The sequence below is a fragment of the Ranitomeya variabilis genome, chromosome 1 (genome assembly GCF_051348905.1).
Source record: "Ranitomeya variabilis isolate aRanVar5 chromosome 1, aRanVar5.hap1, whole genome shotgun sequence".
Taxonomy (NCBI): Eukaryota; Metazoa; Chordata; class Amphibia; order Anura; family Dendrobatidae; genus Ranitomeya; species Ranitomeya variabilis.
Window position 1 is genome coordinate 821,200 of NC_135232.1, and position 144,179 is coordinate 965,378.

The following is a 144,179-nucleotide window of genomic DNA, read 5'->3' on the forward strand; positions in this document are numbered from 1 at the left end:
TTTTTTGACGTTTTTAAGACACTTCTCTAACCCCCCCCCCCCCCCCCCCAGGGGTCATTAAGACACTTGGGAGACCGGGAAAACGTTCTTTCGGTCGCATTAAGACACTTGGGAGACCGGGATTAGCTCGGCAAGACACTTGGAAAACAAGAAAAAACGTTCGTTCGGTCGCATTAAGACACTTGGAGACCGGGATTGGCGTCAGAAAAACACTAGTTTTAGGGGAAAAAAACGCAAATTCCTCGGATTAGGTTTAGGCAAGGGTTAGGTTTAGGCTGCAATCCCCAAGGGTTAGGGTAAGAGTAGGGAACAGGAGAGGGATAGCACGTTCGATCGCATTAAGACACTTGGAGACCGGGTTTAGCTCGGCAAGACACTTGGAAACCAGGAAAAAACGCTCGTTCGATCGCATTAAGACACTTGGGAGACCGGGTTTAGCTCGGCAAGACACTTGGAAACCAGGAAAAAACGCTCGTTCGATCGCATTAAGACACTTGGGAGACCGGGATTGGCGTCAGATTCCCCTAACCCTAACCCTAACCCTAACCCTAACCCTAACCCTAACCTTGACCCCTGACCCCTGACCCCTTGACCCCTGACCCCTGACCCCTTACCCCTTCACCCCTGACCCCTAACCCCTAACCCCTGACCCCTAACCCCATTTACCTTTAAGACCAACCCCCCCCCCCCCCCCCCCCCCCCTTGGTTTTTATTGCGGTTTTGGCGTTTTCAGACCATTTTGGCAATTTTTGGTTTTTTGACGTTTTTAAGACACTTCTCTAACCCCCCCCCCCAGGGGTCATTAAGACACTAGGAGACCGGGAAAACGTTCTTTCGGCCGCATTAAGACACTTGGGAGACCGGGATTAGCTCGGCAAGACACTTGGAAAACAAGAAAAAACGTTCGTTCGGTCGCATTAAGACACTTGGAGACCGGGATTAGCGTCAGAAAAACACTAGTTTTAGGGGAAAAAAACGCAAATTCCTGGGATTAGGTTTAGGCAAGGGTTAGGTTTAGGCTGCAATCCCCAAGGGTTAGGGTAAGAGTAGGGAACAGGAGAGGGATAGCACGTTCGATCGCATTAAGACACTTGGAGACCGGGTTTAGCTCGGCAAGACACTTGGAAACCAGGAAAAAACGCTCGTTCGATCGCATTAAGACACTTGGAGACCGGGTTTAGCTCGGCAAGACACTTGGAAACCAGGAAAAAACGCTCGTTCGATCGCATTAAGACACTTGGAGACCGGGTTTAGCTCGGCAAGACACTTGGAAACCAGGAAAAAACGCTCGTTCGATCGCATTAAGACACTTGGAGACCGGGTTTAGCTCGGCAAGACACTTGGAAACCAGGAAAAAACGCTCGTTCGATCGCATTAAGACACTTGGGAGACCGGGATTGGCGTCAGATTCCCCTAACCCTAACCCTAACCCTAACCCTAACCCTAACCCTAACCCTAACCTTGACCCCTGACCCCTGACCCCTTGACCCCTGACCCCTGACCCCTTACCCCTTGACCCCTGACCCCTAACCCCTAACCCCTGACCCCTAACCCCATTTACCTTTAACCCCAAACCCCCCCCCCCCCCCCCCCTTGGTTTTTATTGCGGTTTTGGCGTTTTCAGACCATTTTGGCAATTTTTGGTTTTTTGACGTTTTTAAGACACTTCTCTAACCCCCCCCCCCCCCCCCAGGGGTCATTAAGACACTAGGAGACCGGGAAAACGTTCTTTCGGCCGCATTAAGACACTTGGGAGACCGGGATTAGCTCGGCAAGACACTTGGAAAACGGGAAAAAACGTTCGTTCGGTCGCATTAAGACACTTGGAGACCGGGATTAGCGTCAGAAAAACACTAGTTTTAGGGGAAAAAAACGCAAATTCCTGGGATTAGGTTTAGGCAAGGGTTAGGTTTAGGCTGCAATCCCCAAGGGTTAGGGTAAGAGTAGGGAACAGGAGAGGGATAGCACGTTCGATCGCATTAAGACACTTGGAGACCGGGTTTAGCTCGGCAAGACACTTGGAAACCAGGAAAAAACGCTCGTTCGATCGCATTAAGACACTTGGAGACCGGGTTTAGCTCGGCAAGACACTTGGAAACCAGGATAAAACGCTCGTTCGATCGCATTAAGACACTTGGAGACCGGGTTTAGCTCGGCAAGACACTTGGAAACCAGGAAAAAACGCTCGTTCGATCGCATTAAGACACTTGGAGACCGGGTTTAGCTCGGCAAGACACTTGGAAACCAGGAAAAAACGCTCGTTCGATCGCATTAAGACACTTGGGAGACCGGGATTGGCGTCAGATTCCCCTAACCCTAACCCTAACCCTAACCCTAACCCTAACCCTAACCCTAACCTTGACCCCTGACCCCTTGACCCCTGACCCCTGACCCCTTACCCCTTCACCCCTGACCCCTAACCCCTAACCCCTGACCCCTAACCCCATTTACCTTTAACCCCAACCCCCCCCCCCCCCCTTGGTTTTTATTGCGGTTTTGGCGTTTTCAGACCATTTTGGCAATTTTTGGTTTTTTGACGTTTTTAAGACACTTCTCTAACCCCCCCCCCCCAGGGGTCATTAAGACACTAGGAGACCGGGAAAACGTTCTTTCGGCCGCATTAAGACACTTGGGAGACCGGGATTAGCTCGGCAAGACACTTGGAAAACAAGAAAAAACGTTCGTTCGGTCGCATTAAGACACTTGGAGACCGGGATTAGCGTCAGAAAAACACTAGTTTTAGGGGAAAAAAACGCAAATTCCTGGGATTAGGTTTAGGCAAGGGTTAGGTTTAGGCTGCAATCCCCAAGGGTTAGGGTAAGAGTAGGGAACAGGAGAGGGATAGCACGTTCGATCGCATTAAGACACTTGGAGACCGGGTTTAGCTCGGCAAGACACTTGGAAACCAGGAAAAAACGCTCGTTCGATCGCATTAAGACACTTGGAGACCGGGTTTAGCTCGGCAAGACACTTGGAAACCAGGAAAAAACGCTCGTTCGATCGCATTAAGACACTTGGAGACCGGGTTTAGCTCGGCAAGACACTTGGAAACCAGGAAAAAACGCTCGTTCGATCGCATTAAGACACTTGGAGACCGGGTTTAGCTCGGCAAGACACTTGGAAACCAGGAAAAAACGCTCGTTCGATCGCATTAAGACACTTGGGAGACCGGGTTTAGCTCGGCAAGACACTTGGAAACCAGGAAAAAACGCTCGTTCGATCGCATTAAGACACTTGGGAGACCGGGTTTAGCTCGGCAAGACACTTGGAAACCAGGAAAAAATGCTCGTTCGATCGCATTAAGACACTTGGGAGACCGGGATTGGCGTCAGATTCCCCTAACCCTAACCCTAACCCTAACCCTAACCCTAACCTTGACCCCTGACCCCTTGACCCCTGACCCCTGACCCCTTACCCCTTCACCCCTGACCCCTAACCCCTAACCCCTGACCCCTAACCCCATTTACCCTTAACCCCAAACCCCCCCCCCCCTAGGTTTTTATTGCGGTTTTGGCGGTTTCAGGCCATTTTGGGAATTTTTGGTTTTTTGACGTTTTTAAGACACTTCTCTAACCCCCCCCCCCCCCCCCAGGGGTCATTAAGACACTTGGGAGACCGGGAAAACGTTCTTTCGGTCGCATTAAGACACTTGGGAGACCGGGATTAGCTCGGCAAGACACTTGGAAAACAAGAAAAAACGTTCGTTCGGTCGCATTAAGACACTTGGAGACCGGGATTGGCGTCAGAAAAACACTAGTTTTAGGGGGAAAAAACGCAAATTCCTCGGATTAGGTTTAGGCAAGGGTTAGGTTTAGGCTGCAATCCCCAAGGGTTAGGGTAAGAGTAGGGAACAGGAGAGGGATAGCACGTTCGATCGCATTAAGACACTTGGGAGACCGGGATTGGCGTCAGATTCCCCTAACCCTAACCCTAACCCTAACCCTAACCCTAACCGTGACCCCTGACCCCTGACCCCTTGACCCCTGACCCCTGACCCCTTACCCCTTCACCCCTGACCCCTAACCCCTAACCCCTGACCCCTAACCCCATTTACCCTTAACCCCAACCCCCCCCCCCCCCCTAGGTTTTTATTGCGGTTTTGGCGGTTTCAGGCCATTTTGGCATTTTTTGGTTTTTTGACGTTTTTAAGACACTTCTCTAACCCCCCCCCCCCCAGGGGTCATTAAGACACTTGGGAGACCGGGAAAACGTTCTTTCGGTCGCATTAAGACACTTGGGAGACCGGGATTAGCTAGGCAAGACACTTGGAAAACAAGAAAAAACGTTCGTTCGGTCGCATTAAGACACTTGGAGACCGGGATTGGCGTCAGAAAAACACTAGTTTTAGGGGAAAAAAACGCAAATTCCTCGGATTAGGTTTAGGCAAGGGTTAGGTTTAGGCTGCAATCCCCAAGGGTTAGGGTAAGAGTAGGGAACAGGAGAGGGATAGCACGTTCGATCGCATTAAGACACTTGGAGACCGGGTTTAGCTCGGCAAGACACTTGGAAACCAGGAAAAAACGCTCGTTCGATCGCATTAAGACACTTGGGAGACCGGGTTTAGCTCGGCAAGACACTTGGAAACCAGGAAAAAACGCTCGTTCGATCGCATTAAGACACTTGGGAGACCGGGATTGGCGTCAGATTCCCCTAACCCTAACCCTAACCCTAACCCTAACCCTAACCCTAACCCTAACCTTGACCCCTGACCCCTGACCCCTTGACCCCTGACCCCTGACCCCTTACCCCTTCACCCCTGACCCCTAACCCCTAACCCCTGACCCCTAACCCCATTTACCTTTAAGACCAACCCCCCCCCTTGGTTTTTATTGCGGTTTTGGCGTTTTCAGACCATTTTGGCAATTTTTGGTTTTTTGACGTTTTTAAGACACTTCTCTAACCCCCCCCCCCAGGGGTCATTAAGACACTAGGAGACCGGGAAAACGTTCTTTCGGCCGCATTAAGACACTTGGGAGACCGGGATTAGCTCGGCAAGACACTTGGAAAACAAGAAAAAACGTTCGTTCGGTCGCATTAAGACACTTGGAGACCGGGATTAGCGTCAGAAAAACACTAGTTTTAGGGGAAAAAAACGCAAATTCCTGGGATTAGGTTTAGGCAAGGGTTAGGTTTAGGCTGCAATCCCCAAGGGTTAGGGTAAGAGTAGGGAACAGGAGAGGGATAGCACGTTCGATCGCATTAAGACACTTGGAGACCGGGTTTAGCTCGGCAAGACACTTGGAAACCAGGAAAAAACGCTCGTTCGATCGCATTAAGACACTTGGAGACCGGGTTTAGCTCGGCAAGACACTTGGAAACCAGGAAAAAACGCTCGTTCGATCGCATTAAGACACTTGGAGACCGGGTTTAGCTCGGCAAGACACTTGGAAACCAGGAAAAAACGCTCGTTCGATCGCATTAAGACACTTGGAGACCGGGTTTAGCTCGGCAAGACACTTGGAAACCAGGAAAAAACGCTCGTTCGATCGCATTAAGACACTTGGGAGACCGGGTTTAGCTCGGCAAGACACTTGGAAACCAGGAAAAAACGCTCGTTCGATCGCATTAAGACACTTGGGAGACCGGGTTTAGCTCGGCAAGACACTTGGAAACCAGGAAAAAATGCTCGTTCGATCGCATTAAGACACTTGGGAGACCGGGATTGGCGTCAGATTCCCCTAACCCTAACCCTAACCCTAACCCTAACCCTTGACCCCTGACCCCTGACCCCTGACCCCTGACCCCATTTACCCTTAACCCCAACCCCCCCCCCTAGGTTTTTATTGCGGTTTTGGCGTTTTCAGGCCATTTTGGGATTTTTTGGTTTTTTGGCGTTTTTAAGACACTTCTCTAACCCCCCCCCCCCCCCAGGGGTCATTAAGACACTTGGGAGACCGGGAAAACGTTCTTTCGGTCGCATTAAGACACTTGGGAGACCGGGATTAGCTCGGCAAGACACTTGGAAAACGGGAAAAAACGTTCGTTCGGTCGCATTAAGACACTTGGAGACCGGGATTAGCGTCAGAAAAACACTAGTTTTAGGGGAAAAAAACGCAAATTCCTGGGATTAGGTTTAGGCAAGGGTTAGGTTTAGGCTGCAATCCCCAAGGGTTAGGGTAAGAGTAGGGAACAGGAGAGGGATAGCACGTTCGATCGCATTAAGACACTTGGAGACCGGGTTTAGCTCGGCAAGACACTTGGAAACCAGGAAAAAACGCTCGTTCGATCGCATTAAGACACTTGGAGACCGGGTTTAGCTCGGCAAGACACTTGGAAACCAGGAAAAAACGCTCGTTCGATCGCATTAAGACACTTGGAGACCGGGTTTAGCTCGGCAAGACACTTGGAAACCAGGAAAAAACGCTCGTTCGATCGCATTAAGACACTTGGAGACCGGGTTTAGCTCGGCAAGACACTTGGAAACCAGGAAAAAACGCTCGTTCGATCGCATTAAGACACTTGGGAGACCGGGTTTAGCTCGGCAAGACACTTGGAAACCAGGAAAAAACGCTCGTTCGATCGCATTAAGACACTTGGGAGACCGGGTTTAGCTCGGCAAGACACTTGGAAACCAGGAAAAAATGCTCGTTCGATCGCATTAAGACACTTGGGAGACTGGGATTGGCGTCAGATTCCCCTAACCCTAACCCTAACCCTAACCCTAACCCTAACCTTGACCCCTGACCCCTTGACCCCTGACCCCTGACCCCTTACCCCTTCACCCCTGACCCCTAACCCCTAACCCCTGACCCCTAACCCCATTTACCCTTAACCCCCCCCCCCCCCCCCCCCCCCCCCCTAGGTTTTCTATTGCGGTTTTGGCGGTTTCAGGCCATTTTGGGAATTTTTGGTTTTTTGACGTTTTTAAGACACTTCTCTAACCCCCCCCCCCCCCAGGGGTCATTAAGACACTTGGGAGACCGGGAAAACGTTCTTTCGGTCGCATTAAGACACTTGGGAGACCGGGATTAGCTCGGCAAGACACTTGGAAAACAAGAAAAAACGTTCGTTCGGTCACATTAAGACACTTGGAGACCGGGATTGGCGTCAGAAAAACACTAGTTTTAGGGGGAAAAAACGCAAATTCCTCGGATTAGGTTTAGGCAAGGGTTAGGTTTAGGCTGCAATCCCCAAGGGTTAGGGTAAGAGTAGGGAACAGGAGAGGGATAGCACGTTCGATCGCATTAAGACACTTGGGAGACCGGGATTGGCGTCAGATTCCCCTAACCCTAACCCTAACCCTAACCCTAACCCTAACCCTAACCGTGACCCCTGACCCCTGACCCCTTGACCCCTGACCCCTGACCCCTTACCCCTTCACCCCTGACCCCTAACCCCTAACCCCTGACCCCTAACCCCATTTACCCTTAACCCCAACCCCCCCCCCCCCCCCCCTAGGTTTTTATTGCGGTTTTGGCGGTTTCAGGCCATTTTGGCATTTTTTGGTTTTTTGACGTTTTTAAGACACTTCTCTAACCCCCCCCCCCCCCAGGGGTCATTAAGACACTTGGGAGACCGGGAAAACGTTCTTTCGGTCGCATTAAGACACTTGGGAGACCGGGATTAGCTCGGCAAGACACTTGGAAAACAAGAAAAAACGTTCGTTCGGTCGCATTAAGACACTTGGAGACCGGGATTGGCGTCAGAAAAACACTAGTTTTAGGGGAAAAAAACGCAAATTCCTCGGATTAGGTTTAGGCAAGGGTTAGGTTTAGGCTGCAATCCCCAAGGGTTAGGGTAAGAGTAGGGAACAGGAGAGGGATAGCACGTTCGATCGCATTAAGACACTTGGAGACCGGGTTTAGCTCGGCAAGACACTTGGAAACCAGGAAAAAACGCTCGTTCGATCGCATTAAGACACTTGGGAGACCGGGTTTAGCTCGGCAAGACACTTGGAAACCAGGAAAAAACGCTCGTTCGATCGCATTAAGACACTTGGGAGACCGGGATTGGCGTCAGATTCCCCTAACCCTAACCCTAACCCTAACCCTAACCCTAACCCTAACCCTAACCTTGACCCCTGACCCCTGACCCCTTGACCCCTGACCCCTGACCCCTTACCCCTTCACCCCTGACCCCTAACCCCTAACCCCTGACCCCTAACCCCATTTACCCTTAACCCCAACCCCCAACCCCCCCCCCCCCCCCTAGGTTTTTATTGCGGTTTTGGCGTTTTCAGGCCATTTTGGGATTTTTTGGTTTTTTGGCGTTTTTAAGACACTTCCCTAACCCCCCCCCCCCCCCAGGGGTCATTAAGACACTTGGGAGACCGGGAAAACGTTCTTTCGGTCGCATTAAGACACTTGGGAGACCGGGATTAGCTCGGCAAGACACTTGGAAAACAGGAAAAAACGTTCGTTCGATCGCATTAAGACACTTGGAGACCGGGATTAGCTCGGCAAGACACTTGGAAAACAGGAAAAAACGTTCGTTCGATCGCATTAAGACACTTGGGAGACCGGGATTGGCGTCAGATTCCCCTAACCCTAACCCTAACCCTTGACCCCTGACCCCTGACCCCTGACCCCTGACCCCATTTACCCTTAACCCCAACCCCCCCCCCCCCCCTAGGTTTTTATTGCGGTTTTGGCGTTTTCAGGCCATTTTGGGATTTTTTGGTTTTTTGGCGTTTTTAAGACACTTCTCTAACCCCCCCCCCCCCCCCCAGGGGTCATTAAGACACTTGGGAGACCGGGAAAACGTTCTTTCGGTCGCATTAAGACACTTGGGAGACCGGGATTAGCTCGGCAAGACACTTGGAAAACGGGAAAAAACGTTCGTTCGGTCGCATTAAGACACTTGGAGACCGGGATTAGCGTCAGAAAAACACTAGTTTTAGGGGAAAAAAACGCAAATTCCTGGGATTAGGTTTAGGCAAGGGTTAGGTTTAGGCTGCAATCCCCAAGGGTTAGGGTAAGAGTAGGGAACAGGAGAGGGATAGCACGTTCGATCGCATTAAGACACTTGGAGACCGGGTTTAGCTCGGCAAGACACTTGGAAACCAGGAAAAAACGCTCGTTCGATCGCATTAAGACACTTGGAGACCGGGTTTAGCTCGGCAAGACACTTGGAAACCAGGAAAAAACGCTCGTTCGATCGCATTAAGACACTTGGAGACCGGGTTTAGCTCGGCAAGACACTTGGAAACCAGGAAAAAACGCTCGTTCGATCGCATTAAGACACTTGGAGACCGGGTTTAGCTCGGCAAGACACTTGGAAACCAGGAAAAAACGTTCGTTCGATCGCATTAAGACACTTGGAGACCGGGATTAGCTCGGCAAGACACTTGGAAAACAGGAAAAAACGTTCGTTCGATCGCATTAAGACACTTGGGAGACCGGGATTGGCGTCAGATTCCCCTAACCCTAACCCTAACCCTTGACCCCTGACCCCTGACCCCTGACCCCTGACCCCATTTACCCTTAACCCCAACCCCCCCCCCCTAGGTTTTTATTGCGGTTTTGGCGTTTTCAGGCCATTTTGGGATTTTTTGGTTTTTTGGCGTTTTTAAGACACTTCTCTAACCCCCCCCCCCCCCCCCCCAGGGGTCATTAAGACACTTGGGAGACCGGGAAAACGTTCTTTCGGTCGCATTAAGACACTTGGGAGACCGGGATTAGCTCGGCAAGACACTTGGAAAACGGGAAAAAACGTTCGTTCGGTCGCATTAAGACACTTGGAGACCGGGATTAGCGTCAGAAAAACACTAGTTTTAGGGGAAAAAAACGCAAATTCCTGGGATTAGGTTTAGGCAAGGGTTAGGTTTAGGCTGCAATCCCCAAGGGTTAGGGTAAGAGTAGGGAACAGGAGAGGGATAGCACGTTCGATCGCATTAAGACACTTGGAGACCGGGTTTAGCTCGGCAAGACACTTGGAAACCAGGAAAAAACGCTCGTTCGATCGCATTAAGACACTTGGAGACCGGGTTTAGCTCGGCAAGACACTTGGAAACCAGGAAAAAACGCTCGTTCGATCGCATTAAGACACTTGGAGACCGGGTTTAGCTCGGCAAGACACTTGGAAACCAGGAAAAAACGCTCGTTCGATCGCATTAAGACACTTGGAGACCGGGTTTAGCTCGGCAAGACACTTGGAAACCAGGAAAAAACGCTCGTTCGATCGCATTAAGACACTTGGGAGACCGGGTTTAGCTCGGCAAGACACTTGGAAACCAGGAAAAAACGCTCGTTCGATCGCATTAAGACACTTGGGAGACCGGGTTTAGCTCGGCAAGACACTTGGAAACCAGGAAAAAATGCTCGTTCGATCGCATTAAGACACTTGGGAGACCGGGATTGGCGTCAGATTCCCCTAACCCTAACCCTAACCCTAACCCTAACCCTTGACCCCTGACCCCTGACCCCTGACCCCTGACCCCATTTACCCTTAACCCCAACCCCCCCCCCTAGGTTTTTATTGCGGTTTTGGCGTTTTCAGGCCATTTTGGGATTTTTTGGTTTTTTGGCGTTTTTAAGACACTTCTCTAACCCCCCCCCCCCCCCAGGGGTCATTAAGACACTTGGGAGACCGGGAAAACGTTCTTTCGGTCGCATTAAGACACTTGGGAGACCGGGATTAGCTCGGCAAGACACTTGGAAAACGGGAAAAAACGTTCGTTCGGTCGCATTAAGACACTTGGAGACCGGGATTAGCGTCAGAAAAACACTAGTTTTAGGGGAAAAAAACGCAAATTCCTGGGATTAGGTTTAGGCAAGGGTTAGGTTTAGGCTGCAATCCCCAAGGGTTAGGGTAAGAGTAGGGAACAGGAGAGGGATAGCACGTTCGATCGCATTAAGACACTTGGAGACCGGGTTTAGCTCGGCAAGACACTTGGAAACCAGGAAAAAACGCTCGTTCGATCGCATTAAGACACTTGGAGACCGGGTTTAGCTCGGCAAGACACTTGGAAACCAGGAAAAAACGCTCGTTCGATCGCATTAAGACACTTGGAGACCGGGTTTAGCTCGGCAAGACACTTGGAAACCAGGAAAAAACGCTCGTTCGATCGCATTAAGACACTTGGAGACCGGGTTTAGCTCGGCAAGACACTTGGAAACCAGGAAAAAACGCTCGTTCGATCGCATTAAGACACTTGGGAGACCGGGTTTAGCTCGGCAAGACACTTGGAAACCAGGAAAAAACGCTCGTTCGATCGCATTAAGACACTTGGGAGACCGGGTTTAGCTCGGCAAGACACTTGGAAACCAGGAAAAAATGCTCGTTCGATCGCATTAAGACACTTGGGAGACCGGGATTGGCGTCAGATTCCCCTAACCCTAACCCTAACCCTAACCCTAACCCTTGACCCCTGACCCCTGACCCCTGACCCCTGACCCCATTTACCCTTAACCCCAACCCCCCCCCCTAGGTTTTTATTGCGGTTTTGGCGTTTTCAGGCCATTTTGGGATTTTTTGGTTTTTTGGCGTTTTTAAGACACTTCTCTAACCCCCCCCCCCCCCCAGGGGTCATTAAGACACTTGGGAGACCGGGAAAACGTTCTTTCGGTCGCATTAAGACACTTGGGAGACCGGGATTAGCTCGGCAAGACACTTGGAAAACGGGAAAAAACGTTCGTTCGGTCGCATTAAGACACTTGGAGACCGGGATTAGCGTCAGAAAAACACTAGTTTTAGGGGAAAAAAACGCAAATTCCTGGGATTAGGTTTAGGCAAGGGTTAGGTTTAGGCTGCAATCCCCAAGGGTTAGGGTAAGAGTAGGGAACAGGAGAGGGATTGCACGTTCGATCGCATTAAGACACTTGGAGACCGGGTTTAGCTCGGCAAGACACTTGGAAACCAGGAAAAAACGCTCGTTCGATCGCATTAAGACACTTGGAGACCGGGTTTAGCTCGGCAAGACACTTGGAAACCAGGAAAAAACGCTCGTTCGATCGCATTAAGACACTTGGAGACCGGGTTTAGCTCGGCAAGACACTTGGAAACCAGGAAAAAACGCTCGTTCGATCGCATTAAGACACTTGGAGACCGGGTTTAGCTCGGCAAGACACTTGGAAACCAGGAAAAAACGCTCGTTCGATCGCATTAAGACACTTGGGAGACCGGGTTTAGCTCGGCAAGACACTTGGAAACCAGGAAAAAACGCTCGTTCGATCGCATTAAGACACTTGGGAGACCGGGTTTAGCTCGGCAAGACACTTGGAAACCAGGAAAAAATGCTCGTTCGATCGCATTAAGACACTTGGGAGACTGGGATTGGCGTCAGATTCCCCTAACCCTAACCCTAACCCTAACCCTAACCCTAACCTTGACCCCTGACCCCTTGACCCCTGACCCCTGACCCCTTACCCCTTCACCCCTGACCCCTAACCCCTAACCCCTGACCCCTAACCCCATTTACCCTTAACCCCCCCCCCCCCCCCCCCCCCCCCCCCCTAGGTTTTCTATTGCGGTTTTGGCGGTTTCAGGCCATTTTGGGAATTTTTGGTTTTTTGACGTTTTTAAGACACTTCTCTAACCCCCCCCCCCCCCAGGGGTCATTAAGACACTTGGGAGACCGGGAAAACGTTCTTTCGGTCGCATTAAGACACTTGGGAGACCGGGATTAGCTCGGCAAGACACTTGGAAAACAAGAAAAAACGTTCGTTCGGTCACATTAAGACACTTGGAGACCGGGATTGGCGTCAGAAAAACACTAGTTTTAGGGGGAAAAAACGCAAATTCCTCGGATTAGGTTTAGGCAAGGGTTAGGTTTAGGCTGCAATCCCCAAGGGTTAGGGTAAGAGTAGGGAACAGGAGAGGGATAGCACGTTCGATCGCATTAAGACACTTGGGAGACCGGGATTGGCGTCAGATTCCCCTAACCCTAACCCTAACCCTAACCCTAACCCTAACCCTAACCGTGACCCCTGACCCCTGACCCCTTGACCCCTGACCCCTGACCCCTTACCCCTTCACCCCTGACCCCTAACCCCTAACCCCTGACCCCTAACCCCATTTACCCTTAACCCCAACCCCCCCCCCCCCCCCTAGGTTTTTATTGCGGTTTTGGCGGTTTCAGGCCATTTTGGCATTTTTTGGTTTTTTGACGTTTTTAAGACACTTCTCTAACCCCCCCCCCCCCCAGGGGTCATTAAGACACTTGGGAGACCGGGAAAACGTTCTTTCGGTCGCATTAAGACACTTGGGAGACCGGGATTAGCTCGGCAAGACACTTGGAAAACAAGAAAAAACGTTCGTTCGGTCGCATTAAGACACTTGGAGACCGGGATTGGCGTCAGAAAAACACTAGTTTTAGGGGAAAAAAACGCAAATTCCTCGGATTAGGTTTAGGCAAGGGTTAGGTTTAGGCTGCAATCCCCAAGGGTTAGGGTAAGAGTAGGGAACAGGAGAGGGATAGCACGTTCGATCGCATTAAGACACTTGGAGACCGGGTTTAGCTCGGCAAGACACTTGGAAACCAGGAAAAAACGCTCGTTCGATCGCATTAAGACACTTGGGAGACCGGGTTTAGCTCGGCAAGACACTTGGAAACCAGGAAAAAACGCTCGTTCGATCGCATTAAGACACTTGGGAGACCGGGATTGGCGTCAGATTCCCCTAACCCTAACCCTAACCCTAACCCTAACCCTAACCCTAACCCTAACCTTGACCCCTGACCCCTGACCCCTTGACCCCTGACCCCTGACCCCTTACCCCTTCACCCCTGACCCCTAACCCCTAACCCCTGACCCCTAACCCCATTTACCCTTAACCCCAACCCCCAACCCCCCCCCCCCCCCCCTAGGTTTTTATTGCGGTTTTGGCGTTTTCAGGCCATTTTGGGATTTTTTGGTTTTTTGGCGTTTTTAAGACACTTCCCTAACCCCCCCCCCCCCCCAGGGGTCATTAAGACACTTGGGAGACCGGGAAAACGTTCTTTCGGTCGCATTAAGACACTTGGGAGACCGGGATTAGCTCGGCAAGACACTTGGAAAACAGGAAAAAACGTTCGTTCGATCGCATTAAGACACTTGGAGACCGGGATTAGCTCGGCAAGACACTTGGAAAACAGGAAAAAACGTTCGTTCGATCGCATTAAGACACTTGGGAGACCGGGATTGGCGTCAGATTCCCCTAACCCTAACCCTAACCCTTGACCCCTGACCCCTGACCCCTGACCCCTGACCCCATTTACCCTTAACCCCAACCCCCCCCCCCCCCTAGGTTTTTATTGCGGTTTTGGCGTTTTCAGGCCATTTTGGGATTTTTTGGTTTTTTGGCGTTTTTAAGACACTTCTCTAACCCCCCCCCCCCCCCCAGGGGTCATTAAGACACTTGGGAGACCGGGAAAACGTTCTTTCGGTCGCATTAAGACACTTGGGAGACCGGGATTAGCTCGGCAAGACACTTGGAAAACGGGAAAAAACGTTCGTTCGGTCGCATTAAGACACTTGGAGACCGGGATTAGCGTCAGAAAAACACTAGTTTTAGGGGAAAAAAACGCAAATTCCTGGGATTAGGTTTAGGCAAGGGTTAGGTTTAGGCTGCAATCCCCAAGGGTTAGGGTAAGAGTAGGGAACAGGAGAGGGATAGCACGTTCGATCGCATTAAGACACTTGGAGACCGGGTTTAGCTCGGCAAGACACTTGGAAACCAGGAAAAAACGCTCGTTCGATCGCATTAAGACACTTGGAGACCGGGTTTAGCTCGGCAAGACACTTGGAAACCAGGAAAAAACGCTCGTTCGATCGCATTAAGACACTTGGAGACCGGGTTTAGCTCGGCAAGACACTTGGAAACCAGGAAAAAACGCTCGTTCGATCGCATTAAGACACTTGGAGACCGGGTTTAGCTCGGCAAGACACTTGGAAACCAGGAAAAAACGTTCGTTCGATCGCATTAAGACACTTGGAGACCGGGATTAGCTCGGCAAGACACTTGGAAAACAGGAAAAAACGTTCGTTCGATCGCATTAAGACACTTGGGAGACCGGGATTGGCGTCAGATTCCCCTAACCCTAACCCTAACCCTTGACCCCTGACCCCTGACCCCTGACCCCTGACCCCATTTACCCTTAACCCCAACCCCCCCCCCCTAGGTTTTTATTGCGGTTTTGGCGTTTTCAGGCCATTTTGGGATTTTTTGGTTTTTTGGCGTTTTTAAGACACTTCTCTAACCCCCCCCCCCCCCCCCCCCAGGGGTCATTAAGACACTTGGGAGACCGGGAAAACGTTCTTTCGGTCGCATTAAGACACTTGGGAGACCGGGATTAGCTCGGCAAGACACTTGGAAAACGGGAAAAAACGTTCGTTCGGTCGCATTAAGACACTTGGAGACCGGGATTAGCGTCAGAAAAACACTAGTTTTAGGGGAAAAAAACGCAAATTCCTGGGATTAGGTTTAGGCAAGGGTTAGGTTTAGGCTGCAATCCCCAAGGGTTAGGGTAAGAGTAGGGAACAGGAGAGGGATAGCACGTTCGATCGCATTAAGACACTTGGAGACCGGGTTTAGCTCGGCAAGACACTTGGAAACCAGGAAAAAACGCTCGTTCGATCGCATTAAGACACTTGGAGACCGGGTTTAGCTCGGCAAGACACTTGGAAACCAGGAAAAAACGCTCGTTCGATCGCATTAAGACACTTGGAGACCGGGTTTAGCTCGGCAAGACACTTGGAAACCAGGAAAAAACGCTCGTTCGATCGCATTAAGACACTTGGAGACCGGGTTTAGCTCGGCAAGACACTTGGAAACCAGGAAAAAACGCTCGTTCGATCGCATTAAGACACTTGGGAGACCGGGTTTAGCTCGGCAAGACACTTGGAAACCAGGAAAAAACGCTCGTTCGATCGCATTAAGACACTTGGGAGACCGGGTTTAGCTCGGCAAGACACTTGGAAACCAGGAAAAAATGCTCGTTCGATCGCATTAAGACACTTGGGAGACCGGGATTGGCGTCAGATTCCCCTAACCCTAACCCTAACCCTAACCCTAACCCTAACCCTAACCTTGACCCCTGACCCCTTGACCCCTGACCCCTGACCCCTTACCCCTTCACCCCTGACCCCTAACCCCTAACCCCTGACCCCTAACCCCATTTACCCTTAACCCCAACCCCCCCCCCCCCCCCCCTAGGTTTTTATTGCGGTTTTGGCGGTTTCAGGCCATTTTGGGAATTTTTGGTTTTTTGACGTTTTTAAGACACTTCTCTAACCCCCCCCCCCCCCCAGGGGTCATTAAGACACTTGGGAGACCGGGAAAACGTTCTTTCGGTCGCATTAAGACACTTGGGAGACCGGGATTAGCTCGGCAAGACACTTGGAAAACAAGAAAAAACGTTCGTTCGGTCGCATTAAGACACTTGGAGACCGGGATTGGCGTCAGAAAAACACTAGTTTTAGGGGGAAAAAACGCAAATTCCTCGGATTAGGTTTAGGCAAGGGTTAGGTTTAGGCTGCAATCCCCAAGGGTTAGGGTAAGAGTAGGGAACAGGAGAGGGATAGCACGTTCGATCGCATTAAGACACTTGGGAGACCGGGATTGGCGTCAGATTCCCCTAACCCTAACCCTAACCCTAACCCTAACCCTAACCGTGACCCCTGACCCCTGACCCCTTGACCCCTGACCCCTTACCCCTTCACCCCTGACCCCTAACCCCTAACCCCTGACCCCTAACCCCATTTACCCTTAACCCCAACCCCCCCCCCCTAGGTTTTTATTGCGGTTTTGGCGGTTTCAGGCCATTTTGGCATTTTTTGGTTTTTTGACGTTTTTAAGACACTTCTCTAACCCCCCCCCCCCCCCCCCAGGGGTCATTAAGACACTTGGGAGACCGGGAAAACGTTCTTTCGGTCACATTAAGACACTTGGGAGACCGGGATTAGCTCGGCAAGACACTTGGAAAACAAGAAAAAACGTTCGTTCGGTCGCATTAAGACACTTGGAGACCGGGATTGGCGTCAGAAAAACACTAGTTTTAGGGGAAAAAAACGCAAATTCCTCGGATTAGGTTTAGGCAAGGGTTAGGTTTAGGCTGCAATCCCCAAGGGTTAGGGTAAGAGTAGGGAACAGGAGAGGGATAGCACGTTCGATCGCATTAAGACACTTGGAGACCGGGTTTAGCTCGGCAAGACACTTGGAAACCAGGAAAAAACGCTCGTTCGATCGCATTAAGACACTTGGGAGACCGGGTTTAGCTCGGCAAGACACTTGGAAACCAGGAAAAAACGCTCGTTCGATCGCATTAAGACACTTGGGAGACCGGGATTGGCGTCAGATTCCCCTAACCCTAACCCTAACCCTAACCCTAACCCTAACCTTGACCCCTGACCCCTGACCCCTTGACCCCTGACCCCTGACCCCTTACCCCTTCACCCCTGACCCCTAACCCCTAACCCCTGACCCCTAACCCCATTTACCTTTAAGACCAACCCCCCCCCCCCCCCCCCCCCCCCCTTGGTTTTTATTGCGGTTTTGGCGTTTTCAGACCATTTTGGCAATTTTTGGTTTTTTGACGTTTTTAAGACACTTCTCTAACCCCCCCCCCCAGGGGTCATTAAGACACTAGGAGATCGGGAAAACGTTCTTTCGGCCGCATTAAGACACTTGGGAGACCGGGATTAGCTCGGCAAGACACTTGGAAAACAAGAAAAAACGTTCGTTCGGTCGCATTAAGACACTTGGAGACCGGGATTAGCGTCAGAAAAACACTAGTTTTAGGGGAAAAAAACGCAAATTCCTGGGATTAGGTTTAGGCAAGGGTTAGGTTTAGGCTGCAATCCCCAAGGGTTAGGGTAAGAGTAGGGAACAGGAGAGGGATAGCACGTTCGATCGCATTAAGACACTTGGAGACCGGGTTTAGCTCGGCAAGACACTTGGAAACCAGGAAAAAACGCTCGTTCGATCGCATTAAGACACTTGGAGACCGGGTTTAGCTCGGCAAGACACTTGGAAACCAGGAAAAAACGCTCGTTCGATCGCATTAAGACACTTGGGAGACCGGGATTGGCGTCAGATTCCCCTAACCCTAACCCTAACCCTAACCCTAACCCTAACCTTGACCCCTGACCCCTGACCCCTTGACCCCTGACCCCTGACCCCTTACCCCTTCACCCCTGACCCCTAACCCCTAACCCCTGACCCCTAACCCCATTTACCTTTAAGACCAACCCCCCCCCCCCCCCCCCCCCCCCCTTGGTTTTTATTGCGGTTTTGGCGTTTTCAGACCATTTTGGCAATTTTTGGTTTTTTGACGTTTTTAAGACACTTCTCTAACCCCCCCCCCCCCAGGGGTCATTAAGACACTAGGAGACCGGGAAAACGTTCTTTCGGCCGCATTAAGACACTTGGGAGACCGGGATTAGCTCGGCAAGACACTTGGAAAACAAGAAAAAACGTTCGTTCGGTCGCATTAAGACACTTGGAGACCGGGATTAGCGTCAGAAAAACACTAGTTTTAGGGGAAAAAAACGCAAATTCCTGGGATTAGGTTTAGGCAAGGGTTAGGTTTAGGCTGCAATCCCCAAGGGTTAGGGTAAGAGTAGGGAACAGGAGAGGGATAGCACGTTCGATCGCATTAAGACACTTGGAGACCGGGTTTAGCTCGGCAAGACACTTGGAAACCAGGAAAAAACGCTCGTTCGATCGCATTAAGACACTTGGAGACCGGGTTTAGCTCGGCAAGACACTTGGAAACCAGGAAAAAACGCTCGTTCGATCGCATTAAGACACTTGGAGACCGGGTTTAGCTCGGCAAGACACTTGGAAACCAGGAAAAAACGCTCGTTCGATCGCATTAAGACACTTGGAGACCGGGTTTAGCTCGGCAAGACACTTGGAAACCAGGAAAAAACGCTCGTTCGATCGCATTAAGACACTTGGGAGACCGGGATTGGCGTCAGATTCCCCTAACCCTAACCCTAACCCTAACCCTAACCCTAACCCTAACCCTAACCTTGACCCCTGACCCCTGACCCCTTGACCCCTGACCCCTGACCCCTTACCCCTTCACCCCTGACCCCTAACCCCTAACCCCTGACCCCTAACCCCATTTACCTTTAACCCCAAACCCCCCTTGGTTTTTATTGCGGTTTTGGCGTTTTCAGACCATTTTGGCAATTTTTGGTTTTTTGACGTTTTTAAGACACTTCTCTAACCCCCCCCCCCCCCAGGGGTCATTAAGACACTAGGAGACCGGGAAAACGTTCTTTCGGCCGCATTAAGACACTTGGGAGACCGGGATTAGCTCGGCAAGACACTTGGAAAACGGGAAAAAACGTTCGTTCGGTCGCATTAAGACACTTGGAGACCGGGATTAGCGTCAGAAAAACACTAGTTTTAGGGGAAAAAAACGCAAATTCCTGGGATTAGGTTTAGGCAAGGGTTAGGTTTAGGCTGCAATCCCCAAGGGTTAGGGTAAGAGTAGGGAACAGGAGAGGGATAGCACGTTCGATCGCATTAAGACACTTGGAGACCGGGTTTAGCTCGGCAAGACACTTGGAAACCAGGAAAAAATGCTCGTTCGATCGCATTAAGACACTTGGGAGACCGGGATTGGCGTCAGATTCCCCTAACCCTAACCCTAACCCTAACCCTAACCCTAACCCTAACCTTGACCCCTGACCCCTTGACCCCTGACCCCTGACCCCTTACCCCTTCACCCCTGACCCCTAACCCCTAACCCCTGACCCCTAACCCCATTTACCCTTAACCCCAACCCCCCCCCCCCCCCCCCCCCCCCCTAGGTTTTTATTGCGGTTTTGGCGGTTTCAGGCCATTTTGGGAATTTTTGGTTTTTTGACGTTTTTAAGACACTTCTCTAAACCCCCCCCCCCCCAGGGGTCATTAAGACACTTGGGAGACCGGGAAAACGTTCTTTCGGTCGCATTAAGACACTTGGGAGACCGGGATTAGCTCGGCAAGACACTTGGAAAACAAGAAAAAACGTTCGTTCGGTCGCATTAAGACACTTGGAGACCGGGATTGGCGTCAGAAAAACACTAGTTTTAGGGGAAAAAAACGCAAATTCCTCGGATTAGGTTTAGGCAAGGGTTAGGTTTAGGCTGCAATCCCCAAGGGTTAGGGTAAGAGTAGGGAACAGGAGAGGGATAGCACGTTCGATCGCATTAAGACACTTGGAGACCGGGTTTAGCTCGGCAAGACACTTGGAAACCAGGAAAAAACGCTCGTTCGATCGCATTAAGACACTTGGGAGACCGGGTTTAGCTCGGCAAGACACTTGGAAACCAGGAAAAAACGCTCGTTCGATCGCATTAAGACACTTTGGAGACCGGGATTGGCGTCAGATTCCCCTAACCCTAACCCTAACCCTAACCCTAACCCTAACCCCTAACCCTAACCCTAACCCTAACCCTAACCCTAACGTACCCTAACCCTAAGGTACCCTAACCCTAACCCTAACCCCTAACCCTAACCCTAACCCTAACCCCTAACCCCTAACCCTAACCCTAACCCTAACCCTAACCCTAACCCTAACCCTTGACCCCTGACCCCTGACCCCTGACCTCTTAACCCTTCACCCCTGACCCCTAACCCCTAACCCCTGACCCCTAACCCCATTTACCCTTAACCCCAACCAATGCCCCCCCCCCCCCCCCCTAGGTTTTTATTGCGGTTTTGGCGTTTTCAGGCCATTTTGGGATTTTTTGGTTTTTTGGCGTTTTTAAGACACTTCTCTAACCCCCCCCCCCCCCCCCCAGGGGTCATTAAGACACTTGGGAGACCGGGAAAACGTTCTTTCGGTCGCATTAAGACACTTGGGAGACCGGGATTAGCTCGGCAAGACACTTGGAAAACAGGAAAAAACGTTCGTTCGATCGCATTAAGACACTTGGAGACCGGGATTAGCTCGGCAAGACACTTGGAAAACAGGAAAAAACGTTCGTTCGATCGCATTAAGACACTTGGGAGACCGGGATTGGCGTCAGATTCCCCTAACCCTAACCCTAACCCTAACCCTAACCCTTGACCCCTGACCCCTGACCCCTGACCCCTGACCCCATTTACCCTTAACCCCAACCCCCCCCCCTAGGTTTTTATTGCGGTTTTGGCGTTTTCAGGCCATTTTGGGATTTTTTGGTTTTTTGGCGTTTTTAAGACACTTCTCTAACCCCCCCCCCCCCCAGGGGTCATTAAGACACTTGGGAGACCGGGAAAACGTTCTTTCGGTCGCATTAAGACACTTGGGAGACCGGGATTAGCTCGGCAAGACACTTGGAAAACGGGAAAAAACGTTCGTTCGGTCGCATTAAGACACTTGGAGACCGGGATTAGCGTCAGAAAAACACTAGTTTTAGGGGAAAAAAACGCAAATTCCTGGGATTAGGTTTAGGCAAGGGTTAGGTTTAGGCTGCAATCCCCAAGGGTTAGGGTAAGAGTAGGGAACAGGAGAGGGATAGCACGTTCGATCGCATTAAGACACTTGGAGACCGGGTTTAGCTCGGCAAGACACTTGGAAACCAGGAAAAAACGCTCGTTCGATCGCATTAAGACACTTGGAGACCGGGTTTAGCTCGGCAAGACACTTGGAAACCAGGAAAAAACGCTCGTTCGATCGCATTAAGACACTTGGAGACCGGGTTTAGCTCGGCAAGACACTTGGAAACCAGGAAAAAACGCTCGTTCGATCGCATTAAGACACTTGGAGACCGGGTTTAGCTCGGCAAGACACTTGGAAACCAGGAAAAAACGCTCGTTCGATCGCATTAAGACACTTGGGAGACCGGGTTTAGCTCGGCAAGACACTTGGAAACCAGGAAAAAACGCTCGTTCGATCGCATTAAGACACTTGGGAGACCGGGTTTAGCTCGGCAAGACACTTGGAAACCAGGAAAAAATGCTCGTTCGATCGCATTAAGACACTTGGGAGACTGGGATTGGCGTCAGATTCCCCTAACCCTAACCCTAACCCTAACCCTAACCTTGACCCCTGACCCCTTGACCCCTGACCCCTGACCCCTTACCCCTTCACCCCTGACCCCTAACCCCTAACCCCTGACCCCTAACCCCATTTACCCTTAACCCCCCCCCTAGGTTTTCTATTGCGGTTTTGGCGGTTTCAGGCCATTTTGGGAATTTTTGGTTTTTTGACGTTTTTAAGACACTTCTCTAACCCCCCCCCCCCCCAGGGGTCATTAAGACACTTGGGAGACCGGGAAAACGTTCTTTCGGTCGCATTAAGACACTTGGGAGACCGGGATTAGCTCGGCAAGACACTTGGAAAACAAGAAAAAACGTTCGTTCGGTCACATTAAGACACTTGGAGACCGGGATTGGCGTCAGAAAAACACTAGTTTTAGGGGGAAAAAACGCAAATTCCTCGGATTAGGTTTAGGCAAGGGTTAGGTTTAGGCTGCAATCCCCAAGGGTTAGGGTAAGAGTAGGGAACAGGAGAGGGATAGCACGTTCGATCGCATTAAGACACTTGGGAGACCGGGATTGGCGTCAGATTCCCCTAACCCTAACCCTAACCCTAACCCTAACCCTAACCCTAACCGTGACCCCTGACCCCTGACCCCTTGACCCCTGACCCCTGACCCCTTACCCCTTCACCCCTGACCCCTAACCCCTAACCCCTGACCCCTAACCCCATTTACCCTTAACCCCAACCCCCCCCCCCCCCCCCCCCCCCCTAGGTTTTTATTGCGGTTTTGGCGGTTTCAGGCCATTTTGGCATTTTTTGGTTTTTTGACGTTTTTAAGACACTTCTCTAACCCCCCCCCCCCCCAGGGGTCATTAAGACACTTGGGAGACCGGGAAAACGTTCTTTCGGTCGCATTAAGACACTTGGGAGACCGGGATTAGCTCGGCAAGACACTTGGAAAACAAGAAAAAACGTTCGTTCGGTCGCATTAAGACACTTGGAGACCGGGATTGGCGTCAGAAAAACACTAGTTTTAGGGGAAAAAAACGCAAATTCCTCGGATTAGGTTTAGGCAAGGGTTAGGTTTAGGCTGCAATCCCCAAGGGTTAGGGTAAGAGTAGGGAACAGGAGAGGGATAGCACGTTCGATCGCATTAAGACACTTGGAGACCGGGTTTAGCTCGGCAAGACACTTGGAAACCAGGAAAAAACGCTCGTTCGATCGCATTAAGACACTTGGGAGACCGGGTTTAGCTCGGCAAGACACTTGGAAACCAGGAAAAAACGCTCGTTCGATCGCATTAAGACACTTGGGAGACCGGGATTGGCGTCAGATTCCCCTAACCCTAACCCTAACCCTAACCCTAACCCTAACCCTAACCCTAACCTTGACCCCTGACCCCTGACCCCTTGACCCCTGACCCCTGACCCCTTACCCCTTCACCCCTGACCCCTAACCCCTAACCCCTGACCCCTAACCCCATTTACCTTTAAGACCACCCCCCCCCCCCCCCTTGGTTTTTATTGCGGTTTTGGCGTTTTCAGACCATTTTGGCAATTTTTGGTTTTTTGACGTTTTTAAGACACTTCTCTAACCCCCCCCCCCCAGGGGTCATTAAGACACTAGGAGACCGGGAAAACGTTCTTTCGGCCGCATTAAGACACTTGGGAGACCGGGATTAGCTCGGCAAGACACTTGGAAAACAAGAAAAAACGTTCGTTCGGTCGCATTAAGACACTTGGAGACCGGGATTAGCGTCAGAAAAACACTAGTTTTAGGGGAAAAAAACGCAAATTCCTGGGATTAGGTTTAGGCAAGGGTTAGGTTTAGGCTGCAATCCCCAAGGGTTAGGGTAAGAGTAGGGAACAGGAGAGGGATAGCACGTTCGATCGCATTAAGACACTTGGAGACCGGGTTTAGCTCGGCAAGACACTTGGAAACCAGGAAAAAACGCTCGTTCGATCGCATTAAGACACTTGGAGACCGGGTTTAGCTCGGCAAGACACTTGGAAACCAGGAAAAAACGCTCGTTCGATCGCATTAAGACACTTGGAGACCGGGTTTAGCTCGGCAAGACACTTGGAAACCAGGAAAAAACGCTCGTTCGATCGCATTAAGACACTTGGGAGACCGGGTTTAGCTCGGCAAGACACTTGGAAACCAGGAAAAAACGCTCGTTCGATCGCATTAAGACACTTGGGAGACCGGGATTGGCGTCAGATTCCCCTAACCCTAACCCTAACCCTAACCCTAACCGTGACCCCTGACCCCTGACCCCTTGACCCCTGACCCCTGACCCCTTACCCCTTCACCCCTGACCCCTAACCCCTAACCCCTGACCCCTAACCCCATTTACCCTTAACCCCAACCCCCAACCCCCCCCCCCCCCCCCCCCCCTAGGTTTTTATTGCGGTTTTGGCGTTTTCAGGCCATTTTGGGATTTTTTGGTTTTTTGGCGTTTTTAAGACACTTCCCTAACCCCCCCCCCCCCCCCAGGGGTCATTAAGACACTTGGGAGACCGGGAAAACGTTCTTTCGGTCGCATTAAGACACTTGGGAGACCGGGATTAGCTCGGCAAGACACTTGGAAAACAGGAAAAAACGTTCGTTCGATCGCATTAAGACACTTGGAGACCGGGATTAGCTCGGCAAGACACTTGGAAAACAGGAAAAAACGTTCGTTCGATCGCATTAAGACACTTGGGAGACCGGGATTGGCGTCAGATTCCCCTAACCCTAACCCTAACCCTTGACCCCTGACCCCTGACCCCTGACCCCTGACCCCATTTACCCTTAACCCCAACCCCCCCCCCCCCCCCCCCCTAGGTTTTTATTGCGGTTTTGGCGTTTTCAGGCCATTTTGGGATTTTTTGGTTTTTTGGCGTTTTTAAGACACTTCTCTAACCCCCCCCCCCCCCCAGGGGTCATTAAGACACTTGGGAGACCGGGAAAACGTTCTTTCGGTCGCATTAAGACACTTGGGAGACCGGGATTAGCTCGGCAAGACACTTGGAAAACGGGAAAAAACGTTCGTTCGGTCGCATTAAGACACTTGGAGACCGGGATTAGCGTCAGAAAAACACTAGTTTTAGGGGAAAAAAACGCAAATTCCTGGGATTAGGTTTAGGCAAGGGTTAGGTTTAGGCTGCAATCCCCAAGGGTTAGGGTAAGAGTAGGGAACAGGAGAGGGATAGCACGTTCGATCGCATTAAGACACTTGGAGACCGGGTTTAGCTCGGCAAGACACTTGGAAACCAGGAAAAAACGCTCGTTCGATCGCATTAAGACACTTGGAGACCGGGTTTAGCTCGGCAAGACACTTGGAAACCAGGAAAAAACGCTCGTTCGATCGCATTAAGACACTTGGAGACCGGGTTTAGCTCGGCAAGACACTTGGAAACCAGGAAAAAACGCTCGTTCGATCGCATTAAGACACTTGGAGACCGGGTTTAGCTCGGCAAGACACTTGGAAACCAGGAAAAAACGTTCGTTCGATCGCATTAAGACACTTGGAGACCGGGATTAGCTCGGCAAGACACTTGGAAAACAGGAAAAAACGTTCGTTCGATCGCATTAAGACACTTGGGAGACCGGGATTGGCGTCAGATTCCCCTAACCCTAACCCTAACCCTTGACCCCTGACCCCTGACCCCTGACCCCTGACCCCATTTACCCTTAACCCCAACCCCCCCCCCCCTAGGTTTTTATTGCGGTTTTGGCGTTTTCAGGCCATTTTGGGATTTTTTGGTTTTTTGGCGTTTTTAAGACACTTCTCTAACCCCCCCCCCCCCCCCCAGGGGTCATTAAGACACTTGGGAGACCGGGAAAACGTTCTTTCGGTCGCATTAAGACACTTGGGAGACCGGGATTAGCTCGGCAAGACACTTGGAAAACGGGAAAAAACGTTCGTTCGGTCGCATTAAGACACTTGGAGACCGGGATTAGCGTCAGAAAAACACTAGTTTTAGGGGAAAAAAACGCAAATTCCTGGGATTAGGTTTAGGCAAGGGTTAGGTTTAGGCTGCAATCCCCAAGGGTTAGGGTAAGAGTAGGGAACAGGAGAGGGATAGCACGTTCGATCGCATTAAGACACTTGGAGACCGGGTTTAGCTCGGCAAGACACTTGGAAACCAGGAAAAAACGCTCGTTCGATCGCATTAAGACACTTGGAGACCGGGTTTAGCTCGGCAAGACACTTGGAAACCAGGAAAAAACGCTCGTTCGATCGCATTAAGACACTTGGAGACCGGGTTTAGCTCGGCAAGACACTTGGAAACCAGGAAAAAATGCTCGTTCGATCGCATTAAGACACTTGGGAGACCGGGATTGGCGTCAGATTCCCCTAACCCTAACCCTAACCCTTGACCCCTGACCCCTGACCCCTGACCCCTGACCCCATTTACCCTTAACCCCAAACCCCCCCCCCCCCCCCCCTAGGTTTTTATTGCGGTTTTGGCGTTTTCAGGCCATTTTGGGATTTTTTGGTTTTTTGGCGTTTTTAAGACACTTCTCTAACCCCCCCCCCCCCCCAGGGGTCATTAAGACACTTGGGAGACCGGGAAAACGTTCTTTCGGTCGCATTAAGACACTTGGGAGACCGGGATTAGCTCGGCAAGACACTTGGAAAACGGGAAAAAACGTTCGTTCGGTCGCATTAAGACACTTGGAGACCGGGATTAGCGTCAGAAAAACACTAGTTTTAGGGGAAAAAAACGCAAATTCCTGGGATTAGGTTTAGGCAAGGGTTAGGTTTAGGCTGCAATCCCCAAGGGTTAGGGTAAGAGTAGGGAACAGGAGAGGGATAGCACGTTCGATCGCATTAAGACACTTGGAGACCGGGTTTAGCTCGGCAAGACACTTGGAAACCAGGAAAAAACGCTCGTTCGATCGCATTAAGACACTTGGAGACCGGGTTTAGCTCGGCAAGACACTTGGAAACCAGGAAAAAACGCTCGTTCGATCGCATTAAGACACTTGGAGACCGGGTTTAGCTCGGCAAGACACTTGGAAACCAGGAAAAAACGCTCGTTCGATCGCATTAAGACACTTGGAGACCGGGTTTAGCTCGGCAAGACACTTGGAAACCAGGAAAAAACGTTCGTTCGATCGCATTAAGACACTTGGAGACCGGGATTAGCTCGGCAAGACACTTGGAAAACAGGAAAAAACGTTCGTTCGATCGCATTAAGACACTTGGGAGACCGGGATTGGCGTCAGATTCCCCTAACCCTAACCCTAACCCTTGACCCCTGACCCCTGACCCCTGACCCCTGACCCCATTTACCCTTAACCCCAACCCCCCCCCCCCCCTAGGTTTTTATTGCGGTTTTGGCGTTTTCAGGCCATTTTGGGATTTTTTGGTTTTTTGGCGTTTTTAAGACACTTCTCTAACCCCCCCCCCCCCCCCCCAGGGGTCATTAAGACACTTGGGAGACCGGGAAAACGTTCTTTCGGTCGCATTAAGACACTTGGGAGACCGGGATTAGCTCGGCAAGACACTTGGAAAACGGGAAAAAACGTTCGTTCGGTCGCATTAAGACACTTGGAGACCGGGATTAGCGTCAGAAAAACACTAGTTTTAGGGGAAAAAAACGCAAATTCCTGGGATTAGGTTTAGGCAAGGGTTAGGTTTAGGCTGCAATCCCCAAGGGTTAGGGTAAGAGTAGGGAACAGGAGAGGGATAGCACGTTCGATCGCATTAAGACACTTGGAGACCGGGTTTAGCTCGGCAAGACACTTGGAAACCAGGAAAAAACGCTCGTTCGATCGCATTAAGACACTTGGAGACCGGGTTTAGCTCGGCAAGACACTTGGAAACCAGGAAAAAACGCTCGTTCGATCGCATTAAGACACTTGGAGACCGGGTTTAGCTCGGCAAGACACTTGGAAACCAGGAAAAAACGCTCGTTCGATCGCATTAAGACACTTGGAGACCGGGTTTAGCTCGGCAAGACACTTGGAAACCAGGAAAAAACGCTCGTTCGATCGCATTAAGACACTTGGGAGACCGGGTTTAGCTCGGCAAGACACTTGGAAACCAGGAAAAAACGCTCGTTCGATCGCATTAAGACACTTGGGAGACCGGGTTTAGCTCGGCAAGACACTTGGAAACCAGGAAAAAATGCTCGTTCGATCGCATTAAGACACTTGGGAGACCGGGATTGGCGTCAGATTCCCCTAACCCTAACCCTAACCCTAACCCTAACCCTAACCCTAACCTTGACCCCTGACCCCTTGACCCCTGACCCCTGACCCCTTACCCCTTCACCCCTGACCCCTAACCCCTAACCCCTGACCCCTAACCCCATTTACCCTTAACCCCAACCCCCCCCCCCCCCCCTAGGTTTTTATTGCGGTTTTGGCGGTTTCAGGCCATTTTGGGAATTTTTGGTTTTTTGACGTTTTTAAGACACTTCTCTAACCCCCCCCCCCCCCCCAGGGGTCATTAAGACACTTGGGAGACCGGGAAAACGTTCTTTCGGTCGCATTAAGACACTTGGGAGACCGGGATTAGCTCGGCAAGACACTTGGAAAACAAGAAAAAACGTTCGTTCGGTCGCATTAAGACACTTGGAGACCGGGATTGGCGTCAGAAAAACACTAGTTTTAGGGGGAAAAAACGCAAATTCCTCGGATTAGGTTTAGGCAAGGGTTAGGTTTAGGCTGCAATCCCCAAGGGTTAGGGTAAGAGTAGGGAACAGGAGAGGGATAGCACGTTCGATCGCATTAAGACACTTGGGAGACCGGGATTGGCGTCAGATTCCCCTAACCCTAACCCTAACCCTAACCCTAACCCTAACCGTGACCCCTGACCCCTGACCCCTTGACCCCTGACCCCTTACCCCTTCACCCCTGACCCCTAACCCCTAACCCCTGACCCCTAACCCCATTTACCCTTAACCCCAACCCCCCCCCCCCCCCCCCCCCCCCCCCCCCTAGGTTTTTATTGCGGTTTTGGCGGTTTCAGGCCATTTTGGCATTTTTTGGTTTTTTGACGTTTTTAAGACACTTCTCTAACCCCCCCCCCCCCCCCCCCCCAGGGGTCATTAAGACACTTGGGAGACCGGGAAAACGTTCTTTCGGTCGCATTAAGACACTTGGGAGACCGGGATTAGCTCGGCAAGACACTTGGAAAACAAGAAAAAACGTTCGTTCGGTCGCATTAAGACACTTGGAGACCGGGATTGGCGTCAGAAAAACACTAGTTTTAGGGGAAAAAAACGCAAATTCCTCGGATTAGGTTTAGGCAAGGGTTAGGTTTAGGCTGCAATCCCCAAGGGTTAGGGTAAGAGTAGGGAACAGGAGAGGGATAGCACGTTCGATCGCATTAAGACACTTGGAGACCGGGTTTAGCTCGGCAAGACACTTGGAAACCAGGAAAAAACGCTCGTTCGATCGCATTAAGACACTTGGGAGACCGGGTTTAGCTCGGCAAGACACTTGGAAACCAGGAAAAAACGCTCGTTCGATCGCATTAAGACACTTGGGAGACCGGGATTGGCGTCAGATTCCCCTAACCCTAACCCTAACCCTAACCCTAACCCTAACCCTAACCTTGACCCCTGACCCCTGACCCCTTGACCCCTGACCCCTGACCCCTTACCCCTTCACCCCTGACCCCTAACCCCTAACCCCTGACCCCTAACCCCATTTACCTTTAAGACCAACCCCCCCCCCCCCCCCCCCCCCCCCCTTGGTTTTTATTGCGGTTTTGGCGTTTTCAGACCATTTTGGCAATTTTTGGTTTTTTGACGTTTTTAAGACACTTCTCTAACCCCCCCCCCCAGGGGTCATTAAGACACTAGGAGACCGGGAAAACGTTCTTTCGGCCGCATTAAGACACTTGGGAGACCGGGATTAGCTCGGCAAGACACTTGGAAAACAAGAAAAAACGTTCGTTCGGTCGCATTAAGACACTTGGAGACCGGGATTAGCGTCAGAAAAACACTAGTTTTAGGGGAAAAAAACGCAAATTCCTGGGATTAGGTTTAGGCAAGGGTTAGGTTTAGGCTGCAATCCCCAAGGGTTAGGGTAAGAGTAGGGAACAGGAGAGGGATAGCACGTTCGATCGCATTAAGACACTTGGAGACCGGGTTTAGCTCGGCAAGACACTTGGAAACCAGGAAAAAACGCTCGTTCGATCGCATTAAGACACTTGGAGACCGGGTTTAGCTCGGCAAGACACTTGGAAACCAGGAAAAAACGCTCGTTCGATCGCATTAAGACACTTGGAGACCGGGTTTAGCTCGGCAAGACACTTGGAAACCAGGAAAAAACGCTCGTTCGATCGCATTAAGACACTTGGAGACCGGGTTTAGCTCGGCAAGACACTTGGAAACCAGGAAAAAACGCTCGTTCGATCGCATTAAGACACTTGGGAGACCGGGATTGGCGTCAGATTCCCCTAACCCTAACCCTAACCCTAACCCTAACCCTAACCCTAACCCTAACCTTGACCCCTGACCCCTGACCCCTTGACCCCTGACCCCTGACCCCTTACCCCTTCACCCCTGACCCCTAACCCCTAACCCCTGACCCCTAACCCCATTTACCTTTAACCCCAAACCCCCCCCCCCCCCCCCCCCCCCCCTTGGTTTTTATTGCGGTTTTGGCGTTTTCAGACCATTTTGGCAATTTTTGGTTTTTTGACGTTTTTAAGACACTTCTCTAACCCCCCCCCCCCCCCAGGGGTCATTAAGACACTAGGAGACCGGGAAAACGTTCTTTCGGCCGCATTAAGACACTTGGGAGACCGGGATTAGCTCGGCAAGACACTTGGAAAACGGGAAAAAACGTTCGTTCGGTCGCATTAAGACACTTGGAGACCGGGATTAGCGTCAGAAAAACACTAGTTTTAGGGGAAAAAAACGCAAATTCCTGGGATTAGGTTTAGGCAAGGGTTAGGTTTAGGCTGCAATCCCCAAGGGTTAGGGTAAGAGTAGGGAACAGGAGAGGGATAGCACGTTCGATCGCATTAAGACACTTGGAGACCGGGTTTAGCTCGGCAAGACACTTGGAAACCAGGAAAAAATGCTCGTTCGATCGCATTAAGACACTTGGGAGACCGGGATTGGCGTCAGATTCCCCTAACCCTAACCCTAACCCTAACCCTAACCCTAACCCTAACCTTGACCCCTGACCCCTTGACCCCTGACCCCTGACCCCTTACCCCTTCACCCCTGACCCCTAACCCCTAACCCCTGACCCCTAACCCCATTTACCCTTAACCCCAACCCCCCCCCCCCCCCCCCTAGGTTTTTATTGCGGTTTTGGCGGTTTCAGGCCATTTTGGGAATTTTTGGTTTTTTGACGTTTTTAAGACACTTCTCTAAACCCCCCCCCCCCCCAGGGGTCATTAAGACACTTGGGAGACCGGGAAAACGTTCTTTCGGTCGCATTAAGACACTTGGGAGACCGGGATTAGCTCGGCAAGACACTTGGAAAACAAGAAAAAACGTTCGTTCGGTCGCATTAAGACACTTGGAGACCGGGATTGGCGTCAGAAAAACACTAGTTTTAGGGGAAAAAAACGCAAATTCCTCGGATTAGGTTTAGGCAAGGGTTAGGTTTAGGCTGCAATCCCCAAGGGTTAGGGTAAGAGTAGGGAACAGGAGAGGGATAGCACGTTCGATCGCATTAAGACACTTGGAGACCGGGTTTAGCTCGGCAAGACACTTGGAAACCAGGAAAAAACGCTCGTTCGATCGCATTAAGACACTTGGGAGACCGGGTTTAGCTCGGCAAGACACTTGGAAACCAGGAAAAAACGCTCGTTCGATCGCATTAAGACACTTTGGAGACCGGGATTGGCGTCAGATTCCCCTAACCCTAACCCTAACCCTAACCCTAACCCTAACCCCTAACCCTAACCCTAACCCTAACCCTAACCCTAACGTACCCTAACCCTAAGGTACCCTAACCCTAACCCTAACCCCTAACCCTAACCCTAACCCTAACCCTAACCCCTAACCCCTAACCCTAACCCTAACCCTAACCCTAACCCTAACCCTAACCCTTGACCCCTGACCCCTGACCCCTGACCTCTTAACCCTTCACCCCTGACCCCTAACCCCTAACCCCTGACCCCTAACCCCATTTACCCTTAACCCCAACCAATGCCCCCCCCCCCCCCCCCCCCCTAGGTTTTTATTGCGGTTTTGGCGTTTTCAGGCCATTTTGGGATTTTTTGGTTTTTTGGCGTTTTTAAGACACTTCTCTAACCCCCCCCCCCCCCCCCCAGGGGTCATTAAGACACTTGGGAGACCGGGAAAACGTTCTTTCGGTCGCATTAAGACACTTGGGAGACCGGGATTAGCTCGGCAAGACACTTGGAAAACAGGAAAAAACGTTCGTTCGATCGCATTAAGACACTTGGAGACCGGGATTAGCGTCAGAAAAACACTAGTTTTAGGGGAAAAAAACGCAAATTCCTGGGATTAGGTTTAGGCAAGGGTTAGGTTTAGGCTGCAATCCCCAAGGGTTAGGGTAAGAGTAGGGAACAGGAGAGGGATAGCACGTTCGATCGCATTAAGACACTTGGAGACCGGGTTTAGCTCGGCAAGACACTTGGAAACCAGGAAAAAACGCTCGTTCGGTCGCATTAAGACACTTGGAGACCGGGATTAGCGTCAGAAAAACACTAGTTTTAGGGGAAAAAAACGCAAATTCCTGGGATTAGGTTTAGGCAAGGGTTAGGTTTAGGCTGCAATCCCCAAGGGTTAGGGTAAGAGTAGGGAACAGGAGAGGGATAGCACGTTCGATCGCATTAAGACACTTGGAGACCGGGTTTAGCTCGGCAAGACACTTGGAAACCAGGAAAAAACGCTCGTTCGATCGCATTAAGACACTTGGAGACCGGGTTTAGCTCGGCAAGACACTTGGAAACCAGGAAAAAACGCTCGTTCGATCGCATTAAGACACTTGGAGACCGGGTTTAGCTCGGCAAGACACTTGGAAACCAGGAAAAAACGCTCGTTCGATCGCATTAAGACACTTGGAGACCGGGTTTAGCTCGGCAAGACACTTGGAAACCAGGAAAAAACGCTCGTTCGATCGCATTAAGACACTTGGGAGACCGGGATTGGCGTCAGATTCCCCTAACCCTAACCCTAACCCTAACCCTAACCCTAACCCTAACCCTAACCTTGACCCCTGACCCCTTGACCCCTGACCCCTGACCCCTTACCCCTTCACCCCTGACCCCTAACCCCTAACCCCTGACCCCTAACCCCATTTACCTTTAACCCCAACCCCCCCCCCCCCCTTGGTTTTTATTGCGGTTTTGGCGTTTTCAGACCATTTTGGCAATTTTTGGTTTTTTGACGTTTTTAAGACACTTCTCTAACCCCCCCCCCAGGGGTCATTAAGACACTAGGAGACCGGGAAAACGTTCTTTCGGCCGCATTAAGACACTTGGGAGACCGGGATTAGCTCGGCAAGACACTTGGAAAACAAGAAAAAACGTTCGTTCGGTCGCATTAAGACACTTGGAGACCGGGATTAGCGTCAGAAAAACACTAGTTTTAGGGGAAAAAAACGCAAATTCCTGGGATTAGGTTTAGGCAAGGGTTAGGTTTAGGCTGCAATCCCCAAGGGTTAGGGTAAGAGTAGGGAACAGGAGAGGGATAGCACGTTCGATCGCATTAAGACACTTGGAGACCGGGTTTAGCTCGGCAAGACACTTGGAAACCAGGAAAAAACGCTCGTTCGATCGCATTAAGACACTTGGAGACCGGGTTTAGCTCGGCAAGACACTTGGAAACCAGGAAAAAACGCTCGTTCGATCGCATTAAGACACTTGGAGACCGGGTTTAGCTCGGCAAGACACTTGGAAACCAGGAAAAAACGCTCGTTCGATCGCATTAAGACACTTGGAGACCGGGTTTAGCTCGGCAAGACACTTGGAAACCAGGAAAAAACGCTCGTTCGATCGCATTAAGACACTTGGAGACCGGGTTTAGCTCGGCAAGACACTTGGAAACCAGGAAAAAACGCTCGTTCGATCGCATTAAGACACTTGGAGACCGGGTTTAGCTCGGCAAGACACTTGGAAACCAGGAAAAAATGCTCGTTCGATCGCATTAAGACACTTGGGAGACCGGGATTGGCGTCAGATTCCCCTAACCCTAACCCTAACCCTAACCCTAACCCTAACCCTAACCTTGACCCCTGACCCCTTGACCCCTGACCCCTGACCCCTTACCCCTTCACCCCTGACCCCTAACCCCTAACCCCTGACCCCTAACCCCATTTACCCTTAACCCCAACCCCCCCCCCCCCCCCCCCCCCTAGGTTTTTATTGCGGTTTTGGCGGTTTCAGGCCATTTTGGCATTTTTTGGTTTTTTGACGTTTTTAAGACACTTCTCTAACCCCCCCCCCCCCCCAGGGGTCATTAAGACACTTGGGAGACCGGGAAAACGTTCTTTCGGTCGCATTAAGACACTTGGGAGACCGGGATTAGCTCGGCAAGACACTTGGAAAACAAGAAAAAACGTTCGTTCGGTCGCATTAAGACACTTGGAGACCGGGATTGGCGTCAGAAAAACACTAGTTTTAGGGGAAAAAAACGCAAATTCCTCGGATTAGGTTTAGGCAAGGGTTAGGTTTAGGCTGCAATCCCCAAGGGTTAGGGTAAGAGTAGGGAACAGGAGAGGGATAGCACGTTCGATCGCATTAAGACACTTGGAGACCGGGTTTAGCTCGGCAAGACACTTGGAAACCAGGAAAAAACGCTCGTTCGATCGCATTAAGACACTTGGGAGACCGGGTTTAGCTCGGCAAGACACTTGGAAACCAGGAAAAAACGCTCGTTCGATCGCATTAAGACACTTGGGAGACCGGGATTGGCGTCAGATTCCCCTAACCCTAACCCTAACCCTAACCCTAACCCTAACCCTAACCCTAACCTTGACCCCTGACCCCTGACCCCTTGACCCCTGACCCCTGACCCCTTACCCCTTCACCCCTGACCCCTAACCCCTAACCCCTGACCCCTAACCCCATTTACCTTTAAGACCAACCCCCCCCCCCCCCCCCCCCCCCCCTTGGTTTTTATTGCGGTTTTGGCGTTTTCAGACCATTTTGGCAATTTTTGGTTTTTTGACGTTTTTAAGACACTTCTCTAACCCCCCCCCCCCAGGGGTCATTAAGACACTAGGAGACCGGGAAAACGTTCTTTCGGCCGCATTAAGACACTTGGGAGACCGGGATTAGCTCGGCAAGACACTTGGAAAACAAGAAAAAACGTTCGTTCGGTCGCATTAAGACACTTGGAGACCGGGATTAGCGTCAGAAAAACACTAGTTTTAGGGGAAAAAAACGCAAATTCCTGGGATTAGGTTTAGGCAAGGGTTAGGTTTAGGCTGCAATCCCCAAGGGTTAGGGTAAGAGTAGGGAACAGGAGAGGGATAGCACGTTCGATCGCATTAAGACACTTGGAGACCGGGTTTAGCTCGGCAAGACACTTGGAAACCAGGAAAAAACGCTCGTTCGATCGCATTAAGACACTTGGAGACCGGGTTTAGCTCGGCAAGACACTTGGAAACCAGGAAAAAACGCTCGTTCGATCGCATTAAGACACTTGGAGACCGGGTTTAGCTCGGCAAGACACTTGGAAACCAGGAAAAAACGCTCGTTCGATCGCATTAAGACACTTGGGAGACCGGGTTTAGCTCGGCAAGACACTTGGAAACCAGGAAAAAACGCTCGTTCGATCGCATTAAGACACTTGGGAGACCGGGATTGGCGTCAGATTCCCCTAACCCTAACCCTAACCCTAACCCTAACCGTGACCCCTGACCCCTGACCCCTTGACCCCTGACCCCTGACCCCTTACCCCTTCACCCCTGACCCCTAACCCCTAACCCCTGACCCCTAACCCCATTTACCCTTAACCCCAACCCCCAAACCCCCCCCCCCCCCCCTAGGTTTTTATTGCGGTTTTGGCGTTTTCAGGCCATTTTGGGATTTTTTGGTTTTTTGGCGTTTTTAAGACACTTCCCTAACCCCCCCCCCCCCCAGGGGTCATTAAGACACTTGGGAGACCGGGAAAACGTTCTTTCGGTCGCATTAAGACACTTGGGAGACCGGGATTAGCTCGGCAAGACACTTGGAAAACAGGAAAAAACGTTCGTTCGATCGCATTAAGACACTTGGAGACCGGGATTAGCTCGGCAAGACACTTGGAAAACAGGAAAAAACGTTCGTTCGATCGCATTAAGACACTTGGGAGACCGGGATTGGCGTCAGATTCCCCTAACCCTAACCCTAACCCTTGACCCCTGACCCCTGACCCCTGACCCCTGACCCCATTTACCCTTAACCCCAAACCCCCCCCCCCCCCTAGGTTTTTATTGCGGTTTTGGCGTTTTCAGGCCATTTTGGGATTTTTTGGTTTTTTGGCGTTTTTAAGACACTTCTCTAACCCCCCCCCCCCCCCAGGGGTCATTAAGACACTTGGGAGACCGGGAAAACGTTCTTTCGGTCGCATTAAGACACTTGGGAGACCGGGATTAGCTCGGCAAGACACTTGGAAAACGGGAAAAAACGTTCGTTCGGTCGCATTAAGACACTTGGAGACCGGGATTAGCGTCAGAAAAACACTAGTTTTAGGGGAAAAAAACGCAAATTCCTGGGATTAGGTTTAGGCAAGGGTTAGGTTTAGGCTGCAATCCCCAAGGGTTAGGGTAAGAGTAGGGAACAGGAGAGGGATAGCACGTTCGATCGCATTAAGACACTTGGAGACCGGGTTTAGCTCGGCAAGACACTTGGAAACCAGGAAAAAACGCTCGTTCGATCGCATTAAGACACTTGGAGACCGGGTTTAGCTCGGCAAGACACTTGGAAACCAGGAAAAAACGCTCGTTCGATCGCATTAAGACACTTGGAGACCGGGTTTAGCTCGGCAAGACACTTGGAAACCAGGAAAAAACGCTCGTTCGATCGCATTAAGACACTTGGGAGACCGGGTTTAGCTCGGCAAGACACTTGGAAACCAGGAAAAAACGCTCGTTCGATCGCATTAAGACACTTGGGAGACCGGGTTTAGCTCGGCAAGACACTTGGAAACCAGGAAAAAATGCTCGTTCGATCGCATTAAGACACTTGGGAGACCGGGATTGGCGTCAGATTCCCCTAACCCTAACCCTAACCCTAACCCTAACCCTAACCCTAACCTTGACCCCTGACCCCTTGACCCCTGACCCCTGACCCCTTACCCCTTCACCCCTGACCCCTAACCCCTAACCCCTGACCCCTAACCCCATTTACCCTTAACCCCAACCCCCCCCCCCCCCCCCCCTAGGTTTTTATTGCGGTTTTGGCGGTTTCAGGCCATTTTGGGAATTTTTGGTTTTTTGACGTTTTTAAGACACTTCTCTAACCCCCCCCCCCCCAGGGGTCATTAAGACACTTGGGAGACCGGGAAAACGTTCTTTCGGTCGCATTAAGACACTTGGGAGACCGGGATTAGCTCGGCAAGACACTTGGAAAACAAGAAAAAACGTTCGTTCGGTCGCATTAAGACACTTGGAGACCGGGATTGGCGTCAGAAAAACACTAGTTTTAGGGGGAAAAAACGCAAATTCCTCGGATTAGGTTTAGGCAAGGGTTAGGTTTAGGCTGCAATCCCCAAGGGTTAGGGTAAGAGTAGGGAACAGGAGAGGGATAGCACGTTCGATCGCATTAAGACACTTGGGAGACCGGGATTGGCGTCAGATTCCCCTAACCCTAACCCTAACCCTAACCCTAACCCTAACCGTGACCCCTGACCCCTGACCCCTTGACCCCTGACCCCTTACCCCTTCACCCCTGACCCCTAACCCCTAACCCCTGACCCCTAACCCCATTTACCCTTAACCCCAACCCCCCCCCCCCCCTAGGTTTTTATTGCGGTTTTGGCGGTTTCAGGCCATTTTGGCATTTTTTGGTTTTTTGACGTTTTTAAGACACTTCTCTAACCCCCCCCCCCCCCCCCCAGGGGTCATTAAGACACTTGGGAGACCGGGAAAACGTTCTTTCGGTCACATTAAGACACTTGGGAGACCGGGATTAGCTCGGCAAGACACTTGGAAAACAAGAAAAAACGTTCGTTCGGTCGCATTAAGACACTTGGAGACCGGGATTGGCGTCAGAAAAACACTAGTTTTAGGGGAAAAAAACGCAAATTCCTCGGATTAGGTTTAGGCAAGGGTTAGGTTTAGGCTGCAATCCCCAAGGGTTAGGGTAAGAGTAGGGAACAGGAGAGGGATAGCACGTTCGATCGCATTAAGACACTTGGAGACCGGGTTTAGCTCGGCAAGACACTTGGAAACCAGGAAAAAACGCTCGTTCGATCGCATTAAGACACTTGGGAGACCGGGTTTAGCTCGGCAAGACACTTGGAAACCAGGAAAAAACGCTCGTTCGATCGCATTAAGACACTTGGGAGACCGGGATTGGCGTCAGATTCCCCTAACCCTAACCCTAACCCTAACCCTAACCCTAACCTTGACCCCTGACCCCTGACCCCTTGACCCCTGACCCCTTACCCCTTCACCCCTGACCCCTAACCCCTAACCCCTGACCCCTAACCCCATTTACCTTTAAGACCAACCCCCCCCCCCCCCCCCCCCCCCCCCTTGGTTTTTATTGCGGTTTTGGCGTTTTCAGACCATTTTGGCATTTTTTGGTTTTTTGACGTTTTTAAGACACTTCTCTAACCCCCCCCCCCCCCCCCCCAGGGGTCATTAAGACACTTGGGAGACCGGGAAAACGTTCTTTCGGTCACATTAAGACACTTGGGAGACCGGGATTAGCTCGGCAAGACACTTGGAAAACAAGAAAAAACGTTCGTTCGGTCGCATTAAGACACTTGGAGACCGGGATTGGCGTCAGAAAAACACTAGTTTTAGGGGAAAAAAACGCAAATTCCTCGGATTAGGTTTAGGCAAGGGTTAGGTTTAGGCTGCAATCCCCAAGGGTTAGGGTAAGAGTAGGGAACAGGAGAGGGATAGCACGTTCGATCGCATTAAGACACTTGGAGACCGGGTTTAGCTCGGCAAGACACTTGGAAACCAGGAAAAAACGCTCGTTCGATCGCATTAAGACACTTGGGAGACCGGGTTTAGCTCGGCAAGACACTTGGAAACCAGGAAAAAACGCTCGTTCGATCGCATTAAGACACTTGGGAGACCGGGATTGGCGTCAGATTCCCCTAACCCTAACCCTAACCCTAACCCTAACCCTAACCTTGACCCCTGACCCCTGACCCCTTGACCCCTGACCCCTGACCCCTTACCCCTTCACCCCTGACCCCTAACCCCTAACCCCTGACCCCTAACCCCATTTACCTTTAAGACCAACCCCCCCCCCCCCCCCCCCCCCCCCCTTGGTTTTTATTGCGGTTTTGGCGTTTTCAGACCATTTTGGCAATTTTTGGTTTTTTGACGTTTTTAAGACACTTCTCTAACCCCCCCCCCCCAGGGGTCATTAAGACACTAGGAGACCGGGAAAACGTTCTTTCGGCCGCATTAAGACACTTGGGAGACCGGGATTAGCTCGGCAAGACACTTGGAAAACAAGAAAAAACGTTCGTTCGGTCGCATTAAGACACTTGGAGACCGGGATTAGCGTCAGAAAAACACTAGTTTTAGGGGAAAAAAACGCAAATTCCTGGGATTAGGTTTAGGCAAGGGTTAGGTTTAGGCTGCAATCCCCAAGGGTTAGGGTAAGAGTAGGGAACAGGAGAGGGATAGCACGTTCGATCGCATTAAGACACTTGGAGACCGGGTTTAGCTCGGCAAGACACTTGGAAACCAGGAAAAAACGCTCGTTCGATCGCATTAAGACACTTGGAGACCGGGTTTAGCTCGGCAAGACACTTGGAAACCAGGAAAAAACGCTCGTTCGATCGCATTAAGACACTTGGAGACCGGGTTTAGCTCGGCAAGACACTTGGAAACCAGGAAAAAACGCTCGTTCGATCGCATTAAGACACTTGGAGACCGGGTTTAGCTCGGCAAGACACTTGGAAACCAGGAAAAAACGCTCGTTCGATCGCATTAAGACACTTGGGAGACCGGGATTGGCGTCAGATTCCCCTAACCCTAACCCTAACCCTAACCCTAACCCTAACCCTAACCCTAACCTTGACCCCTGACCCCTTGACCCCTGACCCCTGACCCCTTACCCCTTCACCCCTGACCCCTAACCCCTAACCCCTGACCCCTAACCCCATTTACCTTTAACCCCAACCCCCCCCCCCCCCCTTGGTTTTTATTGCGGTTTTGGCGTTTTCAGACCATTTTGGCAATTTTTGGTTTTTTGACGTTTTTAAGACACTTCTCTAACCCCCCCCCCAGGGGTCATTAAGACACTAGGAGACCGGGAAAACGTTCTTTCGGCCGCATTAAGACACTTGGGAGACCGGGATTAGCTCGGCAAGACACTTGGAAAACAAGAAAAAACGTTCGTTCGGTCGCATTAAGACACTTGGAGACCGGGATTAGCGTCAGAAAAACACTAGTTTTAGGGGAAAAAAACGCAAATTCCTGGGATTAGGTTTAGGCAAGGGTTAGGTTTAGGCTGCAATCCCCAAGGGTTAGGGTAAGAGTAGGGAACAGGAGAGGGATAGCACGTTCGATCGCATTAAGACACTTGGAGACCGGGTTTAGCTCGGCAAGACACTTGGAAACCAGGAAAAAACGCTCGTTCGATCGCATTAAGACACTTGGAGACCGGGTTTAGCTCGGCAAGACACTTGGAAACCAGGAAAAAACGCTCGTTCGATCGCATTAAGACACTTGGAGACCGGGTTTAGCTCGGCAAGACACTTGGAAACCAGGAAAAAATGCTCGTTCGATCGCATTAAGACACTTGGGAGACCGGGATTGGCGTCAGATTCCCCTAACCCTAACCCTAACCCTTGACCCCTGACCCCTGACCCCTGACCCCTGACCCCATTTACCCTTAACCCCAAACCCCCCCCCCCCCCCCCCTAGGTTTTTATTGCGGTTTTGGCGTTTTCAGGCCATTTTGGGATTTTTTGGTTTTTTGGCGTTTTTAAGACACTTCTCTAACCCCCCCCCCCAGGGGTCATTAAGACACTAGGAGACCGGGAAAACGTTCTTTCGGCCGCATTAAGACACTTGGGAGACCGGGATTAGCTCGGCAAGACACTTGGAAAACAAGAAAAAACGTTCGTTCGGTCGCATTAAGACACTTGGAGACCGGGATTAGCGTCAGAAAAACACTAGTTTTAGGGGAAAAAAACGCAAATTCCTGGGATTAGGTTTAGGCAAGGGTTAGGTTTAGGCTGCAATCCCCAAGGGTTAGGGTAAGAGTAGGGAACAGGAGAGGGATAGCACGTTCGATCGCATTAAGACACTTGGAGACCGGGTTTAGCTCGGCAAGACACTTGGAAACCAGGAAAAAACGCTCGTTCGATCGCATTAAGACACTTGGAGACCGGGTTTAGCTCGGCAAGACACTTGGAAACCAGGAAAAAACGCTCGTTCGATCGCATTAAGACACTTGGAGACCGGGTTTAGCTCGGCAAGACACTTGGAAACCAGGAAAAAACGCTCGTTCGATCGCATTAAGACACTTGGAGACCGGGTTTAGCTCGGCAAGACACTTGGAAACCAGGAAAAAATGCTCGTTCGATCGCATTAAGACACTTGGGAGACCGGGATTGGCGTCAGATTCCCCTAACCCTAACCCTAACCCTAACCCTAACCCTAACCTTGACCCCTGACCCCTTGACCCCTGACCCCTGACCCCTTACCCCTTCACCCCTGACCCCTAACCCCTAACCCCTGACCCCTAACCCCATTTACCCTTAACCCCAAACCCCCCCCCCCCCCCCCCCCCTAGGTTTTTATTGCGGTTTTGGCGGTTTCAGGCCATTTTGGGAATTTTTGGTTTTTTGACGTTTTTAAGACACTTCTCTAACCCCCCCCCCCCCCCCAGGGGTCATTAAGACACTTGGGAGACCGGGAAAACGTTCTTTCGGTCGCATTAAGACACTTGGGAGACCGGGATTAGCTCGGCAAGACACTTGGAAAACAAGAAAAAACGTTCGTTCGGTCGCATTAAGACACTTGGAGACCGGGATTGGCGTCAGAAAAACACTAGTTTTAGGGGGAAAAAACGCAAATTCCTCGGATTAGGTTTAGGCAAGGGTTAGGTTTAGGCTGCAATCCCCAAGGGTTAGGGTAAGAGTAGGGAACAGGAGAGGGATAGCACGTTCGATCGCATTAAGACACTTGGGAGACCGGGATTGGCGTCAGATTCCCCTAACCCTAACCCTAACCCTAACCCTAACCGTGACCCCTGACCCCTGACCCCTTGACCCCTGACCCTTGACCCCTTACCCCTTCACCCCTGACCCCTAACCCCTAACCCCTGACCCCTAACCCCATTTACCCTTAACCCCAACCCCCCCCCCCCCCCCCCCCCCCCCCCCGGGGGAAAAAACGTTTTAGGGGGAAAAAACGCAAATTCCTCGGATTAGGTTTAGGCAAGGGTTAGGTTTAGGCTGCAATCCCCAAGGGTTAGGGTAAGAGTAGGGAACAGGAGAGGGATAGCACGTTCGATCGCATTAAGACACTTGGAGACCGGGTTTAGCTCGGCAAGACACTTGGAAACCAGGAAAAAACGCTCGTTCGATCGCATTAAGACACTTGGGAGACCGGGTTTAGCTCGGCAAGACACTTGGAAACCAGGAAAAAACGCTCGTTCGATCGCATTAAGACACTTGGGAGACCGGGATTGGCGTCAGATTCCCCTAACCCTAACCCTAACCCTAACCCTAACCCTAACCTTGACCCCTGACCCCTGACCCCTTGACCCCTGACCCCTGACCCCTTACCCCTTCACCCCTGACCCCTAACCCCTAACCCCTGACCCCTAACCCCATTTACCTTTAAGACCAACCCCCCCCCCCCCCTTGGTTTTTATTGCGGTTTTGGCGTTTTCAGACCATTTTGGCAATTTTTGGTTTTTTGACGTTTTTAAGACACTTCTCTAACCCCCCCCCCCAGGGGTCATTAAGACACTAGGAGACCGGGAAAACGTTCTTTCGGCCGCATTAAGACACTTGGGAGACCGGGATTAGCTCGGCAAGACACTTGGAAAACAAGAAAAAACGTTCGTTCGGTCGCATTAAGACACTTGGAGACCGGGATTAGCGTCAGAAAAACACTAGTTTTAGGGGAAAAAACGCAAATTCCTGGGATTAGGTTTAGGCAAGGGTTAGGTTTAGGCTGCAATCCCCAAGGGTTAGGGTAAGAGTAGGGAACAGGAGAGGGATAGCACGTTCGATCGCATTAAGACACTTGGAGACCGGGTTTAGCTCGGCAAGACACTTGGAAACCAGGAAAAAACGCTCGTTCGATCGCATTAAGACACTTGGAGACCGGGTTTAGCTCGGCAAGACACTTGGAAACCAGGAAAAAACGCTCGTTCGATCGCATTAAGACACTTGGAGACCGGGTTTAGCTCGGCAAGACACTTGGAAACCAGGAAAAAACGCTCGTTCGATCGCATTAAGACACTTGGAGACCGGGTTTAGCTCGGCAAGACACTTGGAAACCAGGAAAAAACGCTCGTTCGATCGCATTAAGACACTTGGGAGACCGGGATTGGCGTCAGATTCCCCTAACCCTAACCCTAACCCTAACCCTAACCCTAACCTTGACCCCTGACCCCTGACCCCTTGACCCCTGACCCCTGACCCCTTACCCCTTCACCCCTGACCCCTAACCCCTAACCCCTGACCCCTAACCCCATTTACCTTTAACCCCAAACCCCCCCCATCCCCCCCCCCCCCTTGGTTTTTATTGCGGTTTTGGCGTTTTCAGACCATTTTGGCAATTTTTGGTTTTTTGACGTTTTTAAGACACTTCTCTAACCCCCCCCCCCCAGGGGTCATTAAGACACTAGGAGACCGGGAAAACGTTCTTTCGGTCGCATTAAGACACTTGGGAGACCGGGATTAGCTCGGCAAGACACTTGGAAAACAAGAAAAAACGTTCGTTCGGTCGCATTAAGACACTTGGAGACCGGGATTGGCGTCAGAAAAACACTAGTTTTAGGGGAAAAAAACGCAAATTCCTCGGATTAGGTTTAGGCAAGGGTTAGGTTTAGGCTGCAATCCCCAAGGGTTAGGGTAAGAGTAGGGAACAGGAGAGGGATAGCACGTTCGATCGCATTAAGACACTTGGAGACCGGGTTTAGCTCGGCAAGACACTTGGAAACCAGGAAAAAACGCTCGTTCGATCGCATTAAGACACTTGGGAGACCGGGTTTAGCTCGGCAAGACACTTGGAAACCAGGAAAAAACGCTCGTTCGATCGCATTAAGACACTTGGGAGACCGGGATTGGCGTCAGATTCCCCTAACCCTAACCCTAACCCTAACCCTAACCCTAACCTTGACCCCTGACCCCTGACCCCTTGACCCCTGACCCCTGACCCCTTACCCCTTCACCCCTGACCCCTAACCCCTAACCCCTGACCCCTAACCCCATTTACCTTTAAGACCAACCCCCCCCCCCCCCCTTGGTTTTTATTGCGGTTTTGGCGTTTTCAGACCATTTTGGCAATTTTTGGTTTTTTGACGTTTTTAAGACACTTCTCTAACCCCCCCCCCCAGGGGTCATTAAGACACTAGGAGACCGGGAAAACGTTCTTTCGGCCGCATTAAGACACTTGGGAGACCGGGATTAGCTCGGCAAGACACTTGGAAAACAAGAAAAAACGTTCGTTCGGTCGCATTAAGACACTTGGAGACCGGGATTAGCGTCAGAAAAACACTAGTTTTAGGGGAAAAAAACGCAAATTCCTGGGATTAGGTTTAGGCAAGGGTTAGGTTTAGGCTGCAATCCCCAAGGGTTAGGGTAAGAGTAGGGAACAGGAGAGGGATAGCACGTTCGATCGCATTAAGACACTTGGAGACCGGGTTTAGCTCGGCAAGACACTTGGAAACCAGGAAAAAACGCTCGTTCGATCGCATTAAGACACTTGGAGACCGGGTTTAGCTCGGCAAGACACTTGGAAACCAGGAAAAAACGCTCGTTCGATCGCATTAAGACACTTGGAGACCGGGTTTAGCTCGGCAAGACACTTGGAAACCAGGAAAAAACGCTCGTTCGATCGCATTAAGACACTTGGAGACCGGGTTTAGCTCGGCAAGACACTTGGAAACCAGGAAAAAACGCTCGTTCGATCGCATTAAGACACTTGGGAGACCGGGATTGGCGTCAGATTCCCCTAACCCTAACCCTAACCCTAACCCTAACCCTAACCCTAACCTTGACCCCTGACCCCTGACCCCTTGACCCCTGACCCCTGACCCCTTACCCCTTCACCCCTGACCCCTAACCCCTAACCCCTGACCCCTAACCCCATTTACCTTTAACCCCAAACCCCCCCCATCCCCCCCCCCCCTTGGTTTTTATTGCGGTTTTGGCGTTTTCAGACCATTTTGGCAATTTTTGGTTTTTTGACGTTTTTAAGACACTTCTCTAACCCCCCCCCCCCAGGGGTCATTAAGACACTAGGAGACCGGGAAAACGTTCTTTCGGCCGCATTAAGACACTTGGGAGACCGGGATTAGCTCGGCAAGACACTTGGAAAACGGGAAAAAACGTTCGTTCGGTCGCATTAAGACACTTGGAGACCGGGATTAGCGTCAGAAAAACACTAGTTTTAGGGGAAAAAAACGCAAATTCCTGGGATTAGGTTTAGGCAAGGGTTAGGTTTAGGCTGCAATCCCCAAGGGTTAGGGTAAGAGTAGGGAACAGGAGAGGGATAGCACGTTCGATCGCATTAAGACACTTGGAGACCGGGTTTAGCTCGGCAAGACACTTGGAAACCAGGAAAAAACGCTCGTTCGATCGCATTAAGACACTTGGAGACCGGGTTTAGCTCGGCAAGACACTTGGAAACCAGGAAAAAACGCTCGTTCGATCGCATTAAGACACTTGGAGACCGGGTTTAGCTCGGCAAGACACTTGGAAACCAGGAAAAAACGCTCGTTCGATCGCATTAAGACACTTGGAGACCGGGTTTAGCTCGGCAAGACACTTGGAAACCAGGAAAAAACGCTCGTTCGATCGCATTAAGACACTTGGGAGACCGGGATTGGCGTCAGATTCCCCTAACCCTAACCCTAACCCTAACCCTAACCCTAACCCTAACCTTGACCCCTGACCCCTTGACCCCTGACCCCTGACCCCTTACCCCTTCACCCCTGACCCCTAACCCCTAACCCCTGACCCCTAACCCCATTTACCTTTAACCCCAACCCCCCCCCCCCCTTGGTTTTTATTGCGGTTTTGGCGTTTTCAGACCATTTTGGCAATTTTTGGTTTTTTGACGTTTTTAAGACACTTCTCTAACCCCCCCCCCCCCCAGGGGTCATTAAGACACTAGGAGACCGGGAAAACGTTCTTTCGGCCGCATTAAGACACTTGGGAGACCGGGATTAGCTCGGCAAGACACTTGGAAAACAAGAAAAAACGTTCGTTCGGTCGCATTAAGACACTTGGAGACCGGGATTAGCGTCAGAAAAACACTAGTTTTAGGGGAAAAAAACGCAAATTCCTGGGATTAGGTTTAGGCAAGGGTTAGGTTTAGGCTGCAATCCCCAAGGGTTAGGGTAAGAGTAGGGAACAGGAGAGGGATAGCACGTTCGATCGCATTAAGACACTTGGAGACCGGGTTTAGCTCGGCAAGACACTTGGAAACCAGGAAAAAACGCTCGTTCGATCGCATTAAGACACTTGGAGACCGGGTTTAGCTCGGCAAGACACTTGGAAACCAGGAAAAAACGCTCGTTCGATCGCATTAAGACACTTGGAGACCGGGTTTAGCTCGGCAAGACACTTGGAAACCAGGAAAAAACGCTCGTTCGATCGCATTAAGACACTTGGAGACCGGGTTTAGCTCGGCAAGACACTTGGAAACCAGGAAAAAACGCTCGTTCGATCGCATTAAGACACTTGGAGACCGGGTTTAGCTCGGCAAGACACTTGGAAACCAGGAAAAAACGCTCGTTCGATCGCATTAAGACACTTGGGAGACCGGGATTGGCGTCAGATTCCCCTAACCCTAACCCTAACCCTAACCCTAACCCTAACCTTGACCCCTGACCCCTTGACCCCTGACCCCTGACCCCTTACCCCTTCACCCCTGACCCCTAACCCCTAACCCCTGACCCCTAACCCCATTTACCCTTAACCCCAACCCCCCCCCCCCCCCCCCCCCTAGGTTTTTCTTGCGGTTTTGGCGGTTTCAGGCCATTTTGGGAATTTTTGGTTTTTTGACGTTTTTAAGACACTTCTCTAACCCCCCCCCCCCCCCAGGGGTCATTAAGACACTTGGGAGACCGGGAAAATGTTCTTTCGGTCGCATTAAGACACTTGGGAGACCGGGATTAGCTCGGCAAGACACTTGGAAAACAAGAAAAAACGTTCGTTCGGTCGCATTAAGACACTTGGAGACCGGGATTGGCGTCAGAAAAACACTAGTTTTAGGGGGAAAAAACGCAAATTCCTCGGATTAGGTTTAGGCAAGGGTTAGGTTTAGGCTGCAATCCCCAAGGGTTAGGGTAAGAGTAGGGAACAGGAGAGGGATAGCACGTTCGATCGCATTAAGACACTTGGGAGACCGGGATTGGCGTCAGATTCCCCTAACCCTAACCCTAACCCTAACCCTAACCCTAACCGTGACCCCTGACCCCTGACCCCTTGACCCCTGACCCCTTACCCCTTCACCCCTGACCCCTAACCCCTAACCCCTGACCCCTAACCCCATTTACCCTTAACCCCAACCCCCCCCCCCCCCCCCCCCCCCTAGGTTTTTATTGCGGATTTGGCGGTTTCAGGCCATTTTGGCATTTTTTGGTTTTTTGACGTTTTTAAGACACTACTCTAAACCCCCCCCCCCCCAGGGGTCATTAAGACACTTGGGAGACCGGGAAAACGTTCTTTCGGTCGCATTAAGACACTTGGGAGACCGGGATTAGCTCGGCAAGACACTTGGAAAACAAGAAAAAACGTTCGTTCGGTCGCATTAAGACACTTGGAGACCGGGATTGGCGTCAGAAAAACACTAGTTTTAGGGGAAAAAAACGCAAATTCCTCGGATTAGGTTTAGGCAAGGGTTAGGTTTAGGCTGCAATCCCCAAGGGTTAGGGTAAGAGTAGGGAACAGGAGAGGGATAGCACGTTCGATCGCATTAAGACACTTGGAGACCGGGTTTAGCTCGGCAAGACACTTGGAAACCAGGAAAAAACGCTCGTTCGATCGCATTAAGACACTTGGGAGACCGGGTTTAGCTCGGCAAGACACTTGGAAACCAGGAAAAAACGCTCGTTCGATCGCATTAAGACACTTTGGAGACCGGGATTGGCGTCAGATTCCCCTAACCCTAACCCTAACCCTAACCCTAACCCTAACCCCTAACCCTAACCCTAACCCTAACCCTAACCCTAACGTACCCTAACCCTAAGGTACCCTAACCCTAACCCTAACCCCTAACCCTAACCCTAACCCTAACCCTAACCCTAACCCCTAACCCCTAACCCTAACCCTAACCCTAACCCTAACCCTAACCCTTGACCCCTGACCCCTGACCCCTGACCCCTGACCTCTTAACCCTTCACCCCTGACCCCTAACCCCTAACCCCTGACCCCTAACCCCATTTACCCTTAACCCCAACCAATGCCCCCCCCCCCCCCCCCCCTAGGTTTTTATTGCGGTTTTGGCGTTTTCAGGCCATTTTGGGATTTTTTGGTTTTTTGGCGTTTTTAAGACACTTCTCTAACCCCCCCCCCCCCCCAGGGGTCATTAAGACACTTGGGAGACCGGGAAAACGTTCTTTCGGTCGCATTAAGACACTTGGGAGACCGGGATTAGCTCGGCAAGACACTTGGAAAACAGGAAAAAACGTTCGTTCGATCGCATTAAGACACTTGGAGACCGGGATTAGCTCGGCAAGACACTTGGAAAACAGGAAAAAACGTTCGTTCGATCGCATTAAGACACTTGGGAGACCGGGATTGGCGTCAGATTCCCCTAACCCTAACCCTAACCCTTGACCCCTGACCCCTGACCCCTGACCCCTGACCCCATTTACCCTTAACCCCAACCCCCCCCCCCCCTAGGTTTTTATTGCGGTTTTGGCGTTTTCAGGCCATTTTGGGATTTTTTGGTTTTTTGGCGTTTTTAAGACACTTCTCTAACCCCCCCCCCCCCCCCAGGGGTCATTAAGACACTTGGGAGACGGGGAAAACGTTCTTTCGGTCGCATTAAGACACTTGGGAGACCGGGATTAGCTCGGCAAGACACTTGGAAAACGGGAAAAAACGTTCGTTCGGTCGCATTAAGACACTTGGAGACCGGGATTAGCGTCAGAAAAACACTAGTTTTAGGGGAAAAAAACGCAAATTCCTGGGATTAGGTTTAGGCAAGGGTTAGGTTTAGGCTGCAATCCCCAAGGGTTAGGGTAAGAGTAGGGAACAGGAGAGGGATAGCACGTTCGATCGCATTAAGACACTTGGAGACCGGGTTTAGCTCGGCAAGACACTTGGAAACCAGGAAAAAACGCTCGTTCGATCGCATTAAGACACTTGGAGACCGGGTTTAGCTCGGCAAGACACTTGGAAACCAGGAAAAAACGCTCGTTCGATCGCATTAAGACACTTGGAGACCGGGTTTAGCTCGGCAAGACACTTGGAAACCAGGAAAAAACGCTCGTTCGATCGCATTAAGACACTTGGAGACCGGGTTTAGCTCGGCAAGACACTTGGAAACCAGGAAAAAACGTTCGTTCGATCGCATTAAGACACTTGGAGACCGGGATTAGCTCGGCAAGACACTTGGAAAACAGGAAAAAACGTTCGTTCGATCGCATTAAGACACTTGGGAGACCGGGATTGGCGTCAGATTCCCCTAACCCTAACCCTAACCCTAACCCTTGACCCCTGACCCCTGACCCCTGACCCCTGACCCCATTTACCCTTAACCCCAACCCCCCCCCCCCTAGGTTTTTATTGCGGTTTTGGCGTTTTCAGGCCATTTTGGGATTTTTTGGTTTTTTGGCGTTTTTAAGACACTTCTCTAACCCCCCCCCCCCCCCCCCAGGGGTCATTAAGACACTTGGGAGACCGGGAAAACGTTCTTTCGGTCGCATTAAGACACTTGGGAGACCGGGATTAGCTCGGCAAGACACTTGGAAAACGGGAAAAAACGTTCGTTCGGTCGCATTAAGACACTTGGAGACCGGGATTAGCGTCAGAAAAACACTAGTTTTAGGGGAAAAAAACGCAAATTCCTGGGATTAGGTTTAGGCAAGGGTTAGGTTTAGGCTGCAATCCCCAAGGGTTAGGGTAAGAGTAGGGAACAGGAGAGGGATAGCACGTTCGATCGCATTAAGACACTTGGAGACCGGGTTTAGCTCGGCAAGACACTTGGAAACCAGGAAAAAACGCTCGTTCGATCGCATTAAGACACTTGGAGACCGGGTTTAGCTCGGCAAGACACTTGGAAACCAGGAAAAAACGCTCGTTCGATCGCATTAAGACACTTGGAGACCGGGTTTAGCTCGGCAAGACACTTGGAAACCAGGAAAAAACGCTCGTTCGATCGCATTAAGACACTTGGAGACCGGGTTTAGCTCGGCAAGACACTTGGAAACCAGGAAAAAACGCTCGTTCGATCGCATTAAGACACTTGGGAGACCGGGTTTAGCTCGGCAAGACACTTGGAAACCAGGAAAAAACGCTCGTTCGATCGCATTAAGACACTTGGGAGACCGGGTTTAGCTCGGCAAGACACTTGGAAACCAGGAAAAAATGCTCGTTCGATCGCATTAAGACACTTGGGAGACCGGGATTGGCGTCAGATTCCCCTAACCCTAACCCTAACCCTAACCCTAACCCTAACCTTGACCCCTGACCCCTTGACCCCTGACCCCTGACCCCTTACCCCTTCACCCCTGACCCCTAACCCCTAACCCCTGACCCCTAACCCCATTTACCCTTAACCCCAACACCCCCCCCCCCCCCCCCCCCCCTAGGTTTTTATTGCGGTTTTGGCGGTTTCAGGCCATTTTGGGAATTTTTGGTTTTTTGACGTTTTTAAGACACTTCTCTAACCCCCCCCCCCCCCCAGGGGTCATTAAGACACTTGGGAGACCGGGAAAACGTTCTTTCGGTCGCATTAAAACACTTGGGAGACCGGGATTAGCTCGGCAAGACACTTGGAAAACAAGAAAAAACGTTCGTTCGGTCGCATTAAGACACTTGGAGACCGGGATTGGCGTCAGAAAAACACTAGTTTTAGGGGGAAAAAACGCAAATTCCTCGGATTAGGTTTAGGCAAGGGTTAGGTTTAGGCTGCAATCCCCAAGGGTTAGGGTAAGAGTAGGGAACAGGAGAGGGATAGCACGTTCGATCGCATTAAGACACTTGGGAGACCGGGATTGGCGTCAGATTCCCCTAACCCTAACCCTAACCCTAACCGTGACCCCTGACCCCTGACCCCTTGACCCCTGACCCCTTACCCCTTCACCCCTGACCCCTAACCCCTAACCCCTGACCCCTAACCCCATTTACCCTTAACCCCAACCCCCCCCCCCCCCCCCCCCTTGGTTTTTATTGCGGTTTTGGCGGTTTCAGGCCATTTTGGCATTTTTTGGTTTTTTGACGTTTTTAAGACACTTCTCTAACCCCCCCCCCCCCCCCCCAGGGGTCATTAAGACACTTGGGAGACCGGGAAAACGTTCTTTCGGTCGCATTAAGACACTTGGGAGACCGGGATTAGCTCGGCAAGACACTTGGAAAACAAGAAAAAACGTTCGTTCGGTCGCATTAAGACACTTGGAGACCGGGATTGGCGTCAGAAAAACACTAGTTTTAGGGGAAAAAAACGCAAATTCCTCGGATTAGGTTTAGGCAAGGGTTAGGTTTAGGCTGCAATCCCCAAGGGTTAGGGTAAGAGTAGGGAACAGGAGAGGGATAGCACGTTCGATCGCATTAAGACACTTGGAGACCGGGTTTAGCTCGGCAAGACACTTGGAAACCAGGAAAAAACGCTCGTTCGATCGCATTAAGACACTTGGGAGACCGGGTTTAGCTCGGCAAGACACTTGGAAACCAGGAAAAAACGCTCGTTCGATCGCATTAAGACACTTGGGAGACCGGGATTGGCGTCAGATTCCCCTAACCCTAACCCTAACCCTAACCCTAACCCTAACCCTAACCCTAACCTTGACCCCTGACCCCTGACCCCTTGACCCCTGACCCCTGACCCCTTACCCCTTCACCCCTGACCCCTAACCCCTAACCCCTGACCCCTAACCCCATTTACCTTTAAGACCAACCCCCCCCCCCCTTGGTTTTTATTGCGGTTTTGGCGTTATCAGACCATTTTGCCAATTTTTGGTTTTTTGACGTTTTTAAGACACTTCTCTAACCCCCCCCCCCAGGGGTCATTAAGACACTAGGAGACCGGGAAAACGTTCTTTCGGCCGCATTAAGACACTTGGGAGACCGGGATTAGCTCGGCAAGACACTTGGAAAACAAGAAAAAACGTTCGTTCGGTCGCATTAAGACACTTGGAGACCGGGATTAGCGTCAGAAAAACACTAGTTTTAGGGGAAAAAAACGCAAATTCCTGGGATTAGGTTTAGGCAAGGGTTAGGTTTAGGCTGCAATCCCCAAGGGTTAGGGTAAGAGTAGGGAACAGGAGAGGGATAGCACGTTCGATCGCATTAAGACACTTGGAGACCGGGTTTAGCTCGGCAAGACACTTGGAAACCAGGAAAAAACGCTCGTTCGATCGCATTAAGACACTTGGAGACCGGGTTTAGCTCGGCAAGACACTTGGAAACCAGGAAAAAACGCTCGTTCGATCGCATTAAGACACTTGGAGACCGGGTTTAGCTCGGCAAGACACTTGGAAACCAGGAAAAAACGCTCGTTCGATCGCATTAAGACACTTGGAGACCGGGTTTAGCTCGGCAAGACACTTGGAAACCAGGAAAAAACGCTCGTTCGATCGCATTAAGACACTTGGGAGACCGGGATTGGCGTCAGATTCCCCTAACCCTAACCCTAACCCTAACCCTAACCCTAACCCTAACCCTAACCTTGACCCCTGACCCCTGACCCCTTGACCCCTGACCCCTGACCCCTTACCCCTTCACCCCTGACCCCTAACCCCTAACCCCTGACCCCTAACCCCATTTACCTTTAACCCCAAACCCCCCCCCCCCCCCCCCCCCCCTTGGTTTTTATTGCGGTTTTGGCGTTTTCAGACCATTTTGGCAATTTTTGGTTTTTTGACGTTTTTAAGACACTTCTCTAACCCCCCCCCCCCAGGGGTCATTAAGACACTAGGAGACCGGGAAAACGTTCTTTCGGCCGCATTAAGACACTTGGGAGACCGGGATTAGCTCGGCAAGACACTTGGAAAACGGGAAAAAACGTTCGTTCGGTCGCATTAAGACACTTGGAGACCGGGATTAGCGTCAGAAAAACACTAGTTTTAGGGGAAAAAAACGCAAATTCCTGGGATTAGGTTTAGGCAAGGGTTAGGTTTAGGCTGCAATCCCCAAGGGTTAGGGTAAGAGTAGGGAACAGGAGAGGGATAGCACGTTCGATCGCATTAAGACACTTGGAGACCGGGTTTAGCTCGGCAAGACACTTGGAAACCAGGAAAAAACGCTCGTTCGATCGCATTAAGACACTTGGAGACCGGGTTTAGCTCGGCAAGACACTTGGAAACCAGGATAAAACGCTCGTTCGATCGCATTAAGACACTTGGAGACCGGGTTTAGCTCGGCAAGACACTTGGAAACCAGGAAAAAACGCTCGTTCGATCGCATTAAGACACTTGGAGACCGGGTTTAGCTCGGCAAGACACTTGGAAACCAGGAAAAAACGCTCGTTCGATCGCATTAAGACACTTGGGAGACCGGGATTGGCGTCAGATTCCCCTAACCCTAACCCTAACCCTAACCCTAACCCTAACCCTAACCCTAACCTTGACCCCTGACCCCTTGACCCCTGACCCCTGACCCCTTACCCCTTCACCCCTGACCCCTAACCCCTAACCCCTGACCCCTAACCCCATTTACCTTTAACCCCAACCCCCCCCCCCCCCCTTGGTTTTTATTGCGGTTTTGGCGTTTTCAGACCATTTTGGCAATTTTTGGTTTTTTGACGTTTTTAAGACACTTCTCTAACCCCCCCCCCAGGGGTCATTAAGACACTAGGAGACCGGGAAAACGTTCTTTCGGCCGCATTAAGACACTTGGGAGACCGGGATTAGCTCGGCAAGACACTTGGAAAACAAGAAAAAACGTTCGTTCGGTCGCATTAAGACACTTGGAGACCGGGATTAGCGTCAGAAAAACACTAGTTTTAGGGGAAAAAAACGCAAATTCCTGGGATTAGGTTTAGGCAAGGGTTAGGTTTAGGCTGCAATCCCCAAGGGTTAGGGTAAGAGTAGGGAACAGGAGAGGGATAGCACGTTCGATCGCATTAAGACACTTGGAGACCGGGTTTAGCTCGGCAAGACACTTGGAAACCAGGAAAAAACGCTCGTTCGATCGCATTAAGACACTTGGAGACCGGGTTTAGCTCGGCAAGACACTTGGAAACCAGGAAAAAACGCTCGTTCGATCGCATTAAGACACTTGGAGACCGGGTTTAGCTCGGCAAGACACTTGGAAACCAGGAAAAAACGCTCGTTCGATCGCATTAAGACACTTGGAGACCGGGTTTAGCTCGGCAAGACACTTGGAAACCAGGAAAAAACGCTCGTTCGATCGCATTAAGACACTTGGGAGACCGGGTTTAGCTCGGCAAGACACTTGGAAACCAGGAAAAAACGCTCGTTCGATCGCATTAAGACACTTGGGAGACCGGGTTTAGCTCGGCAAGACACTTGGAAACCAGGAAAAAATGCTCGTTCGATCGCATTAAGACACTTGGGAGACCGGGATTGGCGTCAGATTCCCCTAACCCTAACCCTAACCCTAACCCTAACCCTAACCTTGACCCCTGACCCCTTGACCCCTGACCCCTGACCCCTTACCCCTTCACCCCTGACCCCTAACCCCTAACCCCTGACCCCTAACCCCATTTACCCTTAACCCCAAACCCCAACCCCCCCCCCCCCCTAGGTTTTTATTGCGGTTTTGGCGGTTTCAGGCCATTTTGGGAATTTTTGGTTTTTTGACGTTTTTAAGACACTTCTCTAACCCCCCCCCCCCCCCCCAGGGGTCATTAAGACACTTGGGAGACCGGGAAAACGTTCTTTCGGTCGCATTAAGACACTTGGGAGACCGGGATTAGCTCGGCAAGACACTTGGAAAACAAGAAAAAACGTTCGTTCTGTCGCATTAAGACACTTGGAGACCGGGATTGGCGTCAGAAAAACACTAGTTTTAGGGGGAAAAAACGCAAATTCCTCGGATTAGGTTTAGGCAAGGGTTAGGTTTAGGCTGCAATCCCCAAGGGTTAGGGTAAGAGTAGGGAACAGGAGAGGGATAGCACGTTCGATCGCATTAAGACACTTGGGAGACCGGGATTGGCGTCAGATTCCCCTAACCCTAACCCTAACCCTAACCCTAACCCTAACCGTGACCCCTGACCCCTGACCCCTTGACCCCTGACCCCTGACCCCTTACCCCCTGACCCCTAACCCCTAACCCCTGACCCCTAACCCCATTTACCCTTAACCCCAACCCCCCCCCCCCCCCCCCCCCCCCCCCTAGGTTTTTATTGCGGTTTTGGCGGTTTCAGGCCATTTTGGCATTTTTTGGTTTTTTGACGTTTTTAAGACACTTCTCTAACCCCCCCCCCCCCCCCCCCCAGGGGTCATTAAGACACTTGGGAGACCGGGAAAACGTTCTTTCGGTCGCATTAAGACACTTGGGAGACCGGGATTAGCTCGGCAAGACACTTGGAAAACAAGAAAAAACGTTCGTTCGGTCGCATTAAGACACTTGGAGACCGGGATTGGCGTCAGAAAAACACTAGTTTTAGGGGAAAAAAACGCAAATTCCTCGGATTAGGTTTAGGCAAGGGTTAGGTTTAGGCTGCAATCCCCAAGGGTTAGGGTAAGAGTAGGGAACAGGAGAGGGATAGCACGTTCGATCGCATTAAGACACTTGGAGACCGGGTTTAGCTCGGCAAGACACTTGGAAACCAGGAAAAAACGCTCGTTCGATCGCATTAAGACACTTGGGAGACCGGGTTTAGCTCGGCAAGACACTTGGAAACCAGGAAAAAACGCTCGTTCGATCGCATTAAGACACTTGGGAGACCGGGATTGGCGTCAGATTCCCCTAACCCTAACCCTAACCCTAACCCTAACCCTAACCCTAACCCTAACCCTAACCTTGACCCCTGACCCCTGACCCCTTGACCCCTGACCCCTGACCCCTTACCCCTTCACCCCTGACCCCTAACCCCTAACCCCTGACCCCTAACCCCATTTACCCTTAACCCCAACCCCCAACCCCCCCCCCCCCCCCCCCCCCTAGGTTTTTATTGCGGTTTTGGCGTTTTCAGGCCATTTTGGGATTTTTTGGTTTTTTGGCGTTTTTAAGACACTTCCCTAACCCCCCCCCCCCCCCAGGGGTCATTAAGACACTTGGGAGACCGGGAAAACGTTCTTTCGGTCGCATTAAGACACTTGGGAGACCGGGATTAGCTCGGCAAGACACTTGGAAAACAGGAAAAAACGTTCGTTCGATCGCATTAAGACACTTGGAGACCGGGATTAGCTCGGCAAGACACTTGGAAAACAGGAAAAAACGTTCGTTCGATCGCATTAAGACACTTGGGAGACCGGGATTGGCGTCAGATTCCCCTAACCCTAACCCTAACCCTTGACCCCTGACCCCTGACCCCTGACCCCTGACCCCATTTACCCTTAACCCCAACCCCCCCCCCCCCCCCCCAGGTTTTTATTGCGGTTTTGGCGTTTTCAGGCCATTTTGGGATTTTTTGGTTTTTTGGCGTTTTTAAGACACTTCTCTAACCCCCCCCCCCCCCAGGGGTCATTAAGACACTTGGGAGACCGGGAAAACGTTCTTTCGGTCGCATTAAGACACTTGGGAGACCGGGATTAGCTCGGCAAGACACTTGGAAAACAAGAAAAAACGTTCGTTCGGTCGCATTAAGACACTTGGAGACCGGGATTGGCGTCAGAAAAACACTAGTTTTAGGGGGAAAAAACGCAAATTCCTCGGATTAGGTTTAGGCAAGGGTTAGGTTTAGGCTGCAATCCCCAAGGGTTAGGGTAAGAGTAGGGAACAGGAGAGGGATAGCACGTTCGATCGCATTAAGACACTTGGGAGACCGGGATTGGCGTCAGATTCCCCTAACCCTAACCCTAACCCTAACCCTAACCCTAACCGTGACCCCTGACCCCTGACCCCTTGACCCCTGACCCCTGACCCCTTACCCCCTGACCCCTAACCCCTAACCCCTGACCCCTAACCCCATTTACCCTTAACCCCAACCCCCCCCCCCCCCCCCCCCCCCCCCTAGGTTTTTATTGCGGTTTTGGCGGTTTCAGGCCATTTTGGCATTTTTTGGTTTTTTGACGTTTTTAAGACACTTCTCTAACCCCCCCCCCCCCCCCCCCCAGGGGTCATTAAGACACTTGGGAGACCGGGAAAACGTTCTTTCGGTCGCATTAAGACACTTGGGAGACCGGGATTAGCTCGGCAAGACACTTGGAAAACAAGAAAAAACGTTCGTTCGGTCGCATTAAGACACTTGGAGACCGGGATTGGCGTCAGAAAAACACTAGTTTTAGGGGAAAAAAACGCAAATTCCTCGGATTAGGTTTAGGCAAGGGTTAGGTTTAGGCTGCAATCCCCAAGGGTTAGGGTAAGAGTAGGGAACAGGAGAGGGATAGCACGTTCGATCGCATTAAGACACTTGGAGACCGGGTTTAGCTCGGCAAGACACTTGGAAACCAGGAAAAAACGCTCGTTCGATCGCATTAAGACACTTGGGAGACCGGGTTTAGCTCGGCAAGACACTTGGAAACCAGGAAAAAACGCTCGTTCGATCGCATTAAGACACTTGGGAGACCGGGATTGGCGTCAGATTCCCCTAACCCTAACCCTAACCCTAACCCTAACCCTTGACCCCTGACCCCTGACCCCTGACCCCTGACCCCATTTACCCTTAACCCCAACCCCCCCCCCCCCCCCCCTAGGTTTTTATTGCGGTTTTGGCGTTTTCAGGCCATTTTGGGATTTTTTGGTTTTTTGGCGTTTTTAAGACACTTCTCTAACCCCCCCCCCCCCCCCAGGGGTCATTAAGACACTTGGGAGACCGGGAAAACGTTCTTTCGGTCGCATTAAGACACTTGGGAGACCGGGATTAGCTCGGCAAGACACTTGGAAAACGGGAAAAAACGTTCGTTCGGTCGCATTAAGACACTTGGAGACCGGGATTAGCGTCAGAAAAACACTAGTTTTAGGGGAAAAAAACGCAAATTCCTGGGATTAGGTTTAGGCAAGGGTTAGGTTTAGGCTGCAATCCCCAAGGGTTAGGGTAAGAGTAGGGAACAGGAGAGGGATAGCACGTTCGATCGCATTAAGACACTTGGAGACCGGGTTTAGCTCGGCAAGACACTTGGAAACCAGGAAAAAACGCTCGTTCGATCGCATTAAGACACTTGGAGACCGGGTTTAGCTCGGCAAGACACTTGGAAACCAGGAAAAAACGCTCGTTCGATCGCATTAAGACACTTGGAGACCGGGTTTAGCTCGGCAAGACACTTGGAAACCAGGAAAAAACGCTCGTTCGATCGCATTAAGACACTTGGAGACCGGGTTTAGCTCGGCAAGACACTTGGAAACCAGGAAAAAACGCTCGTTCGATCGCATTAAGACACTTGGGAGACCGGGTTTAGCTCGGCAAGACACTTGGAAACCAGGAAAAAACGCTCGTTCGATCGCATTAAGACACTTGGGAGACCGGGTTTAGCTCGGCAAGACACTTGGAAACCAGGAAAAAATGCTCGTTCGATCGCATTAAGACACTTGGGAGACTGGGATTGGCGTCAGATTCCCCTAACCCTAACCCTAACCCTAACCCTAACCCTAACCCTAACCTTGACCCCTGACCCCTTGACCCCTGACCCCTGACCCCTTACCCCTTCACCCCTGACCCCTAACCCCTAACCCCTGACCCCTAACCCCATTTACCCTTAACCCCAACCCCCCCCCCCCCTAGGTTTTTATTGCGGTTTTGGCGGTTTCAGGCCATTTTGGGAATTTTTGGTTTTTTGACGTTTTTAAGACACTTCTCTAACCCCCCCCCCCCCCCCAGGGGTCATTAAGACACTTGGGAGACCGGGAAAACGTTCTTTCGGTCGCATTAAGACACTTGGGAGACCGGGATTAGCTCGGCAAGACACTTGGAAAACAAGAAAAAACGTTCGTTCGGTCGCATTAAGACACTTGGAGACCGGGATTGGCGTCAGAAAAACACTAGTTTTAGGGGGAAAAAACGCAAATTCCTCGGATTAGGTTTAGGCAAGGGTTAGGTTTAGGCTGCAATCCCCAAGGGTTAGGGTAAGAGTAGGGAACAGGAGAGGGATAGCACGTTCGATCGCATTAAGACACTTGGGAGACCGGGATTGGCGTCAGATTCCCCTAACCCTAACCCTAACCGTGACCCCTGACCCCTGACCCCTTGACCCCTGACCCCTGACCCCTTACCCCTTCACCCCTGACCCCTAACCCCTAACCCCTGACCCCTAACCCCATTTACCCTTAACCCCAACCCCCCCCCCCCCCTAGGTTTTTATTGCGGTTTTGGCGGTTTCAGGCCATTTTGGCATTTTTTGGTTTTTTGACGTTTTTAAGACACTTCTCTAACCCCCCCCCCCCCAGGGGTCATTAAGACACTTGGGAGACCGGGAAAACGTTCTTTCGGTCGCATTAAGACACTTGGGAGACCGGGATTAGCTCGGCAAGACACTTGGAAAACAAGAAAAAACGTTCGTTCGGTCGCATTAAGACACTTGGAGACCGGGATTGGCGTCAGAAAAACACTAGTTTTAGGGGAAAAAAACGCAAATTCCTCGGATTAGGTTTAGGCAAGGGTTAGGTTTAGGCTGCAATCCCCAAGGGTTAGGGTAAGAGTAGGGAACAGGAGAGGGATAGCACGTTCGATCGCATTAAGACACTTGGAGACCGGGTTTAGCTCGGCAAGACACTTGGAAACCAGGAAAAAACGCTCGTTCGATCGCATTAAGACACTTGGGAGACCGGGTTTAGCTCGGCAAGACACTTGGAAACCAGGAAAAAACGCTCGTTCGATCGCATTAAGACACTTGGGAGACCGGGATTGGCGTCAGATTCCCCTAACCCTAACCCTAACCCTAACCCTAACCCTAACCCTAACCTTGACCCCTGACCCCTGACCCCTTGACCCCTGACCCCTGACCCCTTACCCCTTCACCCCTGACCCCTAACCCCTAACCCCTGACCCCTAACCCCATTTACCTTTAAGACCAACCCCCCCCCCCCCCCCCCCTTGGTTTTTATTGCGGTTTTGGCGTTTTCAGACCATTTTGGCAATTTTTGGTTTTTTGACGTTTTTAAGACACTTCTCTAACCCCCCCCCCCCAGGGGTCATTAAGACACTAGGAGACCGGGAAAACGTTCTTTCGGCCGCATTAAGACACTTGGGAGACCGGGATTAGCTCGGCAAGACACTTGGAAAACAAGAAAAAACGTTCGTTCGGTCGCATTAAGACACTTGGAGACCGGGATTAGCGTCAGAAAAACACTAGTTTTAGGGGAAAAAAACGCAAATTCCTGGGATTAGGTTTAGGCAAGGGTTAGGTTTAGGCTGCAATCCCCAAGGGTTAGGGTAAGAGTAGGGAACAGGAGAGGGATAGCACGTTCGATCGCATTAAGACACTTGGAGACCGGGTTTAGCTCGGCAAGACACTTGGAAACCAGGAAAAAACGCTCGTTCGATCGCATTAAGACACTTGGAGACCGGGTTTAGCTCGGCAAGACACTTGGAAACCAGGAAAAAACGCTCGTTCGATCGCATTAAGACACTTGGAGACCGGGTTTAGCTCGGCAAGACACTTGGAAACCAGGAAAAAACGCTCGTTCGATCGCATTAAGACACTTGGAGACCGGGTTTAGCTCGGCAAGACACTTGGAAACCAGGAAAAAACGCTCGTTCGATCGCATTAAGACACTTGGGAGACCGGGATTGGCGTCAGATTCCCCTAACCCTAACCCTAACCCTAACCCTAACCCTAACCCTAACCCTAACCTTGACCCCTGACCCCTGACCCCTTGACCCCTGACCCCTGACCCCTTACCCCTTCACCCCTGACCCCTAACCCCTAACCCCTGACCCCTAACCCCATTTACCTTTAACCCCAAACCCCCCTTGGTTTTTATTGCGGTTTTGGCGTTTTCAGACCATTTTGGCAATTTTTGGTTTTTTGACGTTTTTAAGACACTTCTCTAACCCCCCCCCCCCCCAGGGGTCATTAAGACACTAGGAGACCGGGAAAACGTTCTTTCGGCCGCATTAAGACACTTGGGAGACCGGGATTAGCTCGGCAAGACACTTGGAAAACGGGAAAAAACGTTCGTTCGGTCGCATTAAGACACTTGGAGACCGGGATTAGCGTCAGAAAAACACTAGTTTTAGGGGAAAAAAACGCAAATTCCTGGGATTAGGTTTAGGCAAGGGTTAGGTTTAGGCTGCAATCCCCAAGGGTTAGGGTAAGAGTAGGGAACAGGAGAGGGATAGCACGTTCGATCGCATTAAGACACTTGGAGACCGGGTTTAGCTCGGCAAGACACTTGGAAACCAGGAAAAAATGCTCGTTCGATCGCATTAAGACACTTGGGAGACCGGGATTGGCGTCAGATTCCCCTAACCCTAACCCTAACCCTAACCCTAACCCTAACCCTAACCTTGACCCCTGACCCCTTGACCCCTGACCCCTGACCCCTTACCCCTTCACCCCTGACCCCTAACCCCTAACCCCTGACCCCTAACCCCATTTACCCTTAACCCCAACCCCCAACCCCCCCCCCCCCCCCCCCTAGGTTTTTATTGCGGTTTTGGCGTTTTCAGGCCATTTTGGGATTTTTTGGTTTTTTGGCGTTTTTAAGACACTTCCCTAACCCCCCCCCCCCCCCCCAGGGGTCATTAAGACACTTGGGAGACCGGGAAAACGTTCTTTCGGTCGCATTAAGACACTTGGGAGACCGGGATTAGCTCGGCAAGACACTTGGAAAACAAGAAAAAACGTTCGTTCGGTCGCATTAAGACACTTGGAGACCGGGATTGGCGTCAGAAAAACACTAGTTTTAGGGGAAAAAAACGCAAATTCCTCGGATTAGGTTTAGGCAAGGGTTAGGTTTAGGCTGCAATCCCCAAGGGTTAGGGTAAGAGTAGGGAACAGGAGAGGGATAGCACGTTCGATCGCATTAAGACACTTGGAGACCGGGTTTAGCTCGGCAAGACACTTGGAAACCAGGAAAAAACGCTCGTTCGATCGCATTAAGACACTTGGGAGACCGGGTTTAGCTCGGCAAGACACTTGGAAACCAGGAAAAAACGCTCGTTCGATCGCATTAAGACACTTGGGAGACCGGGATTGGCGTCAGATTCCCCTAACCCTAACCCTAACCCTAACCCTAACCCTAACCCTAACCTTGACCCCTGACCCCTTGACCCCTGACCCCTGACCCCTTACCCCTTCACCCCTGACCCCTAACCCCTAACCCCTGACCCCTAACCCCATTTACCTTTAAGACCAACCCCCCCCCCCCCCCCCCCCCCCTTGGTTTTTATTGCGGTTTTGGCGTTTTCAGACCATTTTGGCAATTTTTGGTTTTTTGACGTTTTTAAGACACTTCTCTAACCCCCCCCCCCCAGGGGTCATTAAGACACTAGGAGACCGGGAAAACGTTCTTTCGGCCGCATTAAGACACTTGGGAGACCGGGATTAGCTCGGCAAGACACTTGGAAAACAAGAAAAAACGTTCGTTCGGTCGCATTAAGACACTTGGAGACCGGGATTAGCGTCAGAAAAACACTAGTTTTAGGGGAAAAAAACGCAAATTCCTGGGATTAGGTTTAGGCAAGGGTTAGGTTTAGGCTGCAATCCCCAAGGGTTAGGGTAAGAGTAGGGAACAGGAGAGGGATAGCACGTTCGATCGCATTAAGACACTTGGAGACCGGGTTTAGCTCGGCAAGACACTTGGAAACCAGGAAAAAACGCTCGTTCGATCGCATTAAGACACTTGGAGACCGGGTTTAGCTCGGCAAGACACTTGGAAACCAGGAAAAAACGCTCGTTCGATCGCATTAAGACACTTGGAGACCGGGTTTAGCTCGGCAAGACACTTGGAAACCAGGAAAAAACGCTCGTTCGATCGCATTAAGACACTTGGAGACCGGGTTTAGCTCGGCAAGACACTTGGAAACCAGGAAAAAACGCTCGTTCGATCGCATTAAGACACTTGGGAGACCGGGATTAGCTCGGCAAGACACTTGGAAAACAGGAAAAAACGTTCGTTCGATCGCATTAAGACACTTGGAGACCGGGATTAGCTCGGCAAGACACTTGGAAAACAGGAAAAAACGTTCGTTCGATCGCATTAAGACACTTGGGAGACCGGGATTGGCGTCAGATTCCCCTAACCCTAACCCTAACCCTAACCCTAACCCTTGACCCCTGACCCCTGACCCCTGACCCCTGACCCCATTTACCCTTAACCCCAACCCCCCCCCCTAGGTTTTTATTGCGGTTTTGGCGTTTTCAGGCCATTTTGGGATTTTTTGGTTTTTTGGCGTTTTTAAGACACTTCTCTAACCCCCCCCCCCCCCCAGGGGTCATTAAGACACTTGGGAGACCGGGAAAACGTTCTTTCGGTCGCATTAAGACACTTGGGAGACCGGGATTAGCTCGGCAAGACACTTGGAAAACAAGAAAAAACGTTCGTTCGGTCGCATTAAGACACTTGGAGACCGGGATTAGCGTCAGAAAAACACTAGTTTTAGGGGAAAAAAACGCAAATTCCTGGGATTAGGTTTAGGCAAGGGTTAGGTTTAGGCTGCAATCCCCAAGGGTTAGGGTAAGAGTAGGGAACAGGAGAGGGATAGCACGTTCGATCGCATTAAGACACTTGGAGACCGGGTTTAGCTCGGCAAGACACTTGGAAACCAGGAAAAAACGCTCGTTCGATCGCATTAAGACACTTGGAGACCGGGTTTAGCTCGGCAAGACACTTGGAAACCAGGAAAAAACGCTCGTTCGATCGCATTAAGACACTTGGAGACCGGGTTTAGCTCGGCAAGACACTTGGAAACCAGGAAAAAACGCTCGTTCGATCGCATTAAGACACTTGGAGACCGGGTTTAGCTCGGCAAGACACTTGGAAACCAGGAAAAAACGCTCGTTCGATCGCATTAAGACACTTGGGAGACCGGGATTGGCGTCAGATTCCCCTAACCCTAACCCTAACCCTAACCCTAACCCTAACCCTAACCCTAACCTTGACCCCTGACCCCTGACCCCTTGACCCCTGACCCCTGACCCCTTACCCCTTCACCCCTGACCCCTAACCCCTAACCCCTGACCCCTAACCCCATTTACCTTTAACCCCAAACCCCCCTTGGTTTTTATTGCGGTTTTGGCGTTTTCAGACCATTTTGGCAATTTTTGGTTTTTTGACGTTTTTAAGACACTTCTCTAACCCCCCCCCCCCCCAGGGGTCATTAAGACACTAGGAGACCGGGAAAACGTTCTTTCGGCCGCATTAAGACACTTGGGAGACCGGGATTAGCTCGGCAAGACACTTGGAAAACGGGAAAAAACGTTCGTTCGGTCGCATTAAGACACTTGGAGACCGGGATTAGCGTCAGAAAAACACTAGTTTTAGGGGAAAAAAACGCAAATTCCTGGGATTAGGTTTAGGCAAGGGTTAGGTTTAGGCTGCAATCCCCAAGGGTTAGGGTAAGAGTAGGGAACAGGAGAGGGATAGCACGTTCGATCGCATTAAGACACTTGGAGACCGGGTTTAGCTCGGCAAGACACTTGGAAACCAGGAAAAAATGCTCGTTCGATCGCATTAAGACACTTGGGAGACCGGGATTGGCGTCAGATTCCCCTAACCCTAACCCTAACCCTAACCCTAACCCTAACCCTAACCTTGACCCCTGACCCCTTGACCCCTGACCCCTGACCCCTTACCCCTTCACCCCTGACCCCTAACCCCTAACCCCTGACCCCTAACCCCATTTACCCTTAACCCCAACCCCCAACCCCCCCCCCCCCCCCCCCTAGGTTTTTATTGCGGTTTTGGCGTTTTCAGGCCATTTTGGGATTTTTTGGTTTTTTGGCGTTTTTAAGACACTTCCCTAACCCCCCCCCCCCCCCCAGGGGTCATTAAGACACTTGGGAGACCGGGAAAACGTTCTTTCGGTCGCATTAAGACACTTGGGAGACCGGGATTAGCTCGGCAAGACACTTGGAAAACAAGAAAAAACGTTCGTTCGGTCGCATTAAGACACTTGGAGACCGGGATTGGCGTCAGAAAAACACTAGTTTTAGGGGAAAAAAACGCAAATTCCTCGGATTAGGTTTAGGCAAGGGTTAGGTTTAGGCTGCAATCCCCAAGGGTTAGGGTAAGAGTAGGGAACAGGAGAGGGATAGCACGTTCGATCGCATTAAGACACTTGGAGACCGGGTTTAGCTCGGCAAGACACTTGGAAACCAGGAAAAAACGCTCGTTCGATCGCATTAAGACACTTGGGAGACCGGGTTTAGCTCGGCAAGACACTTGGAAACCAGGAAAAAACGCTCGTTCGATCGCATTAAGACACTTGGGAGACCGGGATTGGCGTCAGATTCCCCTAACCCTAACCCTAACCCTAACCCTAACCCTAACCCTAACCTTGACCCCTGACCCCTTGACCCCTGACCCCTGACCCCTTACCCCTTCACCCCTGACCCCTAACCCCTAACCCCTGACCCCTAACCCCATTTACCTTTAAGACCAACCCCCCCCCCCCCCCCCCCCCCCTTGGTTTTTATTGCGGTTTTGGCGTTTTCAGACCATTTTGGCAATTTTTGGTTTTTTGACGTTTTTAAGACACTTCTCTAACCCCCCCCCCCCAGGGGTCATTAAGACACTAGGAGACCGGGAAAACGTTCTTTCGGCCGCATTAAGACACTTGGGAGACCGGGATTAGCTCGGCAAGACACTTGGAAAACAAGAAAAAACGTTCGTTCGGTCGCATTAAGACACTTGGAGACCGGGATTAGCGTCAGAAAAACACTAGTTTTAGGGGAAAAAAACGCAAATTCCTGGGATTAGGTTTAGGCAAGGGTTAGGTTTAGGCTGCAATCCCCAAGGGTTAGGGTAAGAGTAGGGAACAGGAGAGGGATAGCACGTTCGATCGCATTAAGACACTTGGAGACCGGGTTTAGCTCGGCAAGACACTTGGAAACCAGGAAAAAACGCTCGTTCGATCGCATTAAGACACTTGGAGACCGGGTTTAGCTCGGCAAGACACTTGGAAACCAGGAAAAAACGCTCGTTCGATCGCATTAAGACACTTGGAGACCGGGTTTAGCTCGGCAAGACACTTGGAAACCAGGAAAAAACGCTCGTTCGATCGCATTAAGACACTTGGAGACCGGGTTTAGCTCGGCAAGACACTTGGAAACCAGGAAAAAACGCTCGTTCGATCGCATTAAGACACTTGGGAGACCGGGATTGGCGTCAGATTCCCCTAACCCTAACCCTAACCCTAACCCTAACCCTAACCCTAACCCTAACCTTGACCCCTGACCCCTGACCCCTTGACCCCTGACCCCTGACCCCTTACCCCTTCACCCCTGACCCCTAACCCCTAACCCCTGACCCCTAACCCCATTTACCTTTAACCCCAAACCCCCCTTGGTTTTTATTGCGGTTTTGGCGTTTTCAGACCATTTTGGCAATTTTTGGTTTTTTGACGTTTTTAAGACACTTCTCTAACCCCCCCCCCCCCAGGGGTCATTAAGACACTAGGAGACCGGGAAAACGTTCTTTCGGCCGCATTAAGACACTTGGGAGACCGGGATTAGCTCGGCAAGACACTTGGAAAACGGGAAAAAACGTTCGTTCGGTCGCATTAAGACACTTGGAGACCGGGATTAGCGTCAGAAAAACACTAGTTTTAGGGGAAAAAAACGCAAATTCCTGGGATTAGGTTTAGGCAAGGGTTAGGTTTAGGCTGCAATCCCCAAGGGTTAGGGTAAGAGTAGGGAACAGGAGAGGGATAGCACGTTCGATCGCATTAAGACACTTGGAGACCGGGTTTAGCTCGGCAAGACACTTGGAAACCAGGAAAAAATGCTCGTTCGATCGCATTAAGACACTTGGGAGACCGGGATTGGCGTCAGATTCCCCTAACCCTAACCCTAACCCTAACCCTAACCCTAACCCTAACCCTAACCCTAACCCTAACCCTAACCCCTAACCCTAACCCTAACCCTAACCCTAACCCTAACGTACCCTAACCCTAAGGTACCCTAACCCTAACCCTAACCCCTAACCCTAACCCTAACCCTAACCCTAACCCCTAACCCCTAACCCTAACCCTAACCCTAACCCTAACCCTAACCCTAACCCTTGACCCCTGACCCCTGACCCCTGACCTCTTAACCCTTCACCCCTGACCCCTAACCCCTAACCCCTGACCCCTAACCCCATTTACCCTTAACCCCAACCAATGCCCCCCCCCCCCCCCCCCCCCCCTAGGTTTTTATTGCGGTTTTGGCGTTTTCAGGCCATTTTGGGATTTTTTGGTTTTTTGGCGTTTTTAAGACACTTCTCTAACCCCCCCCCCCCCCCCCAGGGGTCATTAAGACACTTGGGAGACCGGGAAAACGTTCTTTCGGTCGCATTAAGACACTTGGGAGACCGGGATTAGCTCGGCAAGACACTTGGAAAACAGGAAAAAACGTTCGTTCGATCGCATTAAGACACTTGGAGACCGGGATTAGCTCGGCAAGACACTTGGAAAACAGGAAAAAACGTTCGTTCGATCGCATTAAGACACTTGGGAGACCGGGATTGGCGTCAGATTCCCCTAACCCTAACCCTAACCCTAACCCTAACCCTTGACCCCTGACCCCTGACCCCTGACCCCTGACCCCATTTACCCTTAACCCCAACCCCCCCCCCTAGGTTTTTATTGCGGTTTTGGCGGTTTCAGGCCATTTTGGGATTTTTTGGTTTTTTGACGTTTTTAAGACACTTCTCTAACCCCCCCCCCCCCCAGGGGTCATTAAGACACTTGGGAGACCGGGAAAACGTTCTTTCGGTCGCATTAAGACACTTGGGAGACCGGGATTAGCTCGGCAAGACACTTGGAAAACGGGAAAAAACGTTCGTTCGGTCGCATTAAGACACTTGGAGACCGGGATTAGCGTCAGAAAAACACTAGTTTTAGGGGAAAAAAACGCAAATTCCTGGGATTAGGTTTAGGCAAGGGTTAGGTTTAGGCTGCAATCCCCAAGGGTTAGGGTAAGAGTAGGGAACAGGAGAGGGATAGCACGTTCGATCGCATTAAGACACTTGGAGACCGGGTTTAGCTCGGCAAGACACTTGGAAACCAGGAAAAAACGCTCGTTCGATCGCATTAAGACACTTGGAGACCGGGTTTAGCTCGGCAAGACACTTGGAAACCAGGAAAAAACGCTCGTTCGATCGCATTAAGACACTTGGAGACCGGGTTTAGCTCGGCAAGACACTTGGAAACCAGGAAAAAACGCTCGTTCGATCGCATTAAGACACTTGGAGACCGGGTTTAGCTCGGCAAGACACTTGGAAACCAGGAAAAAACGCTCGTTCGATCGCATTAAGACACTTGGGAGACCGGGTTTAGCTCGGCAAGACACTTGGAAACCAGGAAAAAACGCTCGTTCGATCGCATTAAGACACTTGGGAGACCGGGTTTAGCTCGGCAAGACACTTGGAAACCAGGAAAAAATGCTCGTTCGATCGCATTAAGACACTTGGGAGACTGGGATTGGCGTCAGATTCCCCTAACCCTAACCCTAACCCTAACCCTAACCCTAACCTTGACCCCTGACCCCTTGACCCCTGACCCCTGACCCCTTACCCCTTCACCCCTGACCCCTAACCCCTAACCCCTGACCCCTAACCCCATTTACCCTTAACCCCAAACCCCCCCCCCCCCCCCCCCCTAGGTTTTTATTGCGGTTTTGGCGGTTTCAGGCCATTTTGGGAATTTTTGGTTTTTTGACGTTTTTAAGACACTTCTCTAACCCCCCCCCCCCCCAGGGGTCATTAAGACACTTGGGAGACCGGGAAAACGTTCTTTCGGTCGCATTAAGACACTTGGGAGACCGGGATTAGCTCGGCAAGACACTTGGAAAACAAGAAAAAACGTTCGTTCGGTCACATTAAGACACTTGGAGACCGGGATTGGCGTCAGAAAAACACTAGTTTTAGGGGGAAAAAACGCAAATTCCTCGGATTAGGTTTAGGCAAGGGTTAGGTTTAGGCTGCAATCCCCAAGGGTTAGGGTAAGAGTAGGGAACAGGAGAGGGATAGCACGTTCGATCGCATTAAGACACTTGGGAGACCGGGATTGGCGTCAGATTCCCCTAACCCTAACCCTAACCCTAACCCTAACCCTAACCCTAACCGTGACCCCTGACCCCTGACCCCTTGACCCCTGACCCCTGACCCCTTACCCCTTCACCCCTGACCCCTAACCCCTAACCCCTGACCCCTAACCCCATTTACCCTTAACCCCAACCCCCCCCCCCTAGGTTTTTATTGCGGTTTTGGCGGTTTCAGGCCATTTTGGCATTTTTTGGTTTTTTGACGTTTTTAAGACACTTCTCTAACCCCCCCCCCCCCCCCCCAGGGGTCATTAAGACACTTGGGAGACCGGGAAAACGTTCTTTCGGTCACATTAAGACACTTGGGAGACCGGGATTAGCTCGGCAAGACACTTGGAAAACAAGAAAAAACGTTCGTTCGGTCGCATTAAGACACTTGGAGACCGGGATTGGCGTCAGAAAAACACTAGTTTTAGGGGAAAAAAACGCAAATTCCTCGGATTAGGTTTAGGCAAGGGTTAGGTTTAGGCTGCAATCCCCAAGGGTTAGGGTAAGAGTAGGGAACAGGAGAGGGATAGCACGTTCGATCGCATTAAGACACTTGGAGACCGGGTTTAGCTCGGCAAGACACTTGGAAACCAGGAAAAAACGCTCGTTCGATCGCATTAAGACACTTGGGAGACCGGGTTTAGCTCGGCAAGACACTTGGAAACCAGGAAAAAACGCTCGTTCGATCGCATTAAGACACTTGGGAGACCGGGATTGGCGTCAGATTCCCCTAACCCTAACCCTAACCCTAACCCTAACCCTAACCTTGACCCCTGACCCCTGACCCCTTGACCCCTGACCCCTGACCCCTTACCCCTTCACCCCTGACCCCTAACCCCTAACCCCTGACCCCTAACCCCATTTACCTTTAAGACCAACCCCCCCCCCCCCCCCCCCCCCCCCTTGGTTTTTATTGCGGTTTTGGCGTTTTCAGACCATTTTGGCAATTTTTGGTTTTTTGACGTTTTTAAGACACTTCTCTAACCCCCCCCCCCAGGGGTCATTAAGACACTAGGAGATCGGGAAAACGTTCTTTCGGCCGCATTAAGACACTTGGGAGACCGGGATTAGCTCGGCAAGACACTTGGAAAACAAGAAAAAACGTTCGTTCGGTCGCATTAAGACACTTGGAGACCGGGATTAGCGTCAGAAAAACACTAGTTTTAGGGGAAAAAAACGCAAATTCCTGGGATTAGGTTTAGGCAAGGGTTAGGTTTAGGCTGCAATCCCCAAGGGTTAGGGTAAGAGTAGGGAACAGGAGAGGGATAGCACGTTCGATCGCATTAAGACACTTGGAGACCGGGTTTAGCTCGGCAAGACACTTGGAAACCAGGAAAAAACGCTCGTTCGATCGCATTAAGACACTTGGAGACCGGGTTTAGCTCGGCAAGACACTTGGAAACCAGGAAAAAACGCTCGTTCGATCGCATTAAGACACTTGGGAGACCGGGATTGGCGTCAGATTCCCCTAACCCTAACCCTAACCCTAACCCTAACCCTAACCTTGACCCCTGACCCCTGACCCCTTGACCCCTGACCCCTGACCCCTTACCCCTTCACCCCTGACCCCTAACCCCTAACCCCTGACCCCTAACCCCATTTACCTTTAAGACCAACCCCCCCCCCCCCCCCCCCCCCCCCTTGGTTTTTATTGCGGTTTTGGCGTTTTCAGACCATTTTGGCAATTTTTGGTTTTTTGACGTTTTTAAGACACTTCTCTAACCCCCCCCCCCCCAGGGGTCATTAAGACACTAGGAGACCGGGAAAACGTTCTTTCGGCCGCATTAAGACACTTGGGAGACCGGGATTAGCTCGGCAAGACACTTGGAAAACAAGAAAAAACGTTCGTTCGGTCGCATTAAGACACTTGGAGACCGGGATTAGCGTCAGAAAAACACTAGTTTTAGGGGAAAAAAACGCAAATTCCTGGGATTAGGTTTAGGCAAGGGTTAGGTTTAGGCTGCAATCCCCAAGGGTTAGGGTAAGAGTAGGGAACAGGAGAGGGATAGCACGTTCGATCGCATTAAGACACTTGGAGACCGGGTTTAGCTCGGCAAGACACTTGGAAACCAGGAAAAAACGCTCGTTCGATCGCATTAAGACACTTGGAGACCGGGTTTAGCTCGGCAAGACACTTGGAAACCAGGAAAAAACGCTCGTTCGATCGCATTAAGACACTTGGAGACCGGGTTTAGCTCGGCAAGACACTTGGAAACCAGGAAAAAACGCTCGTTCGATCGCATTAAGACACTTGGAGACCGGGTTTAGCTCGGCAAGACACTTGGAAACCAGGAAAAAACGCTCGTTCGATCGCATTAAGACACTTGGGAGACCGGGATTGGCGTCAGATTCCCCTAACCCTAACCCTAACCCTAACCCTAACCCTAACCCTAACCCTAACCTTGACCCCTGACCCCTGACCCCTTGACCCCTGACCCCTGACCCCTTACCCCTTCACCCCTGACCCCTAACCCCTAACCCCTGACCCCTAACCCCATTTACCTTTAACCCCAAACCCCCCTTGGTTTTTATTGCGGTTTTGGCGTTTTCAGACCATTTTGGCAATTTTTGGTTTTTTGACGTTTTTAAGACACTTCTCTAACCCCCCCCCCCCCCAGGGGTCATTAAGACACTAGGAGACCGGGAAAACGTTCTTTCGGCCGCATTAAGACACTTGGGAGACCGGGATTAGCTCGGCAAGACACTTGGAAAACGGGAAAAAACGTTCGTTCGGTCGCATTAAGACACTTGGAGACCGGGATTAGCGTCAGAAAAACACTAGTTTTAGGGGAAAAAAACGCAAATTCCTGGGATTAGGTTTAGGCAAGGGTTAGGTTTAGGCTGCAATCCCCAAGGGTTAGGGTAAGAGTAGGGAACAGGAGAGGGATAGCACGTTCGATCGCATTAAGACACTTGGAGACCGGGTTTAGCTCGGCAAGACACTTGGAAACCAGGAAAAAATGCTCGTTCGATCGCATTAAGACACTTGGGAGACCGGGATTGGCGTCAGATTCCCCTAACCCTAACCCTAACCCTAACCCTAACCCTAACCCTAACCTTGACCCCTGACCCCTTGACCCCTGACCCCTGACCCCTTACCCCTTCACCCCTGACCCCTAACCCCTAACCCCTGACCCCTAACCCCATTTACCCTTAACCCCAACCCCCCCCCCCCCCCCCCCCCCCTAGGTTTTTATTGCGGTTTTGGCGGTTTCAGGCCATTTTGGGAATTTTTGGTTTTTTGACGTTTTTAAGACACTTCTCTAAACCCCCCCCCCCCCAGGGGTCATTAAGACACTTGGGAGACCGGGAAAACGTTCTTTCGGTCGCATTAAGACACTTGGGAGACCGGGATTAGCTCGGCAAGACACTTGGAAAACAAGAAAAAACGTTCGTTCGGTCGCATTAAGACACTTGGAGACCGGGATTGGCGTCAGAAAAACACTAGTTTTAGGGGAAAAAAACGCAAATTCCTCGGATTAGGTTTAGGCAAGGGTTAGGTTTAGGCTGCAATCCCCAAGGGTTAGGGTAAGAGTAGGGAACAGGAGAGGGATAGCACGTTCGATCGCATTAAGACACTTGGAGACCGGGTTTAGCTCGGCAAGACACTTGGAAACCAGGAAAAAACGCTCGTTCGATCGCATTAAGACACTTGGGAGACCGGGTTTAGCTCGGCAAGACACTTGGAAACCAGGAAAAAACGCTCGTTCGATCGCATTAAGACACTTTGGAGACCGGGATTGGCGTCAGATTCCCCTAACCCTAACCCTAACCCTAACCCTAACCCTAACCCCTAACCCTAACCCTAACCCTAACCCTAACCCTAACGTACCCTAACCCTAAGGTACCCTAACCCTAACCCTAACCCCTAACCCTAACCCTAACCCTAACCCCTAACCCCTAACCCTAACCCTAACCCTAACCCTAACCCTAACCCTAACCCTTGACCCCTGACCCCTGACCCCTGACCTCTTAACCCTTCACCCCTGACCCCTAACCCCTAACCCCTGACCCCTAACCCCATTTACCCTTAACCCCAACCAATGCCCCCCCCCCCCCCCCCTAGGTTTTTATTGCGGTTTTGGCGTTTTCAGGCCATTTTGGGATTTTTTGGTTTTTTGGCGTTTTTAAGACACTTCTCTAACCCCCCCCCCCCCCCCCAGGGGTCATTAAGACACTTGGGAGACCGGGAAAACGTTCTTTCGGTCGCATTAAGACACTTGGGAGACCGGGATTAGCTCGGCAAGACACTTGGAAAACAGGAAAAAACGTTCGTTCGATCGCATTAAGACACTTGGAGACCGGGATTAGCTCGGCAAGACACTTGGAAAACAGGAAAAAACGTTCGTTCGATCGCATTAAGACACTTGGGAGACCGGGATTGGCGTCAGATTCCCCTAACCCTAACCCTAACCCTAACCCTAACCCTTGACCCCTGACCCCTGACCCCTGACCCCTGACCCCATTTACCCTTAACCCCAACCCCCCCCCCTAGGTTTTTATTGCGGTTTTGGCGTTTTCAGGCCATTTTGGGATTTTTTGGTTTTTTGGCGTTTTTAAGACACTTCTCTAACCCCCCCCCCCCCCAGGGGTCATTAAGACACTTGGGAGACCGGGAAAACGTTCTTTCGGTCGCATTAAGACACTTGGGAGACCGGGATTAGCTCGGCAAGACACTTGGAAAACGGGAAAAAACGTTCGTTCGGTCGCATTAAGACACTTGGAGACCGGGATTAGCGTCAGAAAAACACTAGTTTTAGGGGAAAAAAACGCAAATTCCTGGGATTAGGTTTAGGCAAGGGTTAGGTTTAGGCTGCAATCCCCAAGGGTTAGGGTAAGAGTAGGGAACAGGAGAGGGATAGCACGTTCGATCGCATTAAGACACTTGGAGACCGGGTTTAGCTCGGCAAGACACTTGGAAACCAGGAAAAAACGCTCGTTCGATCGCATTAAGACACTTGGAGACCGGGTTTAGCTCGGCAAGACACTTGGAAACCAGGAAAAAACGCTCGTTCGATCGCATTAAGACACTTGGAGACCGGGTTTAGCTCGGCAAGACACTTGGAAACCAGGAAAAAACGCTCGTTCGATCGCATTAAGACACTTGGAGACCGGGTTTAGCTCGGCAAGACACTTGGAAACCAGGAAAAAACGCTCGTTCGATCGCATTAAGACACTTGGGAGACCGGGTTTAGCTCGGCAAGACACTTGGAAACCAGGAAAAAACGCTCGTTCGATCGCATTAAGACACTTGGAGACCGGGTTTAGCTCGGCAAGACACTTGGAAACCAGGAAAAAACGCTCGTTCGATCGCATTAAGACACTTGGAGACCGGGTTTAGCTCGGCAAGACACTTGGAAACCAGGAAAAAACGCTCGTTCGATCGCATTAAGACACTTGGGAGACCGGGATTGGCGTCAGATTCCCCTAACCCTAACCCTAACCCTAACCCTAACCCTAACCCTAACCCTAACCTTGACCCCTGACCCCTGACCCCTTGACCCCTGACCCCTGACCCCTTACCCCTTCACCCCTGACCCCTAACCCCTAACCCCTGACCCCTAACCCCATTTACCTTTAACCCCAAAAACCCCCCCCCCCCCCCCTTGGTTTTTATTGCGGTTTTGGCGTTTTCAGACCATTTTGGCAATTTTTGGTTTTTTGACGTTTTTAAGACACTTCTCTAACCCCCCCCCCCCCCCAGGGGTCATTAAGACACTAGGAGACCGGGAAAACGTTCTTTCGGCCGCATTAAGACACTTGGGAGACCGGGATTAGCTCGGCAAGACACTTGGAAAACGGGAAAAAACGTTCGTTCGGTCGCATTAAGACACTTGGAGACCGGGATTAGCGTCAGAAAAACACTAGTTTTAGGGGAAAAAAACGCAAATTCCTGGGATTAGGTTTAGGCAAGGGTTAGGTTTAGGCTGCAATCCCCAAGGGTTAGGGTAAGAGTAGGGAACAGGAGAGGGATAGCACGTTCGATCGCATTAAGACACTTGGAGACCGGGTTTAGCTCGGCAAGACACTTGGAAACCAGGAAAAAACGCTTGTTCGATCGCATTAAGACACTTGGAGACCGGGTTTAGCTCGGCAAGACACTTGGAAACCAGGATAAAACGCTCGTTCGATCGCATTAAGACACTTGGAGACCGGGTTTAGCTCGGCAAGACACTTGGAAACCAGGAAAAAACGCTCGTTCGATCGCATTAAGACACTTGGAGACCGGGTTTAGCTCGGCAAGACACTTGGAAACCAGGAAAAAACGCTCGTTCGATCGCATTAAGACACTTGGGAGACCGGGATTGGCGTCAGATTCCCCTAACCCTAACCCTAACCCTAACCCTAACCCTAACCCTAACCCTAACCTTGACCCCTGACCCCTTGACCCCTGACCCCTGACCCCTTACCCCTTCACCCCTGACCCCTAACCCCTAACCCCTGACCCCTAACCCCATTTACCTTTAACCCCAACCCCCCCCCCCCCTTGGTTTTTATTGCGGTTTTGGCGTTTTCAGACCATTTTGGCAATTTTTGGTTTTTTGACGTTTTTAAGACACTTCTCTAACCCCCCCCCCCCCAGGGGTCATTAAGACACTAGGAGACCGGGAAAACGTTCTTTCGGCCGCATTAAGACACTTGGGAGACCGGGATTAGCTCGGCAAGACACTTGGAAAACAAGAAAAAACGTTCGTTCGGTCACATTAAGACACTTGGAGACCGGGATTGGCGTCAGAAAAACACTAGTTTTAGGGGGAAAAAACGCAAATTCCTCGGATTAGGTTTAGGCAAGGGTTAGGTTTAGGCTGCAATCCCCAAGGGTTAGGGTAAGAGTAGGGAACAGGAGAGGGATAGCACGTTCGATCGCATTAAGACACTTGGGAGACCGGGATTGGCGTCAGATTCCCCTAACCCTAACCCTAACCCTAACCCTAACCCTAACCCTAACCGTGACCCCTGACCCCTGACCCCTTGACCCCTGACCCCTGACCCCTTACCCCTTCACCCCTGACCCCTAACCCCTAACCCCTGACCCCTAACCCCATTTACCCTTAACCCCAACCCCCCCCCCCTAGGTTTTTATTGCGGTTTTGGCGGTTTCAGGCCATTTTGGCATTTTTTGGTTTTTTGACGTTTTTAAGACACTTCTCTAACCCCCCCCCCCCCCCCCCAGGGGTCATTAAGACACTTGGGAGACCGGGAAAACGTTCTTTCGGTCACATTAAGACACTTGGGAGACCGGGATTAGCTCGGCAAGACACTTGGAAAACAAGAAAAAACGTTCGTTCGGTCGCATTAAGACACTTGGAGACCGGGATTGGCGTCAGAAAAACACTAGTTTTAGGGGAAAAAAACGCAAATTCCTCGGATTAGGTTTAGGCAAGGGTTAGGTTTAGGCTGCAATCCCCAAGGGTTAGGGTAAGAGTAGGGAACAGGAGAGGGATAGCACGTTCGATCGCATTAAGACACTTGGAGACCGGGTTTAGCTCGGCAAGACACTTGGAAACCAGGAAAAAACGCTCGTTCGATCGCATTAAGACACTTGGGAGACCGGGTTTAGCTCGGCAAGACACTTGGAAACCAGGAAAAAACGCTCGTTCGATCGCATTAAGACACTTGGGAGACCGGGATTGGCGTCAGATTCCCCTAACCCTAACCCTAACCCTAACCCTAACCCTAACCTTGACCCCTGACCCCTGACCCCTTGACCCCTGACCCCTGACCCCTTACCCCTTCACCCCTGACCCCTAACCCCTAACCCCTGACCCCTAACCCCATTTACCTTTAAGACCAACCCCCCCCCCCCCCCCCCCCCCCCCTTGGTTTTTATTGCGGTTTTGGCGTTTTCAGACCATTTTGGCAATTTTTGGTTTTTTGACGTTTTTAAGACACTTCTCTAACCCCCCCCCCCAGGGGTCATTAAGACACTAGGAGATCGGGAAAACGTTCTTTCGGCCGCATTAAGACACTTGGGAGACCGGGATTAGCTCGGCAAGACACTTGGAAAACAAGAAAAAACGTTCGTTCGGTCGCATTAAGACACTTGGAGACCGGGATTAGCGTCAGAAAAACACTAGTTTTAGGGGAAAAAAACGCAAATTCCTGGGATTAGGTTTAGGCAAGGGTTAGGTTTAGGCTGCAATCCCCAAGGGTTAGGGTAAGAGTAGGGAACAGGAGAGGGATAGCACGTTCGATCGCATTAAGACACTTGGAGACCGGGTTTAGCTCGGCAAGACACTTGGAAACCAGGAAAAAACGCTCGTTCGATCGCATTAAGACACTTGGAGACCGGGTTTAGCTCGGCAAGACACTTGGAAACCAGGAAAAAACGCTCGTTCGATCGCATTAAGACACTTGGGAGACCGGGATTGGCGTCAGATTCCCCTAACCCTAACCCTAACCCTAACCCTAACCCTAACCTTGACCCCTGACCCCTGACCCCTTGACCCCTGACCCCTGACCCCTTACCCCTTCACCCCTGACCCCTAACCCCTAACCCCTGACCCCTAACCCCATTTACCTTTAAGACCAACCCCCCCCCCCCCCCCCCCCCCCCCCTTGGTTTTTATTGCGGTTTTGGCGTTTTCAGACCATTTTGGCAATTTTTGGTTTTTTGACGTTTTTAAGACACTTCTCTAACCCCCCCCCCCCCAGGGGTCATTAAGACACTAGGAGACCGGGAAAACGTTCTTTCGGCCGCATTAAGACACTTGGGAGACCGGGATTAGCTCGGCAAGACACTTGGAAAACAAGAAAAAACGTTCGTTCGGTCGCATTAAGACACTTGGAGACCGGGATTAGCGTCAGAAAAACACTAGTTTTAGGGGAAAAAAACGCAAATTCCTGGGATTAGGTTTAGGCAAGGGTTAGGTTTAGGCTGCAATCCCCAAGGGTTAGGGTAAGAGTAGGGAACAGGAGAGGGATAGCACGTTCGATCGCATTAAGACACTTGGAGACCGGGTTTAGCTCGGCAAGACACTTGGAAACCAGGAAAAAACGCTCGTTCGATCGCATTAAGACACTTGGAGACCGGGTTTAGCTCGGCAAGACACTTGGAAACCAGGAAAAAACGCTCGTTCGATCGCATTAAGACACTTGGAGACCGGGTTTAGCTCGGCAAGACACTTGGAAACCAGGAAAAAACGCTCGTTCGATCGCATTAAGACACTTGGAGACCGGGTTTAGCTCGGCAAGACACTTGGAAACCAGGAAAAAACGCTCGTTCGATCGCATTAAGACACTTGGGAGACCGGGATTGGCGTCAGATTCCCCTAACCCTAACCCTAACCCTAACCCTAACCCTAACCCTAACCTTGACCCCTGACCCCTTGACCCCTGACCCCTGACCCCTTACCCCTTCACCCCTGACCCCTAACCCCTAACCCCTGACCCCTAACCCCATTTACCCTTAACCCCAAACCCCCCCCCCCCCCTAGGTTTTTATTGCGGTTTTGGCGGTTTCAGGCCATTTTGGGAATTTTTGGTTTTTTGACGTTTTTAAGACACTTCTCTAACCCCCCCCCCCCCCAGGGGTCATTAAGACACTTGGGAGACCGGGAAAACGTTCTTTCGGTCGCATTAAGACACTTGGGAGACCGGGATTAGCTCGGCAAGACACTTGGAAAACAAGAAAAAACGTTCGTTCGGTCGCATTAAGACACTTGGAGACCGGGATTGGCGTCAGAAAAACACTAGTTTTAGGGGGAAAAAACGCAAATTCCTCGGATTAGGTTTAGGCAAGGGTTAGGTTTAGGCTGCAATCCCCAAGGGTTAGGGTAAGAGTAGGGAACAGGAGAGGGATAGCACGTTCGATCGCATTAAGACACTTGGGAGACCGGGATTGGCGTCAGATTCCCCTAACCCTAACCCTAACCCTAACCCTAACCCTAACCGTGACCCCTGACCCCTGACCCCTTGACCCCTGACCCCTTACCCCTTCACCCCTGACCCCTAACCCCTAACCCCTGACCCCTAACCCCATTTACCCTTAACCCCAACCCCCCCCCCCCCCCCCCCCCCCCCCCCCCTAGGTTTTTATTGCGGTTTTGGCGGTTTCAGGCCATTTTGGCATTTTTTGGTTTTTTGACGTTTTTAAGACACTTCTCTAACCCCCCCCCCCCCCCCCAGGGGTCATTAAGACACTTGGGAGACCGGGAAAACGTTCTTTCGGTCGCATTAAGACACTTGGGAGACCGGGATTAGCTCGGCAAGACACTTGGAAAACAAGAAAAAACGTTCGTTCGGTCGCATTAAGACACTTGGAGACCGGGATTGGCGTCAGAAAAACACTAGTTTTAGGGGAAAAAAACGCAAATTCCTCGGATTAGGTTTAGGCAAGGGTTAGGTTTAGGCTGCAATCCCCAAGGGTTAGGGTAAGAGTAGGGAACAGGAGAGGGATAGCACGTTCGATCGCATTAAGACACTTGGAGACCGGGTTTAGCTCGGCAAGACACTTGGAAACCAGGAAAAAACGCTCGTTCGATCGCATTAAGACACTTGGGAGACCGGGTTTAGCTCGGCAAGACACTTGGAAACCAGGAAAAAACGCTCGTTCGATCGCATTAAGACACTTGGGAGACCGGGATTGGCGTCAGATTCCCCTAACCCTAACCCTAACCCTAACCCTAACCCTTGACCCCTGACCCCTGACCCCTGACCCCTGACCCCATTTACCCTTAACCCCAACCCCCCCCCCCCCCCCCCTAGGTTTTTATTGCGGTTTTGGCGTTTTCAGGCCATTTTGGGATTTTTTGGTTTTTTGGCGTTTTTAAGACACTTCTCTAACCCCCCCCCCCCCCCCAGGGGTCATTAAGACACTTGGGAGACCGGGAAAACGTTCTTTCGGTCGCATTAAGACACTTGGGAGACCGGGATTAGCTCGGCAAGACACTTGGAAAACGGGAAAAAACGTTCGTTCGGTCGCATTAAGACACTTGGAGACCGGGATTAGCGTCAGAAAAACACTAGTTTTAGGGGAAAAAAACGCAAATTCCTGGGATTAGGTTTAGGCAAGGGTTAGGTTTAGGCTGCAATCCCCAAGGGTTAGGGTAAGAGTAGGGAACAGGAGAGGGATAGCACGTTCGATCGCATTAAGACACTTGGAGACCGGGTTTAGCTCGGCAAGACACTTGGAAACCAGGAAAAAACGCTCGTTCGATCGCATTAAGACACTTGGAGACCGGGTTTAGCTCGGCAAGACACTTGGAAACCAGGAAAAAACGCTCGTTCGATCGCATTAAGACACTTGGAGACCGGGTTTAGCTCGGCAAGACACTTGGAAACCAGGAAAAAACGCTCGTTCGATCGCATTAAGACACTTGGAGACCGGGTTTAGCTCGGCAAGACACTTGGAAACCAGGAAAAAACGCTCGTTCGATCGCATTAAGACACTTGGGAGACCGGGTTTAGCTCGGCAAGACACTTGGAAACCAGGAAAAAACGCTCGTTCGATCGCATTAAGACACTTGGGAGACCGGGTTTAGCTCGGCAAGACACTTGGAAACCAGGAAAAAATGCTCGTTCGATCGCATTAAGACACTTGGGAGACTGGGATTGGCGTCAGATTCCCCTAACCCTAACCCTAACCCTAACCCTAACCCTAACCCTAACCTTGACCCCTGACCCCTTGACCCCTGACCCCTGACCCCTTACCCCTTCACCCCTGACCCCTAACCCCTAACCCCTGACCCCTAACCCCATTTACCCTTAACCCCAACCCCCCCCCCCCCCCTAGGTTTTTATTGCGGTTTTGGCGGTTTCAGGCCATTTTGGGAATTTTTGGTTTTTTGACGTTTTTAAGACACTTCTCTAACCCCCCCCCCCCCCCCCAGGGGTCATTAAGACACTTGGGAGACCGGGAAAACGTTCTTTCGGTCGCATTAAGACACTTGGGAGACCGGGATTAGCTCGGCAAGACACTTGGAAAACAAGAAAAAACGTTCGTTCGGTCGCATTAAGACACTTGGAGACCGGGATTGGCGTCAGAAAAACACTAGTTTTAGGGGGAAAAAACGCAAATTCCTCGGATTAGGTTTAGGCAAGGGTTAGGTTTAGGCTGCAATCCCCAAGGGTTAGGGTAAGAGTAGGGAACAGGAGAGGGATAGCACGTTCGATCGCATTAAGACACTTGGGAGACCGGGATTGGCGTCAGATTCCCCTAACCCTAACCCTAACCGTGACCCCTGACCCCTGACCCCTTGACCCCTGACCCCTGACCCCTTACCCCTTCACCCCTGACCCCTAACCCCTAACCCCTGACCCCTAACCCCATTTACCCTTAACCCCAACCCCCCCCCCCCCCTAGGTTTTTATTGCGGTTTTGGCGGTTTCAGGCCATTTTGGCATTTTTTGGTTTTTTGACGTTTTTAAGACACTTCTCTAACCCCCCCCCCCCCCCAGGGGTCATTAAGACACTTGGGAGACCGGGAAAACGTTCTTTCGGTCGCATTAAGACACTTGGGAGACCGGGATTAGCTCGGCAAGACACTTGGAAAACAAGAAAAAACGTTCGTTCGGTCGCATTAAGACACTTGGAGACCGGGATTGGCGTCAGAAAAACACTAGTTTTAGGGGAAAAAAACGCAAATTCCTCGGATTAGGTTTAGGCAAGGGTTAGGTTTAGGCTGCAATCCCCAAGGGTTAGGGTAAGAGTAGGGAACAGGAGAGGGATAGCACGTTCGATCGCATTAAGACACTTGGAGACCGGGTTTAGCTCGGCAAGACACTTGGAAACCAGGAAAAAACGCTCGTTCGATCGCATTAAGACACTTGGGAGACCGGGTTTAGCTCGGCAAGACACTTGGAAACCAGGAAAAAACGCTCGTTCGATCGCATTAAGACACTTGGGAGACCGGGATTGGCGTCAGATTCCCCTAACCCTAACCCTAACCCTAACCCTAACCCTAACCCTAACCTTGACCCCTGACCCCTGACCCCTTGACCCCTGACCCCTGACCCCTTACCCCTTCACCCCTGACCCCTAACCCCTAACCCCTGACCCCTAACCCCATTTACCTTTAAGACCAACCCCCCCCCCCCCTTGGTTTTTATTGCGGTTTTGGCGTTTTCAGACCATTTTGGCAATTTTTGGTTTTTTGACGTTTTTAAGACACTTCTCTAACCCCCCCCCCCCAGGGGTCATTAAGACACTAGGAGACCGGGAAAACGTTCTTTCGGCCGCATTAAGACACTTGGGAGACCGGGATTAGCTCGGCAAGACACTTGGAAAACAAGAAAAAACGTTCGTTCGGTCGCATTAAGACACTTGGAGACCGGGATTAGCGTCAGAAAAACACTAGTTTTAGGGGAAAAAAACGCAAATTCCTGGGATTAGGTTTAGGCAAGGGTTAGGTTTAGGCTGCAATCCCCAAGGGTTAGGGTAAGAGTAGGGAACAGGAGAGGGATAGCACGTTCGATCGCATTAAGACACTTGGAGACCGGGTTTAGCTCGGCAAGACACTTGGAAACCAGGAAAAAACGCTCGTTCGATCGCATTAAGACACTTGGAGACCGGGTTTAGCTCGGCAAGACACTTGGAAACCAGGAAAAAACGCTCGTTCGATCGCATTAAGACACTTGGAGACCGGGTTTAGCTCGGCAAGACACTTGGAAACCAGGAAAAAACGCTCGTTCGATCGCATTAAGACACTTGGAGACCGGGTTTAGCTCGGCAAGACACTTGGAAACCAGGAAAAAACGCTCGTTCGATCGCATTAAGACACTTGGGAGACCGGGATTGGCGTCAGATTCCCCTAACCCTAACCCTAACCCTAACCCTAACCCTAACCCTAACCCTAACCTTGACCCCTGACCCCTGACCCCTTGACCCCTGACCCCTGACCCCTTACCCCTTCACCCCTGACCCCTAACCCCTAACCCCTGACCCCTAACCCCATTTACCTTTAACCCCAAACCCCCCTTGGTTTTTATTGCGGTTTTGGCGTTTTCAGACCATTTTGGCAATTTTTGGTTTTTTGACGTTTTTAAGACACTTCTCTAACCCCCCCCCCCCCCAGGGGTCATTAAGACACTAGGAGACCGGGAAAACGTTCTTTCGGCCGCATTAAGACACTTGGGAGACCGGGATTAGCTCGGCAAGACACTTGGAAAACGGGAAAAAACGTTCGTTCGGTCGCATTAAGACACTTGGAGACCGGGATTAGCGTCAGAAAAACACTAGTTTTAGGGGAAAAAAACGCAAATTCCTGGGATTAGGTTTAGGCAAGGGTTAGGTTTAGGCTGCAATCCCCAAGGGTTAGGGTAAGAGTAGGGAACAGGAGAGGGATAGCACGTTCGATCGCATTAAGACACTTGGAGACCGGGTTTAGCTCGGCAAGACACTTGGAAACCAGGAAAAAATGCTCGTTCGATCGCATTAAGACACTTGGGAGACCGGGATTGGCGTCAGATTCCCCTAACCCTAACCCTAACCCTAACCCTAACCCTAACCCTAACCTTGACCCCTGACCCCTTGACCCCTGACCCCTGACCCCTTACCCCTTCACCCCTGACCCCTAACCCCTAACCCCTGACCCCTAACCCCATTTACCCTTAACCCCAACCCCCAACCCCCCCCCCCCCCCTAGGTTTTTATTGCGGTTTTGGCGTTTTCAGGCCATTTTGGGATTTTTTGGTTTTTTGGCGTTTTTAAGACACTTCCCTAACCCCCCCCCCCCCCCCCAGGGGTCATTAAGACACTTGGGAGACCGGGAAAACGTTCTTTCGGTCGCATTAAGACACTTGGGAGACCGGGATTAGCTCGGCAAGACACTTGGAAAACAAGAAAAAACGTTCGTTCGGTCGCATTAAGACACTTGGAGACCGGGATTGGCGTCAGAAAAACACTAGTTTTAGGGGAAAAAAACGCAAATTCCTCGGATTAGGTTTAGGCAAGGGTTAGGTTTAGGCTGCAATCCCCAAGGGTTAGGGTAAGAGTAGGGAACAGGAGAGGGATAGCACGTTCGATCGCATTAAGACACTTGGAGACCGGGTTTAGCTCGGCAAGACACTTGGAAACCAGGAAAAAACGCTCGTTCGATCGCATTAAGACACTTGGGAGACCGGGTTTAGCTCGGCAAGACACTTGGAAACCAGGAAAAAACGCTCGTTCGATCGCATTAAGACACTTGGGAGACCGGGATTGGCGTCAGATTCCCCTAACCCTAACCCTAACCCTAACCCTAACCCTAACCCTAACCTTGACCCCTGACCCCTGACCCCTTGACCCCTGACCCCTGACCCCTTACCCCTTCACCCCTGACCCCTAACCCCTAACCCCTGACCCCTAACCCCATTTACCTTTAAGACCAACCCCCCCCCCCCCCCCCCCCCCTTGGTTTTTATTGCGGTTTTGGCGTTTTCAGACCATTTTGGCAATTTTTGGTTTTTTGACGTTTTTAAGACACTTCTCTAACCCCCCCCCCCCAGGGGTCATTAAGACACTAGGAGACCGGGAAAACGTTCTTTCGGCCGCATTAAGACACTTGGGAGACCGGGATTAGCTCGGCAAGACACTTGGAAAACAAGAAAAAACGTTCGTTCGGTCGCATTAAGACACTTGGAGACCGGGATTAGCGTCAGAAAAACACTAGTTTTAGGGGAAAAAAACGCAAATTCCTGGGATTAGGTTTAGGCAAGGGTTAGGTTTAGGCTGCAATCCCCAAGGGTTAGGGTAAGAGTAGGGAACAGGAGAGGGATAGCACGTTCGATCGCATTAAGACACTTGGAGACCGGGTTTAGCTCGGCAAGACACTTGGAAACCAGGAAAAAACGCTCGTTCGATCGCATTAAGACACTTGGAGACCGGGTTTAGCTCGGCAAGACACTTGGAAACCAGGAAAAAACGCTCGTTCGATCGCATTAAGACACTTGGAGACCGGGTTTAGCTCGGCAAGACACTTGGAAACCAGGAAAAAACGCTCGTTCGATCGCATTAAGACACTTGGAGACCGGGTTTAGCTCGGCAAGACACTTGGAAACCAGGAAAAAACGCTCGTTCGATCGCATTAAGACACTTGGGAGACCGGGATTGGCGTCAGATTCCCCTAACCCTAACCCTAACCCTAACCCTAACCCTAACCCTAACCCTAACCTTGACCCCTGACCCCTGACCCCTTGACCCCTGACCCCTGACCCCTTACCCCTTCACCCCTGACCCCTAACCCCTAACCCCTGACCCCTAACCCCATTTACCTTTAACCCCAAACCCCCCTTGGTTTTTATTGCGGTTTTGGCGTTTTCAGACCATTTTGGCAATTTTTGGTTTTTTGACGTTTTTAAGACACTTCTCTAACCCCCCCCCCCCCAGGGGTCATTAAGACACTAGGAGACCGGGAAAACGTTCTTTCGGCCGCATTAAGACACTTGGGAGACCGGGATTAGCTCGGCAAGACACTTGGAAAACGGGAAAAAACGTTCGTTCGGTCGCATTAAGACACTTGGAGACCGGGATTAGCGTCAGAAAAACACTAGTTTTAGGGGAAAAAAACGCAAATTCCTGGGATTAGGTTTAGGCAAGGGTTAGGTTTAGGCTGCAATCCCCAAGGGTTAGGGTAAGAGTAGGGAACAGGAGAGGGATAGCACGTTCGATCGCATTAAGACACTTGGAGACCGGGTTTAGCTCGGCAAGACACTTGGAAACCAGGAAAAAATGCTCGTTCGATCGCATTAAGACACTTGGGAGACCGGGATTGGCGTCAGATTCCCCTAACCCTAACCCTAACCCTAACCCTAACCCTAACCCTAACCTTGACCCCTGACCCCTTGACCCCTGACCCCTGACCCCTTACCCCTTCACCCCTGACCCCTAACCCCTAACCCCTGACCCCTAACCCCATTTACCCTTAACCCCAACCCCCCCCCCCCCCCCCCCCTAGGTTTTTATTGCGGTTTTGGCGGTTTCAGGCCATTTTGGGAATTTTTGGTTTTTTGACGTTTTTAAGACACTTCTCTAAACCCCCCCCCCCCCAGGGGTCATTAAGACACTTGGGAGACCGGGAAAACGTTCTTTCGGTCGCATTAAGACACTTGGGAGACCGGGATTAGCTCGGCAAGACACTTGGAAAACAAGAAAAAACGTTCGTTCGGTCGCATTAAGACACTTGGAGACCGGGATTGGCGTCAGAAAAACACTAGTTTTAGGGGAAAAAAACGCAAATTCCTCGGATTAGGTTTAGGCAAGGGTTAGGTTTAGGCTGCAATCCCCAAGGGTTAGGGTAAGAGTAGGGAACAGGAGAGGGATAGCACGTTCGATCGCATTAAGACACTTGGAGACCGGGTTTAGCTCGGCAAGACACTTGGAAACCAGGAAAAAACGCTCGTTCGATCGCATTAAGACACTTGGGAGACCGGGTTTAGCTCGGCAAGACACTTGGAAACCAGGAAAAAACGCTCGTTCGATCGCATTAAGACACTTTGGAGACCGGGATTGGCGTCAGATTCCCCTAACCCTAACCCTAACCCTAACCCTAACCCTAACCCCTAACCCTAACCCTAACCCTAACCCTAACCCTAACCCTAACGTACCCTAACCCTAAGGTACCCTAACCCTAACCCTAACCCCTAACCCTAACCCTAACCCTAACCCTAACCCCTAACCCCTAACCCTAACCCTAACCCTAACCCTAACCCTAACCCTAACCCTTGACCCCTGACCCCTGACCCCTGACCTCTTAACCCTTCACCCCTGACCCCTAACCCCTAACCCCTGACCCCTAACCCCATTTACCCTTAACCCCAACCAATGCCCCCCCCCCCCCCCCCTAGGTTTTTATTGCGGTTTTGGCGTTTTCAGGCCATTTTGGGATTTTTTGGTTTTTTGGCGTTTTTAAGACACTTCTCTAACCCCCCCCCCCCCCCCCCAGGGGTCATTAAGACACTTGGGAGACCGGGAAAACGTTCTTTCGGTCGCATTAAGACACTTGGGAGACCGGGATTAGCTCGGCAAGACACTTGGAAAACAGGAAAAAACGTTCGTTCGATCGCATTAAGACACTTGGAGACCGGGATTAGCTCGGCAAGACACTTGGAAAACAGGAAAAAACGTTCGTTCGATCGCATTAAGACACTTGGGAGACCGGGATTGGCGTCAGATTCCCCTAACCCTAACCCTAACCCTAACCCTAACCCTTGACCCCTGACCCCTGACCCCTGACCCCTGACCCCATTTACCCTTAACCCCAACCCCCCCCCCCTAGGTTTTTATTGCGGTTTTGGCGTTTTCAGGCCATTTTGGGATTTTTTGGTTTTTTGGCGTTTTTAAGACACTTCTCTAACCCCCCCCCCCCCAGGGGTCATTAAGACACTTGGGAGACCGGGAAAACGTTCTTTCGGTCGCATTAAGACACTTGGGAGACCGGGATTAGCTCGGCAAGACACTTGGAAAACGGGAAAAAACGTTCGTTCGGTCGCATTAAGACACTTGGAGACCGGGATTAGCGTCAGAAAAACACTAGTTTTAGGGGAAAAAAACGCAAATTCCTGGGATTAGGTTTAGGCAAGGGTTAGGTTTAGGCTGCAATCCCCAAGGGTTAGGGTAAGAGTAGGGAACAGGAGAGGGATAGCACGTTCGATCGCATTAAGACACTTGGAGACCGGGTTTAGCTCGGCAAGACACTTGGAAACCAGGAAAAAACGCTCGTTCGATCGCATTAAGACACTTGGAGACCGGGTTTAGCTCGGCAAGACACTTGGAAACCAGGAAAAAACGCTCGTTCGATCGCATTAAGACACTTGGAGACCGGGTTTAGCTCGGCAAGACACTTGGAAACCAGGAAAAAACGCTCGTTCGATCGCATTAAGACACTTGGAGACCGGGTTTAGCTCGGCAAGACACTTGGAAACCAGGAAAAAACGCTCGTTCGATCGCATTAAGACACTTGGGAGACCGGGTTTAGCTCGGCAAGACACTTGGAAACCAGGAAAAAACGCTCGTTCGATCGCATTAAGACACTTGGGAGACCGGGTTTAGCTCGGCAAGACACTTGGAAACCAGGAAAAAATGCTCGTTCGATCGCATTAAGACACTTGGGAGACTGGGATTGGCGTCAGATTCCCCTAACCCTAACCCTAACCCTAACCCTAACCCTAACCTTGACCCCTGACCCCTTGACCCCTGACCCCTGACCCCTTACCCCTTCACCCCTGACCCCTAACCCCTAACCCCTGACCCCTAACCCCATTTACCCTTAACCCCAACCCCCCCCCCCCCCCTAGGTTTTTATTGCGGTTTTGGCGGTTTCAGGCCATTTTGGGAATTTTTGGTTTTTTGACGTTTTTAAGACACTTCTCTAACCCCCCCCCCCCCCCCAGGGGTCATTAAGACACTTGGGAGACCGGGAAAACGTTCTTTCGGTCGCATTAAGACACTTGGGAGACCGGGATTAGCTCGGCAAGACACTTGGAAAACAAGAAAAAACGTTCGTTCGGTCACATTAAGACACTTGGAGACCGGGATTGGCGTCAGAAAAACACTAGTTTTAGGGGGAAAAAACGCAAATTCCTCGGATTAGGTTTAGGCAAGGGTTAGGTTTAGGCTGCAATCCCCAAGGGTTAGGGTAAGAGTAGGGAACAGGAGAGGGATAGCACGTTCGATCGCATTAAGACACTTGGGAGACCGGGATTGGCGTCAGATTCCCCTAACCCTAACCCTAACCCTAACCCTAACCCTAACCCTAACCGTGACCCCTGACCCCTGACCCCTTGACCCCTGACCCCTGACCCCTTACCCCTTCACCCCTGACCCCTAACCCCTAACCCCTGACCCCTAACCCCATTTACCCTTAACCCCAACCCCCCCCCCCCCCCCCCCCCCTAGGTTTTTATTGCGGTTTTGGCGGTTTCAGGCCATTTTGGCATTTTTTGGTTTTTTGACGTTTTTAAGACACTTCTCTAACCCCCCCCCCCCCCCAGGGGTCATTAAGACACTTGGGAGACCGGGAAAACGTTCTTTCGGTCGCATTAAGACACTTGGGAGACCGGGATTAGCTCGGCAAGACACTTGGAAAACAAGAAAAAACGTTCGTTCGGTCGCATTAAGACACTTGGAGACCGGGATTGGCGTCAGAAAAACACTAGTTTTAGGGGAAAAAAACGCAAATTCCTCGGATTAGGTTTAGGCAAGGGTTAGGTTTAGGCTGCAATCCCCAAGGGTTAGGGTAAGAGTAGGGAACAGGAGAGGGATAGCACGTTCGATCGCATTAAGACACTTGGAGACCGGGTTTAGCTCGGCAAGACACTTGGAAACCAGGAAAAAACGCTCGTTCGATCGCATTAAGACACTTGGGAGACCGGGTTTAGCTCGGCAAGACACTTGGAAACCAGGAAAAAACGCTCGTTCGATCGCATTAAGACACTTGGGAGACCGGGATTGGCGTCAGATTCCCCTAACCCTAACCCTAACCCTAACCCTAACCCTAACCCTAACCCTAACCTTGACCCCTGACCCCTGACCCCTTGACCCCTGACCCCTGACCCCTTACCCCTTCACCCCTGACCCCTAACCCCTAACCCCTGACCCCTAACCCCATTTACCTTTAAGACCAACCCCCCCCCCCCCCCCCCCCCCCCTTGGTTTTTATTGCGGTTTTGGCGTTTTCAGACCATTTTGGCAATTTTTGGTTTTTTGACGTTTTTAAGACACTTCTCTAACCCCCCCCCCCCAGGGGTCATTAAGACACTAGGAGACCGGGAAAACGTTCTTTCGGCCGCATTAAGACACTTGGGAGACCGGGATTAGCTCGGCAAGACACTTGGAAAACAAGAAAAAACGTTCGTTCGGTCGCATTAAGACACTTGGAGACCGGGATTAGCGTCAGAAAAACACTAGTTTTAGGGGAAAAAAACGCAAATTCCTGGGATTAGGTTTAGGCAAGGGTTAGGTTTAGGCTGCAATCCCCAAGGGTTAGGGTAAGAGTAGGGAACAGGAGAGGGATAGCACGTTCGATCGCATTAAGACACTTGGAGACCGGGTTTAGCTCGGCAAGACACTTGGAAACCAGGAAAAAACGCTCGTTCGATCGCATTAAGACACTTGGAGACCGGGTTTAGCTCGGCAAGACACTTGGAAACCAGGAAAAAACGCTCGTTCGATCGCATTAAGACACTTGGAGACCGGGTTTAGCTCGGCAAGACACTTGGAAACCAGGAAAAAACGCTCGTTCGATCGCATTAAGACACTTGGGAGACCGGGTTTAGCTCGGCAAGACACTTGGAAACCAGGAAAAAACGCTCGTTCGATCGCATTAAGACACTTGGGAGACCGGGATTGGCGTCAGATTCCCCTAACCCTAACCCTAACCCTAACCCTAACCGTGACCCCTGACCCCTGACCCCTTGACCCCTGACCCCTGACCCCTTACCCCTTCACCCCTGACCCCTAACCCCTAACCCCTGACCCCTAACCCCATTTACCCTTAACCCCAACCCCCAAACCCCCCCCCCCCCCCCTAGGTTTTTATTGCGGTTTTGGCGTTTTCAGGCCATTTTGGGATTTTTTGGTTTTTTGGCGTTTTTAAGACACTTCCCTAACCCCCCCCCCCCCCCAGGGGTCATTAAGACACTTGGGAGACCGGGAAAACGTTCTTTCGGTCGCATTAAGACACTTGGGAGACCGGGATTAGCTCGGCAAGACACTTGGAAAACAGGAAAAAACGTTCGTTCGATCGCATTAAGACACTTGGAGACCGGGATTAGCTCGGCAAGACACTTGGAAAACAGGAAAAAACGTTCGTTCGATCGCATTAAGACACTTGGGAGACCGGGATTGGCGTCAGATTCCCCTAACCCTAACCCTAACCCTTGACCCCTGACCCCTGACCCCTGACCCCTGACCCCATTTACCCTTAACCCCAAACCCCCCCCCCCCCCTAGGTTTTTATTGCGGTTTTGGCGTTTTCAGGCCATTTTGGGATTTTTTGGTTTTTTGGCGTTTTTAAGACACTTCTCTAACCCCCCCCCCCCCCCAGGGGTCATTAAGACACTTGGGAGACCGGGAAAACGTTCTTTCGGTCGCATTAAGACACTTGGGAGACCGGGATTAGCTCGGCAAGACACTTGGAAAACGGGAAAAAACGTTCGTTCGGTCGCATTAAGACACTTGGAGACCGGGATTAGCGTCAGAAAAACACTAGTTTTAGGGGAAAAAAACGCAAATTCCTGGGATTAGGTTTAGGCAAGGGTTAGGTTTAGGCTGCAATCCCCAAGGGTTAGGGTAAGAGTAGGGAACAGGAGAGGGATAGCACGTTCGATCGCATTAAGACACTTGGAGACCGGGTTTAGCTCGGCAAGACACTTGGAAACCAGGAAAAAACGCTCGTTCGATCGCATTAAGACACTTGGAGACCGGGTTTAGCTCGGCAAGACACTTGGAAACCAGGAAAAAACGCTCGTTCGATCGCATTAAGACACTTGGAGACCGGGTTTAGCTCGGCAAGACACTTGGAAACCAGGAAAAAACGCTCGTTCGATCGCATTAAGACACTTGGGAGACCGGGTTTAGCTCGGCAAGACACTTGGAAACCAGGAAAAAACGCTCGTTCGATCGCATTAAGACACTTGGGAGACCGGGTTTAGCTCGGCAAGACACTTGGAAACCAGGAAAAAATGCTCGTTCGATCGCATTAAGACACTTGGGAGACCGGGATTGGCGTCAGATTCCCCTAACCCTAACCCTAACCCTAACCCTAACCCTAACCCTAACCTTGACCCCTGACCCCTTGACCCCTGACCCCTGACCCCTTACCCCTTCACCCCTGACCCCTAACCCCTAACCCCTGACCCCTAACCCCATTTACCCTTAACCCCAACCCCCCCCCCCCCCCCCCTAGGTTTTTATTGCGGTTTTGGCGGTTTCAGGCCATTTTGGGAATTTTTGGTTTTTTGACGTTTTTAAGACACTTCTCTAACCCCCCCCCCCCCCCAGGGGTCATTAAGACACTTGGGAGACCGGGAAAACGTTCTTTCGGTCGCATTAAGACACTTGGGAGACCGGGATTAGCTCGGCAAGACACTTGGAAAACAAGAAAAAACGTTCGTTCGGTCGCATTAAGACACTTGGAGACCGGGATTGGCGTCAGAAAAACACTAGTTTTAGGGGGAAAAAACGCAAATTCCTCGGATTAGGTTTAGGCAAGGGTTAGGTTTAGGCTGCAATCCCCAAGGGTTAGGGTAAGAGTAGGGAACAGGAGAGGGATAGCACGTTCGATCGCATTAAGACACTTGGGAGACCGGGATTGGCGTCAGATTCCCCTAACCCTAACCCTAACCCTAACCCTAACCCTAACCGTGACCCCTGACCCCTGACCCCTTGACCCCTGACCCCTTACCCCTTCACCCCTGACCCCTAACCCCTAACCCCTGACCCCTAACCCCATTTACCCTTAACCCCAACCCCCCCCCCCCCCTAGGTTTTTATTGCGGTTTTGGCGGTTTCAGGCCATTTTGGCATTTTTTGGTTTTTTGACGTTTTTAAGACACTTCTCTAACCCCCCCCCCCCCCCCCCCAGGGGTCATTAAGACACTTGGGAGACCGGGAAAACGTTCTTTCGGTCGCATTAAGACACTTGGGAGACCGGGATTAGCTCGGCAAGACACTTGGAAAACAAGAAAAAACGTTCGTTCTGTCGCATTAAGACACTTGGAGACCGGGATTGGCGTCAGAAAAACACTAGTTTTAGGGGGAAAAAACGCAAATTCCTCGGATTAGGTTTAGGCAAGGGTTAGGTTTAGGCTGCAATCCCCAAGGGTTAGGGTAAGAGTAGGGAACAGGAGAGGGATAGCACGTTCGATCGCATTAAGACACTTGGGAGACCGGGATTGGCGTCAGATTCCCCTAACCCTAACCCTAACCCTAACCCTAACCGTGACCCCTGACCCCTGACCCCTTGACCCCTGACCCCTGACCCCTTACCCCTTCACCCCTGACCCCTAACCCCTAACCCCTGACCCCTAACCCCATTTACCCTTAACCCCAACCCCCCCCCCCCCCCCTAGGTTTTTATTGCGGTTTTGGCGGTTTCAGGCCATTTTGGCATTTTTTGGTTTTTTGACGTTTTTAAGACACTTCTCTAACCCCCCCCCCCCCAGGGGTCATTAAGACACTTGGGAGACCGGGAAAACGTTCTTTCGGTCGCATTAAGACACTTGGGAGACCGGGATTAGCTAGGCAAGACACTTGGAAAACAAGAAAAAACGTTCGTTCGGTCGCATTAAGACACTTGGAGACCGGGATTGGCGTCAGAAAAACACTAGTTTTAGGGGAAAAAAACGCAAATTCCTCGGATTAGGTTTAGGCAAGGGTTAGGTTTAGGCTGCAATCCCCAAGGGTTAGGGTAAGAGTAGGGAACAGGAGAGGGATAGCACGTTCGATCGCATTAAGACACTTGGAGACCGGGTTTAGCTCGGCAAGACACTTGGAAACCAGGAAAAAACGCTCGTTCGATCGCATTAAGACACTTGGGAGACCGGGTTTAGCTCGGCAAGACACTTGGAAACCAGGAAAAAACGCTCGTTCGATCGCATTAAGACACTTGGGAGACCGGGATTGGCGTCAGATTCCCCTAACCCTAACCCTAACCCTAACCCTAACCCTAACCCTAACCCTAACCTTGACCCCTGACCCCTGACCCCTTGACCCCTGACCCCTGACCCCTTACCCCTTCACCCCTGACCCCTAACCCCTAACCCCTGACCCCTAACCCCATTTACCTTTAAGACCAACCCCCCCCCCCCCCCCCCCCCCCCCCCCTTGGTTTTTATTGCGGTTTTGGCGTTTTCAGACCATTTTGGCAATTTTTGGTTTTTTGACGTTTTTAAGACACTTCTCTAACCCCCCCCCCAGGGGTCATTAAGACACTAGGAGACCGGGAAAACGTTCTTTCGGCCGCATTAAGACACTTGGGAGACCGGGATTAGCTCGGCAAGACACTTGGAAAACAAGAAAAAACGTTCGTTCGGTCGCATTAAGACACTTGGAGACCGGGATTAGCGTCAGAAAAACACTAGTTTTAGGGGAAAAAAACGCAAATTCCTGGGATTAGGTTTAGGCAAGGGTTAGGTTTAGGCTGCAATCCCCAAGGGTTAGGGTAAGAGTAGGGAACAGGAGAGGGATAGCACGTTCGATCGCATTAAGACACTTGGAGACCGGGTTTAGCTCGGCAAGACACTTGGAAACCAGGAAAAAACGCTCGTTCGATCGCATTAAGACACTTGGAGACCGGGTTTAGCTCGGCAAGACACTTGGAAACCAGGAAAAAACGCTCGTTCGATCGCATTAAGACACTTGGAGACCGGGTTTAGCTCGGCAAGACACTTGGAAACCAGGAAAAAACGCTCGTTCGATCGCATTAAGACACTTGGAGACCGGGTTTAGCTCGGCAAGACACTTGGAAACCAGGAAAAAACGCTCGTTCGATCGCATTAAGACACTTGGGAGACCGGGTTTAGCTCGGCAAGACACTTGGAAACCAGGAAAAAACGCTCGTTCGATCGCATTAAGACACTTGGGAGACCGGGTTTAGCTCGGCAAGACACTTGGAAACCAGGAAAAAATGCTCGTTCGATCGCATTAAGACACTTGGGAGACCGGGATTGGCGTCAGATTCCCCTAACCCTAACCCTAACCCTAACCCTAACCCTAACCCTAACCTTGACCCCTGACCCCTTGACCCCTGACCCCTGACCCCTTACCCCTTCACCCCTGACCCCTAACCCCTAACCCCTGACCCCTAACCCCATTTACCCTTAACCCCAAACCCCCCCCCCCCCCCCCCCTAGGTTTTTATTGCGGTTTTGGCGGTTTCAGGCCATTTTGGGAATTTTTGGTTTTTTGACGTTTTTAAGACACTTCTCTAACCCCCCCCCCCCCCCCCAGGGGTCATTAAGACACTTGGGAGACCGGGAAAACGTTCTTTCGGTCGCATTAAGACACTTGGGAGACCGGGATTAGCTCGGCAAGACACTTGGAAAACAAGAAAAAACGTTCGTTCGGTCGCATTAAGACACTTGGAGACCGGGATTGGCGTCAGAAAAACACTAGTTTTAGGGGGAAAAAACGCAAATTCCTCGGATTAGGTTTAGGCAAGGGTTAGGTTTAGGCTGCAATCCCCAAGGGTTAGGGTAAGAGTAGGGAACAGGAGAGGGATAGCACGTTCGATCGCATTAAGACACTTGGGAGACCGGGATTGGCGTCAGATTCCCCTAACCCTAACCCTAACCCTAACCCTAACCCTAACCGTGACCCCTGACCCCTGACCCCTTGACCCCTGACCCCTGACCCCTTACCCCTTCACCCCTGACCCCTAACCCCTAACCCCTGACCCCTAACCCCATTTACCCTTAACCCCAAACCCCCCCCCCCCCCCCCTAGGTTTTTATTGCGGTTTTGGCGGTTTCAGGCCATTTTGGCATTTTTTGGTTTTTTGACGTTTTTAAGACACTTCTCTAACCCCCCCCCCCCCAGGGGTCATTAAGACACTTGGGAGACCGGGAAAACGTTCTTTCGGTCGCATTAAGACACTTGGGAGACCGGGATTAGCTAGGCAAGACACTTGGAAAACAAGAAAAAACGTTCGTTCGGTCGCATTAAGACACTTGGAGACCGGGATTGGCGTCAGAAAAACACTAGTTTTAGGGGAAAAAAACGCAAATTCCTCGGATTAGGTTTAGGCAAGGGTTAGGTTTAGGCTGCAATCCCCAAGGGTTAGGGTAAGAGTAGGGAACAGGAGAGGGATAGCACGTTCGATCGCATTAAGACACTTGGAGACCGGGTTTAGCTCGGCAAGACACTTGGAAACCAGGAAAAAACGCTCGTTCGATCGCATTAAGACACTTGGGAGACCGGGTTTAGCTCGGCAAGACACTTGGAAACCAGGAAAAAACGCTCGTTCGATCGCATTAAGACACTTGGGAGACCGGGATTGGCGTCAGATTCCCCTAACCCTAACCCTAACCCTAACCCTAACCCTAACCCTAACCCTAACCTTGACCCCTGACCCCTGACCCCTGACCCCTTACCCCTTCACCCCTGACCCCTAACCCCTAACCCCTGACCCCTAACCCCATTTACCTTTAAGACCAACCCCCCCCCCCCCCCCTTGGTTTTTATTGCGGTTTTGGCGTTTTCAGACCATTTTGGCAATTTTTGGTTTTTTGACGTTTTTAAGACACTTCTCTAACCCCCCCCCCAGGGGTCATTAAGACACTAGGAGACCGGGAAAACGTTCTTTCGGCCGCATTAAGACACTTGGGAGACCGGGATTAGCTCGGCAAGACACTTGGAAAACAAGAAAAAACGTTCGTTCGGTCGCATTAAGACACTTGGAGACCGGGATTAGCGTCAGAAAAACACTAGTTTTAGGGGAAAAAAACGCAAATTCCTGGGATTAGGTTTAGGCAAGGGTTAGGTTTAGGCTGCAATCCCCAAGGGTTAGGGTAAGAGTAGGGAACAGGAGAGGGATAGCACGTTCGATCGCATTAAGACACTTGGAGACCGGGTTTAGCTCGGCAAGACACTTGGAAACCAGGAAAAAACGCTCGTTCGATCGCATTAAGACACTTGGAGACCGGGTTTAGCTCGGCAAGACACTTGGAAACCAGGAAAAAACGCTCGTTCGATCGCATTAAGACACTTGGAGACCGGGTTTAGCTCGGCAAGACACTTGGAAACCAGGAAAAAACGCTCGTTCGATCGCATTAAGACACTTGGAGACCGGGTTTAGCTCGGCAAGACACTTGGAAACCAGGAAAAAACGCTCGTTCGATCGCATTAAGACACTTGGGAGACCGGGTTTAGCTCGGCAAGACACTTGGAAACCAGGAAAAAACGCTCGTTCGATCGCATTAAGACACTTGGGAGACCGGGTTTAGCTCGGCAAGACACTTGGAAACCAGGAAAAAATGCTCGTTCGATCGCATTAAGACACTTGGGAGACCGGGATTGGCGTCAGATTCCCCTAACCCTAACCCTAACCCTAACCCTAACCCTAACCCTAACCTTGACCCCTGACCCCTTGACCCCTGACCCCTGACCCCTTACCCCTTCACCCCTGACCCCTAACCCCTAACCCCTGACCCCTAACCCCATTTACCCTTAACCCCAACCCCCCCCCCCCCCCCCCCCCCCCCCCCCCCCCCCCTAGGTTTTTATTGCGGTTTTGGCGGTTTCAGGCCATTTTGGCATTTTTTGTTTTTTTGACGTTTTTAAGACACTTCTCTAACCCCCCCCCCAGGGGTCATTAAGACACTAGGAGACCGGGAAAACGTTCTTTCGGCCGCATTAAGACACTTGGGAGACCGGGATTAGCTCGGCAAGACACTTGGAAAACGGGAAAAAACGTTCGTTCGGTCGCATTAAGACACTTGGAGACCGGGATTAGCGTCAGAAAAACACTAGTTTTAGGGGAAAAAAACGCAAATTCCTGGGATTAGGTTTAGGCAAGGGTTAGGTTTAGGCTGCAATCCCCAAGGGTTAGGGTAAGAGTAGGGAACAGGAGAGGGATAGCACGTTCGATCGCATTAAGACACTTGGAGACCGGGTTTAGCTCGGCAAGACACTTGGAAACCAGGAAAAAACGCTCGTTCGATCGCATTAAGACACTTGGAGACCGGGTTTAGCTCGGCAAGACACTTGGAAACCAGGAAAAAACGCTCGTTCGATCGCATTAAGACACTTGGAGACCGGGTTTAGCTCGGCAAGACACTTGGAAACCAGGAAAAAACGCTCGTTCGATCGCATTAAGACACTTGGAGACCGGGTTTAGCTCGGCAAGACACTTGGAAACCAGGAAAAAACGCTCGTTTGATCGCATTAAGACACTTGGGAGACCGGGTTTAGCTCGGCAAGACACTTGGAAACCAGGAAAAAACGCTCGTTCGATCGCATTAAGACACTTGGGAGACCGGGTTTAGCTCGGCAAGACACTTGGAAACCAGGAAAAAACGCTCGTTCGATCGCATTAAGACACTTGGAGACCGGGTTTAGCTCGGCAAGACACTTGGAAACCAGGAAAAAACGCTCGTTCGATCGCATTAAGACACTTGGAGACCGGGTTTAGCTCGGCAAGACACTTGGAAACCAGGAAAAAACGCTCGTTCGATCGCATTAAGACACTTGGAGACCGGGTTTAGCTCGGCAAGACACTTGGAAACCAGGAAAAAACGCTCGTTCGATCGCATTAAGACACTTGGGAGACCGGGTTTAGCTCGGCAAGACACTTGGAAACCAGGAAAAAACGCTCGTTCGATCGCATTAAGACACTTGGGAGACCGGGATTGGCGTCAGATTCCCCTAACCCTAACCCTAACCCTAACCCTAACCCTAACCCTAACCGTGACCCCTGACCCCTGACCCCTTGACCCCTGACCCCTGACCCCTTACCCCTTCACCCCTGACCCCTAACCCCTAACCCCTGACCCCTAACCCCTAACCCCTAACCCCTGACCCCTAACCCCATTTACCCTTAACCCCAAACCCCCCCCCCCCCCCCCCTAGGTTTTTATTGCGGTTTTGGCGGTTTCAGGCCATTTTGGCATTTTTTGGTTTTTTGACGTTTTTAAGACACTTCTCTAACCCCCCCCCCCCCCCAGGGGTCATTAAGACACTAGGAGACCGGGAAAACGTTCTTTCGGCCGCATTAAGACACTTGGGAGACCGGGATTAGCTCGGCAAGACACTTGGAAAACGGGAAAAAACGTTCGTTCGGTCGCATTAAGACACTTGGAGACCGGGATTAGCGTCAGAAAAACACTAGTTTTAGGGGAAAAAAACGCAAATTCCTGGGATTAGGTTTAGGCAAGGGTTAGGTTTAGGCTGCAATCCCCAAGGGTTAGGGTAAGAGTAGGGAACAGGAGAGGGATAGCACGTTCGATCGCATTAAGACACTTGGAGACCGGGTTTAGCTCGGCAAGACACTTGGAAACCAGGAAAAAACGCTCGTTCGATCGCATTAAGACACTTGGAGACCGGGTTTAGCTCGGCAAGACACTTGGAAACCAGGAAAAAACGCTCGTTCGATCGCATTAAGACACTTGGAGACCGGGTTTAGCTCGGCAAGACACTTGGAAACCAGGAAAAAACGCTCGTTCGATCGCATTAAGACACTTGGAGACCGGGTTTAGCTCGGCAAGACACTTGGAAACCAGGAAAAAACGCTCGTTCGATCGCATTAAGACACTTGGAGACCGGGTTTAGCTCGGCAAGACACTTGGAAACCAGGAAAAAACGTTCGTTCGATCGCATTAAGACACTTGGAGACCGGGATTAGCTCGGCAAGACACTTGGAAAACAGGAAAAAACGTTCGTTCGATCGCATTAAGACACTTGGGAGACCGGGATTGGCGTCAGATTCCCCTAACCCTAACCCTAACCCTTGACCCCTGACCCCTGACCCCTGACCCCTGACCCCATTTACCCTTAACCCCAACCCCCCCCCCCTAGGTTTTTATTGCGGTTTTGGCGTTTTCAGGCCATTTTGGGATTTTTTGGTTTTTTGGCGTTTTTAAGACACTTCTCTAACCCCCCCCCCCCCCCCCCCCAGGGGTCATTAAGACACTTGGGAGACCGGGAAAACGTTCTTTCGGTCGCATTAAGACACTTGGGAGACCGGGATTAGCTCGGCAAGACACTTGGAAAACGGGAAAAAACGTTCGTTCGGTCGCATTAAGACACTTGGAGACCGGGATTAGCGTCAGAAAAACACTAGTTTTAGGGGAAAAAAACGCAAATTCCTGGGATTAGGTTTAGGCAAGGGTTAGGTTTAGGCTGCAATCCCCAAGGGTTAGGGTAAGAGTAGGGAACAGGAGAGGGATAGCACGTTCGATCGCATTAAGACACTTGGAGACCGGGTTTAGCTCGGCAAGACACTTGGAAACCAGGAAAAAACGCTCGTTCGATCGCATTAAGACACTTGGAGACCGGGTTTAGCTCGGCAAGACACTTGGAAACCAGGAAAAAACGCTCGTTCGATCGCATTAAGACACTTGGAGACCGGGTTTAGCTCGGCAAGACACTTGGAAACCAGGAAAAAACGCTCGTTCGATCGCATTAAGACACTTGGAGACCGGGTTTAGCTCGGCAAGACACTTGGAAACCAGGAAAAAACGCTCGTTCGATCGCATTAAGACACTTGGGAGACCGGGTTTAGCTCGGCAAGACACTTGGAAACCAGGAAAAAACGCTCGTTCGATCGCATTAAGACACTTGGGAGACCGGGTTTAGCTCGGCAAGACACTTGGAAACCAGGAAAAAATGCTCGTTCGATCGCATTAAGACACTTGGGAGACCGGGATTGGCGTCAGATTCCCCTAACCCTAACCCTAACCCTAACCCTAACCCTAACCCTAACCTTGACCCCTGACCCCTTGACCCCTGACCCCTGACCCCTTACCCCTTCACCCCTGACCCCTAACCCCTAACCCCTGACCCCTAACCCCATTTACCCTTAACCCCAACCCCCCCCCCCCCCCCCCCCCTAGGTTTTTATTGCGGTTTTGGCGGTTTCAGGCCATTTTGGGAATTTTTGGTTTTTTGACGTTTTTAAGACACTTCTCTAACCCCCCCCCCCCCCCAGGGGTCATTAAGACACTTGGGAGACCGGGAAAACGTTCTTTCGGTCGCATTAAGACACTTGGGAGACCGGGATTAGCTCGGCAAGACACTTGGAAAACAAGAAAAAACGTTCGTTCGGTCGCATTAAGACACTTGGAGACCGGGATTGGCGTCAGAAAAACACTAGTTTTAGGGGGAAAAAACGCAAATTCCTCGGATTAGGTTTAGGCAAGGGTTAGGTTTAGGCTGCAATCCCCAAGGGTTAGGGTAAGAGTAGGGAACAGGAGAGGGATAGCACGTTCGATCGCATTAAGACACTTGGGAGACCGGGATTGGCGTCAGATTCCCCTAACCCTAACCCTAACCCTAACCCTAACCCTAACCGTGACCCCTGACCCCTGACCCCTTGACCCCTGACCCCTTACCCCTTCACCCCTGACCCCTAACCCCTAACCCCTGACCCCTAACCCCATTTACCCTTAACCCCAACCCCCCCCCCCCCCCCCCCCCCCCCCCTAGGTTTTTATTGCGGTTTTGGCGGTTTCAGGCCATTTTGGCATTTTTTGGTTTTTTGACGTTTTTAAGACACTTCTCTAACCCCCCCCCCCCCCCCCCCAGGGGTCATTAAGACACTTGGGAGACCGGGATTAGCTAGGCAAGACACTTGGAAAACAAGAAAAAACGTTCGTTCGGTCGCATTAAGACACTTGGAGACCGGGATTGGCGTCAGAAAAACACTAGTTTTAGGGGAAAAAAACGCAAATTCCTCGGATTAGGTTTAGGCAAGGGTTAGGTTTAGGCTGCAATCCCCAAGGGTTAGGGTAAGAGTAGGGAACAGGAGAGGGATAGCACGTTCGATCGCATTAAGACACTTGGAGACCGGGTTTAGCTCGGCAAGACACTTGGAAACCAGGAAAAAACGCTCGTTCGATCGCATTAAGACACTTGGAGACCGGGATTAGCTCGGCAAGACACTTGGAAAACGGGAAAAAACGTTCGTTCGGTCGCATTAAGACACTTGGAGACCGGGATTAGCGTCAGAAAAACACTAGTTTTAGGGGAAAAAAACGCAAATTCCTGGGATTAGGTTTAGGCAAGGGTTAGGTTTAGGCTGCAATCCCCAAGGGTTAGGGTAAGAGTAGGGAACAGGAGAGGGATAGCACGTTCGATCGCATTAAGACACTTGGAGACCGGGTTTAGCTCGGCAAGACACTTGGAAACCAGGAAAAAACGCTCGTTCGATCGCATTAAGACACTTGGAGACCGGGTTTAGCTCGGCAAGACACTTGGAAACCAGGAAAAAACGCTCGTTCGATCGCATTAAGACACTTGGAGACCGGGTTTAGCTCGGCAAGACACTTGGAAACCAGGAAAAAACGCTCGTTCGATCGCATTAAGACACTTGGAGACCGGGTTTAGCTCGGCAAGACACTTGGAAACCAGGAAAAAACGCTCGTTCGATCGCATTAAGACACTTGGGAGACCGGGTTTAGCTCGGCAAGACACTTGGAAACCAGGAAAAAACGCTCGTTCGATCGCATTAAGACACTTGGAGACCGGGTTTAGCTCGGCAAGACACTTGGAAACCAGGAAAAAACGCTCGTTCGATCGCATTAAGACACTTGGGAGACCGGGTTTAGCTCGGCAAGACACTTGGAAACCAGGAAAAAACGCTCGTTCGATCGCATTAAGACACTTGGGAGACCGGGTTTAGCTCGGCAAGACACTTGGAAACCAGGAAAAAACGCTCGTTCGATCGCATTAAGACACTTGGGAGACCGGGATTGGCGTCAGATTCCCCTAACCCTAACCCTAACCCTAACCCTAACCCTAACCGTGACCCCTGACCCCTTGACCCCTGACCCCTGACCCCTTACCCCTTCACCCCTGACCCCTAACCCCTAACCCCTGACCCCTAACCCCATTTACCCTTAACCCCAACCCCCCCCCCCCCCCCCCTAGGTTTTTATTGCGGTTTTGGCGGTTTCAGGCCATTTTGGCATTTTTTGTTTTTTTGACGTTTTTAAGACACTTCTCTAACCCCCCCCCCAGGGGTCATTAAGACACTAGGAGACCGGGAAAACGTTCTTTCGGCCGCATTAAGACACTTGGGAGACCGGGATTAGCTCGGCAAGACACTTGGAAAACGGGAAAAAACGTTCGTTCGGTCGCATTAAGACACTTGGAGACCGGGATTAGCGTCAGAAAAACACTAGTTTTAGGGGAAAAAAACGCAAATTCCTGGGATTAGGTTTAGGCAAGGGTTAGGTTTAGGCTGCAATCCCCAAGGGTTAGGGTAAGAGTAGGGAACAGGAGAGGGATAGCACGTTCGATCGCATTAAGACACTTGGAGACCGGGTTTAGCTCGGCAAGACACTTGGAAACCAGGAAAAAACGCTCGTTCGATCGCATTAAGACACTTGGAGACCGGGTTTAGCTCGGCAAGACACTTGGAAACCAGGAAAAAACGCTCGTTCGATCGCATTAAGACACTTGGAGACCGGGTTTAGCTCGGCAAGACACTTGGAAACCAGGAAAAAACGCTCGTTCGATCGCATTAAGACACTTGGAGACCGGGTTTAGCTCGGCAAGACACTTGGAAACCAGGAAAAAACGCTCGTTTGATCGCATTAAGACACTTGGGAGACCGGGTTTAGCTCGGCAAGACACTTGGAAACCAGGAAAAAACGCTCGTTCGATCGCATTAAGACACTTGGGAGACCGGGTTTAGCTCGGCAAGACACTTGGAAACCAGGAAAAAACGCTCGTTCGATCGCATTAAGACACTTGGAGACCGGGTTTAGCTCGGCAAGACACTTGGAAACCAGGAAAAAACGCTCGTTCGATCGCATTAAGACACTTGGAGACCGGGTTTAGCTCGGCAAGACACTTGGAAACCAGGAAAAAACGCTCGTTCGATCGCATTAAGACACTTGGAGACCGGGTTTAGCTCGGCAAGACACTTGGAAACCAGGAAAAAACGCTCGTTCGATCGCATTAAGACACTTGGGAGACCGGGTTTAGCTCGGCAAGACACTTGGAAACCAGGAAAAAACGCTCGTTCGATCGCATTAAGACACTTGGGAGACCGGGATTGGCGTCAGATTCCCCTAACCCTAACCCTAACCCTAACCCTAACCCTAACCCTAACCGTGACCCCTGACCCCTGACCCCTTGACCCCTGACCCCTGACCCCTTACCCCTTCACCCCTGACCCCTAACCCCTAACCCCTGACCCCTAACCCCTAACCCCTAACCCCTGACCCCTAACCCCATTTACCCTTAACCCCAAACCCCCCCCCCCCCCCCCCCTAGGTTTTTATTGCGGTTTTGGCGGTTTCAGGCCATTTTGGCATTTTTTGGTTTTTTGACGTTTTTAAGACACTTCTCTAACCCCCCCCCCCCCCCAGGGGTCATTAAGACACTAGGAGACCGGGAAAACGTTCTTTCGGCCGCATTAAGACACTTGGGAGACCGGGATTAGCTCGGCAAGACACTTGGAAAACGGGAAAAAACGTTCGTTCGGTCGCATTAAGACACTTGGAGACCGGGATTAGCGTCAGAAAAACACTAGTTTTAGGGGAAAAAAACGCAAATTCCTGGGATTAGGTTTAGGCAAGGGTTAGGTTTAGGCTGCAATCCCCAAGGGTTAGGGTAAGAGTAGGGAACAGGAGAGGGATAGCACGTTCGATCGCATTAAGACACTTGGAGACCGGGTTTAGCTCGGCAAGACACTTGGAAACCAGGAAAAAACGCTCGTTCGATCGCATTAAGACACTTGGAGACCGGGTTTAGCTCGGCAAGACACTTGGAAACCAGGAAAAAACGCTCGTTCGATCGCATTAAGACACTTGGAGACCGGGTTTAGCTCGGCAAGACACTTGGAAACCAGGAAAAAACGCTCGTTCGATCGCATTAAGACACTTGGAGACCGGGTTTAGCTCGGCAAGACACTTGGAAACCAGGAAAAAACGCTCGTTCGATCGCATTAAGACACTTGGAGACCGGGTTTAGCTCGGCAAGACACTTGGAAACCAGGAAAAAACGTTCGTTCGATCGCATTAAGACACTTGGAGACCGGGATTAGCTCGGCAAGACACTTGGAAAACAGGAAAAAACGTTCGTTCGATCGCATTAAGACACTTGGGAGACCGGGATTGGCGTCAGATTCCCCTAACCCTAACCCTAACCCTTGACCCCTGACCCCTGACCCCTGACCCCTGACCCCATTTACCCTTAACCCCAACCCCCCCCCCCTAGGTTTTTATTGCGGTTTTGGCGTTTTCAGGCCATTTTGGGATTTTTTGGTTTTTTGGCGTTTTTAAGACACTTCTCTAACCCCCCCCCCCCCCCCCCCAGGGGTCATTAAGACACTTGGGAGACCGGGAAAACGTTCTTTCGGTCGCATTAAGACACTTGGGAGACCGGGATTAGCTCGGCAAGACACTTGGAAAACGGGAAAAAACGTTCGTTCGGTCGCATTAAGACACTTGGAGACCGGGATTAGCGTCAGAAAAACACTAGTTTTAGGGGAAAAAAACGCAAATTCCTGGGATTAGGTTTAGGCAAGGGTTAGGTTTAGGCTGCAATCCCCAAGGGTTAGGGTAAGAGTAGGGAACAGGAGAGGGATAGCACGTTCGATCGCATTAAGACACTTGGAGACCGGGTTTAGCTCGGCAAGACACTTGGAAACCAGGAAAAAACGCTCGTTCGATCGCATTAAGACACTTGGAGACCGGGTTTAGCTCGGCAAGACACTTGGAAACCAGGAAAAAACGCTCGTTCGATCGCATTAAGACACTTGGAGACCGGGTTTAGCTCGGCAAGACACTTGGAAACCAGGAAAAAACGCTCGTTCGATCGCATTAAGACACTTGGAGACCGGGTTTAGCTCGGCAAGACACTTGGAAACCAGGAAAAAACGCTCGTTCGATCGCATTAAGACACTTGGGAGACCGGGTTTAGCTCGGCAAGACACTTGGAAACCAGGAAAAAACGCTCGTTCGATCGCATTAAGACACTTGGGAGACCGGGTTTAGCTCGGCAAGACACTTGGAAACCAGGAAAAAATGCTCGTTCGATCGCATTAAGACACTTGGGAGACCGGGATTGGCGTCAGATTCCCCTAACCCTAACCCTAACCCTAACCCTAACCCTAACCCTAACCTTGACCCCTGACCCCTTGACCCCTGACCCCTGACCCCTTACCCCTTCACCCCTGACCCCTAACCCCTAACCCCTGACCCCTAACCCCATTTACCCTTAACCCCAACCCCCCCCCCCCCCCCCCCCCTAGGTTTTTATTGCGGTTTTGGCGGTTTCAGGCCATTTTGGGAATTTTTGGTTTTTTGACGTTTTTAAGACACTTCTCTAACCCCCCCCCCCCCCCAGGGGTCATTAAGACACTTGGGAGACCGGGAAAACGTTCTTTCGGTCGCATTAAGACACTTGGGAGACCGGGATTAGCTCGGCAAGACACTTGGAAAACAAGAAAAAACGTTCGTTCGGTCGCATTAAGACACTTGGAGACCGGGATTGGCGTCAGAAAAACACTAGTTTTAGGGGGAAAAAACGCAAATTCCTCGGATTAGGTTTAGGCAAGGGTTAGGTTTAGGCTGCAATCCCCAAGGGTTAGGGTAAGAGTAGGGAACAGGAGAGGGATAGCACGTTCGATCGCATTAAGACACTTGGGAGACCGGGATTGGCGTCAGATTCCCCTAACCCTAACCCTAACCCTAACCCTAACCCTAACCGTGACCCCTGACCCCTGACCCCTTGACCCCTGACCCCTTACCCCTTCACCCCTGACCCCTAACCCCTAACCCCTGACCCCTAACCCCATTTACCCTTAACCCCAACCCCCCCCCCCCCCCCCCCCCCCCCCCCTAGGTTTTTATTGCGGTTTTGGCGGTTTCAGGCCATTTTGGCATTTTTTGGTTTTTTGACGTTTTTAAGACACTTCTCTAACCCCCCCCCCCCCCCCCCCCCAGGGGTCATTAAGACACTTGGGAGACCGGGATTAGCTAGGCAAGACACTTGGAAAACAAGAAAAAACGTTCGTTCGGTCGCATTAAGACACTTGGAGACCGGGATTGGCGTCAGAAAAACACTAGTTTTAGGGGAAAAAAACGCAAATTCCTCGGATTAGGTTTAGGCAAGGGTTAGGTTTAGGCTGCAATCCCCAAGGGTTAGGGTAAGAGTAGGGAACAGGAGAGGGATAGCACGTTCGATCGCATTAAGACACTTGGAGACCGGGTTTAGCTCGGCAAGACACTTGGAAACCAGGAAAAAACGCTCGTTCGATCGCATTAAGACACTTGGAGACCGGGATTAGCTCGGCAAGACACTTGGAAAACGGGAAAAAACGTTCGTTCGGTCGCATTAAGACACTTGGAGACCGGGATTAGCGTCAGAAAAACACTAGTTTTAGGGGAAAAAAACGCAAATTCCTGGGATTAGGTTTAGGCAAGGGTTAGGTTTAGGCTGCAATCCCCAAGGGTTAGGGTAAGAGTAGGGAACAGGAGAGGGATAGCACGTTCGATCGCATTAAGACACTTGGAGACCGGGTTTAGCTCGGCAAGACACTTGGAAACCAGGAAAAAACGCTCGTTCGATCGCATTAAGACACTTGGAGACCGGGTTTAGCTCGGCAAGACACTTGGAAACCAGGAAAAAACGCTCGTTCGATCGCATTAAGACACTTGGAGACCGGGTTTAGCTCGGCAAGACACTTGGAAACCAGGAAAAAACGCTCGTTCGATCGCATTAAGACACTTGGAGACCGGGTTTAGCTCGGCAAGACACTTGGAAACCAGGAAAAAACGCTCGTTCGATCGCATTAAGACACTTGGGAGACCGGGTTTAGCTCGGCAAGACACTTGGAAACCAGGAAAAAACGCTCGTTCGATCGCATTAAGACACTTGGAGACCGGGTTTAGCTCGGCAAGACACTTGGAAACCAGGAAAAAACGCTCGTTCGATCGCATTAAGACACTTGGGAGACCGGGTTTAGCTCGGCAAGACACTTGGAAACCAGGAAAAAACGCTCGTTCGATCGCATTAAGACACTTGGGAGACCGGGTTTAGCTCGGCAAGACACTTGGAAACCAGGAAAAAACGCTCGTTCGATCGCATTAAGACACTTGGGAGACCGGGATTGGCGTCAGATTCCCCTAACCCTAACCCTAACCCTAACCCTAACCCTAACCGTGACCCCTGACCCCTTGACCCCTGACCCCTGACCCCTTACCCCTTCACCCCTGACCCCTAACCCCTAACCCCTGACCCCTAACCCCATTTACCCTTAACCCCAACCCCCCCCCCCCCCCCCCCTAGGTTTTTATTGCGGTTTTGGCGGTTTCAGGCCATTTTGGCATTTTTTGGTTTTTTGACGTTTTTAAGACACTTCTCTAACCCCCCCCCCAGGGGTCATTAAGACACTAGGAGACCGGGAAAACGTTCTTTCGGCCGCATTAAGACACTTGGGAGACCGGGATTAGCTCGGCAAGACACTTGGAAAACGGGAAAAAACGTTCGTTCGGTCGCATTAAGACACTTGGAGACCGGGATTAGCGTCAGAAAAACACTAGTTTTAGGGGAAAAAAACGCAAATTCCTGGGATTAGGTTTAGGCAAGGGTTAGGTTTAGGCTGCAATCCCCAAGGGTTAGGGTAAGAGTAGGGAACAGGAGAGGGATAGCACGTTCGATCGCATTAAGACACTTGGAGACCGGGTTTAGCTCGGCAAGACACTTGGAAACCAGGAAAAAACGCTCGTTCGATCGCATTAAGACACTTGGAGACCGGGTTTAGCTCGGCAAGACACTTGGAAACCAGGAAAAAACGCTCGTTCGATCGCATTAAGACACTTGGAGACCGGGTTTAGCTCGGCAAGACACTTGGAAACCAGGAAAAAACGCTCGTTCGATCGCATTAAGACACTTGGAGACCGGGTTTAGCTCGGCAAGACACTTGGAAACCAGGAAAAAACGCTCGTTCGATCGCATTAAGACACTTGGGAGACCGGGTTTAGCTCGGCAAGACACTTGGAAACCAGGAAAAAACGCTCGTTCGATCGCATTAAGACACTTGGGAGACCGGGTTTAGCTCGGCAAGACACTTGGAAACCAGGAAAAAACGCTCGTTCGATCGCATTAAGACACTTGGGAGACCGGGATTGGCGTCAGATTCCCCTAACCCTAACCCTAACCCTAACCCTAACCCTAACCCTAACCTTGACCCCTGACCCCTTGACCCCTGACCCCTGACCTCTTACCCCTTCACCCCTGACCCCTAACCCCTAACCCCTGACCCCTAACCCCATTTACCTTTAACCCCAACCCCCCCCCCCCCCCCTAGGTTTTTATTGCGGTTTTGGCGTTTTCAGACCATTTTGGCAATTTTTGGTTTTTTGACGTTTTTAAGACACTTCTCTAACCCCCCCCCCCCCCAGGGGTCATTAAGACACTAGGAGACCGGGAAAACGTTCTTTCGGCCGCATTAACACACTTGGGAGACCGGGATTAGCTCGGCAAGACACTTGGAAAACGGGAAAAAACGTTCGTTCGGTCGCATTAAGACACTTGGAGACCGGGATTAGCGTCAGAAAAACACTAGTTTTAGGGGAAAAAAACGCAAATTCCTGGGATTAGGTTTAGGCAAGGGTTAGGTTTAGGCTGCAATCCCCAAGGGTTAGGGTAAGAGTAGGGAACAGGAGAGGGATAGCACGTTCGATCGCATTAAGACACTTGGAGACCGGGTTTAGCTCGGCAAGACACTTGGAAACCAGGAAAAAACGCTCGTTCGATCGCATTAAGACACTTGGAGACCGGGTTTAGCTCGGCAAGACACTTGGAAACCAGGAAAAAACGCTCGTTCGATCGCATTAAGACACTTGGAGACCGGGTTTAGCTCGGCAAGACACTTGGAAACCAGGAAAAAACGCTCGTTCGATCGCATTAAGACACTTGGAGACCGGGTTTAGCTCGGCAAGACACTTGGAAACCAGGAAAAAACGCTCGTTCGATCGCATTAAGACACTTGGAGACCGGGTTTAGCTCGGCAAGACACTTGGAAACCAGGAAAAAACGCTCGTTCGATCGCATTAAGACACTTGGAGACCGGGTTTAGCTCGGCAAGACACTTGGAAACCAGGAAAAAACGCTCGTTCGATCGCATTAAGACACTTGGGAGACCGGGTTTAGCTCGGCAAGACACTTGGAAACCAGGAAAAAACGCTCGTTCGATCGCATTAAGACACTTGGGAGACCGGGATTGGCGTCAGATTCCCCTAACCCTAACCCTAACCCTAACCCTAACCCTAACCGTGACCCCTGACCCCTGACCCCTTGACCCCTGACCCCTGACCCCTTACCCCTTCACCCCTGACCCCTAACCCCTAACCCCTGACCCCTAACCCCATTTACCCTTAACCCCACTTAAGACACTTGGAGACCGGGTTTAGCTCGGCAAGACACTTGGAAACCAGGAAAAAACGCTCGTTCGATCGCATTAAGACACTTGGAGACCGGGTTTAGCTCGGCAAGACACTTGGAAACCAGGAAAAAACGCTCGTTCGATCGCATTAAGACACTTGGAGACCGGGTTTAGCTCGGCAAGACACTTGGAAACCAGGAAAAAACGCTCGTTCGATCGCATTAAGACACTTGGAGACCGGGTTTAGCTCGGCAAGACACTTGGAAACCAGGAAAAAACGCTCGTTCGATCGCATTAAGACACTTGGAGACCGGGTTTAGCTCGGCAAGACACTTGGAAACCAGGAAAAAACGCTCGTTCGATCGCATTAAGACACTTGGAGACCGGGTTTAGCTCGGCAAGACACTTGGAAACCAGGAAAAAACGCTCGTTCGATCGCATTAAGACACTTGGAGACCGGGTTTAGCTCGGCAAGACACTTGGAAACCAGGAAAAAACGCTCGTTCGATCGCATTAAGACACTTGGAGACCGGGTTTAGCTCGGCAAGACACTTGGAAACCAGGAAAAAACGCTCGTTCGATCGCATTAAGACACTTGGAGACCGGGTTTAGCTCGGCAAGACACTTGGAAACCAGGAAAAAACGCTCGTTCGATCGCATTAAGACACTTGGAGACCGGGTTTAGCTCGGCAAGACACTTGGAAACCAGGAAAAAACGCTCGTTCGATCGCATTAAGACACTTGGAGACCGGGTTTAGCTCGGCAAGACACTTGGAAACCAGGAAAAAACGCTCGTTCGATCGCATTAAGACACTTGGAGACCGGGTTTAGCTCGGCAAGACACTTGGAAACCAGGAAAAAACGCTCGTTCGATCGCATTAAGACACTTGGGAGACCGGGTTTAGCTCGGCAAGACACTTGGAAACCAGGAAAAAACGCTCGTTCGATCGCATTAAGACACTTGGGAGACCGGGATTGGCGTCAGATTCCCCTAACCCTAACCCTAACCCTAACCCTAACCCTAACCCTAACCGTGACCCCTGACCCCTGACCCCTTGACCCCTGACCCCTGACCCCTTACCCCTTCACCCCTGACCCCTAACCCCTAACCCCTGACCCCTAACCCCATTTACCCTTAACCCCAACCCCCCCCCTAGGTTTTTATTGCGGTTTTGGCGGTTTCAGGCCATTTTGGCATTTTTTGGTTTTTTGACGTTTTTAAGACACTTCTCTAACCCCCCCCCCCCAGGGGTCATTAAGACACTAGGAGACCGGGAAAACGTTCTTTCGGCCGCATTAAGACACTTGGGAGACCGGGATTAGCTCGGCAAGACACTTGGAAAACGGGAAAAAACGTTCGTTCGGTCGCATTAAGACACTTGGAGACCGGGATTAGCGTCAGAAAAACACTAGTTTTAGGGGAAAAAAACGCAAATTCCTGGGATTAGGTTTAGGCAAGGGTTAGGTTTAGGCTGCAATCCCCAAGGGTTAGGGTAAGAGTAGGGAACAGGAGAGGGATAGCACGTTCGATCGCATTAAGACACTTGGAGACCGGGTTTAGCTCGGCAAGACACTTGGAAACCAGGAAAAAACGCTCGTTCGATCGCATTAAGACACTTGGAGACCGGGTTTAGCTCGGCAAGACACTTGGAAACCAGGAAAAAACGCTCGTTCGATCGCATTAAGACACTTGGAGACCGGGTTTAGCTCGGCAAGACACTTGGAAACCAGGAAAAAACGCTCGTTCGATCGCATTAAGACACTTGGGAGACCGGGATTGGCGTCAGATTCCCCTAACCCTAACCCTAACCCTAACCCTAACCCTAACCTTGACCCCTGACCCCTTGACCCCTGACCCCTGACCCCTTACCCCTTCACCCCTGACCCCTAACCCCTAACCCCTGACCCCTAACCCCATTTACCCTTAACCCCAAACCCCCCCCCCCCCCCCCCCCCCTAGGTTTTTATTGCGGTTTTGGCGGTTTCAGGCCATTTTGGGAATTTTTGGTTTTTTGACGTTTTTAAGACACTTCTCTAACCCCCCCCCCCCCCCCAGGGGTCATTAAGACACTTGGGAGACCGGGAAAACGTTCTTTCGGTCGCATTAAGACACTTGGGAGACCGGGATTAGCTCGGCAAGACACTTGGAAAACAAGAAAAAACGTTCGTTCGGTCGCATTAAGACACTTGGAGACCGGGATTGGCGTCAGAAAAACACTAGTTTTAGGGGGAAAAAACGCAAATTCCTCGGATTAGGTTTAGGCAAGGGTTAGGTTTAGGCTGCAATCCCCAAGGGTTAGGGTAAGAGTAGGGAACAGGAGAGGGATAGCACGTTCGATCGCATTAAGACACTTGGGAGACCGGGATTGGCGTCAGATTCCCCTAACCCTAACCCTAACCCTAACCCTAACCGTGACCCCTGACCCCTGACCCCTTGACCCCTGACCCTTGACCCCTTACCCCTTCACCCCTGACCCCTAACCCCTAACCCCTGACCCCTAACCCCATTTACCCTTAACCCCAACCCCCCCCCCCCCCCCCCCCCCCCCCCCGGGGGAAAAAACGTTTTAGGGGGAAAAAACGCAAATTCCTCGGATTAGGTTTAGGCAAGGGTTAGGTTTAGGCTGCAATCCCCAAGGGTTAGGGTAAGAGTAGGGAACAGGAGAGGGATAGCACGTTCGATCGCATTAAGACACTTGGAGACCGGGTTTAGCTCGGCAAGACACTTGGAAACCAGGAAAAAACGCTCGTTCGATCGCATTAAGACACTTGGGAGACCGGGTTTAGCTCGGCAAGACACTTGGAAACCAGGAAAAAACGCTCGTTCGATCGCATTAAGACACTTGGGAGACCGGGATTGGCGTCAGATTCCCCTAACCCTAACCCTAACCCTAACCCTAACCCTAACCTTGACCCCTGACCCCTGACCCCTTGACCCCTGACCCCTGACCCCTTACCCCTTCACCCCTGACCCCTAACCCCTAACCCCTGACCCCTAACCCCATTTACCTTTAAGACCAACCCCCCCCCCCCCCTTGGTTTTTATTGCGGTTTTGGCGTTTTCAGACCATTTTGGCAATTTTTGGTTTTTTGACGTTTTTAAGACACTTCTCTAACCCCCCCCCCCAGGGGTCATTAAGACACTAGGAGACCGGGAAAACGTTCTTTCGGCCGCATTAAGACACTTGGGAGACCGGGATTAGCTCGGCAAGACACTTGGAAAACAAGAAAAAACGTTCGTTCGGTCGCATTAAGACACTTGGAGACCGGGATTAGCGTCAGAAAAACACTAGTTTTAGGGGAAAAAACGCAAATTCCTGGGATTAGGTTTAGGCAAGGGTTAGGTTTAGGCTGCAATCCCCAAGGGTTAGGGTAAGAGTAGGGAACAGGAGAGGGATAGCACGTTCGATCGCATTAAGACACTTGGAGACCGGGTTTAGCTCGGCAAGACACTTGGAAACCAGGAAAAAACGCTCGTTCGATCGCATTAAGACACTTGGAGACCGGGTTTAGCTCGGCAAGACACTTGGAAACCAGGAAAAAACGCTCGTTCGATCGCATTAAGACACTTGGAGACCGGGTTTAGCTCGGCAAGACACTTGGAAACCAGGAAAAAACGCTCGTTCGATCGCATTAAGACACTTGGAGACCGGGTTTAGCTCGGCAAGACACTTGGAAACCAGGAAAAAACGCTCGTTCGATCGCATTAAGACACTTGGGAGACCGGGATTGGCGTCAGATTCCCCTAACCCTAACCCTAACCCTAACCCTAACCCTAACCTTGACCCCTGACCCCTGACCCCTTGACCCCTGACCCCTGACCCCTTACCCCTTCACCCCTGACCCCTAACCCCTAACCCCTGACCCCTAACCCCATTTACCTTTAACCCCAAACCCCCCCCATCCCCCCCCCCCCCTTGGTTTTTATTGCGGTTTTGGCGTTTTCAGACCATTTTGGCAATTTTTGGTTTTTTGACGTTTTTAAGACACTTCTCTAACCCCCCCCCCCCAGGGGTCATTAAGACACTAGGAGACCGGGAAAACGTTCTTTCGGTCGCATTAAGACACTTGGGAGACCGGGATTAGCTCGGCAAGACACTTGGAAAACAAGAAAAAACGTTCGTTCGGTCGCATTAAGACACTTGGAGACCGGGATTGGCGTCAGAAAAACACTAGTTTTAGGGGAAAAAAACGCAAATTCCTCGGATTAGGTTTAGGCAAGGGTTAGGTTTAGGCTGCAATCCCCAAGGGTTAGGGTAAGAGTAGGGAACAGGAGAGGGATAGCACGTTCGATCGCATTAAGACACTTGGAGACCGGGTTTAGCTCGGCAAGACACTTGGAAACCAGGAAAAAACGCTCGTTCGATCGCATTAAGACACTTGGGAGACCGGGTTTAGCTCGGCAAGACACTTGGAAACCAGGAAAAAACGCTCGTTCGATCGCATTAAGACACTTGGGAGACCGGGATTGGCGTCAGATTCCCCTAACCCTAACCCTAACCCTAACCCTAACCCTAACCTTGACCCCTGACCCCTGACCCCTTGACCCCTGACCCCTGACCCCTTACCCCTTCACCCCTGACCCCTAACCCCTAACCCCTGACCCCTAACCCCATTTACCTTTAAGACCAACCCCCCCCCCCCCCCTTGGTTTTTATTGCGGTTTTGGCGTTTTCAGACCATTTTGGCAATTTTTGGTTTTTTGACGTTTTTAAGACACTTCTCTAACCCCCCCCCCCAGGGGTCATTAAGACACTAGGAGACCGGGAAAACGTTCTTTCGGCCGCATTAAGACACTTGGGAGACCGGGATTAGCTCGGCAAGACACTTGGAAAACAAGAAAAAACGTTCGTTCGGTCGCATTAAGACACTTGGAGACCGGGATTAGCGTCAGAAAAACACTAGTTTTAGGGGAAAAAAACGCAAATTCCTGGGATTAGGTTTAGGCAAGGGTTAGGTTTAGGCTGCAATCCCCAAGGGTTAGGGTAAGAGTAGGGAACAGGAGAGGGATAGCACGTTCGATCGCATTAAGACACTTGGAGACCGGGTTTAGCTCGGCAAGACACTTGGAAACCAGGAAAAAACGCTCGTTCGATCGCATTAAGACACTTGGAGACCGGGTTTAGCTCGGCAAGACACTTGGAAACCAGGAAAAAACGCTCGTTCGATCGCATTAAGACACTTGGAGACCGGGTTTAGCTCGGCAAGACACTTGGAAACCAGGAAAAAACGCTCGTTCGATCGCATTAAGACACTTGGAGACCGGGTTTAGCTCGGCAAGACACTTGGAAACCAGGAAAAAACGCTCGTTCGATCGCATTAAGACACTTGGGAGACCGGGATTGGCGTCAGATTCCCCTAACCCTAACCCTAACCCTAACCCTAACCCTAACCCTAACCTTGACCCCTGACCCCTGACCCCTTGACCCCTGACCCCTGACCCCTTACCCCTTCACCCCTGACCCCTAACCCCTAACCCCTGACCCCTAACCCCATTTACCTTTAACCCCAAACCCCCCCCATCCCCCCCCCCCCTTGGTTTTTATTGCGGTTTTGGCGTTTTCAGACCATTTTGGCAATTTTTGGTTTTTTGACGTTTTTAAGACACTTCTCTAACCCCCCCCCCCCAGGGGTCATTAAGACACTAGGAGACCGGGAAAACGTTCTTTCGGCCGCATTAAGACACTTGGGAGACCGGGATTAGCTCGGCAAGACACTTGGAAAACGGGAAAAAACGTTCGTTCGGTCGCATTAAGACACTTGGAGACCGGGATTAGCGTCAGAAAAACACTAGTTTTAGGGGAAAAAAACGCAAATTCCTGGGATTAGGTTTAGGCAAGGGTTAGGTTTAGGCTGCAATCCCCAAGGGTTAGGGTAAGAGTAGGGAACAGGAGAGGGATAGCACGTTCGATCGCATTAAGACACTTGGAGACCGGGTTTAGCTCGGCAAGACACTTGGAAACCAGGAAAAAACGCTCGTTCGATCGCATTAAGACACTTGGAGACCGGGTTTAGCTCGGCAAGACACTTGGAAACCAGGAAAAAACGCTCGTTCGATCGCATTAAGACACTTGGAGACCGGGTTTAGCTCGGCAAGACACTTGGAAACCAGGAAAAAACGCTCGTTCGATCGCATTAAGACACTTGGAGACCGGGTTTAGCTCGGCAAGACACTTGGAAACCAGGAAAAAACGCTCGTTCGATCGCATTAAGACACTTGGGAGACCGGGATTGGCGTCAGATTCCCCTAACCCTAACCCTAACCCTAACCCTAACCCTAACCCTAACCTTGACCCCTGACCCCTTGACCCCTGACCCCTGACCCCTTACCCCTTCACCCCTGACCCCTAACCCCTAACCCCTGACCCCTAACCCCATTTACCTTTAACCCCAACCCCCCCCCCCCCTTGGTTTTTATTGCGGTTTTGGCGTTTTCAGACCATTTTGGCAATTTTTGGTTTTTTGACGTTTTTAAGACACTTCTCTAACCCCCCCCCCCCCCAGGGGTCATTAAGACACTAGGAGACCGGGAAAACGTTCTTTCGGCCGCATTAAGACACTTGGGAGACCGGGATTAGCTCGGCAAGACACTTGGAAAACAAGAAAAAACGTTCGTTCGGTCGCATTAAGACACTTGGAGACCGGGATTAGCGTCAGAAAAACACTAGTTTTAGGGGAAAAAAACGCAAATTCCTGGGATTAGGTTTAGGCAAGGGTTAGGTTTAGGCTGCAATCCCCAAGGGTTAGGGTAAGAGTAGGGAACAGGAGAGGGATAGCACGTTCGATCGCATTAAGACACTTGGAGACCGGGTTTAGCTCGGCAAGACACTTGGAAACCAGGAAAAAACGCTCGTTCGATCGCATTAAGACACTTGGAGACCGGGTTTAGCTCGGCAAGACACTTGGAAACCAGGAAAAAACGCTCGTTCGATCGCATTAAGACACTTGGAGACCGGGTTTAGCTCGGCAAGACACTTGGAAACCAGGAAAAAACGCTCGTTCGATCGCATTAAGACACTTGGAGACCGGGTTTAGCTCGGCAAGACACTTGGAAACCAGGAAAAAACGCTCGTTCGATCGCATTAAGACACTTGGAGACCGGGTTTAGCTCGGCAAGACACTTGGAAACCAGGAAAAAACGCTCGTTCGATCGCATTAAGACACTTGGGAGACCGGGATTGGCGTCAGATTCCCCTAACCCTAACCCTAACCCTAACCCTAACCCTAACCTTGACCCCTGACCCCTTGACCCCTGACCCCTGACCCCTTACCCCTTCACCCCTGACCCCTAACCCCTAACCCCTGACCCCTAACCCCATTTACCCTTAACCCCAACCCCCCCCCCCCCCCCCCCCCTAGGTTTTTCTTGCGGTTTTGGCGGTTTCAGGCCATTTTGGGAATTTTTGGTTTTTTGACGTTTTTAAGACACTTCTCTAACCCCCCCCCCCCCCCAGGGGTCATTAAGACACTTGGGAGACCGGGAAAATGTTCTTTCGGTCGCATTAAGACACTTGGGAGACCGGGATTAGCTCGGCAAGACACTTGGAAAACAAGAAAAAACGTTCGTTCGGTCGCATTAAGACACTTGGAGACCGGGATTGGCGTCAGAAAAACACTAGTTTTAGGGGGAAAAAACGCAAATTCCTCGGATTAGGTTTAGGCAAGGGTTAGGTTTAGGCTGCAATCCCCAAGGGTTAGGGTAAGAGTAGGGAACAGGAGAGGGATAGCACGTTCGATCGCATTAAGACACTTGGGAGACCGGGATTGGCGTCAGATTCCCCTAACCCTAACCCTAACCCTAACCCTAACCCTAACCGTGACCCCTGACCCCTGACCCCTTGACCCCTGACCCCTTACCCCTTCACCCCTGACCCCTAACCCCTAACCCCTGACCCCTAACCCCATTTACCCTTAACCCCAACCCCCCCCCCCCCCCCCCCCCCCTAGGTTTTTATTGCGGATTTGGCGGTTTCAGGCCATTTTGGCATTTTTTGGTTTTTTGACGTTTTTAAGACACTACTCTAAACCCCCCCCCCCCCAGGGGTCATTAAGACACTTGGGAGACCGGGAAAACGTTCTTTCGGTCGCATTAAGACACTTGGGAGACCGGGATTAGCTCGGCAAGACACTTGGAAAACAAGAAAAAACGTTCGTTCGGTCGCATTAAGACACTTGGAGACCGGGATTGGCGTCAGAAAAACACTAGTTTTAGGGGAAAAAAACGCAAATTCCTCGGATTAGGTTTAGGCAAGGGTTAGGTTTAGGCTGCAATCCCCAAGGGTTAGGGTAAGAGTAGGGAACAGGAGAGGGATAGCACGTTCGATCGCATTAAGACACTTGGAGACCGGGTTTAGCTCGGCAAGACACTTGGAAACCAGGAAAAAACGCTCGTTCGATCGCATTAAGACACTTGGGAGACCGGGTTTAGCTCGGCAAGACACTTGGAAACCAGGAAAAAACGCTCGTTCGATCGCATTAAGACACTTTGGAGACCGGGATTGGCGTCAGATTCCCCTAACCCTAACCCTAACCCTAACCCTAACCCTAACCCCTAACCCTAACCCTAACCCTAACCCTAACCCTAACGTACCCTAACCCTAAGGTACCCTAACCCTAACCCTAACCCCTAACCCTAACCCTAACCCTAACCCTAACCCTAACCCCTAACCCCTAACCCTAACCCTAACCCTAACCCTAACCCTAACCCTTGACCCCTGACCCCTGACCCCTGACCCCTGACCTCTTAACCCTTCACCCCTGACCCCTAACCCCTAACCCCTGACCCCTAACCCCATTTACCCTTAACCCCAACCAATGCCCCCCCCCCCCCCCCCCCTAGGTTTTTATTGCGGTTTTGGCGTTTTCAGGCCATTTTGGGATTTTTTGGTTTTTTGGCGTTTTTAAGACACTTCTCTAACCCCCCCCCCCCCCCAGGGGTCATTAAGACACTTGGGAGACCGGGAAAACGTTCTTTCGGTCGCATTAAGACACTTGGGAGACCGGGATTAGCTCGGCAAGACACTTGGAAAACAGGAAAAAACGTTCGTTCGATCGCATTAAGACACTTGGAGACCGGGATTAGCTCGGCAAGACACTTGGAAAACAGGAAAAAACGTTCGTTCGATCGCATTAAGACACTTGGGAGACCGGGATTGGCGTCAGATTCCCCTAACCCTAACCCTAACCCTTGACCCCTGACCCCTGACCCCTGACCCCTGACCCCATTTACCCTTAACCCCAACCCCCCCCCCCCCTAGGTTTTTATTGCGGTTTTGGCGTTTTCAGGCCATTTTGGGATTTTTTGGTTTTTTGGCGTTTTTAAGACACTTCTCTAACCCCCCCCCCCCCCCCAGGGGTCATTAAGACACTTGGGAGACGGGGAAAACGTTCTTTCGGTCGCATTAAGACACTTGGGAGACCGGGATTAGCTCGGCAAGACACTTGGAAAACGGGAAAAAACGTTCGTTCGGTCGCATTAAGACACTTGGAGACCGGGATTAGCGTCAGAAAAACACTAGTTTTAGGGGAAAAAAACGCAAATTCCTGGGATTAGGTTTAGGCAAGGGTTAGGTTTAGGCTGCAATCCCCAAGGGTTAGGGTAAGAGTAGGGAACAGGAGAGGGATAGCACGTTCGATCGCATTAAGACACTTGGAGACCGGGTTTAGCTCGGCAAGACACTTGGAAACCAGGAAAAAACGCTCGTTCGATCGCATTAAGACACTTGGAGACCGGGTTTAGCTCGGCAAGACACTTGGAAACCAGGAAAAAACGCTCGTTCGATCGCATTAAGACACTTGGAGACCGGGTTTAGCTCGGCAAGACACTTGGAAACCAGGAAAAAACGCTCGTTCGATCGCATTAAGACACTTGGAGACCGGGTTTAGCTCGGCAAGACACTTGGAAACCAGGAAAAAACGTTCGTTCGATCGCATTAAGACACTTGGAGACCGGGATTAGCTCGGCAAGACACTTGGAAAACAGGAAAAAACGTTCGTTCGATCGCATTAAGACACTTGGGAGACCGGGATTGGCGTCAGATTCCCCTAACCCTAACCCTAACCCTAACCCTTGACCCCTGACCCCTGACCCCTGACCCCTGACCCCATTTACCCTTAACCCCAACCCCCCCCCCCCTAGGTTTTTATTGCGGTTTTGGCGTTTTCAGGCCATTTTGGGATTTTTTGGTTTTTTGGCGTTTTTAAGACACTTCTCTAACCCCCCCCCCCCCCCCCCAGGGGTCATTAAGACACTTGGGAGACCGGGAAAACGTTCTTTCGGTCGCATTAAGACACTTGGGAGACCGGGATTAGCTCGGCAAGACACTTGGAAAACGGGAAAAAACGTTCGTTCGGTCGCATTAAGACACTTGGAGACCGGGATTAGCGTCAGAAAAACACTAGTTTTAGGGGAAAAAAACGCAAATTCCTGGGATTAGGTTTAGGCAAGGGTTAGGTTTAGGCTGCAATCCCCAAGGGTTAGGGTAAGAGTAGGGAACAGGAGAGGGATAGCACGTTCGATCGCATTAAGACACTTGGAGACCGGGTTTAGCTCGGCAAGACACTTGGAAACCAGGAAAAAACGCTCGTTCGATCGCATTAAGACACTTGGAGACCGGGTTTAGCTCGGCAAGACACTTGGAAACCAGGAAAAAACGCTCGTTCGATCGCATTAAGACACTTGGAGACCGGGTTTAGCTCGGCAAGACACTTGGAAACCAGGAAAAAACGCTCGTTCGATCGCATTAAGACACTTGGAGACCGGGTTTAGCTCGGCAAGACACTTGGAAACCAGGAAAAAACGCTCGTTCGATCGCATTAAGACACTTGGGAGACCGGGTTTAGCTCGGCAAGACACTTGGAAACCAGGAAAAAACGCTCGTTCGATCGCATTAAGACACTTGGGAGACCGGGTTTAGCTCGGCAAGACACTTGGAAACCAGGAAAAAATGCTCGTTCGATCGCATTAAGACACTTGGGAGACCGGGATTGGCGTCAGATTCCCCTAACCCTAACCCTAACCCTAACCCTAACCCTAACCTTGACCCCTGACCCCTTGACCCCTGACCCCTGACCCCTTACCCCTTCACCCCTGACCCCTAACCCCTAACCCCTGACCCCTAACCCCATTTACCCTTAACCCCAACACCCCCCCCCCCCCCCCCCCCCCTAGGTTTTTATTGCGGTTTTGGCGGTTTCAGGCCATTTTGGGAATTTTTGGTTTTTTGACGTTTTTAAGACACTTCTCTAACCCCCCCCCCCCCCCAGGGGTCATTAAGACACTTGGGAGACCGGGAAAACGTTCTTTCGGTCGCATTAAAACACTTGGGAGACCGGGATTAGCTCGGCAAGACACTTGGAAAACAAGAAAAAACGTTCGTTCGGTCGCATTAAGACACTTGGAGACCGGGATTGGCGTCAGAAAAACACTAGTTTTAGGGGGAAAAAACGCAAATTCCTCGGATTAGGTTTAGGCAAGGGTTAGGTTTAGGCTGCAATCCCCAAGGGTTAGGGTAAGAGTAGGGAACAGGAGAGGGATAGCACGTTCGATCGCATTAAGACACTTGGGAGACCGGGATTGGCGTCAGATTCCCCTAACCCTAACCCTAACCCTAACCGTGACCCCTGACCCCTGACCCCTTGACCCCTGACCCCTTACCCCTTCACCCCTGACCCCTAACCCCTAACCCCTGACCCCTAACCCCATTTACCCTTAACCCCAACCCCCCCCCCCCCCCCCCCCTAGGTTTTTATTGCGGTTTTGGCGGTTTCAGGCCATTTTGGCATTTTTTGGTTTTTTGACGTTTTTAAGACACTTCTCTAACCCCCCCCCCCCCCCCCCAGGGGTCATTAAGACACTTGGGAGACCGGGAAAACGTTCTTTCGGTCGCATTAAGACACTTGGGAGACCGGGATTAGCTCGGCAAGACACTTGGAAAACAAGAAAAAACGTTCGTTCGGTCGCATTAAGACACTTGGAGACCGGGATTGGCGTCAGAAAAACACTAGTTTTAGGGGAAAAAAACGCAAATTCCTCGGATTAGGTTTAGGCAAGGGTTAGGTTTAGGCTGCAATCCCCAAGGGTTAGGGTAAGAGTAGGGAACAGGAGAGGGATAGCACGTTCGATCGCATTAAGACACTTGGAGACCGGGTTTAGCTCGGCAAGACACTTGGAAACCAGGAAAAAACGCTCGTTCGATCGCATTAAGACACTTGGGAGACCGGGTTTAGCTCGGCAAGACACTTGGAAACCAGGAAAAAACGCTCGTTCGATCGCATTAAGACACTTGGGAGACCGGGATTGGCGTCAGATTCCCCTAACCCTAACCCTAACCCTAACCCTAACCCTAACCCTAACCCTAACCTTGACCCCTGACCCCTGACCCCTTGACCCCTGACCCCTGACCCCTTACCCCTTCACCCCTGACCCCTAACCCCTAACCCCTGACCCCTAACCCCATTTACCTTTAAGACCAACCCCCCCCCCCCTTGGTTTTTATTGCGGTTTTGGCGTTATCAGACCATTTTGCCAATTTTTGGTTTTTTGACGTTTTTAAGACACTTCTCTAACCCCCCCCCCCAGGGGTCATTAAGACACTAGGAGACCGGGAAAACGTTCTTTCGGCCGCATTAAGACACTTGGGAGACCGGGATTAGCTCGGCAAGACACTTGGAAAACAAGAAAAAACGTTCGTTCGGTCGCATTAAGACACTTGGAGACCGGGATTAGCGTCAGAAAAACACTAGTTTTAGGGGAAAAAAACGCAAATTCCTGGGATTAGGTTTAGGCAAGGGTTAGGTTTAGGCTGCAATCCCCAAGGGTTAGGGTAAGAGTAGGGAACAGGAGAGGGATAGCACGTTCGATCGCATTAAGACACTTGGAGACCGGGTTTAGCTCGGCAAGACACTTGGAAACCAGGAAAAAACGCTCGTTCGATCGCATTAAGACACTTGGAGACCGGGTTTAGCTCGGCAAGACACTTGGAAACCAGGAAAAAACGCTCGTTCGATCGCATTAAGACACTTGGAGACCGGGTTTAGCTCGGCAAGACACTTGGAAACCAGGAAAAAACGCTCGTTCGATCGCATTAAGACACTTGGAGACCGGGTTTAGCTCGGCAAGACACTTGGAAACCAGGAAAAAACGCTCGTTCGATCGCATTAAGACACTTGGGAGACCGGGATTGGCGTCAGATTCCCCTAACCCTAACCCTAACCCTAACCCTAACCCTAACCCTAACCCTAACCTTGACCCCTGACCCCTGACCCCTTGACCCCTGACCCCTGACCCCTTACCCCTTCACCCCTGACCCCTAACCCCTAACCCCTGACCCCTAACCCCATTTACCTTTAACCCCAAACCCCCCCCCCCCCCCCCCCCCCTTGGTTTTTATTGCGGTTTTGGCGTTTTCAGACCATTTTGGCAATTTTTGGTTTTTTGACGTTTTTAAGACACTTCTCTAACCCCCCCCCCCCAGGGGTCATTAAGACACTAGGAGACCGGGAAAACGTTCTTTCGGCCGCATTAAGACACTTGGGAGACCGGGATTAGCTCGGCAAGACACTTGGAAAACGGGAAAAAACGTTCGTTCGGTCGCATTAAGACACTTGGAGACCGGGATTAGCGTCAGAAAAACACTAGTTTTAGGGGAAAAAAACGCAAATTCCTGGGATTAGGTTTAGGCAAGGGTTAGGTTTAGGCTGCAATCCCCAAGGGTTAGGGTAAGAGTAGGGAACAGGAGAGGGATAGCACGTTCGATCGCATTAAGACACTTGGAGACCGGGTTTAGCTCGGCAAGACACTTGGAAACCAGGAAAAAACGCTCGTTCGATCGCATTAAGACACTTGGAGACCGGGTTTAGCTCGGCAAGACACTTGGAAACCAGGATAAAACGCTCGTTCGATCGCATTAAGACACTTGGAGACCGGGTTTAGCTCGGCAAGACACTTGGAAACCAGGAAAAAACGCTCGTTCGATCGCATTAAGACACTTGGAGACCGGGTTTAGCTCGGCAAGACACTTGGAAACCAGGAAAAAACGCTCGTTCGATCGCATTAAGACACTTGGGAGACCGGGATTGGCGTCAGATTCCCCTAACCCTAACCCTAACCCTAACCCTAACCCTAACCCTAACCCTAACCTTGACCCCTGACCCCTTGACCCCTGACCCCTGACCCCTTACCCCTTCACCCCTGACCCCTAACCCCTAACCCCTGACCCCTAACCCCATTTACCTTTAACCCCAACCCCCCCCCCCCCCCTTGGTTTTTATTGCGGTTTTGGCGTTTTCAGACCATTTTGGCAATTTTTGGTTTTTTGACGTTTTTAAGACACTTCTCTAACCCCCCCCCCAGGGGTCATTAAGACACTAGGAGACCGGGAAAACGTTCTTTCGGCCGCATTAAGACACTTGGGAGACCGGGATTAGCTCGGCAAGACACTTGGAAAACAAGAAAAAACGTTCGTTCGGTCGCATTAAGACACTTGGAGACCGGGATTAGCGTCAGAAAAACACTAGTTTTAGGGGAAAAAAACGCAAATTCCTGGGATTAGGTTTAGGCAAGGGTTAGGTTTAGGCTGCAATCCCCAAGGGTTAGGGTAAGAGTAGGGAACAGGAGAGGGATAGCACGTTCGATCGCATTAAGACACTTGGAGACCGGGTTTAGCTCGGCAAGACACTTGGAAACCAGGAAAAAACGCTCGTTCGATCGCATTAAGACACTTGGAGACCGGGTTTAGCTCGGCAAGACACTTGGAAACCAGGAAAAAACGCTCGTTCGATCGCATTAAGACACTTGGAGACCGGGTTTAGCTCGGCAAGACACTTGGAAACCAGGAAAAAACGCTCGTTCGATCGCATTAAGACACTTGGAGACCGGGTTTAGCTCGGCAAGACACTTGGAAACCAGGAAAAAACGCTCGTTCGATCGCATTAAGACACTTGGGAGACCGGGTTTAGCTCGGCAAGACACTTGGAAACCAGGAAAAAACGCTCGTTCGATCGCATTAAGACACTTGGGAGACCGGGTTTAGCTCGGCAAGACACTTGGAAACCAGGAAAAAATGCTCGTTCGATCGCATTAAGACACTTGGGAGACCGGGATTGGCGTCAGATTCCCCTAACCCTAACCCTAACCCTAACCCTAACCCTAACCTTGACCCCTGACCCCTTGACCCCTGACCCCTGACCCCTTACCCCTTCACCCCTGACCCCTAACCCCTAACCCCTGACCCCTAACCCCATTTACCCTTAACCCCAAACCCCCCCCCCCCCCCCCCCCCTAGGTTTTTATTGCGGTTTTGGCGGTTTCAGGCCATTTTGGGAATTTTTGGTTTTTTGACGTTTTTAAGACACTTCTCTAACCCCCCCCCCCCCCCCCAGGGGTCATTAAGACACTTGGGAGACCGGGAAAACGTTCTTTCGGTCGCATTAAGACACTTGGGAGACCGGGATTAGCTCGGCAAGACACTTGGAAAACAAGAAAAAACGTTCGTTCTGTCGCATTAAGACACTTGGAGACCGGGATTGGCGTCAGAAAAACACTAGTTTTAGGGGGAAAAAACGCAAATTCCTCGGATTAGGTTTAGGCAAGGGTTAGGTTTAGGCTGCAATCCCCAAGGGTTAGGGTAAGAGTAGGGAACAGGAGAGGGATAGCACGTTCGATCGCATTAAGACACTTGGGAGACCGGGATTGGCGTCAGATTCCCCTAACCCTAACCCTAACCCTAACCCTAACCGTGACCCCTGACCCCTGACCCCTTGACCCCTGACCCCTGACCCCTTACCCCTTCACCCCTGACCCCTAACCCCTAACCCCTGACCCCTAACCCCATTTACCCTTAACCCCAACCCCCCCCCCCCCCCCTAGGTTTTTATTGCGGTTTTGGCGGTTTCAGGCCATTTTGGCATTTTTTGGTTTTTTGACGTTTTTAAGACACTTCTCTAACCCCCCCCCCCCCAGGGGTCATTAAGACACTTGGGAGACCGGGAAAACGTTCTTTCGGTCGCATTAAGACACTTGGGAGACCGGGATTAGCTAGGCAAGACACTTGGAAAACAAGAAAAAACGTTCGTTCGGTCGCATTAAGACACTTGGAGACCGGGATTGGCGTCAGAAAAACACTAGTTTTAGGGGAAAAAAACGCAAATTCCTCGGATTAGGTTTAGGCAAGGGTTAGGTTTAGGCTGCAATCCCCAAGGGTTAGGGTAAGAGTAGGGAACAGGAGAGGGATAGCACGTTCGATCGCATTAAGACACTTGGAGACCGGGTTTAGCTCGGCAAGACACTTGGAAACCAGGAAAAAACGCTCGTTCGATCGCATTAAGACACTTGGGAGACCGGGTTTAGCTCGGCAAGACACTTGGAAACCAGGAAAAAACGCTCGTTCGATCGCATTAAGACACTTGGGAGACCGGGATTGGCGTCAGATTCCCCTAACCCTAACCCTAACCCTAACCCTAACCCTAACCCTAACCCTAACCTTGACCCCTGACCCCTGACCCCTTGACCCCTGACCCCTGACCCCTTACCCCTTCACCCCTGACCCCTAACCCCTAACCCCTGACCCCTAACCCCATTTACCTTTAAGACCAACCCCCCCCCCCCCCCCCCCCCCCCTTGGTTTTTATTGCGGTTTTGGCGTTTTCAGACCATTTTGGCAATTTTTGGTTTTTTGACGTTTTTAAGACACTTCTCTAACCCCCCCCCCAGGGGTCATTAAGACACTAGGAGACCGGGAAAACGTTCTTTCGGCCGCATTAAGACACTTGGGAGACCGGGATTAGCTCGGCAAGACACTTGGAAAACAAGAAAAAACGTTCGTTCGGTCGCATTAAGACACTTGGAGACCGGGATTAGCGTCAGAAAAACACTAGTTTTAGGGGAAAAAAACGCAAATTCCTGGGATTAGGTTTAGGCAAGGGTTAGGTTTAGGCTGCAATCCCCAAGGGTTAGGGTAAGAGTAGGGAACAGGAGAGGGATAGCACGTTCGATCGCATTAAGACACTTGGAGACCGGGTTTAGCTCGGCAAGACACTTGGAAACCAGGAAAAAACGCTCGTTCGATCGCATTAAGACACTTGGAGACCGGGTTTAGCTCGGCAAGACACTTGGAAACCAGGAAAAAACGCTCGTTCGATCGCATTAAGACACTTGGAGACCGGGTTTAGCTCGGCAAGACACTTGGAAACCAGGAAAAAACGCTCGTTCGATCGCATTAAGACACTTGGAGACCGGGTTTAGCTCGGCAAGACACTTGGAAACCAGGAAAAAACGCTCGTTCGATCGCATTAAGACACTTGGGAGACCGGGTTTAGCTCGGCAAGACACTTGGAAACCAGGAAAAAACGCTCGTTCGATCGCATTAAGACACTTGGGAGACCGGGTTTAGCTCGGCAAGACACTTGGAAACCAGGAAAAAATGCTCGTTCGATCGCATTAAGACACTTGGGAGACCGGGATTGGCGTCAGATTCCCCTAACCCTAACCCTAACCCTAACCCTAACCCTAACCCTAACCTTGACCCCTGACCCCTTGACCCCTGACCCCTGACCCCTTACCCCTTCACCCCTGACCCCTAACCCCTAACCCCTGACCCCTAACCCCATTTACCCTTAACCCCAAACCCCCCCCCCCCCCCCCCTAGGTTTTTATTGCGGTTTTGGCGGTTTCAGGCCATTTTGGGAATTTTTGGTTTTTTGACGTTTTTAAGACACTTCTCTAACCCCCCCCCCCCCCCCCAGGGGTCATTAAGACACTTGGGAGACCGGGAAAACGTTCTTTCGGTCGCATTAAGACACTTGGGAGACCGGGATTAGCTCGGCAAGACACTTGGAAAACAAGAAAAAACGTTCGTTCGGTCGCATTAAGACACTTGGAGACCGGGATTGGCGTCAGAAAAACACTAGTTTTAGGGGGAAAAAACGCAAATTCCTCGGATTAGGTTTAGGCAAGGGTTAGGTTTAGGCTGCAATCCCCAAGGGTTAGGGTAAGAGTAGGGAACAGGAGAGGGATAGCACGTTCGATCGCATTAAGACACTTGGGAGACCGGGATTGGCGTCAGATTCCCCTAACCCTAACCCTAACCCTAACCCTAACCCTAACCGTGACCCCTGACCCCTGACCCCTTGACCCCTGACCCCTGACCCCTTACCCCTTCACCCCTGACCCCTAACCCCTAACCCCTGACCCCTAACCCCATTTACCCTTAACCCCAAACCCCCCCCCCCCCCCCCTAGGTTTTTATTGCGGTTTTGGCGGTTTCAGGCCATTTTGGCATTTTTTGGTTTTTTGACGTTTTTAAGACACTTCTCTAACCCCCCCCCCCCCAGGGGTCATTAAGACACTTGGGAGACCGGGAAAACGTTCTTTCGGTCGCATTAAGACACTTGGGAGACCGGGATTAGCTAGGCAAGACACTTGGAAAACAAGAAAAAACGTTCGTTCGGTCGCATTAAGACACTTGGAGACCGGGATTGGCGTCAGAAAAACACTAGTTTTAGGGGAAAAAAACGCAAATTCCTCGGATTAGGTTTAGGCAAGGGTTAGGTTTAGGCTGCAATCCCCAAGGGTTAGGGTAAGAGTAGGGAACAGGAGAGGGATAGCACGTTCGATCGCATTAAGACACTTGGAGACCGGGTTTAGCTCGGCAAGACACTTGGAAACCAGGAAAAAACGCTCGTTCGATCGCATTAAGACACTTGGGAGACCGGGTTTAGCTCGGCAAGACACTTGGAAACCAGGAAAAAACGCTCGTTCGATCGCATTAAGACACTTGGGAGACCGGGATTGGCGTCAGATTCCCCTAACCCTAACCCTAACCCTAACCCTAACCCTAACCCTAACCCTAACCTTGACCCCTGACCCCTGACCCCTGACCCCTTACCCCTTCACCCCTGACCCCTAACCCCTAACCCCTGACCCCTAACCCCATTTACCTTTAAGACCAACCCCCCCCCCCCCCCCTTGGTTTTTATTGCGGTTTTGGCGTTTTCAGACCATTTTGGCAATTTTTGGTTTTTTGACGTTTTTAAGACACTTCTCTAACCCCCCCCCCAGGGGTCATTAAGACACTAGGAGACCGGGAAAACGTTCTTTCGGCCGCATTAAGACACTTGGGAGACCGGGATTAGCTCGGCAAGACACTTGGAAAACAAGAAAAAACGTTCGTTCGGTCGCATTAAGACACTTGGAGACCGGGATTAGCGTCAGAAAAACACTAGTTTTAGGGGAAAAAAACGCAAATTCCTGGGATTAGGTTTAGGCAAGGGTTAGGTTTAGGCTGCAATCCCCAAGGGTTAGGGTAAGAGTAGGGAACAGGAGAGGGATAGCACGTTCGATCGCATTAAGACACTTGGAGACCGGGTTTAGCTCGGCAAGACACTTGGAAACCAGGAAAAAACGCTCGTTCGATCGCATTAAGACACTTGGAGACCGGGTTTAGCTCGGCAAGACACTTGGAAACCAGGAAAAAACGCTCGTTCGATCGCATTAAGACACTTGGAGACCGGGTTTAGCTCGGCAAGACACTTGGAAACCAGGAAAAAACGCTCGTTCGATCGCATTAAGACACTTGGAGACCGGGTTTAGCTCGGCAAGACACTTGGAAACCAGGAAAAAACGCTCGTTCGATCGCATTAAGACACTTGGGAGACCGGGTTTAGCTCGGCAAGACACTTGGAAACCAGGAAAAAACGCTCGTTCGATCGCATTAAGACACTTGGGAGACCGGGTTTAGCTCGGCAAGACACTTGGAAACCAGGAAAAAATGCTCGTTCGATCGCATTAAGACACTTGGGAGACCGGGATTGGCGTCAGATTCCCCTAACCCTAACCCTAACCCTAACCCTAACCCTAACCCTAACCTTGACCCCTGACCCCTTGACCCCTGACCCCTGACCCCTTACCCCTTCACCCCTGACCCCTAACCCCTAACCCCTGACCCCTAACCCCATTTACCCTTAACCCCAACCCCCCCCCCCCCCCCCCCCCCCCCCCCCCCCCCCCTAGGTTTTTATTGCGGTTTTGGCGGTTTCAGGCCATTTTGGCATTTTTTGTTTTTTTGACGTTTTTAAGACACTTCTCTAACCCCCCCCCCAGGGGTCATTAAGACACTAGGAGACCGGGAAAACGTTCTTTCGGCCGCATTAAGACACTTGGGAGACCGGGATTAGCTCGGCAAGACACTTGGAAAACGGGAAAAAACGTTCGTTCGGTCGCATTAAGACACTTGGAGACCGGGATTAGCGTCAGAAAAACACTAGTTTTAGGGGAAAAAAACGCAAATTCCTGGGATTAGGTTTAGGCAAGGGTTAGGTTTAGGCTGCAATCCCCAAGGGTTAGGGTAAGAGTAGGGAACAGGAGAGGGATAGCACGTTCGATCGCATTAAGACACTTGGAGACCGGGTTTAGCTCGGCAAGACACTTGGAAACCAGGAAAAAACGCTCGTTCGATCGCATTAAGACACTTGGAGACCGGGTTTAGCTCGGCAAGACACTTGGAAACCAGGAAAAAACGCTCGTTCGATCGCATTAAGACACTTGGAGACCGGGTTTAGCTCGGCAAGACACTTGGAAACCAGGAAAAAACGCTCGTTCGATCGCATTAAGACACTTGGAGACCGGGTTTAGCTCGGCAAGACACTTGGAAACCAGGAAAAAACGCTCGTTTGATCGCATTAAGACACTTGGGAGACCGGGTTTAGCTCGGCAAGACACTTGGAAACCAGGAAAAAACGCTCGTTCGATCGCATTAAGACACTTGGGAGACCGGGTTTAGCTCGGCAAGACACTTGGAAACCAGGAAAAAACGCTCGTTCGATCGCATTAAGACACTTGGAGACCGGGTTTAGCTCGGCAAGACACTTGGAAACCAGGAAAAAACGCTCGTTCGATCGCATTAAGACACTTGGAGACCGGGTTTAGCTCGGCAAGACACTTGGAAACCAGGAAAAAACGCTCGTTCGATCGCATTAAGACACTTGGAGACCGGGTTTAGCTCGGCAAGACACTTGGAAACCAGGAAAAAACGCTCGTTCGATCGCATTAAGACACTTGGGAGACCGGGTTTAGCTCGGCAAGACACTTGGAAACCAGGAAAAAACGCTCGTTCGATCGCATTAAGACACTTGGGAGACCGGGATTGGCGTCAGATTCCCCTAACCCTAACCCTAACCCTAACCCTAACCCTAACCCTAACCGTGACCCCTGACCCCTGACCCCTTGACCCCTGACCCCTGACCCCTTACCCCTTCACCCCTGACCCCTAACCCCTAACCCCTGACCCCTAACCCCTAACCCCTAACCCCTGACCCCTAACCCCATTTACCCTTAACCCCAAACCCCCCCCCCCCCCCCCCTAGGTTTTTATTGCGGTTTTGGCGGTTTCAGGCCATTTTGGCATTTTTTGGTTTTTTGACGTTTTTAAGACACTTCTCTAACCCCCCCCCCCCCCCAGGGGTCATTAAGACACTAGGAGACCGGGAAAACGTTCTTTCGGCCGCATTAAGACACTTGGGAGACCGGGATTAGCTCGGCAAGACACTTGGAAAACGGGAAAAAACGTTCGTTCGGTCGCATTAAGACACTTGGAGACCGGGATTAGCGTCAGAAAAACACTAGTTTTAGGGGAAAAAAACGCAAATTCCTGGGATTAGGTTTAGGCAAGGGTTAGGTTTAGGCTGCAATCCCCAAGGGTTAGGGTAAGAGTAGGGAACAGGAGAGGGATAGCACGTTCGATCGCATTAAGACACTTGGAGACCGGGTTTAGCTCGGCAAGACACTTGGAAACCAGGAAAAAACGCTCGTTCGATCGCATTAAGACACTTGGAGACCGGGTTTAGCTCGGCAAGACACTTGGAAACCAGGAAAAAACGCTCGTTCGATCGCATTAAGACACTTGGAGACCGGGTTTAGCTCGGCAAGACACTTGGAAACCAGGAAAAAACGCTCGTTCGATCGCATTAAGACACTTGGAGACCGGGTTTAGCTCGGCAAGACACTTGGAAACCAGGAAAAAACGCTCGTTCGATCGCATTAAGACACTTGGAGACCGGGTTTAGCTCGGCAAGACACTTGGAAACCAGGAAAAAACGTTCGTTCGATCGCATTAAGACACTTGGAGACCGGGATTAGCTCGGCAAGACACTTGGAAAACAGGAAAAAACGTTCGTTCGATCGCATTAAGACACTTGGGAGACCGGGATTGGCGTCAGATTCCCCTAACCCTAACCCTAACCCTTGACCCCTGACCCCTGACCCCTGACCCCTGACCCCATTTACCCTTAACCCCAACCCCCCCCCCCTAGGTTTTTATTGCGGTTTTGGCGTTTTCAGGCCATTTTGGGATTTTTTGGTTTTTTGGCGTTTTTAAGACACTTCTCTAACCCCCCCCCCCCCCCCCCCAGGGGTCATTAAGACACTTGGGAGACCGGGAAAACGTTCTTTCGGTCGCATTAAGACACTTGGGAGACCGGGATTAGCTCGGCAAGACACTTGGAAAACGGGAAAAAACGTTCGTTCGGTCGCATTAAGACACTTGGAGACCGGGATTAGCGTCAGAAAAACACTAGTTTTAGGGGAAAAAAACGCAAATTCCTGGGATTAGGTTTAGGCAAGGGTTAGGTTTAGGCTGCAATCCCCAAGGGTTAGGGTAAGAGTAGGGAACAGGAGAGGGATAGCACGTTCGATCGCATTAAGACACTTGGAGACCGGGTTTAGCTCGGCAAGACACTTGGAAACCAGGAAAAAACGCTCGTTCGATCGCATTAAGACACTTGGAGACCGGGTTTAGCTCGGCAAGACACTTGGAAACCAGGAAAAAACGCTCGTTCGATCGCATTAAGACACTTGGAGACCGGGTTTAGCTCGGCAAGACACTTGGAAACCAGGAAAAAACGCTCGTTCGATCGCATTAAGACACTTGGAGACCGGGTTTAGCTCGGCAAGACACTTGGAAACCAGGAAAAAACGCTCGTTCGATCGCATTAAGACACTTGGGAGACCGGGTTTAGCTCGGCAAGACACTTGGAAACCAGGAAAAAACGCTCGTTCGATCGCATTAAGACACTTGGGAGACCGGGTTTAGCTCGGCAAGACACTTGGAAACCAGGAAAAAATGCTCGTTCGATCGCATTAAGACACTTGGGAGACCGGGATTGGCGTCAGATTCCCCTAACCCTAACCCTAACCCTAACCCTAACCCTAACCCTAACCTTGACCCCTGACCCCTTGACCCCTGACCCCTGACCCCTTACCCCTTCACCCCTGACCCCTAACCCCTAACCCCTGACCCCTAACCCCATTTACCCTTAACCCCAACCCCCCCCCCCCCCCCCCCCCTAGGTTTTTATTGCGGTTTTGGCGGTTTCAGGCCATTTTGGGAATTTTTGGTTTTTTGACGTTTTTAAGACACTTCTCTAACCCCCCCCCCCCCCCAGGGGTCATTAAGACACTTGGGAGACCGGGAAAACGTTCTTTCGGTCGCATTAAGACACTTGGGAGACCGGGATTAGCTCGGCAAGACACTTGGAAAACAAGAAAAAACGTTCGTTCGGTCGCATTAAGACACTTGGAGACCGGGATTGGCGTCAGAAAAACACTAGTTTTAGGGGGAAAAAACGCAAATTCCTCGGATTAGGTTTAGGCAAGGGTTAGGTTTAGGCTGCAATCCCCAAGGGTTAGGGTAAGAGTAGGGAACAGGAGAGGGATAGCACGTTCGATCGCATTAAGACACTTGGGAGACCGGGATTGGCGTCAGATTCCCCTAACCCTAACCCTAACCCTAACCCTAACCCTAACCGTGACCCCTGACCCCTGACCCCTTGACCCCTGACCCCTTACCCCTTCACCCCTGACCCCTAACCCCTAACCCCTGACCCCTAACCCCATTTACCCTTAACCCCAACCCCCCCCCCCCCCCCCCCCCCCCCCCTAGGTTTTTATTGCGGTTTTGGCGGTTTCAGGCCATTTTGGCATTTTTTGGTTTTTTGACGTTTTTAAGACACTTCTCTAACCCCCCCCCCCCCCCCCCCCAGGGGTCATTAAGACACTTGGGAGACCGGGATTAGCTAGGCAAGACACTTGGAAAACAAGAAAAAACGTTCGTTCGGTCGCATTAAGACACTTGGAGACCGGGATTGGCGTCAGAAAAACACTAGTTTTAGGGGAAAAAAACGCAAATTCCTCGGATTAGGTTTAGGCAAGGGTTAGGTTTAGGCTGCAATCCCCAAGGGTTAGGGTAAGAGTAGGGAACAGGAGAGGGATAGCACGTTCGATCGCATTAAGACACTTGGAGACCGGGTTTAGCTCGGCAAGACACTTGGAAACCAGGAAAAAACGCTCGTTCGATCGCATTAAGACACTTGGAGACCGGGATTAGCTCGGCAAGACACTTGGAAAACGGGAAAAAACGTTCGTTCGGTCGCATTAAGACACTTGGAGACCGGGATTAGCGTCAGAAAAACACTAGTTTTAGGGGAAAAAAACGCAAATTCCTGGGATTAGGTTTAGGCAAGGGTTAGGTTTAGGCTGCAATCCCCAAGGGTTAGGGTAAGAGTAGGGAACAGGAGAGGGATAGCACGTTCGATCGCATTAAGACACTTGGAGACCGGGTTTAGCTCGGCAAGACACTTGGAAACCAGGAAAAAACGCTCGTTCGATCGCATTAAGACACTTGGAGACCGGGTTTAGCTCGGCAAGACACTTGGAAACCAGGAAAAAACGCTCGTTCGATCGCATTAAGACACTTGGAGACCGGGTTTAGCTCGGCAAGACACTTGGAAACCAGGAAAAAACGCTCGTTCGATCGCATTAAGACACTTGGAGACCGGGTTTAGCTCGGCAAGACACTTGGAAACCAGGAAAAAACGCTCGTTCGATCGCATTAAGACACTTGGGAGACCGGGTTTAGCTCGGCAAGACACTTGGAAACCAGGAAAAAACGCTCGTTCGATCGCATTAAGACACTTGGAGACCGGGTTTAGCTCGGCAAGACACTTGGAAACCAGGAAAAAACGCTCGTTCGATCGCATTAAGACACTTGGGAGACCGGGTTTAGCTCGGCAAGACACTTGGAAACCAGGAAAAAACGCTCGTTCGATCGCATTAAGACACTTGGGAGACCGGGTTTAGCTCGGCAAGACACTTGGAAACCAGGAAAAAACGCTCGTTCGATCGCATTAAGACACTTGGGAGACCGGGATTGGCGTCAGATTCCCCTAACCCTAACCCTAACCCTAACCCTAACCCTAACCGTGACCCCTGACCCCTTGACCCCTGACCCCTGACCCCTTACCCCTTCACCCCTGACCCCTAACCCCTAACCCCTGACCCCTAACCCCATTTACCCTTAACCCCAACCCCCCCCCCCCCCCCCCTAGGTTTTTATTGCGGTTTTGGCGGTTTCAGGCCATTTTGGCATTTTTTGGTTTTTTGACGTTTTTAAGACACTTCTCTAACCCCCCCCCCAGGGGTCATTAAGACACTAGGAGACCGGGAAAACGTTCTTTCGGCCGCATTAAGACACTTGGGAGACCGGGATTAGCTCGGCAAGACACTTGGAAAACGGGAAAAAACGTTCGTTCGGTCGCATTAAGACACTTGGAGACCGGGATTAGCGTCAGAAAAACACTAGTTTTAGGGGAAAAAAACGCAAATTCCTGGGATTAGGTTTAGGCAAGGGTTAGGTTTAGGCTGCAATCCCCAAGGGTTAGGGTAAGAGTAGGGAACAGGAGAGGGATAGCACGTTCGATCGCATTAAGACACTTGGAGACCGGGTTTAGCTCGGCAAGACACTTGGAAACCAGGAAAAAACGCTCGTTCGATCGCATTAAGACACTTGGAGACCGGGTTTAGCTCGGCAAGACACTTGGAAACCAGGAAAAAACGCTCGTTCGATCGCATTAAGACACTTGGAGACCGGGTTTAGCTCGGCAAGACACTTGGAAACCAGGAAAAAACGCTCGTTCGATCGCATTAAGACACTTGGAGACCGGGTTTAGCTCGGCAAGACACTTGGAAACCAGGAAAAAACGCTCGTTCGATCGCATTAAGACACTTGGGAGACCGGGTTTAGCTCGGCAAGACACTTGGAAACCAGGAAAAAACGCTCGTTCGATCGCATTAAGACACTTGGGAGACCGGGTTTAGCTCGGCAAGACACTTGGAAACCAGGAAAAAACGCTCGTTCGATCGCATTAAGACACTTGGGAGACCGGGATTGGCGTCAGATTCCCCTAACCCTAACCCTAACCCTAACCCTAACCCTAACCCTAACCTTGACCCCTGACCCCTTGACCCCTGACCCCTGACCTCTTACCCCTTCACCCCTGACCCCTAACCCCTAACCCCTGACCCCTAACCCCATTTACCTTTAACCCCAACCCCCCCCCCCCCCCCTAGGTTTTTATTGCGGTTTTGGCGTTTTCAGACCATTTTGGCAATTTTTGGTTTTTTGACGTTTTTAAGACACTTCTCTAACCCCCCCCCCCCCAGGGGTCATTAAGACACTAGGAGACCGGGAAAACGTTCTTTCGGCCGCATTAACACACTTGGGAGACCGGGATTAGCTCGGCAAGACACTTGGAAAACGGGAAAAAACGTTCGTTCGGTCGCATTAAGACACTTGGAGACCGGGATTAGCGTCAGAAAAACACTAGTTTTAGGGGAAAAAAACGCAAATTCCTGGGATTAGGTTTAGGCAAGGGTTAGGTTTAGGCTGCAATCCCCAAGGGTTAGGGTAAGAGTAGGGAACAGGAGAGGGATAGCACGTTCGATCGCATTAAGACACTTGGAGACCGGGTTTAGCTCGGCAAGACACTTGGAAACCAGGAAAAAACGCTCGTTCGATCGCATTAAGACACTTGGAGACCGGGTTTAGCTCGGCAAGACACTTGGAAACCAGGAAAAAACGCTCGTTCGATCGCATTAAGACACTTGGAGACCGGGTTTAGCTCGGCAAGACACTTGGAAACCAGGAAAAAACGCTCGTTCGATCGCATTAAGACACTTGGAGACCGGGTTTAGCTCGGCAAGACACTTGGAAACCAGGAAAAAACGCTCGTTCGATCGCATTAAGACACTTGGAGACCGGGTTTAGCTCGGCAAGACACTTGGAAACCAGGAAAAAACGCTCGTTCGATCGCATTAAGACACTTGGAGACCGGGTTTAGCTCGGCAAGACACTTGGAAACCAGGAAAAAACGCTCGTTCGATCGCATTAAGACACTTGGGAGACCGGGTTTAGCTCGGCAAGACACTTGGAAACCAGGAAAAAACGCTCGTTCGATCGCATTAAGACACTTGGGAGACCGGGATTGGCGTCAGATTCCCCTAACCCTAACCCTAACCCTAACCCTAACCCTAACCGTGACCCCTGACCCCTGACCCCTTGACCCCTGACCCCTGACCCCTTACCCCTTCACCCCTGACCCCTAACCCCTAACCCCTGACCCCTAACCCCATTTACCCTTAACCCCACTTAAGACACTTGGAGACCGGGTTTAGCTCGGCAAGACACTTGGAAACCAGGAAAAAACGCTCGTTCGATCGCATTAAGACACTTGGAGACCGGGTTTAGCTCGGCAAGACACTTGGAAACCAGGAAAAAACGCTCGTTCGATCGCATTAAGACACTTGGAGACCGGGTTTAGCTCGGCAAGACACTTGGAAACCAGGAAAAAACGCTCGTTCGATCGCATTAAGACACTTGGAGACCGGGTTTAGCTCGGCAAGACACTTGGAAACCAGGAAAAAACGCTCGTTCGATCGCATTAAGACACTTGGAGACCGGGTTTAGCTCGGCAAGACACTTGGAAACCAGGAAAAAACGCTCGTTCGATCGCATTAAGACACTTGGAGACCGGGTTTAGCTCGGCAAGACACTTGGAAACCAGGAAAAAACGCTCGTTCGATCGCATTAAGACACTTGGAGACCGGGTTTAGCTCGGCAAGACACTTGGAAACCAGGAAAAAACGCTCGTTCGATCGCATTAAGACACTTGGAGACCGGGTTTAGCTCGGCAAGACACTTGGAAACCAGGAAAAAACGCTCGTTCGATCGCATTAAGACACTTGGAGACCGGGTTTAGCTCGGCAAGACACTTGGAAACCAGGAAAAAACGCTCGTTCGATCGCATTAAGACACTTGGAGACCGGGTTTAGCTCGGCAAGACACTTGGAAACCAGGAAAAAACGCTCGTTCGATCGCATTAAGACACTTGGAGACCGGGTTTAGCTCGGCAAGACACTTGGAAACCAGGAAAAAACGCTCGTTCGATCGCATTAAGACACTTGGAGACCGGGTTTAGCTCGGCAAGACACTTGGAAACCAGGAAAAAACGCTCGTTCGATCGCATTAAGACACTTGGGAGACCGGGTTTAGCTCGGCAAGACACTTGGAAACCAGGAAAAAACGCTCGTTCGATCGCATTAAGACACTTGGGAGACCGGGATTGGCGTCAGATTCCCCTAACCCTAACCCTAACCCTAACCCTAACCCTAACCCTAACCGTGACCCCTGACCCCTGACCCCTTGACCCCTGACCCCTGACCCCTTACCCCTTCACCCCTGACCCCTAACCCCTAACCCCTGACCCCTAACCCCATTTACCCTTAACCCCAACCCCCCCCCTAGGTTTTTATTGCGGTTTTGGCGGTTTCAGGCCATTTTGGCATTTTTTGGTTTTTTGACGTTTTTAAGACACTTCTCTAACCCCCCCCCCCCAGGGGTCATTAAGACACTAGGAGACCGGGAAAACGTTCTTTCGGCCGCATTAAGACACTTGGGAGACCGGGATTAGCTCGGCAAGACACTTGGAAAACGGGAAAAAACGTTCGTTCGGTCGCATTAAGACACTTGGAGACCGGGATTAGCGTCAGAAAAACACTAGTTTTAGGGGAAAAAAACGCAAATTCCTGGGATTAGGTTTAGGCAAGGGTTAGGTTTAGGCTGCAATCCCCAAGGGTTAGGGTAAGAGTAGGGAACAGGAGAGGGATAGCACGTTCGATCGCATTAAGACACTTGGAGACCGGGTTTAGCTCGGCAAGACACTTGGAAACCAGGAAAAAACGCTCGTTCGATCGCATTAAGACACTTGGAGACCGGGTTTAGCTCGGCAAGACACTTGGAAACCAGGAAAAAACGCTCGTTCGATCGCATTAAGACACTTGGAGACCGGGTTTAGCTCGGCAAGACACTTGGAAACCAGGAAAAAACGCTCGTTCGATCGCATTAAGACACTTGGAGACCGGGTTTAGCTCGGCAAGACACTTGGAAACCAGGAAAAAACGCTCGTTCGATCGCATTAAGACACTTGGGAGACCGGGTTTAGCTCGGCAAGACACTTGGAAACCAGGAAAAAACGCTCGTTCGATCGCATTAAGACACTTGGGAGACCGGGTTTAGCTCGGCAAGACACTTGGAAACCAGGAAAAAACGCTCGTTCGATCGCATTAAGACACTTGGGAGACCGGGATTGGCGTCAGATTCCCCTAACCCTAACCCTAACCCTAACCCTAACCCTAACCCTAACCCTAACCGTGACCCCTGACCCCTTGACCCCTGACCCCTGACCCCTTACCCCTTCACCCCTGACCCCTAACCCCTAACCCCTGACCCCTAACCCCATTTACCCTTAACCCCAACCCCCCCCCCCCCCCTAGGTTTTTATTGCGGTTTTGGCGGTTTCAGGCCATTTTGGCATTTTTTGGTTTTTTGACGTTTTTAAGACACTTCTCTAACCCCCCCCCCAGGGGTCATTAAGACACTAGGAGACCGGGAAAACGTTCTTTCGGCCGCATTAAGACACTTGGGAGACCGGGATTAGCTCGGCAAGACACTTGGAAAACGGGAAAAAACGTTCGTTCGGTCGCATTAAGACACTTGGAGACCGGGATTAGCGTCAGAAAAACACTAGTTTTAGGGGAAAAAAACGCAAATTCCTGGGATTAGGTTTAGGCAAGGGTTAGGTTTAGGCTGCAATCCCCAAGGGTTAGGGTAAGAGTAGGGAACAGGAGAGGGATAGCACGTTCGATCGCATTAAGACACTTGGAGACCGGGTTTAGCTCGGCAAGACACTTGGAAACCAGGAAAAAACGCTCGTTCGATCGCATTAAGACACTTGGAGACCGGGTTTAGCTCGGCAAGACACTTGGAAACCAGGAAAAAACGCTCGTTCGATCGCATTAAGACACTTGGAGACCGGGTTTAGCTCGGCAAGACACTTGGAAACCAGGAAAAAACGCTCGTTCGATCGCATTAAGACACTTGGGAGACCGGGTTTAGCTCGGCAAGACACTTGGAAACCAGGAAAAAACGCTCGTTCGATCGCATTAAGACACTTGGGAGACCGGGATTGGCGTCAGATTCCCCTAACCCTAACCCTAACCCTAACCCTAACCCTAACCCTAACCCTAACCCTAACCTTGACCCCTGACCCCTTGACCCCTGACCCCTGACCTCTTACCCCTTCACCCCTGACCCCTAACCCCTAACCCCTGACCCCTAACCCCATTTACCTTTAACCCCAACCCCCCCCCCCCCCCCTAGGTTTTTATTGCGGTTTTGGCGTTTTCAGACCATTTTGGCAATTTTTGGTTTTTTGACGTTTTTAAGACACTTCTCTAACCCCCCCCCCCCCCCAGGGGTCATTAAGACACTAGGAGACCGGGAAAACGTTCTTTCGGCCGCATTAACACACTTGGGAGACCGGGATTAGCTCGGCAAGACACTTGGAAAACGGGAAAAAACGTTCGTTCGGTCGCATTAAGACACTTGGAGACCGGGATTAGCGTCAGAAAAACACTAGTTTTAGGGGAAAAAAACGCAAATTCCTGGGATTAGGTTTAGGCAAGGGTTAGGTTTAGGCTGCAATCCCCAAGGGTTAGGGTAAGAGTAGGGAACAGGAGAGGGATAGCACGTTCGATCGCATTAAGACACTTGGAGACCGGGTTTAGCTCGGCAAGACACTTGGAAACCAGGAAAAAACGCTCGTTCGATCGCATTAAGACACTTGGAGACCGGGTTTAGCTCGGCAAGACACTTGGAAACCAGGAAAAAACGCTCGTTCGATCGCATTAAGACACTTGGAGACCGGGTTTAGCTCGGCAAGACACTTGGAAACCAGGAAAAAACGCTCGTTCGATCGCATTAAGACACTTGGAGACCGGGTTTAGCTCGGCAAGACACTTGGAAACCAGGAAAAAACGCTCGTTCGATCGCATTAAGACACTTGGAGACCGGGTTTAGCTCGGCAAGACACTTGGAAACCAGGAAAAAACGCTCGTTCGATCGCATTAAGACACTTGGAGACCGGGTTTAGCTCGGCAAGACACTTGGAAACCAGGAAAAAACGCTCGTTCGATCGCATTAAGACACTTGGAGACCGGGTTTAGCTCGGCAAGACACTTGGAAACCAGGAAAAAACGCTCGTTCGATCGCATTAAGACACTTGGAGACCGGGTTTAGCTCGGCAAGACACTTGGAAACCAGGAAAAAACGCTCGTTCGATCGCATTAAGACACTTGGAGACCGGGTTTAGCTCGGCAAGACACTTGGAAACCAGGAAAAAACGCTCGTTCGATCGCATTAAGACACTTGGAGACCGGGTTTAGCTCGGCAAGACACTTGGAAACCAGGAAAAAACGCTCGTTCGATCGCATTAAGACACTTGGAGACCGGGTTTAGCTCGGCAAGACACTTGGAAACCAGGAAAAAACGCTCGTTCGATCGCATTAAGACACTTGGAGACCGGGTTTAGCTCGGCAAGACACTTGGAAACCAGGAAAAAACGCTCGTTCGATCGCATTAAGACACTTGGGAGACCGGGTTTAGCTCGGCAAGACACTTGGAAACCAGGAAAAAACGCTCGTTCGATCGCATTAAGACACTTGGGAGACCGGGATTGGCGTCAGATTCCCCTAACCCTAACCCTAACCCTAACCCTAACCCTAACCCTAACCGTGACCCCTGACCCCTGACCCCTTGACCCCTGACCCCTGACCCCTTACCCCTTCACCCCTGACCCCTAACCCCTAACCCCTGACCCCTAACCCCATTTACCCTTAACCCCAACCCCCCCCCCCCCCCCCCTAGGTTTTTATTGCGGTTTTGGCGTTTTCAGACCATTTTGGCAATTTTTGGTTTTTTGACGTTTTTAAGACACTTCTCTAACCCCCCCCCCCCCAGGGGTCATTAAGACACTAGGAGACCGGGAAAACGTTCTTTCGGCCGCATTAACACACTTGGGAGACCGGGATTAGCTCGGCAAGACACTTGGAAAACGGGAAAAAACGTTCGTTCGGTCGCATTAAGACACTTGGAGACCGGGATTAGCGTCAGAAAAACACTAGTTTTAGGGGAAAAAAACGCAAATTCCTGGGATTAGGTTTAGGCAAGGGTTAGGTTTAGGCTGCAATCCCCAAGGGTTAGGGTAAGAGTAGGGAACAGGAGAGGGATAGCACGTTCGATCGCATTAAGACACTTGGAGACCGGGTTTAGCTCGGCAAGACACTTGGAAACCAGGAAAAAACGCTCGTTCGATCGCATTAAGACACTTGGAGACCGGGTTTAGCTCGGCAAGACACTTGGAAACCAGGAAAAAACGCTCGTTCGATCGCATTAAGACACTTGGAGACCGGGTTTAGCTCGGCAAGACACTTGGAAACCAGGAAAAAACGCTCGTTCGATCGCATTAAGACACTTGGAGACCGGGTTTAGCTCGGCAAGACACTTGGAAACCAGGAAAAAACGCTCGTTCGATCGCATTAAGACACTTGGAGACCGGGTTTAGCTCGGCAAGACACTTGGAAACCAGGAAAAAACGCTCGTTCGATCGCATTAAGACACTTGGAGACCGGGTTTAGCTCGGCAAGACACTTGGAAACCAGGAAAAAACGCTCGTTCGATCGCATTAAGACACTTGGAGACCGGGTTTAGCTCGGCAAGACACTTGGAAACCAGGAAAAAACGCTCGTTCGATCGCATTAAGACACTTGGAGACCGGGTTTAGCTCGGCAAGACACTTGGAAACCAGGAAAAAACGCTCGTTCGATCGCATTAAGACACTTGGAGACCGGGTTTAGCTCGGCAAGACACTTGGAAACCAGGAAAAAACGCTCGTTCGATCGCATTAAGACACTTGGAGACCGGGTTTAGCTCGGCAAGACACTTGGAAACCAGGAAAAAACGCTCGTTCGATCGCATTAAGACACTTGGAGACCGGGTTTAGCTCGGCAAGACACTTGGAAACCAGGAAAAAACGCTCGTTCGATCGCATTAAGACACTTGGAGACCGGGTTTAGCTCGGCAAGACACTTGGAAACCAGGAAAAAACGCTCGTTCGATCGCATTAAGACACTTGGGAGACCGGGTTTAGCTCGGCAAGACACTTGGAAACCAGGAAAAAACGCTCGTTCGATCGCATTAAGACACTTGGGAGACCGGGATTGGCGTCAGATTCCCCTAACCCTAACCCTAACCCTAACCCTAACCCTAACCCTAACCCTAACCGTGACCCCTGACCCCTGACCCCTTGACCCCTGACCCCTGACCCCTTACCCCTTCACCCCTGACCCCTAACCCCTAACCCCTGACCCCTAACCCCATTTACCCTTAACCCCAACCCCCCCCCCCCCCCCCCCCCCCCCCCTAGGTTTTTATTGCGGTTTTGGCGGTTTCAGGCC